Here is a 126,714-nt window from a genome sequence, read left to right as displayed (position 1 = left end):
CAGCAAGAAACGAGATCAAACTACAGGCAGGATGCTGCGGCTCGTGCCTGGGGTCCCAGAGTTTTGGTGAGACCAAGGTGGATGAATTGCTTCAGGCCAGGAGTTCAAGACCAGCCTGGGCAACATAGTCAGACCCTGTCTTTACAATAAATAAATAAACAGCAGAGAACAAACTACGATTCTGTACACCACCACAGGTTAACGCAATTTTATCTTAAGTGAAAGAAGCCAGACACCAGAATGCCTAATGTCTGGTTCCTTTCACATAGAAGTTAAAGAACAGACAAAATCTATCTGTGAAGATAGAAATTAGAAGAGTGATTGCATATTAGGGGGCAGAGAAGGAAACTTTTTTTTTTTTTTTTTGACAGGTTTTGCTATGTCGCCCAGGCTGGAACGCAGTGGCAGGATCAGGGCTCACTGCAGCCTCAAATTCCCAGGCTCAAGCAATCCTCCCCCATCAGCCTCCTAGTCACTGGGAATACAGGTGCACACCACCATGCCCAGCTAATTTTGTTTTTTGTAGAGATGAGATCTCACTATGTTGCCCAGGCTGGTCTTGAACTCCTGGACTCAAGCAATCCTCCCACCTCCTCCTCCCAAAGTGCTGGGATTACAGGCATAAGCCACCACATCCAGCCAGGAATCATTAACGTGTTAAATTTAGCATTTAACACAATATTCTTAAATTTGTTACATGGGGTTGGGGAGAAGATAAATAAGTGGTTGTTATTTATTTTCTGTAATTTTCCATGTATTTGAAATATTCCATAATTAAACATAAATGTTCCTTTAAAATGTGAAAAAACGTTCTATATATAAAAGCCCAGGAATAGGCCGGGCGCGGTGGCTCATGCCTATGATCCCAGCACTTTGGGAGGCCGAGGTGGGCAGTTCGCGAGGTCAGGAGCTCGAGACCAGCCTGGCCAATATGGTGAAACTCTGTCTCTACTAAAAATACAAAAATTAGCTGGGTGTAGTGGCGCCTGTAATCCTAGCTACTCAGGAGGCTGAGGCAGGAGAATTGCCTGAACCCATGAGGCAGAGGTTGCAGTGAGCTGAGATCGCCTTTTATGTGTCTGTTCACACTTGTTTTGTACATTTCGTCATCATGCTGAATTCCTGACAGGTTGTATAAACCACGTAGTGTGGACACAGCTTTTTCCCTCTAAGCTGATAAAGTTTATAACATGTTCTGGTGACTCATTCAGGCTAGAAACTAAATAACTAACTTGGATTCTGAGGAATTTATGCCTCTCTTGAGAATCAGTTCGGCCACTTTGCCCCACTCACCCATGGGTGGGCTAACAGGCACACGTGAACAGGGGCCAACAGAAAACACCCACGACCAGCACCTCTCTTCCAACCTGGTTAATGTATTTCTTTTGTTCACTCAGTTCTCCTAAAACCACCGGCCCAGGCTCCTTGCTGCAAAAATTGCCAGGTTATGAGAATTAAGTCATAAAAAGTTCGATGCTCAACTTTTCTGGCCCTATAGATGTGTTTGTTCGCAGACATGCAACATTAGAGACAACTTAGCCAGGCCGGGCATGGTGGCTCGTGCCTGTAATCCCAGCACTATGGGAGGCAGAAGCAGCAGGATCACTTTAGGGCAGGAGTGCAAGACCAGCCTGGGCAACACAATGAGACACTATCACAACAACAAAAAAATTTTTTTTGAGACGGAGTCCTGCTCTGTCGCCCAGGCTGGAGTGCAGTGGTGCAATCTCGGCTCACTGCAGCCTCTGCCTCCTGGGTTCTAGCGATTCGCCTGCCTCAGCCTCCTGAGTAGCTGGAACTACAGGCAAGTACCACCATGCCCAGCTAATTTTGTATTTTTAGTACAGACGGGGTTTCACCATGTTGGCCAGGCTGGTCTCAAACTCCTGACCTCAGGTGACCCACCTGCCTCGACCTCCCAAAGTGCTGGGATTACAGGTATGAGCCACTGTGCCTGGCAGTTTTTTTTAAATTAGTCAGTGGTACGAGCCGAGATCATACCACTGCACTCCTGCCTGGGCGACAGAAAGAGTCAAGGGTGAGAGGCCTCCTCGAACTGCCCTGTGCTCTGTGAATACAACCCTGCAAGCATCAGCCTCTTTAGACTGGGTGCACCATAAGTAGTTAGCCCATCCTATGGATGCAAGTCTAGGCAAGCTCCAAAATTGCAGCTTAGCCAGGGAGGATTCTTAGATTTGCTCAGGAAAGAACTCAAGAGCGAGCCTGTGGTGGGAAAAAAACAGGTTTATTGAAGCAGCCGCAGCAGCAGAGTGGCTGTTTCCTGCAGGGCAGAGTGACCCATAGGCAGTGAGCCCAGAGTAGCAGCCAGCGGGCCACTGACTAACTGTACTTATACTGACTTTTAATTACATGCAAATTAAGGGGCGGGTTATTCAGAACCTTCTGAAAAAGGAGTGGGGAGTTTCCGGAACCATAGGAGGTAACTCGCTGACCATTGCTGTGGCATGTTGCCATGGCATTTGTAAACTGTCATGGCACTGGTGGGGAGGTCTTTATGCTAATAAGCGATGAGGGTAATAGAGTTTGCTCTCCTGGCCATCTGCTGGTTCGGGCTGTTGTTTAAGTGCGGTCCCGTCTTGACCAGATCCTGTTCTGATTAGCTAGGCTGTGAGTAGAAAGCAAGTCCTCCTGATCGCCTACCTCACTCTCTCTCCCACCACTCACAGGATGAACATGATTACAAATGAACAACAAAAACTCCTTTTCTGTTGCTAGAGGTTTCAGCAGCCGAAAAGCTCCCACATACCTGCATTGCAAAAAGACTAACGCTGATTCAGACTTCGCACCGCAGTGACTTATTCCAAGTATGAGGTGACGTGCTTACTCTCCCATGCAAGCGTTAGTCACTGTTATTCCGCTGTTTCCCTCTGATATTACACAATGTCCAAGCTCTTCCTTCACAAAAGAATCTTTCTCTCAGCATAGTCTTCAAGGATAATATTTGCCAGACACTGTACGTAGCCTATTCAACAGCCACCAGGCTGCCACCTTCCTGGCTGGTGGAGCTACACCCAACACCCACTTTTTTTTTTTTTTGAGACAGAGTTTCACTCTGTCACCCAGGCTGGAGTGCAATGGCATGACCTCAGTTCACTGCAACCTCTATCTCCCAGGTTCAAGCGATTCTCCTGCCCCAGCCTACCAAGTAGCTGGGATTACAGGCATGTGCCACCATGCCTGGCTAATTTTTGTATTTTCAGTAGAGATAGGGTTTTGCCATGTTGGCCAGGCTGGTCTCAAACTCTTGACCTCAAGTGATCTACCCACCTCAGCCTCCCAAAGTGCTGAGATTACAGACGTAAACCACTGCACCTGCCTGGAGCCACCTCTTTTTATTAAGCTTGTGAAAAGCACGTGCTCACCTTCTCAACACTGCATGCAACCAAGGGGATAGAATTTGACTCAATCCTGGTCAATGGGTAAGAACTGAACCCACCAAGAACGTCTGACTGGAAGGTCAGAAAGAATCTGTCAGTGCTGAGACTCTGAATTAAACACCAAACTGCACCTGAACCTCTTGTAGTGGAAAGGCCGTCTTATCTGCTCTTACATGCTTTTGTTTTTTTCTATTATTTGCAGCCAAAAGCAACTTTTCAATACAGATACGAACTCTACCGCTGTTTTTATGAGCTTCTTGAAAATTACGTGACTTGTACCTACTTTTGCTATAAAAAGCACCTTGATTTATGCCACTGTAGCTTTGCTGTCTCCTCTGTATTCGGTGACGATATTAATCAATTTTGACTAGGAAAGCTACATGTGGCAGTTGTTCTGAGAAATCCCTGTATCTTTACCCAAGAAGTCATCGTGCTTTGAAAATGACACAAAAGCTCTGAAAGGTTCATGCGACTGTTTCATAAAGTTTCAGAATGGGCAGCATGCTAGGAACAAATGCATGTCAGAACCGATACGATCCACCTGACAGGGAGTATAATACCTTCTGGATATTTTTGGGTTTTGACTCACAATCATTTATCCCAGCATGCATGTCTATACTATACGTGCACTGGGCTCAATGTTTAAAAGTCAGTATTGACTTTGATGACATTATTCTAAATTGTAGCAATGATATTATTTTTTAATCACAACTTCCATGTGTTTGAGCCATTGATCCATTTTGTGATTCAGGGATCTAACACAACACAATAGCCGACCCTGAAATTGCAAATGCAACGAACATACATAGTAACACACAAAGGAAGACTATCAGAAAATAACACTTTGTCAGCCGGGCACGGTGGCTTACAGCCGTAATCCTAGCACTTTGGGAGGCCAAGGCAGGTGGATCACGAGGTCAGGAGTTCGAGACCAGCCTGGCCAACATGCTGAAACCATCTGTCCTAAAAATACAAAAATTAGCTAGCCATGTTGGTGCGTGCTTATAATCCCAGCTACTCCAGAGGCAGAGGCAAGAGAATCGCTTGAACATGAACCTAGGAGGCAGAGGTTGCAGTGAGCCAAGATCACGCCACTGCACTCTGGCCTGGGCGACAGACTCAGATTTCATCTCAAAAATAATAATAATGAAAATGGGCATGGTGGCACATACCTGTAGTCCCAGTTACTTAGGAGGATGAAGCAGCAGGATCACTTGAACCCAGGAGATGGAGATTGCAGTGAGCCAAGATCATGCCACTGCACTCTGGCCTGGGCAACAGACTGAGAGTCCATCTCAAAAATAATAATAATGAAAATGGGCATGGTGGCACATACCTGTAGTCCCAGCTACTTAGGAGGATGAAGCAGCAGGATCACTTGAACCCAGGAGGTGGAGATTGCAGTGAGCCAAGATCATGACACTGCACTCCAGCCTGGGCGACAGAATGAGACTCTGCATCAAAAAATAATAATAAAATAAAATAGAAAACAACAACTTGTTGCCCGAATTTAGACAAGAGTTCATTGCCAACCCTGGAGTCCACGTGCCACACAATTATTAAGGATGCAACACTGTTTCTGTGCAAATCAGTTTCAAATGTTTGAGATATATGGGTTTCTTGTTCTTTTTCTCTAAAGCCCACCACTTAGAAAACCATTGACCACCAGCGGTTCATAGAACATATTTTAAGAAACATCACTCTAGGGTCAGTTTTTTTTTTTTTTTTTTTTTGAGATAAGATCTTGCTCTGTTGTCCAGGCTGGAATACGGTGGTCCAATCACAGCTCACCGTATCCTCAACCTCCCAGGCTCAAGTGATCCTCCCACCTCAGCCTCCCAAGTAGCTGGGACTACAGGCACATGCCACCATGCCTGGGTAATTTTTTTTTTTTTTTTTGAGATGGAGTTTCGCTCTCGGTACCCAGGCTGGAGTGCAATGGTGCCATCTCGGCTCACTGCAACCTCCGCCTCCTGGGTTCAGGCAATTCTCCTGCCTCAGCCTCCTGAGTAGCTGGGATTACAGGCACGCGCCACCATACCCAGCTAATTTTTTGTATTTTTAGTAGAGACGGGGTTTCACCATGTTGACCAGGATGGTCTCGATCTCTTGACCTTGTGATCCACCCGCCTCGGCCTTCCAAAGTGCTAGGATTACAGGCGTGAGCCACTGTGCCCAGCCACAAAGGCTGAATTCTTACAATTCTTACATCATCTGACTCTCTACCTGGGGAAACTGCATAAGAAGTAGTCATCTTGGGGACTCAAAAGCTTCAAGATCCACAGGGATTTGGGACCCTCTGCTGATGTATGGGAGAGACATTTTTGGCTGGAGGTAAGGGCCACTTTCCATCTCCCCTTCAGATCACTCAACTGCCTCCCTTCTGTTTTCCTAATTGAAACATCCACACGGTGTGAGTCCCTTGCTGGTGACAGTTGCAGTGGCATCACTCGAGGTCAGGAATGGCTTGCTCTGTGTGGCCCCCAGCTCAGTGCCAGGCACCATGATGAACTTTATGCCAGGATGGTGGCATAATAACAAGAATGAACTTACTGCGGGCAGCAGCTCTCAATGTGGCACCCCAAAGCCCCCTTCAATCACTCACTATATGCAGACAGAGTGCCCTTCAACACATCCTAGGACTTGTAGGAAACACTTGTGAGTACTGGTCACTCCAGCGACCTTTCCAGGGGGAGGAGTAACCACTGGGGTTATCCCTTCTCTATCCTTCGCCCCCTCCACCTCACAGCTCCTCCAGCTTCCCATCGGCACCAGCCCTGAGAATGGAGTGAGCCGATTAAGGGGTCAGGTTACTCCCAAGAAAGGGATATTCACAACCCTACTCTGGTTAATTTCCTGTCCTGGCCCCAGGCCTCAGGTCTAACCAGGACCCACGTGGTGAAGGGACTGCCTGGCTGTCATCCTTCAGGACACACATCCACAAAAGGCCTTTTTTTTGACCTCTGACATATTTCCCAAGAGCAGTAGATGCATCTTTTTGTGCATGTTTTAATTTATTGACACTAACATTTAAAGTACACTCTTTAAAAATGATCATATCCTGGCATTTCTTCATTTACTGCATTTGTAGCCTCAAAAAATACAAGTGGTTGGGTCTCTTCTGCCCCTGGGGCTGGGTGAGCTGCAGCCACACTCCGGCCATGTTCCTCCCTAGGGGGCGCTACTCCCTTCCAGCCAGCAATGCTGCCCAATGCTGGAGGCCATCTCTGCAGAACCCAGCACACAGGCATCTCACTCCCAATTCAGCCTGGGAAATCGTGATTGAGAGCCCCGCGACAAAGCCATGAGCTGATGCTGACATGATACTAATTCACTGGAAACGATGGTGATAGGGGCCACAGAGCTTGTCACGCCATGTGCCCTGAAGCCCCCACTCTGGGATGGAAGGGAACTTCTCACGCAACGCTGGAGGGTTCAGACATTGTCCTGAGGGTAATGGGGAGCCACTGAAGATGGGTGGGGATGAGCAGCGTGTTCAGAACTGTATTTTAGAAAGATCCGGCCGGGCGAGGTGGCTCAAGCCTGTAATCCCAGCACTTTGGGATCACCTGAGATCAGGGAGTTCAAGACCAGCCTGACCAATATGGTGAAACCCCATCTCTACTAAAAATACAAAAGTTAGCCAGGCATGGTGGTGTGTGCCTGTAATCCCAGCTACTCAGGAGGCAGAGACAGGAGAATCACTTGAACCCAGGAGGCGGAGGTTGCAGGAGCCAAGATCACACTGCTGCACTCCAGCCTGGGTGACAGAGCAAGAATCCATCTCCAAAAAAGAAAGAAAGATGCCATGCCTCATGGGGGAAGGGAGACGGAAGCCTGAGGGTATTGTCCATGTATTTCTAGGTAGAAATTGCAAGTCAAACCCTTTGGGGAACACAGCAGGGACCCTCTCCTAAGGGTTTTCAGTTGGAACCTTGACAAGACACAGGCCCCTTCCCAAGCAAGATGCTCCTCCCAAAGATAGGAAGCAGGCTGATCCCAGCCTCTCTTGGTGCAACGGTTCCTCGCCCTCAGGCCTGACAGGTAAGGGTAAGTAAATGTGGAAACCTCAAAGGGGAGAGGAAGCCCAAGGCCAAGAGGGGATCATCTCTCACTGGGCAGGCTGGGGGTCTGATGTCCTGTTTTCTGGGGCAATTTGTCCATTTGCCTCCTCCATCATTTCCTTGTACTGACGCTTGAAAAAGCCAACCTGTGGGGGAGGACGGAGAAGAAACTCAGGAAGTCCATTCAGTAGAAGAGAAGAAAAGACAGGACTGAGGGAGACTGAGGGGTCACTATTCTGGAATCCCTGCTAGGTTCGAAGCACTGCACTAGGACCTTTACATGCATTGCGTCATCTAGATTTAGCCAAAAAAAAAAATGTTGTTTTTTTTTTTGAGACAGAGTCTCACTCTGTCACCCAGGCTGGAGTGCAGTGGCACAATCTCAGCTCACTGCAACCTCTGCCTCCCAGGTGCAAGCGATTCTCCTGCCTCAGGCTCCCAAGTAGCTGGGATTACAGGCACGTGCCACCACACCCAGCTAATTTTTGTATTTTTAGTAGAGATGGGGTTTCACCATGTTGGCCAGGCTGGTCTTGAACTCCTGACTTCAAGTGATCCACCCGCCTCAGCCAAAGTGCCGGGATTATAGGCGTGAGCCACCATGCCTGGCCTAGATTTAGCCAAAATTCTACGAGCTGGGTAGAGTCACCTTCACTTTGAGAAATCAAGGCCCACAGTGGAGCAGACACTGGCCAACAGTCAAAGACAAAAAGAATCTGTCGTGATGTCAGCATTCAAACTGGGTCTGTGCTTTTATATGATAATCTGCTGTGGAGAGAAACTGGAGAAGGGCGGGAAAGCAAGGCAGAATGTTTAGAGGAGGATTGAGAATCACAAAGTAGGGGGCCGCTGGAGGCGGGCAATATGGGAGGTGGGAGGCAATTTCTCATATGAAGCGACCCTACAAGAAAGTGCCTCTGCTTCAAAGCGAGCTCCTTCTCGCTCTGCAAAAAGATTGGGACCAGATGCTGGTGGGGTCCAGCGTGGCATAAAACACTCACTTTGTACAGGGCGGCTGTGATGAGCGCCAGCAGCAGCAGACCCCCCACGGAGCTGCCCACGATGAGGGGGATGGGGTTGTGGATCTCGTAGTTCTCCAGCACCGTCATCGTCTGAAGTGGAGGTGACCCCATCAGAAAGCGCCTGCCCTCCTGCCATCCCAGACTCCTCACCATTCCCCAACCTTTAACTCCCTCCCCTGCTCCTTGGCCCTGCTCCAAAGGGTGAGATGCAGCAGCACCCATGCCCTTAGGGACAGCCGTCCTGCCCAGGGACCTTCACCCTCCTCCCCCAGGCTTACAAATCCCCACCCAGCACCGCAGATGGAGCCCCAGGGGCCCTCTTTCCAGCCTGGCCGCTGCCCTCACACCGTCTCTACCTGAGCGCTCATAAATGCCTCCTGTCCCGGAAGCTGGGAGTACACCGATGTGTCGAACGTAATTTCAGCCACACTCACGACCGATACCTTCTTCTGCGATGTCTGCAAAGGGGTTGGGGAAACCTGTAGAACTGGCTCTGGGGAGGCTCAGGGCTCCGGGGACAGCCTGGCTTGCAGATGGGCACAGACACGCCAGGTCCCGCCTGAGTCTGGGGCAGGGGCTCTGCCATTGCACCCACACACCTGGCGGACCCAGCCAAAGCTGAGGTTGCCCTTCAGGGTGAAGTCCAGCTCCTCCTGGACGCTGAAGGAGGGGACGTCACAGCGGAACCGCAGGCAGCCGGCAATGGAGCAGTCCTGGGGGCAGAGAAATCGCATCAGGCTGAGAAAGATGAGTATGAAGGTCGGAGGCAGCATTACTCGGTGTGATCTGAGGGCAGCGGCCGAATCTGAATGCAAAAGGCTAGCTCAGCAGGATGGACGCGGAACATGAACTCCTGGGTGAAATTTCTCTGATGTGCCGCCTGCAGTGAAGGCTGGCCCAGAGCCCTCCTCACCAGCACAGGATTCTTCTGAATGTGCGCCAGGAAGTCAGACACTGGGGGTGCGATTTTCTCCGAGGAGCACCGAAGGGATGGGTCCTGGGGGGAAATGCAGAGAACAGGCGTCTCAGCTGGGACCTCAGGGACTCATGAGGGGCACAGCGAATCCAGGTAAAAAGTGCATTCACAGAGCCACACACAGTCCTCAGGTACCTGGGGATGGGAGACCTCCACCTCCGTCCACACAGCCTCCTGGTTCAGCTCCACAGGCACCCAGAAGTTGATGCTGACAGGCAGGTCCCTCTGTCCGAGGTTGTTGACCTGCACAGAGGGCGGTGAGGGCAGAGCCCACGCCAAAGCCCACAGCCCTCCCCAGCCTCCCTCCCCAGCCTCCCGCCCCAGCCCAGGTTCCAGTGTCTCCACCACCTGCCTGGTATCTGTGTGTGGCCACACGGCTTTCCTTCTCCTCAGAGGCTGAGAAGTTGAAGTACTTGGTGGATTGTTCATGGCTGGAGAGAGGAGAGGCATTGGTGGACGTGAACCACCACGGGGCCTCTGCAGGAGGCATTGGCTGCGACATGAGGGGACAGGTGGGGCCTTGGCATGTCCTAGAATAGGGGCTGTGGCTGAGTTAGGTTAAAAGAGAGTTTAGAGGCCAGGCACGGTGGCTCACTCCTGTAATCCCCACACTTTGGAGGCTGAGATGGGCAGATCACCTGAGGTCAGGAGTTCAAGACCAGCCTGGTCAACATGGAGAAACCACGTCTCTACTAAAAATACAAAAATTAGCCAGGCGTGGTGGCGGGCGCCTGTAATCCCAGTTACTCAGGAGGCTGAGGCACAAGAATTGCTTGGAGCCAGGAGGCAGAGGTTGCAGTGAGCCGAGATTGCCCCACTGCACTCCAGCCTGGGCAACACAGTGAGACTTGGTCTCAAAAAAAAGAGAGAGAGTTCAGAAAAGCAGGGCTGGGCTTCTAAACAAGGGCTAAGTGGCTGAGTGCAGTGGCTCACACCTATAATCCCAGCACTTTGGGAGGTCGAGGTAGGAGGATCACTTGAGGCCAGGGTTCAAGATCAGCCTGGGCAACATAGTAAGACCCCATCTCTACAAAAAAATTTGTTCATTAGCCAGGCATGGTGGCACATATCTGTAGTCTCAACTCCTTGGGAGGCTGAGGTGGGAGGATCACTTGATTCCAAGAGGAGTTCAAGGTTGCTATGAGCTGTGATCACGCCACTGCACTCCAGCCTGGGTAACAGAGCAAGACGTGGGCTCTTAAAAAAAATGGGTGCAAAGAGCTCGTAGCTGCCTGCAGTGGGGCTGGGCAGTGGGTGCAGTGAACGGAGAAGAGAGCTCTGCCACTGACCTGCAGGAGAGCAGGGGCCAGGGCCTGCCCCTCTGCTTTCCTTCCAGCCCTTCGTGGAGATATAGGATGCCAGGGACCAGTGGGACACGGCGCAGGGCTGTTGACCAAATGCTACTGAGCATTGCCCCTTCTCGGTCCCCTACAGGCCTCCCCCAGGGCCCTTTTCTCCCATTTCCTTGGCTTTTCCGGGCCTGAGGCTTGGAGGTGAGGGAGGGCCAACAACAGACTCTTCACAGGATCTCAGTTTAAGGTCCCAAGCCCTTCTTGGGCACAAGCCTGAAGACCCAGTGGTCAGCTGTGACCGTCACACCGTGGCCGGTCTCACTTCTGCCTCACTGCTTCACTCTTCTGGCACCTGTCCTCTAGCTGGCATAGTCCAAATGCCAGCCCACCACACCTACTCTGGAGCCTCATTCCTTCCCTGCCAATTTTTTGTAGAGATGGGATCTCACTATGTTGCCCAGGCTGATCTCGAACTCCTGGCCTCAAGCGATCCTCTCATCTTGGCCTCCCCGCAAAATGCCCCAACCTGGCACTCCCTGTACCCCAACCCACAGGGTCACATCTGCCGTGTGTGACTGAGCTGTGGGCCACACATGCCTAAAGGAGGTGAGCTCTGCCAATGGGGCCCCTGCCAGCGGGTGTGAGAGCCTAGGCACAGCCCAGCACACAAGCTCAGAGCATGCGCCTGGCTGGGAGCCCCACACGTGCAGGTGCAGGTGAGGGTGGAACGAGGCAGAGGAGAACATCCAGCAAGGCACACCCCACAAGGGTGGGGGTTCGTGTCTGATTCTGATCACACATAATAAGGGCCCAGTAAGTCTTCACTGAATGTCTAATGAACGTACGGGAAATAGCCACAGTGCCGCGCCTGATGCACAGCAACTTTGAGGAAGGCATCGACTGAAGGGAGGTGTCTGCTGAAACTTGACCTTTTAGTTTCAAGCACCTTATCTCACCCTCCCTGGCAGCATTTCAAGGCCCTGTGTTTTTTTGTTGTTGTTGTTTTGTTTTGTTTTTTGAGACAGAGGTTTGTTCTTGTCCCCCAGACTGGAGTGCAGTGGTGCAATCTCAGCTCACTGCAACCTCTGCCTCCCGAGTTCAAGTGATTCTCCTGCCTCAGTCACCCAAGAAGCTGGGATTACAAGCACCCGCCACTACACCCAGCTAATTTTTGTATTTTTAGTAGAGATGGGGTTTCACCATGTTGGCCAGGCTGGTCTTGAACTCCTGACCTCAAGTGATCCGCCCGCCTCAGCCTCCCAGAGTGGTGGGATTACAGGCGTGAGCCACCGTGCCCGGCCGGCCCTGTCTTTTTACCCAGCTTTTCCCTGACATACAGCCTCTGTGGCAGGCAGGTCATCCGTCCCTATCCTTCCCCAAGGGTACTGGGAAGAGGAGGAGGGGCTTCTAAAAGTCCCGCAGGGTACAAGTGTATTCCCAGGACAAGAAGAAATGTCCCGTCCAGATACCAACAGCCTCTCGATGCTGTGGACCCTTCTGTGTTTAACTGACGCCTCTCCTTCCAAGGGGCCCTAGCCCCATCTCAGAAACCCACATCCCCTGCACCCCTGCAGTACAGAATCACATGGCCCTAGATGAGATTCGGGCTTGGACCAGGATAACTTTGCTCCCCAGTGAGGCTTAGAAGAATATCAAAGGTAGGGACACGTCTCATATCTCCTGGGAAACACAAGAGAATGTTGGTGCATTTGAGAAAGGCTTTTAACTCCTGTTAAAACTGGCATATAACGATAATAACATCACAATTATTAGGATAATAACTAGCCCACAATCAATATTTGTTGACGGCTGGGCATGGTAGCTCATGCTCATAATCCCCGCACTTTGGGGGGCCAAGGCAGATGGATCACTTGAGGTCAGGAGTTCAAAACCAGCCTGGCCAACGTGATGAAACCCTGTCTCCACTAAAAATACAAAAATTAGCTGGCCGTGATGGTGCGTGCCTGTAATCCCAGCTACTCCAGAGGCTGAGGCAAGAGAATCGCTTGAACTTGAACCTGGGAAGCGGAGGTTGCAGTGAGCCAAGATTACACCACTGCACTCCAGCCTGGGCAACAGAGTGAGACTCTGCCTCAAAAAATAATAATGATAAAATAAAATAGAAGACAACAACTTGTTGCCTGAATTTAGACAACAGCCCATTGTCATCCCTGGAGTCCACTTGCCACACAATTAATAAGGATGCAACACTATTTCTGTGCAAATCACCAGTTTCAAATGTTTGAGATGTGTGGGTTTCTTGCTCTTTTTCTCTAAAACCTACCACTTAGAAGAGCATTCACCATCAGCTGTTTGTAGAACACATTTTAAGAAACATCACTCTAGGGTCAGTTTTTTTTTTTTGAGATAAGATCTTGCTCTGTTGCCCAGGCTGGAATGTGGTGGTCCAATCACAGCTCACCATATCCTCAACTTCCCAGGCTCAAGTGATCCTCCTGCCTCAGCCTCCCAAATAGCTGGAACTACAGGCACAAGCCACCATGCCTGGGTAATTTTTATCAAGGATAAAATGAAAGAAACAAAAAAAAAAGTGTTGACTGGTAAGTGCTGCTGGCGATATTATCTAACACCCGAAACCTAACACATCTCAGATGTTCAGCTGCTGCAGGGGACAAGGTCTACCCCCATCAGGGTGAGAGAGAAGAACCCCTTCGCCTGCGGCGGGGCGCCTGCTGACCTGCTGGCCACGGTGTAGACGGCGTACTTCACAGGGAGCTCCTGCTGGAAGGTGGTCTTGCTGGTCCTGGGGGTGTTGTTCTCACTGGAGAAAGAGGAGAGACCCAGTTGCCAAAGGCCCCAGAGGAGGAGGATGTGGAGTGGGGCTGGAGATGAGGGGCACTGCCCCTGGCCTGGCCCGGCTCACCTGCTCACGTTGGCTACCAGAAGCAGTCGGTCTCCCAGGACAGCCTTGGGGGAGATGTCAAAGGTAGCCAAGAAGCTGATCTGAGGAAAGGCACTGAGGAGGTCACAGAGCAGTAAGGACAGGGCGGGGAGGGGAGCGGCGAGGGAACGGAAGCCAGGCTGACCTGGGCGCCCTCACGGAAGATCAGGTGGTTGATCCTGCAGCTGGTGCTCCAGGTGCCCTGACTCCCAGCTGGGGCGCTGTCACATGTCAGGCGCAGGGAGCGCAGCTGTCCCTGTTTCTAGGCACAAGAAAAAGTAGAGGAGTATTAGCTGAAATTGAAAGCAATGGCAAAAACCACAATTACTTTTGCATCAACCTACTATAACGGTATTCCAAAGACACTCCGTAAAGTAGTGATGAAGCTTCCCGGAGCCCACCTTAAGGTTATGTTTTTGTTTTTTTTTGAGAGCAGGTCTCACTCTGTCACCCAGGCTAAAGAGTAGTGATGCAGTCGCAGCTCACTGCAGCCTCAAACTCCTGGGTTCAAGCCATCTCCTCACCTCAGCCTCCCGAGTAGCTGGGACTATAGGCACACACCACCATGCCTGGCTAATTAAAAAAAAAAAAATTTTTTTTTGAGATGGGATCTCACTATGTTGCCCAGGCTGGTCTTGAACTTCTGGCCTCAAGCATCCTCCCATCTTGGGCCCCCCAAACACTAGGATAACAGGTATAAGCCATCACACCCAGCCAAGGTTATGTTTTTAAAAGCTCCCCCATAGCTATCTGGTCAAACTTTCTTCCAAAGTAGAAATCTCAAAGTTATTAAAATGTTCACCTTTTTATTGTTATTTTAAAGGCCTCTTATTACGGAAATTTTGAAACACATCTGAAAGTAGAGAGACTAGAAAATCAACCCCCGTACATCCATCACTCATTTTAAGTAACCAACATTTTTCTACTCCTGTTTCTACTCTGTTCTCTTTCTGAATATTTTAAAGCATGTCCCAAACATCATATTTGTGGGAAGTAGAAAAGTTCCTCTTTAAAGTTTTCTTTCTTGTTAAAGAATAAATTTGCTGATAACACTTTGTTAAGCCCTTATCCTATGTAGCTGTTAAGACATGCCATGCGTACAAGCACGTAATACATTCTATATCCTCATACTTTAACAGGATATCTGTGCTGGACGTGCTCACAGGCATGTCCCAGCTGGCAGCCTATGCCCATTACCTGTTTAAAAAAGTTTTAAGTTGTTAGCCAATCGGGTTTTAGTTTAAATTGTAAGGTCTGACTCCAGCCAACAGAGAGCAGACACAGCAGTAAGGACGACCCCAAATGGGTAGGGGATAAATATGTCTGCTTTTCCTTTGTTCATTGTACTCTGGCGGCAAGATGGCTAGTGAGAGTACCCTTCCTGCAGTCCAGGAAGTAAAAATTGTGTTACTGAAAGATCCTTTGTCTCAGGGCTGATTTTTATTTTTGGCACCGAGCATCTGTTTCCAACAATATTATTTCATCTAGAAATACTTCAGTGTATACCACCAACAGATAAGGGTATTTTAAATGTAACCACAAGACCCAACAAAGCACAGCCAACAAAATTAACAATTACTCCTTAATATACCATTGTACCAGTCATGTTCTATTTTCTTAGACTGTCTCCAAAAATGTTATTTTACAGCTCATGTATTAAAATCAGTATTGAACACATTACATTTGGTTGATAGGTCTAGGGTCACTTTCAGTGACAGTGATCACCCCTGACATGCAGAGATGACCTTTCCTGGTGTGTTCTTTTATACATTAATCAAAATGTGCTTCTGTTGGGAATACGAGACTAAGAAAAACAGAGCAGATTAACAACCAAACATTATGTGTGGACTTAGCTTGAATTTTGGTTCAAATAGTCCAGAGGGAAAAAGATATTTTTGAGACAATTACAGAATTTTGACTATTATCTTAATACCAAGGAATCATTTATTTCATTGGGTGTGATAATGGTGTTGAGGTCATATAAGATGTCCTCATTGTTTAGAACTATAGAGTGTGTCTTTGTCTGTTCCCTGCTGCTATAACAGATTACCACAAACCAGGTAATTTATCAATAGAAGCTTCATGTTTCCAGGAACCGGGAAGTCCAAGAACTTGGCACCGGTATCTGGTGAGGGCCTTTGTGCTATGTCATCTAACAGCAGAAGGCAGTAGGGCAAGAGAGCACATGTGAGAGTGAGAGGGAAAGCGGACCAAACTCATCCTTTAATTAGGAACCCACTCCTGGGCCGGGCACGGTGGCTCACACCTGTAATCTCAGCACTTTGGGAGGCTGAGGCGAGTGGATCACTTGAGGTCAGGAGTTCAAGACCCGCCTGACCAACATGGTAAAACCCTGTCTCTACTAAAAATACAAAACTTAGCTTGATGTGGTGGTGAGTGCCTGTAATCCCAGCTACTCGGGAGGCTGAGACACAAGAATTACTTGAATCTGGGAGGCAGAGACTGCAGTGAGCCAAGATCATACCACTGCACTCCAGCCTGGGTAACAGAGCGAGACCTTGTCACAAAAAACAAAACCAAAAAAACAAAACAAAACGAAAACCCACCCCACTCCTGAAATAACTAATCTACTCTCAAAATAATAGTATTCATCCATTCATGAGGGCTTTGCCGTCATAACCTAATCACCCCTTAAAGACCCATCTTTCAACACTGTTGCATTGGGAATTAAGTGTTCAACACGTGAACTTTTGTTGATGCGTTCAAGTCATAGCAGAGTGAATAAGGAGGGTTACAATGACCCCCATGTCTGAGATTAGTTTTAAAATAAGTCAGCAGGTCTGGCACAGTGGCTCATGTCTGTAACTCCAACACTTTGGGAGGCTGAGATGGGAGGATTGCTTGAACCCAGGAATTAGAGACCAACTTGGGCAGCACAGTAAGACCCCCACTCTACAAAAAGATTAGCCAGCTGGGCATGGTGGCTCATGCCTGTAATCCCAGCACTTTGGGCAGCTGAGGCAGGTGGATCACCTGAGGTCAGGAGTTCGAGACCACCCTGACCAACATGGAGAAACCCTGTCTCTACTAATAATACAAAAATTAGCTGGGCATGGTGGCACATGCCTGTAATCCCAGCTACTCAGAAGGCTGAAGCAGAGAATTGCTTGAACCTGGGAGGCAGAGGTTGTGGTGAGCCGAGATTGTGCCATTGAACTCCAGCCTGGGCAACTAGAGGGAAATTCTGTCTCAAAAAAAAAAAGAAAAATAGCCAAGTGTGGTAGTTTGTGCCTATAGTTCTAGCTACTCAGGAGGCTGAGATGGGAGGATTGCTTGAGCCCAGGAGGTCGAGGCTGCAGTGAGCCATGATTGTGCTACTGCACTCCAGCCTATGTGACAGAGTGAGACCCTGTCTCAAAAATAAATAAATAAATAAATAAAATATGTTAGCAAAGGGGAAAAACTGAAACAAATGTGGCAAAATGTTGCTAGGTGTTGAATCTGGGTGCTAAGTTTTGGGGAGGTTTGTTGTAAATGTTTTAAATTTTTCATAATAACTTTTTTTTGAGACAGAGTCTTGCTCTGTCACCAGGCTGGAGTGCAGTGGCACAATCTTGGCTTACTGCAACCTCCGCCTCCTGGGTTCAAGTGATTGTCCCACCTCAGCTTCCCGAGTAGCTGGGATGACAGGCGCGCACCACCACACGAGCTAATTTTTGTATTTTTAGTAGATACAGGGTTTTACCATGTTGGCCAGGCTGGTCTCGAACTCCTGCCTTGGCCTCCCAAAGTCCTGGGATTACAGACGTGAGCCACTGCACCTGGCCATAATAACATTTTTGTTTAAAAAGTCTGGTTCTCTTTGACTCCCTATGGTCCTGGTTCTATATTCTAGCGCAGGGATTGGCAAACGATAGCCACTACCTATATTTATACATAAAGTTTTACTGCCTCTCAGGTATATTCATTCATAATCTCATTTATGTCAACGGCTGCTTTCACTCCACAACACCAGAGGTTAGCAGCTGCGACACAGACCGCTTGGCCCACAAAGACAAAATATTTACTATCTAGCCCTTTGTAGAAAAAGGTTCCCACGCCTTAATGCAGAATGACCAATAAATTCAACCCCTTGCTTCTACAGAACAGCATTTTTAAGTAGTTGAAGGATGAGATATGTTTTCCTTTAAAAGAGGAATATTGACATGATATGGAGTAGAAAGAAATTTGGGCAGGATTCCTTCTGTCTCCGCATTAGTAGCCTCTCAGGAAATCATTCCCGTTAGTGTCCTCAAACTGCGATGCCTGAAGTTGAACACCACAAGAGCAGAGGCAAGTCCCAGATGGCACAACCACCTCCAAGCCCCCTCTTGAACCGCACAGGAATCTACGCTGACACCCAGCCCAGCTGCCTCCTCCTTCCCCAGAGGGAGCACCTGGCCCTCTGCCACGTGGCGGTAGGACAGTCCCGCCGGGTGGGAGAAGGTGATGGTGGTTCCGTAGGAGTCTTCCCCGTCGTTCCACACCATCACTTCTGCATTTAGCTCCAGGTTACTCCCCACCAGCAGGGTCTTCAAGCTGGGTATCGGGGAGGGGAAGGAGAAGATGATTCTGTGACTGAGGCTAGAAATAATCTGGGAATAAAATGGGGTGGGTGGGGACGTGGGAGATAGACAGGGGACAGGACACCTGGGTTCTTCTTTTTTTTTTTTTTTTAAGAGGCAGAGTCTTGCTCTGTCACCCAGGCTGGAGAGTAGTGGTGTGATCATGGCTCACTGCAGCCTCCAACTCCAGAGCTCAAGCAATCCTCCAGCTTCAGCCTCCCAAGTAGCTGGGACTATAGGCATGCTCCACCACACTCAGCTGACTTTTCTGTTGTTTCGTTTTTGTAGAAATGGGATCTCACTTTGTTGTCCAGGCTGATCCCTAACTCCTGGCCTCAAAAGATCCTCCCGCCTCGGCCTCCCAAAGTGCTGGGATTACAGGCGTGAGCCACCGTGCCCAGCCAGGACACCTGGGTTTTGAGTATAGGATGAGACAATGTTAGGGAGAGCCAGGGACAGGAGTCCCAGGTTCCAGGAAGGAGGCTGGGGTGCCAGGGCAGGTCTAAGGGCAGGGTGAGGCGGGGGCACTCACCCTGGGAAGCTGAAGGAGATGCCAAGATCGTCCTGGCAGATGTGGTCAGCTCCACAGTTCTTCTCAAAGGGGAGCTGCGTGGGAAGGCAATGGAGGGTTTTCTCTGAGACCCGGGCCCCACACTGTGCGCCCTCTTTGGGAGACCCCAGCGCCAGGACTCACGGAGGCTGTGAAGTATCTCTGAGCATCAGTGGCCAGCATAGGCTGCAGGTTTCTGAAGTAAGGGAGGGGCTTGCCCACCAGCGTGAAGTTCAGACGCAAGGTGATGGGAGTCACGGAGTCCTCCACGCAGGCCTGGGGGATGGGCATGGGGGAGGGAGGAGGGTAAAGGGAACACTGTGCAGAGCTGTGCTCCCCTCCGCTCCCCTCACAGTTCTCATCCAGCCTGCTCAGCGTCACCACCTCCAGGAGGCCTCCCTGACACCCTCTCATTTCTCTTCCCTGGTTTGTCTTTTTTTTTTTTCTCCTCTCCATAGACCTCCCGATCAGCAATGACTGTTTTTGCCACTGCTCTGCCCCTGACCCTCAGGTCCTGTCTTTGAGGAGCAACTTGATAAATGCATGTCCAGTGAATGCCTGAAAAAAAACCCAGCCAGAAGCCCCAGACCTCGCTCTCAGGCTGCCCAATTCTCTTTCCTGAAATCCAACCGATCTCATCACTCGTTGGCTCGCTCACTGGCTAACGTGAAGTAAGCGCCTCCCGCACGCAGGTCCCGTGCTGGGCTGAGCCACAGGGAGGCTGGAACGCAGCCTGTTCTGGCCTGCCCTGCCCTCTGCCAGCCCCAGCGCGGCCGCCACCCACGCCTGTGCCCAGTCGCACCGGGAGCAGCAAATCGAAGTTTTCACAGTGTGTCTTCAGCCCGAGGACTTGGACTCGGCTCAGACTCCGGCTCTTTGTTTCTTGGAAGGTGGCACGGGGACTCAGGCGGCCAGGGTCGAGGGCCAGGTCCAAGGTCACAGAGCTTTGGAGGTCACCTGTAGGTGGTCGCAGGGATGGCGTTGAGAGAGACAAAAACCCCTGGGGTGGACAACGTGCAGGATCGGAGACAGGCGTCCAGGGCTGGGGGACTCCAGAGGTCAGGGCGTCCTGGGTTAGAGGGAGAGGACTCACGGCTTCTGAGCAGGTTCTTGGAAATGTTGTCGATGTAAAGGCAGATGCTGGCGTATCCCAGGGGCTGGTCAGAGACCTCCTGCTCCCGGCACTCAAACGTAGACCGGGGGATCTCGCCAGGTATGAACTGCATGCTTGCCCTCACCCAGAGCACAGGTCTGGTCCTGCGGACAGAGCACTGACCTGAGGACAGCCCCTCGGCTCCTGGGAGCACAACATGGGGTGGGGTGAAGGGTGGGCACCCCAGTCTGGACCTAGGACTGCCTGGGGAGCATCCAAGGAAGGCTGCTCTCACCTGAGCAGGAACACCTGGCCCCGGGCCCCCACCGCCAGGTCCACCAGTCCATCCTGGGTGAGGTCCTGACCCCCGCTCAGCGCCTGCCCAAAATACTGCAGCCTGGGGGAGAGCTGGGAGCCCGCGATCCGCTGGCCAGAAGAGAAAAGGGTGAATCAGGCTGGAAGGCTGGGGAAGAACTTGGAGATAAGTAACAAGGGGAATACGGAGGTAGGGCCGCGGGGGAAGGACAGAAGGGGTGAGGTGTGAACAGATGTCACCAAGAAGAGTCTGAAAAGAGGAGGTAGGGGTGGGGAGATGGTTGCTAAGAAAGAGATGTAGGAGTGGAGATTGGAAGGGTGTCCTGGTGACCCGAGTGTCATTCATTCAGTCAGTCTCTAGTTCCAATTCTGACTCCTCCACCTCTGAGCCACGAGGTGGGGGGCAAGGACTCAATCTTTCTGTGCCTCGGTTTCCTCATCTTTCACATAAAGATACTATGAGCTCAGAGTTTAGCTGTGCACAGGAGAGGAATTCCTATGGTTCTTAGAACAGCACCCGGAACATGACCAGCAGTCCATAACATATCACAATGAGTATTAAGGCTGCAAGGGACCTCGGCGCTCGTCCAACCTCATCTCCCTCATTGCACAGATGCAGGAGAAAGGTGGGGACAGGGCCAACCCATAGAGCCTTTAAGAGGCTGACTCCGGACGTAACACCAGACCCTTCAACCCCAAGCCCAAGTCCCCTTTTTGTTTCTTGCTGTCACTCTGTCTCTTCGAAGGACAAGAAAAAGCTAGGATGGTGGGGGGAGTGGTGACAGCCACACCCAGATTCCACCCTCCTGGGCACTGCCTCGCCTGTGGAATGTATCCCCTTCATTCCCAGTGCTCATGTTATGCCCAGTCCCTGAAAGAATGTGCCCTTTAAATCTCTGTGCACCCCTTGAAGCTAGCAGACATTAAAAGCAATAATAATGGGCCAGGCGCGGTGGCCACGCCTATAATCCCAGCACTTTAGGAGGCCGAGGAGGATGGATCATCTGAGGTCAGGAGTTCCAGACCAGCCTGGCCAACATGGTCGAACCCCGTCTCTACTAAAACTATAAAAATTAGCTGGGCATGTTGGCACACACCTGCAATCCAAGCTATTCAGGAGGCTGAGGCAGGAGAATCGCTTGAACCCAGGAGGTGGAGGTTGCAGTGAGCCGAGATTGCACCACTGCACTCCAGCCTGGGCGACAGAGCGAGACTCTGTCTCAAAAAGCAAGTAATAATAATGGGCCAGGAACACCGGCTTGTGCCTGTGGTCCCAGCTCCTCAGGAGGCTTTGGCAGAAGGATCTCTCGAGCCCAGGAGTTTGGGGCTACAGTCAGCTATGATTATGCCACTGCACTCCAGCCTGAGCGACACAGTAAGACCCTGTCTCTAAAAAAGAAGAAGAAAAAGAAAAGAAAAAAGAATAATAATAAAATTTAAAAAGAAATTGACCAATCACTGAGGGAGTCCAGAAAAGCTCGGTGTACCCCTCTAAATCTAAAATAAAAGTTCAAAAATAAAAATTAAAAAAATTGGTTAAAAACACTAACATCGTTTGAGCCTTTAGCAAGGCGAAATCTTTTTGCTGGTGGAGAGTCTTGCCTGATGGTGACATGGCTGACTGATCACAGTGGCAACTGCTGGAGGTTGAGATGGCTGTGGCCGTTTCTTAAAATAAGACAGCGAGGAAGTTTGCTGTATGGTCGGAGTCTTGCTCTCATGAAATTTATCTGGAGCATGCGATGCTGACTGATAACATTTTGTCCACCATAGAGTTTCTTTGAAAGTTGGAGTCAATCCTCTTAAACTCTGTGCTGCTTTATCAACTACATTTATGTAATATTCTTTTTTTTTTTTTTTTTTTTGAGACACAGTTCTACTCCGTCACCCAGGCTGGAGTGCAGAGGTGCGATCTTGGCTCACTGCAACCTTCACTTCCCGGGTTCAAGCGATTCTCCTGCTTCAGCCTCCTGAGTAGCTGTGATTACAGGTGTGTGCCACCACACCTGGCTAATATTTTTGTATTATTAGTAGAGACAGGGTTTCACCATGTTGGCCAGGCTGGTCTCAGTCTCCCGACCTCAGGTCATCCGCCCGCCTCAGCCTCCCAAAGTGTGGGGATTACAGGCGTGAGCCACTGCGCCCAGCCTGTTTATGTAATATTCTTAATCTTGTGTATTGTCATTTCAGTAATGTTCATAGCATCTTCACCAGGAATAAATTCTCTCTGAAAAAAAAAAAAAAAGGCCTTATCTTGCCTCTTATATCGGCAAATTTCATCGTGAGATTGCAGCAATTCAGGCTCCACTTCTAATTCTGGTCCGCTTTCTATTTCCACCACATCCATAGTCACTTCCTCTCCCTGAAGTCTTAAACCACTCAAAGTCATCCATGAGAACTGGAATCAGCTTCTCTCAAACTCTTGTTAATGTTGATATTTTGGCCCCCTCTCATGAATAATGAATGTTCTTAATGGCATCTAAAATGGTGAATTTTTTCCAGAAGGTTTTCAATTGACTTTGCCCAGATCCATCAGAAGAATCACTACCTATGGCAGCTTTAGCGTTATGAAATGTATTTCTGAAATAATAAGACTTGGAAGTCGAATTTACTCCTTGGTCCATGGACTGCAGAATGGACATGTGTTTGCAGGCATGAAAACAACACGGACCTCCTTGAACTTCTCCATCAGAGCTCTTGGATGACCCGGTGCATTGTCACTGAGCAGCAAACTTTGGAAAGAAATCTATTTTTCTGAGCAGCAGGTCTCCAGGGTGGGCTTAAAACACTCAATCGACCACGCTGCAGACAGACGTGCTGTCACTCCAGCTTTATTCCATTTCTAGAGCACAGGAAGGGTAGATTTAGTATCATTCTTCAGGGTCCTGGGATTTTCAGAACGGTAAATAAGCAATGACTACAACTTGAAGTCCTACCAGCCGCATTAGCCTCTAACAGGAGAGTCAGCCTGTCCTTTGAAGCGTTGAAGCCAGGCATTGACTTCCCTGCCCTGAAAGTCCTAGACGGCATCTTCTTCCACCAAAGCCCATTTCATCTACATTGAAAACCTGTTGCCGAGTGTAGCCACCTTCATCAGAGATTTTCTGGAGAACTTGCTGCAGCTTCTCCATCAGCACTTGCTGCCTCCCCTTGTGCTTTTATGTTTTGGAGACGGCTTCTTGCCTTCAACCTCATGAACCCACCTCTGCTGACTTCAGACTTCGCTTCTGCAACTTCCTCATCTCTCTCAGCCTTCGTAGAACTGAAGACCATTTGGGCCTTGCTCTGAATTAGGCTTTGGCTGAGGGGAATGTTATGGCTGCTTTGGTCTATCCAGATCACTCAAACTGCCTTCATAATAGCAGTTAGGCCGTTTCACTTATTATTCATATGTTCACTGGAGTAGCACTCTTAATTTCCTTCAATAACTTTTTCTTTGCACTCACAATTTGGCTAACTGTTTAGCGCAAAGGGCCTAGCCTTTAGCCCGTCTTGGCTTTTGACACGGCTTCTTCACTGAGCTTAATCATTTCTAGCTTTTGATTCAAAGTGAGAGACATGTGCCAGACGTGGTGGCTCATGTCGGTATTCCCAGTTGGTTGGGAGGTCGAGGCCAGCAGATCACTTGCGGTCAGGAGTTCAAGACCAGCCTGGCCAACATGGCAAAACCTTGTCTCTACTAAAAAATACAAAAATTAGTGAGGCATGTTGGCACGCACCTGTAAACCCAGCTACTCGGGAGGCTGATGCCGGAGAATCACTTGAGTCCTCGAGGGGAAAGTTGCAGTGAGCTGAGATCACATCAGTGCACTCCAGCCTGGGTGACAGCGTGATACCCTGCCTCAATCAATAAATAAATACTGAGAGACATGTGACTCTTCCTTTCACTTAAAGACCATTGTAGAATTATTATTTGGCTTAATTTCAATATCGCTGCATCGCAAAGAATAGGGAGGCCAGAGGAGAGGGAGAGAGAGCCCGGGGAACTATCAGTGGTGGAGCAGTCAGAGCACACACATTTATGAAGTTCGCCTTCGTATATGGACAAGCTTCGTGGTGCCTGAAAACAATCGTAACATCAAAGATCACTGATCACAGATCACCGGCACAGACGTGATAATTACAAAAAAGCCTGAAACACCGTGAGAATTACCAAACGTGACACAGAGACACAAAGTGAGTGCGTGCGGTTGGATAAACAGCGCCGATCCACTCGCTCAGTGCAGTCGCCAAACACCGTCACCGTGTAAAACACGCAGTGTCTGCAGAGCGAAGAAAACAAGGTACACCTGCATGTGATGGGTCGTGGGATGGAGTGGAAAGAAGGAAAAAATCATGGTGGGGCAGTGAATCCAGAAAGGCGGCCTCTTAGAATCAGGCCTGTGGGTGTGACCAAGCAATATTTGTAACCCAGGGTCTACACAAATATACCTCAAAGCCACCGCAGCAAAGGAAAGTCAAACAAATCTGTACAGACCGTTTGCAGTTTCATGACAACACGTGGGCCCTTGTTATTCTCAATAGTCTTTCACCTTCTTCTTTAGATTCCCCTTCCATTGTTAGACTACGTGGTTTTCGTTTCTTTGTTTTGAGATGGATTCTCACTCTGTCACCCAGGCTGGAGTGCAGTGGTATAATCTCAGCTCACTGCAACTTTCGCCTCCTGAGTTCAAGTGATTTTCTTGCCTCAGCTTCTCAAGTAGCTGGAATTACAAGCATGCGCCACCACGCCCAGCTAATTTTTGGTAGAGATGAGGTTTCACCATGTTGGCCAGGCTGGTCTCGAACTCCTGACCTCAATTGATCCACCTGCCTTGGACTCCCAAAGTGCCGGGATTACAGGCGGGAGCCACCGCGTCTGGCCCGTTGTTAAACTATCTTAATGACAGTTATAACGGATTATAACAACCTGATGCCTATTGTGTGCCAGGCACTGTGATAAGCACTTCACACATACTAACTCATGTAATCCTCACAGCAGCAGCTCAATGAGGTTGGTTCTATTATTACCACCATTTTACCAATGAGAAAACAGCACAGAGAAGGTGAGTTACCTGACTGAGATCACACAGCTGGTGTGTGACAGAACTGCAGGGACCTTCCTTGGCACTTTTTTCTTTTTGGTAATGACTTTTTTGAGCTATGGACCACATAGCACACAAGTCACCCCTTTAAAGTATGTGACTTTAGTGGTTTCTGGTATATTTCGAGAGTTGTGAAACCACTACCACAATCAATTTTAGAGCATTTCCACTACCTCAGAAAGGGACTCCACACCCATTAGCAGTCACCCTCATGCCCCTGGCTGTCCCCCACACCCAACCCTATGCAACTGCTCATCTACTTTCTGCCTGTACAGATTTGCCTGTTCTGGACCCTTGGCCTGAATACGTGTGGCCTTCTGGCTTCCCTCACTTAGCATATTTTCCAGGTGGAATTGCCAGATCACATGGCAACTCTATGTTTAACTATTTTTTTGGCGGGGGGGATGGAGTCTCACTCTGTCACCCAGGCTGGAGTGCAGTGGCACGATCTCGGCTCACTGCAACCTCCGCCTCCTGGGTTCAAGCAATTCTCCTGCCTCAGCCTCCTAAGTAGCTGGGATTACAGGCACCCGCCACCATGCCTGGCTAATTTTTTTTTCTTTTGTATTTTTAGTAGAGATAGGTTTCACTGTGTTGGCCAGGCTGGTCTCAAACTCCTGACCTCAAATGATCCACCCACCTCGGCCTCCCAAAGTGCTGGGATTACAGGCATAAGCCATCATGCCTGGCCTGTGTTTAACATTTTAAGGACCTGCCAGACTGGTTTCCAAAGCTGCTGAGTGGATTTACACCATCCCCAGCAGTGCACGAGGACACCCGGTTCTCCACAACCTCACCACACCAGTCATTTTCCGTCTTTGTTTCTAGCCATTCTAGTAGGTGAGAGGTGACATCTCATTATAGTTTTTAATGGCTGATGACTGATGACATAGAGAATCATTGTATTCACTCACTTGGTACCTCTTCTTTGGAGAAATGTCTATCCCTATCCAAATCCTTTGCCCTTTTTTTTTTTTTTTTCAGTGACACAGGGTTGTGCTGTGTCACCTGGGCTGAAGTGAAGTGACACAATCTGCAGCCTCAACCTCCTGGGCTCAGGCGATCCTCCCGCCTCAGCCTCCTGAGTAATTGGGACTACAGTTACTACAGCACCATGATGCCTGGCTAATTTTTAAAAATTTTTTTACAGAGATGGGCTCTCCCTATGTTGTCCAGGCTGGCCTCAAACTCCTGGCCTCAAGTGATCCTCCTGCCTTGGCCTCCCAAAGTGTTGGAATCACAGATGTGAGCCACCTCGAGCTGCCCCTTTGCCTATTTTTTAACAGGGCTTTCTTGACTTTTGCCAACAAAAGCAGCCCTTTGTTCTCGGGGAACCCTGCTCCCTTGGGTGGAGGGCTGCAGGAATGAGCATCTGGGTGGACCTTGATGGCAGGAAGGAATAAAATCATGTAGCATCCAGGGAGGCAAGGGGTGAGTGAAAGGGCTTTTCTAGAGATGACTAGATCTAAGTGGTTAGCAGCAGGGAGCCCCGAGACTGCGCTCTGGGTTAGAGGTCTGAAGGCCAGAGCACCCCTCACCATCTCAGACCCACTCTGAACCAAGGCCCTTGTCTTCCCCGAGCCCCAGATTCTATCTGTAAAATGAGTTTTCTGTGCCTGGCCTGTGTAGCTTGTAAAACTGGCAGGGGGCTGGGCACAGTGGCTCATACCTATAATCCTAGCACTTTGCGAGGCCAAGACGAGAAGATCACCTGAGGTCACCAGTTCAAGACCAGCCTGGCCAACACGGTGAAACCCTGTCTCTACTAAAAATTAGAAAAATTAGCCAGAAGTGGTGGTGTATACCTGTAATCTCAGCTACTGGGGAGGCTGAGGCAGGAGAATCACTTGAACCCGGAGGCAAAGGTTGCAGTGAGTCGAGACCGTGCCACTGCACTCCAGCCTGGGTGACATAGCAAGACTCCATCTCAAAAAAAAAAAAAAAAAAAAAGTGGTGGGGGATGGATAGGCTGGGAGCGGAACCCATTCAGATGTCACGTCCGTGTGCAGAGCAGAGCACCCCTACTCCCCGCTCCCAGTCCCCACATCACACAGCATTTCCTTGCAACTACAGGGTGCTCAGAGTTGGGCAAGGGAGGTAGGAAGCGGTAAAAAGGGACAGTTTTCCAGTATGCCAGGTGGGGAGAGGCAAGGAGGAGGCTGCTGTAGTGACAGAAACGCATCCAGCCTCACCTGGCTGTAGGAGGGGCTGATGCTGGGTCCCGAGTATCCGGGAAACAGGTAGACAGCACCCCGGTCCTCCTCCTCTCCTGGGGCCCCAATGGCCACATCCGTCAGCTTGTCCCCATTCACATCCCCCAGCACTGTCAGAGCTGCCCCAAAGCGGCCCCAGGGGTGGCCCTGCTCCCCTCGGAGAACTGCATTACACCACCACCTGCTCCACTGCAGAACAAAAGCAGTGTCAGGCCCAACCCGGGCGATCCCTCCACCCACACCAGACCCCACCCAGCCCAGGTCCCATAGGCCACTCACCCCCCTGGGCAACGGGCACACGGACACCTGGCCCCCTCGGGTCTGCTCGTAGTAATGGGGGGCCCCGATGAGGATCAGGTCGGTGCTGCCATCGCTGTCCATGTCTATGGAGCAGAGGGAGGCCCCAAAGTAGGAGCCGACCTGGAGGGCAGAGGCTGGGTCGTGCTGCCTGCCTCGCCAGAGGCAGCCCTGAGGGCCAGGTCCCGCCTCTCCCCAGGTACCAGGACCTCCCCAAAGGCCCCCAAAGCCCCTCCCTCCTCTCCTCTGCCCCATCACCTCCCACACCCTCATCTTCGCCTCTGGCTCCCACCACGCCCAACCTGGGTCCCCGTGACTTCAGCCTTCATCCTCCATTGCCCGGACACCTGGGTGAAGATGACGGCCTTCCCGGTGTGCTGGTAGCGGGGGGCCCCCAGGACCAGGCTCTGTACCCCCTTCCACAGGGCCAGCTGGGTGGAGTAACCTGAGAGGTCCAGGCCTCAGCACAAAGGCCCTCATCTCCCCTCCCCAGAACCCTGGACCCCAGCCTGGGCAGCGCATCTCCCACCTGTCCCCAGCCCCTAGCCATTTCTCACCCAGGTAAGAGTCCCTCATGTCCACATTCTCCTGAGACATGTTGATGAAGGTGGGGTTCATATTTGGGGGGTACAGGAAGGCACCTCCAGACCAGCTGAAGCTCCCCACAGCCCCCAGGACGGGGCCATCCTGGGAGGAAAAGATTCCAGGGCTGAGCAGAGGCCAGAGCAGGAAGACAGCGTGTCCCAGAGATAGGCCTGCCGCCCGTGCCTCTCGCCCACCTGCCACCCACTCTGGCCTCCTGCTCCACCCCTCCCCTCACCACACATCATCAGCCTAAGGGGCCCCACTCACAGGTGTGAACACAGCACTGAAGCCTTCCTGCGCCATCTCCAATTCGAAGGAGCTACTGCTTGTAGTCTCGGTACCTAGGGGAAGGTGTGATGCTTGAGTGCCAGGGAGGGAGGCGGGCTTTGCCAGGTCCAAGAACACCTCAGCTTTAGGAGAAGCTAAGACTGGAGGCTACAGGAAGGGCTGGTGCCTGTGACAGGGACCAGGCTCTGCCCTCCAGATCGACTCCGACTTTGGGGACCCCCTCTGCTCCGTGGACATGAACAGCGACCACAGCACCGACCAGGTCCTCATCGGGGACCCTATTACTACGAGCAGACCTGAGGGGACCAAGTGCCCGTGTGCCCCTTGCCCAGGGGGGTGAGTGGCTGGTGGGACCTGGGCGGGATGGGGCCCGGTGTGGATGTTCTGCAGTGGAGCAGGCGGTGGTGTGAAATTATTCTCTGTGGGGAGCAGGGCCACTCCTTGGGCCGTTTTGGGGTGGTTCTGACAGTGCTGGAGGATGTGAATGGGGACAAGCTGACAGACATCGGGACCCCAGGAGGGCGGGAGAAGGGAGAACCAGGCTGCTGTCTGCGGGTTCCATGGAGCCTCGGGTGTTAAAGGGAAAGCGTTACAGCTGAGGATTTCCCAAGCGAAGAGCTCCCTTTCAGACTCACCCTCAATGGCAAAGATCTTCTCCTTCAGCTGGTTCTGAATATCTTTCAAAGCATCAAAGTCCTCCACTTTAAATATGTGTTCCTGGGAGGGCTTCGATGCAATGTCATTTAATTCTTTCCAGGAATTTCTGTCTTGAAAAGCTGATCCAACCTGTCCCCAGAAAAGATCACCTCAGTAAAAATAATGAATGGAACGTGCCTGTGTGCACTGGGTGTAGCATCCTCCAATAACCCTGCAGGATCGGCAGGATCGCACACATCAGACACAGGAGAAGCACGAGCCCCGGACGGCATCAGGGAGTTTAGGAGAAAGGACAACGGTCCCCAGGCTGGGCCAGAGTTTTCATCCTGAAGGCAGTAAGAGCCGACAGAGCTGGTGTTTCTACCCTTGAAAGAGATGTTTTTTGTTGTTGTTGTTGTTTGTTTTTTTTTTGTGATGGAGTTTCGCTCTTGTTACCCAGGCTGGAGTGCAATGGCGCGATCTCGACTCACCGCAACCTCCGCCTCCTGGGTTCAAGCAATTCTCCTGCCTCAGCCTCCCGAGTAGCTGGGACTACAGGCGTGCGCTACCATGCCCAGCTAATTTTTGTATTTTTAGTAGAGACGGGGTTTCACCATGTTGACCAGGATGGTCTCGATCTCTTGACCTCGTGATCCACCCGCCTCGGCCTCCCAAAGTGCTGGGATTATAGGCGTGAGCCACCGCGCCCGGAGATGTTGTTGGCGGTGGTTCACGCTTGTAATCCCTGTGCTTTGGGAGGCCAAAGTGGTAGAATTGCTTGAGGCCAGGAATTAGAGACCAGCAGGGGCAACATAGCAAGACCTATCTCTACCAAAAAATAAAAATAAAATAAATAAAAATCGCGTCTACGGCCATACCACCCTGAACGCACCCAATCTCGTCTGATCTTGGAAGCTAAGCAGGGTCGGGCCTGGTTAGTACTTGGATGGGAGACCGCCTGGGAATACCGGGTGCTGTGGGCTTATGAAAAAAGAAAAAAAAAATGAAAAAAAAAAAGAAAAATAAAATAAAATAAAAATCGCCAGGCGTGGTGGTACACACCTGTGGTTCCAGCTACTGGAGAGGCTGGGGTGAGAGGATCACTGCAGCCCAGGAGTTCGAGGCTGCAGTGAGCTAGGATTGCACCACTGCACTCCAACCTGGGAGACAGAGCGAGATCCTGTCTCAAAGAGAAAAGCAAGAGAAGCTGCCCTGAGAGGAAGCCGAGGGAGAAGGGGGAAGGCGTCGCCATGCCCTACCCCAATTGCATAGCGGATGATGCCTGCTTTGTCCGCCATGGGGATGACATCATCATAATCCAGCCAGTCGCCTTCTTTCTTCCCATCAGTGATGACAATGAGGATCTTGGTGGCATCCCTGCGGGCCCCATTTGAGGCAAGGAACAATTCCCTCCTATCAGGAAAGAAGAGGTCTTAGAGGCCTGTGAACAAAACCACACTAGTCACTGGTGCCCTTGTGAAAATGAGAAGGTGCCCCTTCCTTTGGGAGGCCCCCGTCCCACCCAGAGGTTCCACCTTGGCAAGGGTATCACGGGCTGGATTTCGGTCCCTGCCTATCCCCTTCTTGTGGAGACAGATGAGGCCCAAGGGAAGACCTGGGTGCTTTGGGACTGTGTCCGGGAGAAGTCAGGACTCACACAACTTTTTGAATGGCGGTGGCCGTGTGTGTGTACCCTCCCAGCTGGTAAACAGAAGCCAACAGGCTGAGGGGGTTTGAGCTGTCCCTGAATTCCTTGAAAGTGAAGTGTGTTCGGAATTTGCTGGAGAACTGCATCAGGGAAAACTGGGAGAAGCACACAGGGCCGGGGCTGAGACCATTTCACCAGGGTCCAAGCACCCACCCCCAGCAGCCTCCCTCCTACGAAGGCACACCTGGGTGCTGGGTCTCTGGAAGTGGCTCATCACAGCTCTCACGAAGCTCTTCATCGTGGCAAAGTTGTTGTATGAGATGCTGCCCGAGCCATCGATCAGGAACACAATGTCCTGCTCCTGTCTCGGGCACTCTGGGGAAGGAGGCGGCACGGGTCCTCCAAGGGACACTCCCAGAGCCCAGGACCGTGGCCTCTTGGCCACAAGAGCTCACTCTCCCATCACCCTTCCTCCCCTAAGCCCCTAGTCTGGCGATGGGAGTCAGGCTCCACACCCTGGGTCCTCTCCTCATCGGGGGCAGGGCTTCCCTACCCCCTGCCTGAGACAAGCCCCTTCATTCTCTTACAGTTGCATAAAGAGTCTGTGTTGAAGCTGCTCACTCCTGCGAAGCCAGCCCAGTCGATAAGAAAGTAAAAGTCAGACTGGGCACAGTGGCTCACGCCTGTAATCCAAGCACTTTGGGAGGCCTAGGCAGGAGGACTGCTTGAGCTCAGGATTTCAAGATCAACCTAGACAACATAGTGAGACCTCACGTCTACTAAAAATTGTTAAAATCAGCTGGGTGAGGGCATGGTGGCTGTGGTCCCAGTTACTCTGGAGGCTAAGGTGGGAGGATCACTTGAGCCCAGGAGTCAGAAGCTGCAGTGAGCTGTGATTGTACCACTGCACTCCAGCCTGGGTGACAGAGTAAGACTCTGTCTCTTAAAAGAAAAAAGCCAGGAGGATTTCTCCAATTCGGATGGCAGGAAGTGAGGGCCTCCCCCTCCACCCTGGATATCTGTGCCCTCCCTGGACCCTCCCCTCTTCCTTCCCCAGTGTCACCCCATCCAGCAATGATACAACCTGACCCCAGCCCCTGGCCAGTGTTTGTCCTCACTGCTCAGTGCTGAATGGTAGTTTGTTTTCTTGTTTTGTTTTATGTTTTTGATTTTTTTTTTTTTTGAGATGGAGTCTTGCTCTGTTGCCCAGGCTGGAGTGCAGTGGCATGATCTCGGCTCACCAAAACCTCCGCCTCCTGGGTTCAAGCGATTCTCCTGCCTCAGCCTCCTGAATAGCTGGGATTACAGGCGCACACCACCACACCTGGCTAAAATTTTTGTAGAGATGGTGTTTCACCATGTTGGTCAGGCTGATCCCAAACTCCTGACCTTGTGATCCACCCACCTAGGCCTCCCAAAGTGTAGTTTTATTAATTTTTTTTTTTTAGGCAGAGTCTCGCTGTGTCACCCAGGCTGGAGTGCAGTGGTGCAATTGTAGCTCACTACAGCCTCCAACTCCTGGGCTCAAGCAATTCCCCTGCCTCAGCCTCCCGAGTAGTTGGGACTACAGGTATGTAACACCACACCCAGCTACTTTTTATTTTTATTTTTGTAGAGATGAGGTCTCACTCTATTGCCCAGGCTGGTCTCAAACTCCAGGCCTCAAACAACCCTCCTGCCTTGATGGTTAATATTTTAAATTAATCATCCCAGGAGTAGCCACACACTGGGCCTGTTCTGTTCCCAGTTTAAATACGGGCCCCCACTCCCCTCCTGCGTGAAAGCAGCATCTGCCCCGGGAAGAGGACGTTCTTCTAGCACCTGGAGGGGAGACCCCCTTTCATGCGACCTCTCAGTGTCCCTCTGCCACAGAGGCCTCCACTAGAGAGATAGGCATCCTGGGCATTCTGATGGGTGCCAGGCCCCTGTGGATGGAGTCTGGACCCACAGAGGTGCTGGAAGGCACACCCTATTTGCAGCCAGACGTCAGTCTCACCAAGGGCTTGAGAGCAAATGTGAAACCAGGGGGAGGCCTCAGCCCACAAGGTCTGAAAAGCCCACTGTTCAGCTTCCTTATCTTTCTTCCCCATCAACACGAGGGAAGCAGGCCCTGCACCTCAACCTGCATGTGCACACGCATGCACACATGTGTACACACACGCACATGTGTGCATGTGCGTGTGTGTACATGCATGCGTGCACACACACATACACATACACACACGCTGCTCACACTGTACTTTCACTGACCTTTCCTACTGCACAAACCAATTAGTCATATCCCAGGACCCAATGGATAAAAACAGATCCCCTTCTCTAAAAATAACAGCAGCAGGCCTTCACGGGGCTGTCGCCTGGTGCCAGCTGCTGTGCTAACCCCTGACCATGAATCATCTTGTGTTACTTCAGTGCTGGGTGTGTTATTCTCCCCATCCAACAGATGAAGAAACTGAGGCTTGGAGAGGTTAAGATCGCAGGAAAGGTCACGCGGCGTGTGGGTAACTGCAGGGTGTGTGAGCAGCGGCGTCGGAACCACTGCACCACGCGGTAACTCTTTTTCCAGAGCCCCTCTTTCTGATCTACTCTGGCAAGAGTGTCTCTGGCCCACTGCACCCCTAGTTGGATGCACGTGAGCTCCTCAAAGCCCTCTGGTGGCCCCGACACTCACCCTGCATGGATGCCGGGAGCCTCTGGGTGAGCTGGGCAGGGCTCAGGAGGAAGCAGAGTCCGGTCAGGTACATGTTCCTCCCGCACGCATGGTGCACGGTGGGGCCGCAGGCCTGGGGACACAGCGGGCTGCTGGAGGGCTGCCCCTGCACCCTCGCATTCCGGCACCTCCACCCTACACGAGACCCCCAGCCCCCGAGGTCCCGGGTCCCCCCTCCTTCCCGCAGGGGCCTCCTGTGACCCAGGGCCACTCACCAGCAGCTGGGAGGGGCTGGTGGTAGCCACCAGGGACAGGCCCAGGGACATATTCACCGCCTCCGGGGGAACTGCAGGGACAGATATGTGCATGGTCACCCTCAGGGGGACAGACAAGGCTGTGGAAGAGCTGGGCAGGGGTCACCTCCACCTGGGAGACAAGGAAGTCTGACAGTAAAGGGGGCTGTCGGGTCTTGACAGAGCTGCAGGGGTGCAATGGGCTGGGAGGCCTTGAGGGGCTAGGAAGCATGTCTGAGGGTGAGAGTCTCAGACACAGCAGAAGCTGGAAGTGAAACTCCGATGAGCACAGGGCCCCGGAGCAGGGGAGCCTGGGAGCCTGGCCCTGGTTCCTGGGCAGCCGGTGACTCACCCTGCAGGCCGATGGGCTGACAGGAGCCGGTGATGTAGCTGCACTGGTAGAGGCCGCCTGTTTGATTGGCAGCCGTCATCTCGTGGGGGGCTCCAACCACCACCCTGCAGGGAGAGAAGACACTGGAGGTGAGAGCGTGGACAGTGGGCACAGCTGCCCTCCGGCGAGTTCACGTTTCCTCTCCCAGCCTCGGCTTCCTCATCTGCAAGATGGGTTTTAATAATTTAAATTCTACAGGGGAGGGATTTGTCTGTTGGATTTTCTGGCGTATGGAGACATAGTAGATGCTCAAGAAATATTTGTTGAGTCTGGGCGCGGTGGCTCACACCTGGAATCCCAGCACTCTGGGAGGCTGAGGCAGGAGGATCCCTCGAGCCCAGGAGTTCGAGACCAGCCTAGGCAACATAGTGAGACCCTGTCTCTCTATATTTTTAAATGTGTACAGAAAAAGAAAGAAAAAACAAATAAGTGTTTTGTGCACGACTGATTCCGACTCACAGGTTGCTGTGTCCCCTGTGACGAGCCTGGCACTGCACTGACTGCTCTGTAAATGTTAGCTGTGAGACCAGGCCTGCTTTCAGGGCAAATCTGCAGAAGCCAGGGCAGTCACTACACCAGCAGAGAGGAGAGTTTGCAAATAACAGGGCAGGGTGGGGAGCACGGGGCCCTGAGCAGGGAGAGGTTGGATGGAGCCGAAGGCCGGCACCATCCGGGCCTCACCAGGAGTTGGCGTACTGGACCACAGTGTCTCCAAACCCCGCGCTGTCCACATGGAAGGCTGTCGGCTGCTCTGTGTCCAAGTTGAAACCCAGAGAAGTCGCTAAGGCTGGGGAGGAGGTGGGAAGAGAGCTTTGGAGAAGGGTCTTCCTTCTGCCCGGCTGCCCCCCACCCCCGGCCCCCGTGGGGGCCTCTAAGTCTGATGCCTGGGGTGCCTGGGTCTTCTGGACACCTAACTCATCCCCTTCTCTCCTTCCGAGGGTCCAGAGAGGCCCCTCGCCCACCATCCGCTGTCGAGTTTCAGTTCTCTGTTTCTGCAGAGCAGTACTAAGGTTCTAAAGAGGATCTTTCCCCACTGCGCCCCTGGGGTGCTATGTCCAGGAAAACTTGGTGACCAAAGGTATGCTGTGCACAGAGCACAAGCCTGGCACGTTCTGCCTATTTTAAAAATCTCTGAGGCCGGGCACGGTGGCTCACGCCTGTAATCCCAGCACTTTTGGAGGCCAAGGTGGGTGGATCACCTGAGGTCAGGAGTTCAAGACCAGCCTGGCCAACATGATGAAACCCTGTCTCAACTAAAAATACAAAAAAAAAATTAGCCGGGCACAATGGCGGGTGCCTGTAATCCCAGCTACTCAGGAGGCTGAGACAGGAGAATCACTTGAACCCAGGAGGCAAAGGTTGTAGAGAGCTGAGATTGCATCACTGCACTCCAGCCTGGGCAAAAAGAGCAAAACTCTGTCTCAAGAAAGAAAAATAAAAAGATTAAAACTCTCTGGAGTGTCATGACAACTGTCCTTTCTTCCGGCATCTCTGGAACTCTCCCAAAATTGATTCATCCATATCCTCTCCCTCCATGTGGGAAGTAAAAATGTTCCTCCTTAAAGTTTCCTTTCTTGTTAAAGAATAAATCATAAGTGTTATTATTTAACAAGAGAATAACACTTGTTAAAGAATATCCTCTTGTTAAGCCCTATCTTATGTAGCTGTTAAACATGCCATGCTTACAGGCACATGGTACATACTACGTCCTTGTACTTTAACCAAGATATCTGTGCTGTACGTGCTCACAGGCATGTCCCAGCTCTCCATTGCTTTTACCTGTTTAGAAAACTTTTAAGTTGTTAGCCAATCAGGTTTTAGTTTAGATTGTAAGGTTTGGCTCCAGCCAACAGAGGTCAGACACAGCAGTAAGGACGACCCCAAATGGGTAGGGGATAAATACGTCTGCTTTTCCTTTGTTAATTGCACTCGCCTGGCAAGATGGCTGGTGAGAGTACCCCTCCTGCAGTCCAGGAGGTAAAAATTGTGTTGTTGAAAGATCCTTTGTCTCAGTGCTGACTGCTCTTTGCAGCACCGAGCATCTGTTTCCGACACTCCACAAACTCCAGATCCCAAACCCTACGTGCCAGCCTCTCCCTCCTGCCTGAGTCTCTCTTCCTACCCAGATCCTGAGCCCCCAGCCTTAACCCTCAGTTCAGGGCCTTGGCTCCCTTGGGCCTGGGTCCCCAGTCCCACTTCGTTGGGGCCCAGACTCACCTGTGAACAGGAGGAGTGCTGTCCTGGTCCTGGTCATGACTGGAAGGTCAGACGCGAAGCTCCGAGCTCCTGGGCTGTTTCAGGAAGAGCTAGACCAACGTACTGAGGAAGCAAGTGGCCAGAGAGGTGGCCAGGCGCAGGGAGAAAGTTGTCAGGATGAGTCAGAGGGGGCGGGCAGAGAACGCAACTGAACCAAGGACCGGCCCACACGCCCACCCCCTGGCCGGAGTCACTCTCATCAAGTGACTTGGCTTGATGCTCTTTGAGTGGATGCAAATCCTGCCCTACCCTCCCAGGCTCCCCCGTGACTGGCAGAAGGTGCCCTTGACCCTGAAATTTCAGCCAGACTGGGGGGGGGTGGGCAGAAGCCAGCCCTTCAGGACCCTGAAGGAAACCCTGGTGGAAACCCTCCACTCTGACCTGGAAAGTCTGGGCCAAGGAATGGGGCATCCGGGTCCCTAGGAGGAGCACAGAGCGAGTATTTGTTCATTCACTCCTTTATTCATCATTAACTCAAGAAGCCTAACTTGAGCCTGGAGATGCAAGCCCTCTGCTAGGTGGAGAAGAACATTTAAACCACAAAGCCCCAGCCCTGGTGTCAGCGGAGAGGCAGATACATAAATAAGAAGCTCACTGCTGTGAGGGGGAAGAGCAGAGACCATAGGGTGCCTCACCCAGGCTGGGAAGGTGTGGCTCTCTGGGAGGGCTTCCTGGAAGAGGCGGCGCTTGAGCTGAGCATTGAAAGCAATCGAACTGGGGAGATGACAGGGCAGCCAGACATGGACAAGGCAGGGGACAGGAGGGCCTGTGTGTAAAATCAGTGATGGGAACCAGACAGTCGGAGGTGGGAAGTGGTAAGAGACAAGGTCAGGGATGATGGGAGGAGGAGAAAGGGAAGCAGGCCCCAGGCCCCGGAAGCTGCCCTACTGTATGTACATCAATTTTTTTTCTTCTTCAGAAACAGGATCTTGCTCTGTCACCCAGGCTGGAGTGCAGTGGTGTGATCATAGCTCACTGTAGCCTTGAACTCCTGGGCTCAAAGGACCTCCCGCCTCAGCCTCCCAAGTAGCTGGGACTATAGGATTGCACCACTGCACCTTAATTTTTTTTATTATCATTATTATTATTTTTTTTTCAAGACGGAGTTTTGCTCTTGTTACCCAGGCTGGAGTGCAATGGCACGATCTCGGCTCACCGCAACCTCCGCCTCCTGGGTTCGGGCAATTCTCCTGCCTCAGCCTCCCGAGTAGCTGGGATTACAGGCACGTGCCACCATGCCCAGCTAATTTTTTGTATTTTTAGTAGAGACGGTGTTTCACCATGTTGACCAGGATGGTCTCGATCTCTTGACCTCGTGATCCACCCGCCTCGGCCTCCCAAAGTGCTGGGATTACAGGCGTGAACCACCGCGCCCAGCCCTATTATCATTATTTTTAATAGAGACAGGGTTTCCCCATGTTGGCCAGGCTGGTTTCAAACTCCTGGCCTCAATCAATCCTCCTGCCTCAGCTTCTGAAAGTGCTGGGATCACAGGTGTGAGCCACCACACCCAGTAAAGTCACATTGCTTTTATCCTGAGGGTAGAGGGGAGCATTGAAGGAAATGAATGGGGACCACATTGAAGGGAATGAATGGGGACCACATCCCCTGTCATTGCTGGGAGAGATGAGTGCGTGTGGAGGGCTTGGGAGAGCAGGTGGGAGCCTGGGCTGCCTTCTGTGATCATTGCTGTGCTGTGACAGCCATTCTGGTGGGAAGGGGGTGTCTGTGGAGCCTCCGAGAGAGAGGTCGGAGGCAGTTGGGTATGTGGGTCTGGACCTCAGGAACAGCTCGGTTCTGGACCCATCGGCAGAAGTGCCAGGCGAGGTCCTGGCGAGAGTGTGACAAGGGAGGTGTGTGCGAGCCATGGAAACAGCAGCCGCGGCCACAGAGCAGGAGACCTGAAGACTGAGGAGGCCCCACAGGGAGGCGGGAGGAGACCGGGAGAGAGACGGGCAGGCGGACCGGGGACACAAACCACGGCGCAGGCTGCCAGACATCCAGTGAGGCAGGAGACGAGGACGTTCCCAACTCTGGCCCCAGAGGCCATCAGAGACCCCGGAGTGGGCCACGCTGGGGCAGCAGGGAGGCCACACTGGCGTGGGCCGAGGAGGGCCAGGTGCGAAGAAGGCAGCAGCGCCATCACCTGGAGGGAGAGCCTCGGACCCCACACTTCTGAGCACCATGGCTGGGAGAGGGCCCTGGAGAAAGTGGGAGACGAGGAAAACCGCAGAGAGAGAAGATGGTGGGTTGAACGCCAAGAAGGAAATAGCAACAGAAAAACTCGAAAAAGAGGAAGAAGTGGCGCAGGTTCTGGAGAGGATTAAAAAAAGAGAGAAACCAGCAACTGGGGACTCAGGGCTGGGCTTATGGGCAGGGTGAGGGCCAGAGAGGCCTCGCCTTTGAGGAGGCCACGATCCTGGGCTTGCCAGCCCCTTTCTCCTGGTTGAGGCCCACCTCCGGTGGAGGAGGCAGGAGAGGAGGACCCCAGATGCATGAGAGACCCCATCTCCTCTCAACTGCCCACTGACTCCCACGGTACCCCAGGCTCAGTCAAAGTGAACTCAAATTGGAAGAAAGCCACGGTGAGACCATTTGCTTTTGGAACAGACAACTCAGGCTCAGCAAAGAGGAAGACAGGAAGCATCCTCATCTCAACCCACCCCCTTTACAGAGGAGAGCCGTGGGGCTTGCAACCAGGACCTCAGGGAGTCTAAAACTCACAGCCCCACTGCAGTGAATCACGACTTGATGTTTCCAGAGGAAAGATGGCAGCCGGGGAAATGATGTAAGCAAGGAAGGAGGGGGCTGCCCATCACCCACCTCCTCAGCCCTGTGGGATCCTGAGTCAGGGGAACCCAGCTCCCCACCCAGCCCCTTGGGGTACTCAGAGCCCAGGCTGAGCCCATGGCAAAAGGTCAAGGGTAGAGGGAGGGTCTGGGGGAGTCTGGAGAGCAGCCAGCCTGTCCTGGGCTGATCCTCACCCGATCAGCTCCTGCTCCATCCCTGAGCCCAGGGGCTCTGGTTGAAGGAGGTTCCAGCAGGGCAGCAGGTTGGGGTAGGGGGGCGTGGTTCTGGCACGAACAGGGAAAGAGGTGGATATGGAGAAGCCAGGTCGAACGCTGCTGCTGTAATTCAAATCTGATTTGTCTATAAGTGGAACGGAAAAATTTGGGGTCTGTCTCCTGGGTCCTTTGTTTTCTATGGAAAGAAGAGAACAGAAACCTTGTGGGCAGAAACCCTCGGATTTCTGGGTCCGTTTCCGCCCCACGCTCACCCACGGGGCCCTAGTGGAGTTACCCTAAAGTTTCCGCCCCGCCTCTCCCCGCTCGCAGTCGGTCTCACTTCTCTCTTTGAAGGACAATCCCTGCTGCACCCCCACATTTTCTTAACATGCAATTTATTTTAATTCTACAGTGTAGAAATACACACATACAGACAGAGGTACTTGGGAAGACGCTCTGCTCCAAAGGCGCGGCGTTCTGTCGGGATGTACGGTTTGGGAGCGCTGTCTGGGCAGCTCGGTAGGTGGAAAGGAGAAGCAGGCATGGGGTAACGACATGGGCGGCCGATGCAGGAGCGGCCGTGCTGACATTTATAGCACCACGCACCTTATTTATTTTCTTAGTAAAAACAATTTTTTTCTCCTCTCTTTTTTATTTTTATTTGTTTATTTTTTCAGTAGAGACAGGGTTTCTCTATGTTGGCCAGGCTGGTCTGGAACTCCTGGCCTCAAGTGATCCACCCACCTCGGCCTCCCAAAGTGCTGGGATTACAGGTGTGAGCCACCGTGCCTGGCTTCTTTTTTAAAATTTTAGATTCAGGGGATACATGTGCCGCTTTATGACACAGGTATATGGCAGGGTGCTGAGGTTTGCACTTCTGTTGACCCTGTCACCCAAACAGTGAGCAGAGTACCCAGTAGGTAGTTTTTGAACCCTTGCTCCCCTCCCTCCCTTTCTCCTTCTGGAGGCCCCAGTGTCTGTTGTTCCCATCTTTACGTACCTGTGTACCCAATATTCAGCTCCCCCTTATACACAAGAATATGCAGTATTTGGTTTTCTGTTCCTACGTTAATTCACTTAGGACTATGACCTCCAGCTGCATCCACGTTGCAGTAAAGGAAGTGATTCCATCCTTTTTCATGGCTGCATTGTATTCCATGGTGTGTGTAGCACGTTTTCCAAGCCACCATTGATGGGCATCCAGGTTGGTTCTGTGTCTTTGCTATTGTGCTTTGTTTGTATTAGCTAATTGAACCCTCACAGCAGCCCTGTGATGGGGGCCGCCGTCACCCCTGTTTCACAGATGCAAAATTGAGGCATGGAGAAGTTGGGTCGTCTGACTCAGGTCACCCAGCTAGTTCGGGCTGAGGACAGGACTCAGGGTGCTGGAGTCTTGAGTATTTTGCTAATGACTTGACTTCCTCCTCTCTGCCCTAACAGCTGCCTGGGGCACATTTGTTCCCCATACCACTCATCCCACACACATGGGCTGCCCACGGGACCTAGGCTCTGGGCCGGCCACTGTGAGAAGTAAGACAAACAGGAAAGGGTCTCAGTCCTCAAGGAGTTACACCCCAAAGGGAGATCACACCCCAGAAGGAGATCACACCCTAAAAGTTTTACTAGACAGCAGAGTAACCCGAGGGAGGAAGGAAGTGATTAGCTCTGCTTGATGGATCGCAGAGGGAGAGGCTTGAGATGAATAAGGCTGTGCCCTGGTGCACCAGGGGCTGGACAGGGACTGCTGGCTTCCCCACAGTGGGACTGTGTCCTCCTAATCTTTCTTTTATTGTTTTTCAGAAACAAAGCCCTACTCTGTCACTCAAGCTGGAGTGCAGCGGTGTGATCAGAGCTCACTGTAGTCTCAACCTCCTGGGCTCAAGAGATCCTCCCACTTCAGCCTCCTGAGTGGCTGGGACTACAGGTGTGCACCACCATGTCTAGCTGATTTTTAAATGTTTTGTGAAGTTAGGGGTCTTGCTATGTTGCCCAGGATGGTCTTGAACTCCTGGCCTCAAGTGATCACCCCCACCACCTCAGCCTCCTAAAATAGGTGTGAGCCACCATGCCTGCCCCTTTTAACCCTTTTATCCCCAGTTCTTCGCATAATCCCTGGCATATGGGAGGCACACAATCCATATTTGATGCATGAATGAAGGGAAAGAATGGCAGAATGTTATCCAGGCAGCACGAGGATCTGATAGTTCCAGTCCCAATCACAGTTGCAGCTCACTTATGTGCCTGGGAAACAGCATTTGCTGCAATTGATCTAAGCTGAGGGTGGGGGGCGGGAAAGTTAATAATCAGTCTTTCTTAGTGAAGGATGAAAGGTGACACTCTCTAGATGACAGTTCATTGAAGGAAGGTACAGCAGTACCTCACTTCTCTTTGTCTCTCCAACAATAGGCATTGAATACTGAGCAGGTACAACCAGGGGTCAGTTCCTGTCTGTTGGTGTAGAATGGATGGGTGATGGGAGGGTGGATGGGTTTGTGTGTAAACAGGTGGATGGATGGAAGGATGGGGTGGTGGGTGGATGAAAAGGTGGATGGATGGAAGGATGAGGTGGTGGGTGGATGAGTAGATGGGTGGGTGGATGAAAAGGTGGATAGATGGAAGGATGGGGTGGTGGGTGGATGGGTAGATGGGTGGGTGGATGAAAAGGTGGATGGATGGAAGGATGGGGTGGTGGGTGGATGGGTAGATGGGTGGGTGGATGAAAAGGTGTATGGATGGAAGGATAGGGTGGTGGGTGGATGGGTAGATGGGTGGCTGGGTGGGTGAATATGTGGATGGATGGAAGGATGAAGTGGTGGGTGGATGGGTAGATGGGTGGATGAGTGGGTGAACAGGTGGATGGATGGAAGGATGGGGTGGAGAGTGGATGGGTAGATGGGTGGGTGGATGAACAGGTGGATGGGTGGGCGAAGGGGAGATTGCACAGGTTTGAAGCAAATAAACCAAATGCTCAGCCCCCCTCACCCACAGTCCTGCTCAATAATTGCATGAATCAGAAGCTGCCTGGAGCGATGCAAAAGTCACCCTTCTAAGAGGAAAACCAACTTGAATTGGTGCAAATTTGGAATAAAACAAGCCTGTTTAATTTGATTAACAGGATTCAGGAAACAAGTCAAGCAGAGGAAAGCAATGAGAAGCTGGGGAACGTGGCCAAAGCATCCCTGGTGGAAGGGAAAATGCTGGATAACGAGTAAAGGGAAGAGGGAAGAAGGAGCTCCTGCCGGCAAAGCCCCAGGAGAAATGAGGGCTGTCCCCACTCAGACTCCCATGCTGGCGAGCCATTTCACCACAATGAGAAGAATATGGATTTAATTTGTACTTAAATTCAGTGAAATAGACACACAGGAGAAAAAGGGAAGTGAAAACAAGTCACTGAGAAACCGGGGAAGAAGGGAGAAGAGGAAAGATTATAGAAAAGAGATGGTCACAGAAGGGAGCTTGGGTCTGCAGTGTTGTTGACAACACCCATACCTTCCATTCAAGGCTTCCATTTGAAGGTGGAGGCTCCCCTTCACCCACCCACCCACCACCCCATCCTTCCATCCATCCACCTGTCCACACACAAACCCATCCACCCTCCCATCACCCATCCGTCCTGCACCCACAGACAGGAAATGACCGCTGGTTGTATCTGCTCGGTGTCCAATGCACATTGTTGGAGAGACAAGGAGAAGAAAGCAGGATGGAGTGGGGAAAGAGGCTCAGTGACCAGGGGCTCTCCCCCAACCCTGACTCCAGCCTGGTCCCCGGGAGCTGTGAGCATGGATGGGTCCCTCCTTTGTTATAATGGAGCGAGCATAGAAAGTCAACACCAAGACAAAGGTATGCCAAATTGCAGGGTCTTTATTGCCGGCGGCCATGGAGGACTCGCGTGTCTCCAACCCGTGGCCCCGAAAGGAGGGTGTCAAGGCCTTTTATACCCGTAAAACCACCTCAGCAGTGAGGATGAGGGGCGGGGGTGGGGGTGAGGGGCTTCAGACGTTCTGAGGGCTAGTGGATTCTGTAAATCACCTCCTGGGCGGAGATGAGGGTGAGGGAGTCCGGACATTCCAGTGGATTCCTGGGCGAAGATGAGGGTGAGGGGCTCCGGACATTCCGAGGGCCAGGGGACTTTTGACCTTCTGATTGTTACTTAAGTGGTTCACAAAAGTCAAGATTAGCATTTGTTTACACATTGTCTGGGCAGGGTGGAAATTACAGTCCTTAATTACTTATTACAAGACGCAGGGGCCAAGATGGCGTGGGTTTGGACTGTTTGCCTGTCACATTTGGGTTACAGAGAGCAGTTTCAACAGAAAGCTGAGAGGTATGGTTGAGGTCTGCAGTTTATGGGGCTTTTATCATGTCACACTTGAGGCTGAAGTCTGGCCCCTGATTCTTCCTGAGTGGATTAGTCATTGCCTGCTGGCCATTCTTCCCCCTTTCTCCAGCTCATCCTACTGTCACCGAGGAGAAGAGGCTGCTCCCCTGCAGCCAAGACCACTCCCCAGAGATGGGGGCACTTGTGAGCCTTTGGCATCAATACAGCGATTGAGAAACTGGTGTTAACCCAGTGTTAACCCTCCAAGCAAGAGTTTTTAAAGGCGGGGTACATTTCAGGAAAGCAGAAGTTATAGGCAAAATCACAAACCGATACCTGGAGGTTATACCTTAGTTTGGCCCAAAAAGCCAGGATATCTCGAAGCAAGGCTTACAAGCCATAGGTGGGTTCAGAGATTCTTTGATTTGCAATTGGTTAAGGAAACAAAGCTTTGTCTAAAAACTTGAGGTCAGCAGGAAGGAATGTTAAGGTCTGGCCCATGGGAGTGACTCTTTCCAGGACCCTCAGGAAGAAATTTAGAGCAAAGAAGAGCGATCAGAGTTGAGTCTTCAGTTCCTCCTTATCGGAGGCCTACCTACCAGCAGATGGCATTTTCCATTTGGTAGGTAATATGGTTTGGATTTGCGTACCCACCCAAATCTCTTTTTTTTTTTTTGAGATGGAGTTTCACTCTTGTTACCCAGGTTGGAGTGCAATGATGCGATCTCGGCTCACTGCAACCTCCGCCTCCTGGGTTCAGGCAATTCTCCTGTCTCAGCCTCCTGAGTAGCTGGAATTACAGGCACGCGCCACCATGCCCAGCTAATTTTTTGTATTTTTAGTAGAGACGGTGTTTCACCATGTTGACCAGGATGGTCTCGATCTTTTGACCTCGTGATCCACCCGCCTCGGCCTCCCAAAGTGCTGGGATTACAGGCGTGAGCCACTGCACCTGGCCCCCACCCAAATCTCATGTTGGATTGTAATCTCCAGTGTTGGAGGAGGGGCCTGGTGGGAGGTGACTGGACCATGGGGGCGGATTTCCCCCTTCTTGTCATCATGAGAGTGAGTCAGTTATCACAAGATCTGGTTGTTTAAAAGTGTGTAGCACCTCGCCCTGCTCTCTCTTCCTTCCTCCTCCAGCCTTGTAAGACAGGACTCCTTCCTCCTCACCTTCCACCATGATTGTAAGTTTCCTGAGGCCTTCCCAGCCAGGCTTCCTATAGTGCCTGAGGAACCGTTAGCCAATTAAACCCCTTTTCTTTACAAACTACCCAGTCTCAGGTAGTTTTTTGTAGCAATGCAAGAAAGGAATATTATAGTGGGGTCTAGGTTTTTGAAGAACAACTCAGGGGCGTGTGTTAACACTCTTGGTTTTCTGGGCAACCACACATCTCGTGGCTCTCACTTCCTTGGCTACTGTAAAGTGACTGCTGCTTTCCTGCTTACCAGCTGCTCATTTGCTTCTCCAGATCAGCAAGGTGCCTGGAACTCTCCTTGAAGAAACTCAAGATTTTTCTTTATTTCCATGTATGGGGGAACCCAGCAGGCCTCTAAGAGGGGTCCCCGCTCTGTCTCAGGCACAGACAGCATCTAGTGATCACAGAATGATTTCATCTTAAATCCTTTTTAGGGTAAAAGGAGGGAGTGAGGGGATCCCTAGGGAAGTGAGGTGACAGAACGAAACAGAGCAGACATCCCTCCAGAGTCCCTATGAGAACTTGAGCCATCAGGGCCGTGCCCGGGAGAGGCTGGGCTGGAGATGCCTGTGTGAATTCGGAGAGAGAGAATTCCAAAGAGGAGGACTGATGCAGGGTCATCCCACTCAGCTTCTCTTTCTTGACCCTGGCTTGGTAGCAGGATCCGTCTCAACAGGCAAAAGTATGGCCGAACTTGGCAACCAGTGCGTTCAGTTCCCGCTCACTCAGCCCAGCCTGCAGAGGCGTCTATCCTTTAATGGCTGTAAGGGGTGGGGGGAAGATAAGGGGAAGGATTCTAGCAATTCTTCAAGTCTGCACCAAGATGGGAATGCCCACGGAGGAAGCAGAAAAGAAATTGCTCGATTGATCTATTTATCACAGTAGCTGGACCGGAGGATTGCAGAAAGACACCAAGACAATGAAATGAGAGCAGGTGAAGGCTGTTTATTCAGAGCTCGCTCTAGCCAGGGAGTTAGTCCTTTTTGGCAGAGACTCAAAAACAGGCAGCACAGTAGGAAAGCTTTGTAGTGGAAAATGGGAAGGCTTCAGGGATGCCCCAAGTGGGAGCTGCTGGCCTGGGAGGCTGCAGGTGGCTCACTGGAGCGGGCATCCTATGCGATTGACTGGGGGGCATATTTGGCTTTGTCTGGTTGGTCCTAAGTTGGAAGCAGGGACAAAAATTAGGAAGCCATCAATTATCAATTAAGTCCTGGACATGGGGCTGATTGTTAGTTATTACTAGGCCTCCTGGGCAAGTTGCTGCAGAGTTGGGGGCAGATTCTATTTTTATGTCCGATGCAGCCCAGATTCAAGGAGTTAGGCCACACCATGTGATGTCAGGGGCAGCAATGTCACACTGCAAGGGCGTGCGGCTGGAAAGCAGAATTCACTGGGGGTCAGAACTGTAACCACATCCCACAGTGGCTCAGATTAGGATTCTACTCTAAGTAGGAAGAGGAGGGTGGATACTGAAGGGATTCATTTATTTGGAAGCAAGAAATCCCAAGAAATAAAAGCAAGCAGACGTTCCTGGGCTTGGCCACTTATCACCAGATTTAGGTCCCATTTGTCACTCACTTTGTAGTCATGCTAGGGCAATTTGTCACTTGAAATTATGTACTTCTCTAATCCATCATAAAGTTCTTATCAGGCTGAATTCAACACAAGATTCTCCTTTGAAGACATCCAGGTGAACTCTGAGCCCACAGGAATTTAACTCCCCTGCAAGGACAGGCAGCTACAGGCACGCAGGCTGCAAGGACAGGTGATTAGAGGTACAGAGCTCTCTCCCTTCCTAGGGCAATTCAGGATTTCTGGAGATACTGAGGACTTTTATCTTTCAACATAAGGAAACAGAAATTCTTAACAGATTTTATTTAATTCAGGAGAGGAAATACCAAAGGACTGTCTAGAGGTGACGGTGTATTGTGTCACCCCACAGATACAAAGGGCCATTGTCTCATCAGCCACCTTTCGAGGCCATCTCACTGCACTTTGAGAGAAATTGAAACTCCTCACTCTGGCTTACAAAGCACTCATGCCCAAGCCCTACCCATTCTCCCAGCCTGCCCTGCCCTCCCCTCCACCTGGAGGGCTTCTGTCCTTGCTTCAGTCAGGTGTCACCTCCCTTTGGGACCCTTCCTTCACCTCCCAAAGGAGTAAGCCCTCTGTCCCCCTACCACATCTGGAACAAGCGTCCCTCTAAGCCATGATTTTCTTACATTTCAGTGAACATCATGAAATTATTATTTTTTGGCTAGGCACAGTGACTCATGCCTGTGATCCCAGAACTTCAGGAGGCCAAGGCGGGTGGATCACCTAAGGTCAGGAGTTCGAGACCAGCCTGGCCAACGTGGTAAAATCCTCTTTCTACTGAAAATACAAAACGTAGCCAGGTGCGGTGGCGGGCGCCTCTCACACTTTGCAAGCACAGTAAACACGACCCTGGCCGGAATATACACCCTCTCTAATCCTCACACCAGTCCCTGGCAATTTATCTGAATTTCACTTATGAGGAAACCGAGGCTTAGATAGATCATACCAGTTGCCTGACGTCATACAGCTGAAAAGGAATGGAGCTAGGAGTTAATCCCTGTCTGGCTCGAAAGCTTTTCTCCTTTACTGTCCTGACGGCCTCAGAGGACTGGCCCCAGAGCAGGCATGGGGAGATGGTGGCTGTTATTTAACTATTACAATATTAGGTAAAAGCATATGAAATTGATGACATGTTTTTAGACAAAAATTATTATTTTTTTTTATTTTTTTGAGATGGAGTCTCACTCTGTTGCCCAGGCTGGAGGGCAGTGGTGCCATCTCAACTCACTGCAACCTCTCCCTCCCGGGTTCAAGCGATTCTCCTGCCTCAGCCTCCCAAGTAGCTGGGATTACAGGCACATGCCACCACACCTGGCTAATTTTTGTATTTTTAGTAGAGATGAGGTTTCACCATGTTCGACAGACTGGTCCTGAACTCCTGACCTCAAGTGATTCACCTGCCTTGGCCTCCTGAAGTGCTGGGATTACAGGCGTGAGCCACCATACCCGGCCTTTATTTTATGCTATTATTTTGTTTATTTTTGAGACAGGCTCTCACTCCGTCACCCAGGCTGGAGTGCAGTGGTACAATCATGGCTCACTGCAGTCTAGACCTCCTGGACTCAAGTAATCCTCCTGCCTCAGCCTCCCAAGTAGCTGGGACTACAGATGCGTGCCACCATGCCTGGCTACTTTTTAAAATTTTTTTATAGAGACGGGGTTGCAATATGTTACCCAGGCTAGTCTCGAACTCCTGAGCTCAAGCAATCCTCCCACCTCCACCTCCCAAAGTGCTGAGATTACAGGTGTAAACTACCGTGCCTGGCCTCCCACCTCTTAAATACACTTGTTTCACTCAAATTCTTGGGTTTGCTTCTGGGAGAACCCAAACTTCCAGGAATATATCCTAAAATTATCCTTACATATAAGCAAAAATGACATATATTAGATTTATTAACTCAGCATTGATGCAATAACAAGAGATTGAAAATAATATATCAAAAGAAAACTGGTGAAATACATTAGGGTATACCCACACAATGGAATACTATGCAGCAGTATAAAAGCGTGAAAAAGTAATTTATGTCTTAATATGAACCCATGTCTGAGAAATATTAGTGGAAAAAAGCAAGATACAGAACAGTATAAAGTATGCTATCAATTGTGTAAAAAAGCTTGTGGGTGTGTATGTGTGGTGTGTGTGCACATGTGTACATTTGCATTTCGCCTGGAATCTGTCTGAAGGAAACCTCAAAACACATCTTGACTACCTTTCAGGAGGTGACTTGAGTATCTGGGAAGGGAGACTTTCCACTGTACACTCTTGAATGTCTTCTGATTTTTGTACCGTAGACAGGCTTATCCATTCAAAAAATTACAGTTACAGTGAAATAATAAATGCATCCATAAAGGGAGATTCATCGTTCCTCAGTGGGCATCTGTACTGGGCATCAGCGCCGCCATGGAGTGGGTTTGGTGAGGTTCCTGGTTCCGCCCACGGCTTCTATGGAGTCTCCATCCAGCCTGCACGGGCTCGCTCATGAAGGGAAGTCCCACTTCCTTCAATGAGGAGGAGCTGCTGCGTTTCCCTCGGTGTTCACCCACAGGAGTGACTGTCCCCTCTCCCGGAGGAAAACCCAGCAGTGGCTTCACCCATGCACAAGGAAGCCCAGGCAGTTCCCCTCTGCCCAAGAGGCTGCACTGCCGGCACCTACCCACATGCCAAGAGACATCTGAATCACACATGCAGGCCACATGCCCCCAGCACACACATGTGCACACACTTACACACATGTACGCACACTTGTACACCTTACACACGCACGTCCACACACATACACATGCACGCACACGCACACATACTCACATGCACGCACACATGCACACACTGACATAGGCACACATGTGCACACTTGCTCACTCTTACACACACACGTGCACACATTTGTACGCCCTTGCTCACACATGCACAGACATACACACTTGCACACACACAAATGGAAGTTCAAGCCAGTCCTGTCTGGGGGAGCCGTCGCCGTCTGGTGTATCCAGCAGGCTGGCTACTGCGTGTGGTCTGGGCAGTGTCCGGCTGGCCACGGAGAGGCGGCTCGATGGGGAAGGAGCCGCTACTGGGGTGCGGGTCCCGGGGGACCCCCTTCACTCATCATGTCCTTGTACTGCCGCTTGAAGAAGCCGAGCTGCGGGGCAGAGGAGGGCAGTGAGGGCCACGGAAGCCAGGGAGCAGGTGGCTCCGCAGACCGGGGAGTGCCACCGGCCCCTGAGCGCGGGGCAGAGACAGAAGGGACCCGGGAGGGCGGGGCGGGAGGGGAGTGACATCCGCATCGGGGCCTGGAGGGAAACGAAAACTACTACAAAAAAGGCGACTCCGAGTTTGGTGGAGCCTGTGCCTGGGGCGCTCTCAGCGCGCCTGCTCTTGAACCAGGCCACCCTCCCTGCGTGGGTGTGCCCCCCTCCCATTTACGGCTGAAGAGACTGAGGCGCAGAGAGGCTCTCGGACTCGCCCCTGCCACACAGCTGGCAGCCCCGCCGAGGAAACCGAGGCACGGAGCGAGAGGAGGAAGGGAGAGGGCGGTGGAGCGGCGGGGAGCACCTTGTACAGCGCAGCGGTGATGAGGGCCAGGAGCACCAGCCCCCCCACAGAGCTGCCCACGATGAGCGGCACCGGGTTGGGGACCTCGAACGGTTCCACTTTGGTCTCCGTCTGGCGGGGGAAGAGGAGCAAGGAGGGGCGTCAGGGGAGACGACTCCGGTTTTCTGGGGGTTCCCCATTCACACCATGTGCACCCCTGCATCAAGTGGGGAAAGCCTCATGTCCCCCAGAACCCCAGCCCTCACTCCTCCTCTCCCACCTCTCCGCCTCCTCTCCCTCCTCCCTGTTTCTCCGTCCTCCATATCTATCTCTATCTCTTCTCTTTCTGCCTCTGTCTCTCTAGCTCCATCTCTCACTGTCTCTGTCTCGCTCTGTATCTCTCTCTGTCTCTATCTCTCTTTTTTTATTTTTGAGATCGAGTCTCGCCCTGTCCCCCAGGCTGGAGCAATGGCGCAGTCTCGGCTCACTGCAACCTCCGTCTCCCGGGTTCAAGCGACTCTCCTGTCTCAGCCTCCGAGCAGCTGGGATTACAGGCGCCCGCCACCATGCCCAGCAGGCTAGTTTCGAACTCCTAACCTCGTGATCCACCCGCCTCGGCCTCCCAAAGTGCTGGGATTACAGGCATGAGCCACCGCGCCTGGCTCTCTCCTCCTCTTTATGTGTCTCTGTCTCTCTATCTTTTGCTCCCTCTGTCTCTCTCTTTGTCTCTGTCTCTCTTTATGTCTATCGCTCTGTCCTCTCTGTCTCTCTTTCTTTGTGTCTCTCTCCCCTCCCCCAGAGATCTCCACAAGCCCAGCCCCCACCCCCAATAGTTCCTCAGCGTGCAAGACAGGTACCTGGGCCCTCACAAACGCCTCCTGTCCCGGAAGCAGGGTGAACACGGAATTGTTAAACAAGATCTCAGCTGTGCTCACGACCAGGAGGTGGTTATGCGAGGTCTGCGGAAGACAGCGGGTCGGCGCTGCACCTGGGCCCTGAGCGCCACGCCTGTGCCCCGCGAAGCCTCAGGACCCCACACACCTTGATGTACCAATCAAACGAGAGGTTGCCTTTGAGGGTGGCATTGAATTTTTCCTGGATGCCAAAGAACGGGATGTCACACTGGATTCTCTGGCAGACAGCGATGGAGCAGTTCTGCGGAACGCAGGAGGGGAGGGGATGGTAACGAAGCTGAAGGCAGAGAAGACCCCTCCCCGTTGTTCAGAGACCAGATAGGCTCCAGCAGGGAACCGCGCTGCGTCTCCACGTGGCCCTGGGGCTGACTTAGCTTCTCACCACCACGGGGGCCTTCCGAAGCTCAGCCAGAAAGTCGGAGTGAGGGGGCAAGCTCTCCTTGGTGTGGCACGTACTCGAGAGGTTCTGAAGAAAGAGAGGCACTGGCACTAAGGGGCAGAGATGAAGGTGCCCGGGCCAGCCGGCCAGGAGGTGAGATGCCCTGGGTCTGGGAGAGGGGCGGAGTGGCTCCAAAACCCAAGGGTGGAAACAGAGGTGTGAGGAAGGCGCAGGGCCGTGCTCCACTCACCTCGGAGAAGGTGACCTGGGGACGGTCCCATATGATCGCCTGGTTCAGCCGGACGGGCACCAGGAACACCAGGCTGATGGGAAGGGTCCTTTGCCCCAGGTTGCTGACCTGCACCGGGAGGGCGAGGTCAGGGCTCTGCCTTCCTCCCCGACCAGCCTGGAGAATCAGCCTCCCCTCCCTACGGTGCAGGCCACAGGCCCGGGCGTCCTGCCCCTTCCTGTTTAAGAGTGGAGTATACACCTAGTACGCATTCGAGCGCCACACAGCCTGGTCTCCAGTCCTAGCTCTCCTATTTACTTGATGGGAGACCTCAATCGTGTTCTGTAAACCTGAGCCTCAGTTTCTTCATCTGTAAACTGGGGATCATGACAGCGCCCCACAGAGTCGTTACAAAGGTAACATAAGATAATAACGTGCGTGCATATCACATACGTCCTTGCATGTGTGCATGCGTGCATACCGAACGATAGCAGCGTGGAACCAAGCCTGGCACACCACAGGTGCCTTACGCACATTTCCCATCCCTGTTTCCGCATTTTCTTTTATTTTCTTTCTTTTTTGAGACGGAGTCTCACTCTATTGCCCGGGCTGGAGTGCAGTAGTGCGATCTTGGCTCACTGCAACCTCTGCCTCCCGGGTTCAAGCGATTCTTCTGCCTCAGCCTCCCGAGTACCGGGGATTACAGGCACGCACCACCATGCCCAGCTAATTTTTGTATTTTTAGTAGAGAGGGGGTTTCACCATATTGGTCAGGCTGGTCTTGAACTCCTGACCTTGTGATCCGCCCTCCTCAGCCTCCCAAAATGATGGGATTACAGGCGTGAACCACTGTGCCCAGCCCTGTTTCTGCATTTTCTACACATAGATTTTCCTTCCCAGCTGGGAACCAGATGTCCCAGCTCCCCACCTGATATTGATGCTGCATGACTCGACTGGTATTCTCTGAGGCTGTGAAGTTGAGATATTTGGTGGAGACCTCATGGCTGAAGGGAGAAAGAAGGGACAGGAGGTGGGAGAGTGTCTCAGGCTGAGTGTGTATGAGCAAACGGGCACAAGGATAATGGGTATGCAGACCTGGGGGGTGGAGGTGGGGTGGGGTGCAGGGGAATAGGGGAAGCAGTGTGTGCTGGATACACAGTGCATGCCTATTTGGGCCACTCACACTCACATGCACAAATGCACACCTGTGCACACATATGCACATGCACACAGACCCTCAGACACACACACAGACAAATACACACCCACACACACATACACAATGCATACACACCTATGCACACATACACACAGACTCTGACACACACACGTACAAATACACACCCATGCACATAGATCTTGACACACACAAATACACACCCATGCACACGTGTACACATGCACATAGATCCTGACACATGCACAAATACACACCCATGCACACATGTACACATGCACATAGATCCTCAGACACACATGCACAAATACACACCCTTGCACACATGTACACATGCACATACATCCTCAGAAACATGCACAAATACACATCCATGCACACATGTACAGATGCAGATCCTCAGACACACTTGCACAAATACACACCCATGCACACATGTACACATGCACATAGATCCTGACACACGCACAAATACACACCCATGCACACATGTACACATGCACATAGATCCTCAGACACGCATGCACAAATACACACCCATGCACACATGTACACATGCACATAGATCCTGACACACACACAAATACACACCCATGAACACATGCACATAGATCCTCAGACACATGCACAAATACACATCCATGCACACATGTACACATACACATACATCCTCAGACACATGCACAAATACACACCCATGCACACATGTACACAGGCACATAGATCCTGACACACACACAAATACACACCCATGGACTCATGTACACATGCACATAGATCCTCAGACACATGCACAAATACACACCCATGCACACATACATGCACATAGATCCTCAGACACATTCACACACAAACATGCACAGATGCATGCACACAGATACGTGATCAGCCGTGTCCAGCCCAGAAGTAGAGGCTCAGCTAAAGTCCTGGAAGCCAGCACCTGGTGACCACCATGTAGACAGCGTATTTCACTGGCAGCTCCAGCTGGAATTCGGTTTTGTTGGTTCTGGACATGTTGTTCTCACTGGAGGGAAAGAGAGAGCTCCAGCCAGCTCTTGAGAACTGACAGTTGGCCTTTCCTCCTCCCTCTCCCTCACTCCCTGCCTCCCATCAGCCACCAAATCCTGTTATCTCTGCATCTGAAATCCCACTGTTCTCCAACCCCTGCCTCCGCTTAGCCAAGGCCCATTCCTCTCCACCTGGATGTCGGCAGCTGCCTTCTTCTAACTGGTCCCCTGAATTCACACCTGCTCCCACCCCAATCGCCAGCCCTCCTGAAGAGTGATCATTCTAACATGCAAATATGATTATGTCACTCTCAGAGGCAAAACTGCAAATCCCTAACAACACCCATCAGTCATTTTGGGACATGGCCTGTATCTAACCACCACCAACTCCTTCAACCCTGCATTTCATGCTGAGGCCACGCTTAATCACACCCTCATCTTCCCATCCCTGGCATCTGCTTCCTGCCTTCTCTCTTCATACACACCCTCAGTCCATGCCTTTGCTTACATTTTCTTTTTTTTTTTTTTTGAGAGAGTGTCTCACTCTGTCACCCAGGCTGGAGTGCAGTGGCACAATCTCAGCTCACTGCAGCCTCAACCTTCCAGGCTCAAGCAATTCTCATGCTTCAGCTTCCTGAGTAGATGGGACTACAGGCAAGCACCACCATGCCTGGCTAATTTTTGTATTTTTTGTGGAAACAGCATCTTGATACATTGCCCAGGCTGAACTAAAACTCCTGGGTTCGAGCAGTCCTTTTGCCTCAGCCTCCCAAAGTGCCAGGATTACAGGCATGAGCCACCACGCCCAGCTCCTAAATATATTTTCTTTTCTTTTTTTTTTTTTGAGGTGGAGTCTTGCTCTGTCACCAGGCTGGAGTGCAGTGGTGCAATCTCAGCTCACTCACTGCAACCTCCGCCTCCCAGGTTTAAGCAAATCCCCTGCCTCAGACTCCCGAGTAGCTGAGACTACAGGCGCGCGCCACCACACCTGGCTAGTTTTTTGTATTTTTTAGTAGAGACAGGCCAGGATGCTCTCAAACTCCTGACCTCGTGATCTGCCCACCTCGGCCTCCCAAAGTGCTGGGATTACATGAGCCACCACCCCCGGCCCCCTAAATATATTTTCTTCAGGAATCTTCTCTGAACACCAAACTCCCAAGAACACTGGCCATCCCCCATCGAATTTGCATCTCATACTGGATTTGAGATGCAAGATTTACAGCTAGTTTTCTTATCTGTCTTTGCCACTAAATTATCATCTCCAGGAAGGCAAGAACCATAGTCTGATCCACCACTGTCCCACCAGCACTCAGCACAAGACCCCGCACATGGTGGGTGCTCAGTGAGAGTTTGCTAAGTGAACGAATGAGTCAAAGGGAAAACCAGTGGGCAGGGGGCAAAGGCCCACCCTGGGCCAGAGGCTGGGGCCTCAGACGGGCGGCTGCCTGTGAAAGCCGGGCACAGAGCACCTGGTCACATTGGCCTTGAGGAGCAGCTTGTTTCCAAGGGAAGCCTTAGCGTCCACATCAAACGTGATATTGAAGGTGACCTGGAGTGGGAAAAAAGAGAGACAATGATAGAAACAGAAGAGAAGAAATAACCCAAATGCCCGTCATCTGATGAATGGAGACATGAAATTGAAATGTGGCCCATCCATACAACAGAATATTGTTCACCAAATAAAAAGCAATGAAGGCCGGGTGCGGTGGCTCGTGCCTGTAATCCCAGCACTTTGGGAGTCCGAGGCAGGCAGATCACCTAAGGTCGGGAGTTTGAGACCATCCTGGCCAACATGGGGAATCCCTGTCTCTACTAAAAATACAAAAATTAGCTGGGCCTGGTGGTGGGCACCTGTAATCCCAGCTACACAGGAGGGTGAGTCATGAGAATACTTAAATCTGGGAGGCAGAGGTTGCAGTGAGCTGAGATTGTACCACTGCCCTCCAGTCCGGGTGACAGAGTGAGACCCCATCTCAAAAAAATAATATATATATATTTTTTAATTTAAGGAAAAAAAATCGATGAGGTACTGAACGTGCTACGACATGAATGATCCTTGCTAAGTCCTTACTTAATATTATGCGAAGCAAAAGGATCACATACGGGACAATTTCATTTACAGGAAATGTCCAGAATAGGCCAATCTATAGTCACAAAGTAGATGAGTGGTTGCCTAGGGCTGGGGAAGATGGGAGGATTGGGGCTGAGGGCCAATAGGACAGAGGCTCTTTGTGGGGTAATGAAGATGTTCTAATATTGATCATGATAATGGATGCAAGACTGTGTGAATTCACTCAAAGCCACTGAACTGTACACTTTTTTTTTTTTGAGACAGAGTCTCGCTCTGTCTCCCAGGCTGGAGTGCAGTGGCGTGACCTCAGCTCACTGCAACCTCCGTCTCCCAGGTTCAAACAATTCTCCTGCCTCAGCCTCCTGAATAGCTGAGACTACAGGAGCACACCACCATGCCCAGCTAATTTTTTATTTTTAGTAGTGGCAGAGTTTCACTGTGTTGACCAGGCTGGTCTTGAACTCCTGACTTCAGGTAATCCACCCACCTCAGCCTCCCAAATTGCTGGGATTACAGGCACGAGCCACTGCCCCCGGCCTGTTTTTACTTTTTGAGACAGGGTCTCACTCTGTCACCCAGGCTAGAGTGCAGTGGTGTGATCATAGCTCACTGCAGCCTCAACCTCCCAGGCTCAGACAATCCTCCCACCCCAGCCTTCCTAGTAGCTGGGACTACAGGTGCACACCACCATGCCCAGCTAATTTTCACATTTTTTGTAGAGACAGGGTTTCACCATGTCACCCAGGCTGGTTTCAAACTCTTGGGCTCAAGTGATCCTCCTGCCTCGGCCTCCTAAAGTGCTAGGATTACAGGCATGAGCCACTGTGTCTGGCCTGAAATGTACACTTTAAATAGGTGAATTGTATGGTATGTGAATTATATCTCAATAAAGCTGTTTTGTACAAAAAGGAAGCACTACTAAAGAAAAGAAAAGAATCCCCAGAGAAAGCCAAAGAGAAAAAGAGGGGAGGAACCGGGAGTTCTGACCTCTGAGTTTTCTGGGAAGATGGGGTGGTTTATGCTGCAGCTGGTGCTCTGCAAGGGTCCAGACACTTCGGTGGAGGAGGCTAACTCACAGCCCACGCGCCACGGTCGCTGTGAGCGCTGGTTCTGGAAGGCGAGGGAGTCAAAGACGGTCATGTCCACCTCCAGCCATGAGATGGGGAAGCAAAGGTCAGATGGAACCTAAGGAGGATATGGCTACCTGAGGTCTGGACACCCGGTAGGACAGGCCAGGCGGGAAGAAGAAGGTGGCCTGCGTCCTGTAGGAGTCCTCGCCGTCGTTTCTCACAGTCGCTGTCACGTTGAATTCCCGGGGGCCACCCACCACGAGGTAGTCCAGACTGTGGGAGGAAGAAGACAGGATGGGGGGAGCAGGGGGCTTCCCTGTGGCAAGCCTGCTCCGGCAAAACGGAGACGCAGGCACTTGACAAGAGATGACAGTAAGGAACAGCCACACAAGACCTCATGGCCCAGGAACACCCAGCTCCCTTGGGGGCCAGGAGGAGAACAGAGCGCATCGTGGTACGGGTCCGCCTCTGGAGACGGCGAGGAGGAATGGAAACTCACCCCATGAAACTGAAGGTGATGCTGAGGTCGTCCTGGCAGATGTTGTCATTGCCACAATTCTTCTCAAAGGGAAACTTTAAAAAAAATAGAATATGATCAAATGAAAGGAAAGGAAACAACCAAATATGGTGAAATTAAACAATAAAATCAAACGAAGTAAAATTAGCTGCGATCAAATAAAATGAGTTTCAACCACCTTGGCCTCTGGTCTCTTCCACACCCCTGCAGGACCCCAACTCCGTACTCACCAAGGCCGTGAAGACTCTCTGAGCCTCTACAGCCAGCACTGGCCGAAGGTTCCCAAAAGCAGACAAGGGCGTCCCCACCAGAGAGAAGTTCAGGCGCAGCACGACGGGGCTCACTGTGTCCTCGATGCAATTCTAAGAGATAGCCAGGATTTGCAGATCTGCCCTCCTTAGCTCCTCAAGCCCGCCCCATCCATGGAGGACCCAGGGGTCTAGCCACTCGCCTGCTCACCATCAACTGTAGCTTCAGAGTCTCACAAGTCTGGGTCAGCCCCAAGGTCTGTGTCTGTCTGCGTGTGCTGTTCTTTGTCTCATCAAAGATGGCTCGGGAATTTTTGCGGCCGGAGTCCAGAGCCAGATCATAAGTCACAACGCTCTGGATCTGCCCTGAAGAGTCAGGGTGGCACAGCAGTGAGGGGCCTGCGCTCCGGAGCCTGGCAGATGGGAGCTCGAGGCCCAGCTCCTCTGTTCCTCAGCTGTGCAACTTGGGGTGTGTTACGTGACCTCTCTGAGTCTCCTTCTTTCCTTCCACCCTTCCTTCCTTCCTTCTTTTTCTTTCTTTCATCTTTCTTTCTTTTCTTCCTTCCTTTCCTTCCTTCCTCCCTTTCTTTCCTTTCTTTCCTTCTTACCTTTGTTCCTTCCTTACTTTTTATTTTTTATTTTCTTTTCTGAGACACAGTCTCACTCTGCCACCCAGGCTGCAGTGCAGTGGTGTAATCTCGGCTTGCTGCAACCTCCACCTCCCAGGTTCAAGAGATTCTCCTGTCTCAGCCTCACAAGTAGCTAAGATTACAGGTGCATGCCACCACACTCCATTAATTTTTGTATTTTTAGTAGGGATGGGGTTTCATCATGTTAGCTAGGCTGGTTTCGAGCTCCTGACCTCAGGTAATACACCTGCCTCGGCCTCCCAAAGCGCTGAGATAACAGGTGTGAGCCACCACGCCTGACCTCCATTCTTTATTTTTAAAGAGAGGATAATAAAGATAATAATACCCTCCCAATGGTAAAAAGGAAATGAAATAGTGCTTACCAAGTATTTAGCACAGTATCTTTCACACAATAAGTGCTCGATAAATGGCAGCTATTCTCTTATTCACTAAAAAAATTGATTGTATTTTTCTGGCTACTTTAAATTTTTTTTCTCTTTGTCTTTGGTCTTCAGCAGTTTGATTATCATGTACATTGATATGATGTCCTTTATATTTATCCTGCTTTGATTTTGTAAAGAATCTTGATGTCTTTCATCACTTTAGGGAAATTCTTTTTTTTTTAATTTTATTTTTTTTGAGATGGAGTTTAGCTCTTGTCACCCAGGCTGGAGTGCAAGGACACAATCTCGGCTCACTGCAACCTCCACCTCCTAGGTTCAAGTGATTCTCCTGCCTCAGCCTCCCGAGTAGCTGGGATTACAGATGCTTGCCACCACATCTGCTAACTTTGTACTTTTAGTAAATACAGGGTTTCACCATGTTGGTCAGGCTGGTCTTGAACTCCTGACCTCAAGTGATCCACTCAACTCAGCCTCCCCAAATGCTGGGATTACAGGCATGCACCACCATGCCTACTCAGTTTGGGGAAATTCTTTAACTAATGCATCCATCCTATTCTGTCTTTCCTATTTCATCTTTCCTATTCTCTCTCTCTCTATTTCTCTCTCTCTCCTCCCCCCCACCACTTTCTGTAATTCCAGTTACATATTTATTAGACCTTTCACCATATCCCACACCTCTCTTATAATGTTTTCCTTTATTTCTCATTCTTTTTTTGTCTGCATATTAATCCAGATACTTTCAAATGACTTGTCTTCTTGTTCACCATTTCTCTGTTCTGCTTCTAATTGGCTATAAATCTATTTACTGAATTCTTCATTTCAGTCACTGTGTTTTTTGGTGCTAGAGTTTCCATGTTTTTGCTGAAGTTCTCATCCTTTCCCTTTTTTCTTGAAGATATTAATTATAGTTACCTTTTTTAAATTCCTATCCAATCACTCTAACTTCTGAATCACATATGGGTCTATTTCTATTGTCTATTGTTTCTCTTGGTTGCTAGTCAGTTGTCTCAATGGAAAGACCAAGGTGTTTACCAAGGCCTCTCAAATCTCTGCCTTCCCAGCACTGGGGAGCTGCTGAATTCTCTGACCAGCTCTTTAGCTTTTCAGTTGCTGTTTTCTACTAAGTTTCTTGGAGTACTGACCTGGGCATTCATGGCTTAGAAGTCAGCCAAAGAGTTGAGGGGGATTTCTATGTAGATTTGGGGGTACCTCCTCTTCAATTCCCTACTCTCTAACATTTTGCTCTTAATATCTAGCCATGCTGGCTACCCTCATATCTGGAATGCTATTTCCTCAGCCCAGGAAAACTGCTCCTAGAAAGGTAAATGCTTTTAGTGATAGGTCTTGCTATGTTGCCCAGTCTACTCTCAACCTCCTGGGCTCAAGTGATCCTCCCACCTCAGCCTCTCAAGTAGCTGGGACTACAAGAATGTGCCATCATGCTCAGTTAATAATTTTACCTATAAAGAGGATACAAATCCCAGCATTTTGGGAGACCAAGGTGGGCATATCATGAGGTCAGGAGATCAACACCATCCTGGCTAACATGGTGAAACCTCATCTCTACTAAAAATACAAAAAATTAGCTGGCCATGGTGGCGGGCACCTGTAGTCTCAGTTACTCAGGAGGCTGAGGCAGGAGAATCGCTTGAACCTGGGAAGTGGAGGTTGCAATGAGCTGAGATCATACCACCACACTCCAGCCTGGGTGACAGAGCAAGACTCCATCTCAAAAAAAAAAAAAAGAGAGAATACAATTCTTCCTAGTACTGTCATCACTATTCTTCCACTCCAAGCACAATTCTACTGTTTGAGAATAGGAACAAGGAAAGAAGTCACTGGTGATAAAATGCATATGTGAATGCTTCGTAAATCTGTGTTTAACTTCGTCAACTCAATCTCCCCAAATAGATTTTCTCTTCATTTATCAAAAAACAAAAACGTGGTTTGTTCACAGGCATGGGCCCTTAGTTCTCTGGAGAACTGAGGGAGTAGTAAGGAAGTGTCACATGCTCACCTCTTTAGGGAGGTCTGCTGGACTCCCCCACCCAGCAGGGCAGTAGCCTGCTCACTCTGGTAAGGCTTGGAGAAGGTCATCAGAGCCTGTGAGAACTTGGTTCAGGACAGACAGAAGGCTGGGCAGAGTAGGCTATACCACCCATCCATATCCTCGATCATTTAACCTCTAGAGACTCACCCACCAAGTCTCACCTTCTCTTAGCCGATCCCGTGTGCTCTTGTGGACACGGAGGCAGACTCTGACCTCCCCAGCTTCCTTGCCTTTTGCCACCGTATCATTACACTCAAATGCATTCCTTGCCACTTCCCTGGGATTGAACTCCATGGTCGCCTCGACTCTCAGTACTGGCTGGGACCTGCAGGGACACCAAAAAACCATCAGGAACCTTCAGACAACAAACGCTCCTTCAAGGGAGAATGCCTGGTCAGCTCCAAAAGGCATTCTCACCTGAGTAGCAGCACGTGCCCCTGGGCTCCCACAGTCAGGTCCACGAGTCCATCCATTGTGAGGTCCTGGCCCCCACTCAGTGACTGACCAAAATACTGGAGCCTGGGAGAGAGCTTGGAGCCTGCGATCCGCTGAGGGTACAAAAGAAGTGGAGAGAGAGAGGGTAGGAAAAGATAGGGAGATGTATAACTCAGTCACCCAGCGTGACCCAGACAGAGTTTCTCTAAGCTCTACTCAAGTATCACCTCCTGCAACTATCCAAAGAACTAGGGCGGCTTAGAACTTATGAAGGAATTATTCACCTTTAAACAACAGCCTCAAGAGGATACCCACAATTTCTTTTTAAAAAAACTTTTAAAAAAGAAATGGGGTCTCGCTTTGTGGCCCAGGCTGGTCTTGAACTCCTGGGCTCAAGTGATTCTCCCCTCTCAGCCTCCCAAGTGTTGGGATTATAGGGGTGAGCCACCACACCCAACCCCAAGTTTCTATTAATTACCTGCATTTCCGAGTACAGGGAAAAGTGAAAGTATATTATTTGGCTCTGCTGAATTTCATTTACGTAGTCAGAATAATGCAAACACTGAATGTTGATCTAACCAAAATGATCACATAAACATGAGGAGCGAATGCAGGGTAAAAGGAAAATTGAAAAAGAGATCAATCTCCACCTTCCACCGTGGGAAGTCAGTGCTAAAACAAAAATCAAAAAGTAGCAAAATTTATTATTATGCAAATTGAACAGATGGAGAATTGAAAGAGCCGAAAGTGGTTCCCTCAAGAGCAAGGGAAATGAAGCCAAAACCATAGTGTACGTGGAAATTGCTGTTTTTTTATAGTGAGCTTTTTAGAACTATTTTGGCTCTTTAAAGTATGTGCAAAAGTAATACTGAAAAAATGGCAGGCAAATAATAAATTTAAAAGAAATTTTAAAAGTGATTTTGTCATATACTTAATGCCAGTGAATTCAATACTTTTAATTCTGGTATAAAAGTTGTAAGACAAAGATATTAAAAATAACTATGGCTAAAAATATGTTAATGGCTCCATAATATAAATAACTGTAAACTGTGAATCAGTAACATAAAATGTGTAGTGGGGAATAAACGTATAGAGTGCATGTGATTTAAATGGTTATCAGCTTAAAACAGACCATAATAATTATAAGACATTTTGTGGAAACCACAAAGAAAATACCTGTAGAAGTTAAAAAGAGAGGACTGGGTGCTGTGGCTCACACCTATAATCCCAGCACTTTAGGAGGCTGAGGTAGGCGGATCACAAGGTCAGGAGTTTGAGACCAGCCTGGCCAACATAGTGAATCTCCATCTCTACTAAAAATACAAAAATTAGCCAGGGGCGTGGTGGCGCGTGCCTGTAGTCCCAGCTTCTCGGGAGGCTGAGGCAGGCAAATCCCTTGAATCTGGGAGTCAGAGGTTGCAGTGAACTGAGACTATGCCATTATACTCCAGCCTGGGTGATAGAGTGGGACTCCATCTCAAAAAAAAAAAAAAAGAACAGAATGAAAGCATATTAATACAAGAATTAACAACAATAAAACACAAAGGAAGACAGCAAGAGAAGAAAAGAGGGACAAAAAACCTACATGACAAACAGAAAGCAATAAAATGGCAATAATAAATCCTTCTCTATCAATAATCACTTTAAATGTAAACAAAAACTCTCAAAACAGAGTGGCAGAATAAAAATACAAAATCCAATTGTATGTTGTCTACAAGATACTCACTTTGTATTTACTGACACATAGGCTGAAAGTAAAGTAGAAAATACTATTCCATGAAAACGGTAGCCAAAAGAGAGCGGGATGACACGCTAATGTTAGACCAAATAGACTTTAAGTCAAGAAACAAATGATATTATATAATGATGAAATGGCCAATTCACCAGGAGTTATAGCAATTAATTATATACACACCCATCAGACATCTAAATAGATAAAGCAAATAATGACAGAACTGAAGGGAGAAATAGACAGCAATTCAATAGTAAGAAACTTCAAAACCCTACTTTTAATGGTAAGTAGAACAACTAGACAAAAAAACAAGAGAGAAATAGCACACTTGAACAACACCATGGATCAAATGGACTTAACAGACACATACAAAATACATAAGCCAATTACTGCAGAATATACATTCTTAAGTGCACACGGACTATTCCCCAGGACAGACCATATGTTAGGTCATAAAATGAGTCCTAACAAATTTAAAATGATTAAAATGATATCAAGAATCTTTTCTAACCACAATGGAATGAAACTAAAAATAGCCGAAGGAAAACTAGAAAATACATACATATGTAAAAATTAAACAATACACTCTTGAACAACTAATGGATAAAAAAAGAAATCTAAAAGGAAATTGGAAAAATAACATGAGATAAGTGAAAATCCAAATGCAATACACCAAACTTATGAGAGGCAGCAAAAGCAGTACTAAAGGGAAGTTCACAGTGATAAACACCTACCTTTAAAACAAAAAGAAAAGTTTCAGTGACAAAACCTAACTTTACACCTCAAGGAATGGGAAATAAAAGAACAAACTAAACCTAACGTTAGTAGAAGGAAGGAAATAATAAAGATTAGGGAAAAATAAATCAAATAGAGAAAAGAAAAAAAATCAATGAAATTACGTGAATTTTTCAAAAGGATAGAATTGGTAAGCTTTGGCCGGGCGTGGTAGCTCATGCCTGTAATCCCAGCACTTTGGGAGGCCGAGGCAGGTAGATCCCCTGAGATCAGGAGTTCAAGACCAGCCTGGACAACATGGTGAAACCCTGTCTCTACTAAAAATACAAAAATCACCCACGTGTGATGGCATGTGCCTGTAATCTCAGCTACTTGGGAGGCTGAGGCAGGAGAATCACTTGAACCCAGGAGGCAAAGGTGATCATGTGACCATGCCACTGCACTCCAGCCTGGGCAACAGAGTGAGACTCTGTCTCAAAAAATAAATAAATAAATAAATAATTGACAAGCAACAGATGGGTAAAATTATAAATGAAAGAACATATATTACAACTGATGCCATAGAAATAAAAAGGATCATAAGAGGCCACTAGGAACAATTACATGTTAACAAACTAGATAACCTTGAAGGAATGGATAAATTCCTAGAAACATACAACCTATCAAGCCTGAATCATAAGGAAATATAAAGTTTAAACAGATCTATAACGAGCAAGGAGATTGAATCATAATCAAAGACCTTCTAACAAAGAAAAGCCCAGGACCTGATGGCTTCTCAGCAAATTCTACCAAACATTTAAAGAAGAATTAATACCAATTATTCTCAAACTCATCCAAAAAATTGAAGAGGAGGGAATACTTCCAAATTTACTGTATGAGGCAAGCACTATCCTGACACTAAATTCCAACAAATACACCAGGAGAAAAGATCACTATATGTCAATTTGAACAGAGATCCAAAATCCTAAATAAAATACTAGCAAATTGAATTCAATAGCACAAAAGGATCATACACCATGACCATGTAGTGTTTATTCCTGGGATGCGAGGATGGCGCTCAACATATGCAAATCATAAATGTGATGTACCACATTAACAAAATACGGAATAAAAATAACAAGATCATATCAATAAGAAAAGAAAGAATTTAATAAAATTCAACATCTGTCTTAGTTTATTTGGTATAACAAGTAACACAGACTGGATGGGTTATAAGCAATAGAAATTTATTTCTCATAGTTTCGGAGACTTGTGACATCCAAGATCAAGGGGCAAGCAGATTCAATATCTGGTGAGAGCCTACTTTCTGGTTCATAGGCAACCATCATTTTGCTTTGTCTAAGGGCACTAATTCTATTCATGAGGGCCACACCCTCATGACCTAAACACCTTCCAAAAGTCCCATCTACAAATACCATCACACAGGGAATTAGGCTTCAACATATGAATCTGGGGAGGACACAAACATTCAGACCACAGGAATAGCCACTCATGATTAAAACCCTCAACAAACTAGAAATACAGGAAAATTACATCAACATGATAAAGAACATAAATAAAAAGCCTCTAGTTAACATCATACTCAGTGGTGAAAAATTGGTTTTACCACTAAAACTAAGAACAAGGCAAGGATGCCCACACTCGCCACTTCTATTCAACACAGTATTGAAAGTCCTAGACAGAACAATTGGGCAAGAAAAAGATATGAAATCCATATGAGTCAGAAATAAAGAAAAAAATTGTCCCTGTTTGCAATTGATATATAATCTTATAAATAAGAAACTTATTATAAAGACTCTACAAAAAAGTTATAAAGTTTAATAAACAAATTTAGTAAAGTTGCAGAATACAAAATCAAGATACAAAAATTAGTAGTGTTTCTATACACTAACAACAAACTATCTGAAAAAAAATTAATCCCATTTACAATGGCATCAAAAAATAAAATGAGTTAATTTAACTAAGGTGAAAAATATGCACACTGAAACTATAAAACATTGATGAAAGAAAGTTAAACAAGACAAAAATTGATGGAACGATATCCCATGTTATGGATTGGAAGAATATTTTTTAAGGTCCATACTACTCAAAGTGATCTATAGAGTCAAATAGACCTCAAATAGCCAAGACAAGCTTAAGAATAAACAAACAAAGGTAGAGGTATCACACTACCTGACATCAAAATACACTACAAAGGTATGATCAGCAAAACAGCATGACACTGGCATAAAAACAGAGATATCAACCAATGGAACAGAATAGAGAGCTCAGAAATAAACCCATGTATTTACAATCAACTAATTTTCAGCAAAGGTGCAAACAGCATACAATGGGGAAAGAACAGTCTTTTTAAGAATTGGTGTTAAGATGGCCAGGCGCAGTGGTTCACACCTATAATCACAGCACTTTGGAAGGCTGAGGCGGGTGGATCACGAGGTCAAGAGATCGAGACCATCCTGGTCAACAAGGTGAAACCCCATCTCTACTAAAAATACAAAAATTAGCTGGGCATGGTGGTGCGCGCCTGTAATCCCAGCTACTCAGGAGGCTGAGGCAGGAGAATTGCTTGAACCCAGGAGGCGGAGGTTGCGGTGAGCCGAGATCGTGCCACTGCACTCCAGACTGGGTAACAAGAGCGAAACTCCATCTCAAAAAAAAAAAAAAAAAAAAAAGAATTGGTGATAAGAACACTGGATGTTCACAGGCAGAAGAATAAAACTGAGCCTTTATCTCAAACCAAATACAAAAATCAAAAGTGTATTAAAGGCTTAAATGTAAGATAATGTAAGATCTAACACCATAAACTATTAGAAGAAAATCTTTTGCTTGTAACTGAGGAGTGTGTAAAAAATAAATAAATAAAACCCAGAGGGAAAGCTTCATGACATTGGTCTAGGTAATGATTTTTTTCTATGATCCTAAAAGCACAAGCAACAAAAGCAAAACTAGGCAAATGGAATTGCATCAAACGAAAAAGCTTATGCACAAGAAAGGAAGAATTAACAGAGTGATGAGACAACCTACAGACTGGGAGAAAATATTTGCAAACCATACAACTGATAAGTGGCTAATATCCACAACATATAAAGAACTCAATGGCAAGAGAACAAATAACCCAATTTAAAAATGGGTAAAGAGGGCCGGGCACGGTGGCTCTTGCCTATAATCCCAGCACTTTGGAAGGCTGAGGCAGGAGATTACTTGAGGTCAACAGTTTGAGACCAGCCTGGCCAACATGGTGAAACCCCATCTCTACTAAAAATTTTTTTAAAAATTAGCTGGGCATGGTGGTGGGCACCTGTAATCCCAGCTACTCAGTAGGCTGAGGCAGGAGAATCACTTGAACCTGGGAGGCAGAGGTTACAATGAGCCAAGATCATGCCACTGCACTCCAGCCTGGGTGACAGAGTGAGACTCTGTCCCAAAAAAATAAATAAATAAATTGCCCCCTACTACCATAGGAAGACCAGCCTAACCATTCACTGCAAAAGATGGCTGTAATTGATCTTGTAAAAACTACTTCAAATTTCATATGGAACCAAAAAAAGAGTCTATATAGCCAAGTCAATCCTAAGCAAAAAGAAGAAAGCTAGAGGCATCACACTACCTGACTTCAAACTATACTACAAGGCTACAGTAATCAAAACAGCACAGTACTGGCACCGAAATACAGATATATAGACCAATGGAACAGAACAGAGGCCTGAGAAATAACACCACCCATCTACAATCATCTGATCTTCAACAAACCTGACAAAAGCAATGGGGAAAGGATTCCCTATTTAATAACTGGTGCTGGGAAAATTGGCTAGCCATATGCAGAAAACTGAAACTGGACCACTTCCTTACACCTTATACAAAAAATTATCTCAAGATGGATTAAAGACCTAAACATAAAACTGAAAACCACAAAAACCTTAGAAGAAAACCTAGGCAAGACCATTCAGGACAAAGGCATGGGCAAAGACTTCCTGACTAAAACACCAAAAGCAATTGCAACAAAAGCCAAAATTGACAAATGGGATTTAATTAAACTAAAGAGCTTCTGCACAGCAAAAGAAACTATCATCAGAGTGAACAGGCAACCTACAGAATGGGAGACAATTTTTGCAATCTATCCATCTGACAAAGGTCTAATATCCAGAATCTACAAGGAACATAAACAAATTTACAAGAAAAAAACAACCCCATCAAAAAGTGGGCAGAGGATATGAACAGACACTTCTCAAAAGAAGACATTTGTGCAGCCAACAAACATATGAAAAAAAACTCATCATCACTAGTCATTAGAGAAATACAACTGAAAACCACAGTGAGATACCATCTCACGCCAGTTAGAATGGTGATCATTAAAAAGTCAGGAAATAACAGATGCTGGAGAGGCTGTGGAGAAGGAGGAATTCTTTTACACTGTTGGTGGGAGTGTAAATTAGTAAATTGTGGAAGACACTGTGGTGATTCCTCAAGGATCTAGAACCAGAAATACCATTTGACCCAGCAATCCCATTACTGGGTTTATACCCAAAGGATTATAAATCATTCTGCTATAAAGATTCATGCACACGTATGTTTATTGCAGTACTATTTACAATAGCAAAGACTTGGAACCAACCCAAACGTGCATCAATGCCATCAATGATAAACTGGAAAAAGAAAATGTGGCACATACACACCATGGAATACTATGGAACCATAAAAAAGAATGAGTTTATGTCCTTTGCAGGGACATGGATGAAGCTGGAAGCCATCATTCTCAGCAAACTAAAACAGGAACAGAAAACCAAACATTGCATGTTCTCACTCACAAGTGAGAGTTGAACAATGAAAACACATAGACACAGGGAGGGCAACATTACCAGGGCCTATCAGGGGGATGGGGGGTCAAAGGGGACAGACAACATTAGGACAAATACCTAACGCATGTGGGGCTTAAAACCTAGATGATGGGCTGATGGGTACAGCAAATCGCCATGGCACATGTATACCCATGTAACAAACCTGCACGTACGTTCTGCACATGTATCCCAGAACTTAATGTATAATTAAAAAAAGAAAAAATAAATAAATAAAACATGAAGATTTAATTAAATAAAAAAAAGAAAGACTCCCCTATGCTACCACAGGAGGACCAGTCTAACCATTTGCTGCAAAAGATGGCTGTAATCGATCTTCTGAAGGCATTGCTGAGCAGATCAAGATATCTGGGAACAAACACTAAAGATGTTCTGAATAAATTATAGTCCAGCCAGGTGCAGTGGCTCACACCTATAATCCCAGCACTTTGGGAGGCCAAGGTGGGACGATCACTTGAGCCCAGGAGTTGGAGACCAGCCTGCGAAACATAGACAGACCCTGTCACTACAAAAAAAATTTTTTTAATTAGACAGACATGGTGGCATACACCTGTAGTCACAGCCACTCAGAAGGCTGAGGCAGGAGGATCACATGAGCCTAGGAGGTCAAGGCTGCAGTAAGCCATGATTGCACCACTTCACTCCAGCCTTCATGACAGACCAAGACCCTGTCTCAAAAATAATAATTATAAATAATAAATAAATTTTAATCCAGTGGCATTTTAGTATCTTTTTTAGAAAAACAAAAATTGCATGTAATGTTACATTCCTGCCTGTTCTTTGTTGATAGCATTAATTGATCCAGTGAATTTCTTTTCTTTTTTTTCTTTTTGTGACACAGCTTTTAGCCTTACTTATGTGTGTTTTTCAGACAACAGTTAATAATTATATTGAAGAATAGTAGCAATTGTCTTGAAGGGTCTTCATATATTATCGGACAGTAACACTAACTACGTTGGACTGATTTGTGTAAACTCTCTGTTAAACATGATTTAAAAGCCATTAAGAGTACCTTGCTGCTGGGTGCAGTGGCTCACACCTGTAATTCCAGTACTTTGGGATGCTGAAGTGGGCAGATCACAAGGTCAGGAGTTCGAGACCAGCCTGGCCAACATGGTGAAACCCCATTCTGTACCAAAACTACAAAAATTATCCAGGCATGGTGGTGCACACCTATAATCCCAGGAGGCTGAGGCAAAAGAATCACTTGCCCAGGAGGCAGAGGTTGCAGTGAGCCAAGATTGTGCCACTGCACTCCAGCCTAAGCAACACAGCAAAATTCTCCATCTCAAAATAAAGGAAAGAGTACCTTGCATTAGCACTCCTTTTTTTTTTTTTTTTTTTTTTTTTGAGACGGAGTTTCGCTCTTGTTACCCAGGCTGGAGTGCAATGGCGCAATCTCGGCTCACCGCAACCTCCGCCTCCTGGGTTCAGGCAATTCTCCTGCCTCAGCCTCCTGAGTAGCTGGGATTACAGGGACGCACCACCATGCCCAGCTAATTTTTTGTATTTTTAGTAGAGACGGGGTTTCACCATGTTGACCAGGATGGTCTCGATCTCTTGACCTCATGATCCACCCGCCTCAGCCTCCCAAAGTGCTGGGATTACAGGCGTGAGCCACCGCGCCCGGCCCAGGCATTAGCACTCTTAAAAGTGTTAACAGACATTGCCATTAGCTGTGAGGGTTTGAGTTTTATATGTCTGCACTGATATTCTCATCCAAAATTTCTACATTAGCTTCAAATATTCAGTTTAAAATTCAAACTTTGAGATTTTTGCAGCTTTTAGTTGGTTAATTTTGAAAATTTAATGTTTTCATAGAAGTTTTAAGTTATCATCATTATTTTACAAAACGATAGAGGAGGAGCCAAAATTTCTTGTTAGTTAAGAGAATAATGAAAGGTCAAAAAAATTCCTCATTAGGATACAAAGAAAAAGGACGGTCCACTAAATCATGCAAAAATGCTTTTCGGTGGCTTGGATTAATCATATAATAGCTGTAGCAAGAAGCAGACACCGTGAACAGACCAATAACGAGCAGTGAGATTGAGTCAGAAAAAGCCCAGGACTTAACTGGGCTCACAGCTGAATTTAAACAGACATTCAAAGAATTGGTACCAATGCTAATGATGCTATTTCAAAAGATGGAGAAAGAGGGAATCCTCCCTAAATCATTCTATAAAGCCAGTATCACACTAATACCAAAACCATAAAAGGACATAACAAAAAAAGATAGCTATAGACCAATATCCCTGATGAACATAGAAGCAAAAATCCTCAACAAAATACTAGCTAACCAGATCCAACAGCACATCAAAAAGATTATACATCATGATCAAGTGGGTTTCATCCCAAGGATGCAGGAATGGTTTAACATATTCAAGTCAATAAATGTGATACATCACATAAACAGAATTAAAGACAAATATCATGTAATCATCTCAATAGATGCAGAAAAAGCATTTGATAAAATCCAGCATCCCTTTATGAAAAACAAAACTTTCAGTAAATTAGACAGAGAAGGGACTTCTCTCAAAGCATTAAAAGCCATATCTGACAAACCCACAGCCAACTTCATATTGAAAAGGAAAAAGTTGAAAGCATTCCCCCTAAGAACTGGAATGAGACAAGGATGCCCACTTTCAGCACTTCTATTCGACACAGTACTGGAATTCCTAGCCAGACCAATCAGACCAGAGAAAAATAAAGGGTGTCCAAAATTGGAAAAAAAGAAGTCAGACTAGAGCTGTTTGCCAATGACATGATCGTTTACCTAGAAAATCCTAAAGACTCATCGAAAAGACTCTTAGATCTGGTAAACAATTTCAGTAGTCTCAGGTTAGAAAAATCAATGCATGCAAATCAGTATCGCTGCTATCCACCAACAATCACAAAGCTGAGAATCAAATCAAGAACTCAATCCCTTTTACAACAGCTACAAAAATAAAATAAAATAAAATACCTAGGAACATAATTGAACCAAGGTGAAGCTCCCTACAAGGAAAACTACAAAACACTGCTGAAATAAATTAGAGATGACACAAATAAATGGAAATACTTCCCAAGCTCATGGATAGAAAAAATGAATATTGTGAAAATGACCATACTGCCCAAAGAATCTACAGATTCAATGAAATTCCCATCAAAATACCAACATTATTTTTCACATAACTAGAAAAAAAATTCTAAAATTCATATGGAACCAGAAAAAGAGCCCAAATAGCTGGAGCAATACTAAACAGAAAGAACAAATCTGGAGGCATCACAGTACCAGACTTCAAATTATACTACAAGCCTATAGTTACCAAAACAGCATGATACTAGTATACAAATAGGCACTTAGATCAACGGAACAAAATAAAGAACCCAGAAATAAAATCAAATATAGCCAACTGATCTTTTAAAAAGCATACAAAAACATAAATTGGGAAAAGGACACCCTATTCAATAAATGGTGCTCAGGAAACTGGCAAATCACATCTAGAAAATAAAACTGGATCCCTTTCTCTCACCTTACACAAAAATCAACTCAAGATGGATCCAAGACTGAAATCTACGACCTGAAACCATAACAATACTAGAAAACTCTTCTGGACATTGGCCTAGGCAAAGAATTCATGACTAAGATCCCTAAAGCAAAATGCAACAAAACCCAAAATAAATAAATGGGACTTAATTAAACTAAAAAGCTTCTGCACAGCAAAAGAGATAATCATCAGAGTAAACAGACAACCCACAGAATGTGAGAAAATATTTGCCAACTATGCATCTGACAAAGGACTGTTAACCAGAATCTACAAGAAACTCAAACCAATCAGCAGGGAAAAAACAAATAATCCCATCAAAAAGTGGACAAAGGATATAAGCAGACAATTCTCAAAAGAAAACACAAAAATGGCCAACACACATATGACAAAATGCTCAACATCACTAATCATTGGGGAAATGCACATTAAAACCACAGTGAAATACCACCTCACTTCTGCAAGAATAGCCATAACTAAAAAGTCAAAAAACGATAGATCTGGCATGGATGCGGTGAAAAGGGAACACTTTTACATTGCTGGTGGAAATGTAAATTAGTGCAACAGCTATGGAAAACAGTATGGAGATTCCTTAAAGAGCTAAAAGCAGATCTACCATCTGATTTAGTAATCTCATCCCTTCTTTTCCAAAGGAAAAGAAGTCATTATATAAAAATGACACACATGAGCATGCATGTTTATAGCAGCACAACTCACAACTGCAAAGATGTGGAACCAACCTGTGGTACCCATCGACCAATGGGTGGATAAAGAAAACGTTATGGCCGGGCGCGATGGCTCACGCCTGTAGTCCCAGCACTTTGGGAGGCCGAAGCGAGTGGATCACGAGGTCAAGAGATCGAGACCATCCTGGTCAACAAGGTGAAACCCCGTCTCTACTAAAAATGCAAAAATTAGCTGGGCATGGTGGCGCACGCCTGTAGTCTCAGCTACTCAGGAGGCTGAGGCAGGAGAATTGCCTGAACCCAGGAGGCGGAGGTTGCGGTGAGCCGAGATCGCACCATTGCACTCCAGCCTGGGTAATGAGCGAAACTCCGTCTCAAAAAAAAAAAAAAAAAGAAAACGTTATATATGTATATACATATATACATACATATATATATACATATATACATACATGGAGTACTACTCAGCCATAAAAAGGAACAAAAGAATGTCTTTTGAAGCAACTTGGATGGAACTGGAGACCATTATTGAAGTAACTCAGGAATGGAAAACTAAATATTATATGTTTTCATTTATAAGTGGTAGCTAAGCTATGAGGATGCAGAGACAAGAGGGATATAATGGACTTTGAGGACTTGGGAAAGGGGAGTCTGGGAGCAGGTAAGAAACAAAAGATCATATATTGGGTACAGTGTATACTGCTTTGATGACAGGTGCACTAAAATCTCAGAATTCACCACTATAGAATTCATCCTTGTAACCAAAAACCACTCGTACTCCAAAAGCTACTGAAATTTTTTTAATCATATAATAACTATAGTCCATTCAGTACTTGCTTAAATTTTAGAAAAGCTATATAAATTACCAGTACATGACTTGAAGATTGCTCTGGTTGGGCACGGTGGCTCACATCTATAATCCTAACACTTTGAGAGGCCGATAGCTTAAGGCCAGAAGACCAGCCTGGGCAACATAGTGAGACTCAGCTCTACAAAAAATTTAAAAATTAGCCAACCACAGGGGTGCACACCTATAATCCAAGCTACTTGGGTGGCTGAGAAGGGAGAATTGCTTGAGCCTAGGTGTCAAGGCTGCAATGAACCATGACTGCATCACTGCACTCCACCCTGGGCGACAGAGGGAGATCCTGTCAAAAAAAAAAAAAGAAAGAGAGAGAGAGAGAAACAGAGAGAGAGAAAGAGAGAGAGAAAGAAAGAGAGAGAGAGAGAAAGAGAGAGAAAGGAGAGAGAGAAAGAGAAACATGAAAGAGAGAAAGAAAAGAAAGAAGGAGAAAGGAAAGAAAGAAAGAAAGACAAGACAGAAATTGTTCTTCCTTTGGCTGATTAAGCAATGCCCTCACAGCACTAGAGATTGCACAGTGAGTGACCTTAGTGGATAAACCCAATAGCGCCTCTAGTTGGGCTGATTGAGCTTGTCTGAAAAGCGCTCACAGAGCCCGGTGCCTGCTATTGCACAACAGATGAGCCTTTTCCTTTCCACACTGAGAATTTTCTTCTGTTTTTAGTGGGCTTATTTTTGGCTCAGAAATAGTGGCTGTGATGAAAATATTCCTTTGTTAGAAAAGATGGTAGCTACATCATTTTGAAAGAACCATGAGCATGAGCTATTTTTAAAAGCCCTAAGTGGTTTATTTATTTGTCAGGGTTGATGCTTGATTGCATTAACACTGTTTTATTATAAGGTGACTTTTTTAGATTAAAGTCAAAGAGGTTCTATATTTGTATCATTACAGATCATTGCTACAACAGAGTGAGTTCTGCATACTGACTCGTGTAGTGAAACCTTAAATAAGTTAGTAAGAAAAGCAGTCGCTTCCTAAAGCCATGATATGGTGATACAGAGTTCATACTCAATCATAATAAAGCTCTTTGCATTTGTGATTTACAGAACACTACTTTTTACGAATCCATATTTTTAGGGAAATTTAGGAGTGACATAGAACTGATAAGTTAGTAAAATAAGTTTTACTGGATTTTTGTATATAATCTTCTCTAGCACTCTGGAAACTGAGGATTCATTATGCTGTGATCAACCTCAAATACCTTTTAGTTCCAAATATATGAGTTAATAAGCCTTGTTTTTTCAAGTATGTGCAAAGTTGAGCAACATCACTGGATTTTCTAAAACTGATATAAATGTCTTTCATTTAATGTTATTTGCCTCTCATAAAATGCAAGAATATTCCTGCATTTTATGAGAGGCAAATAACATTAAATGAAAGACGTCTTTTTTTTTTTTTTTTTTTAAGATGGGGTTTCACCATGATGGCCAGGCTGGTCTTGAACTCCTGACCTCAGGTGATTCACCCACCTCGGCCTCCCAAAGTGCTAGGATTACAGGCATGAGCCACCGTGCCCGGCGAAAGACGTCTATCTTTATGCTAGTACCATACTATTTTAAGTACTACAACTTTGTCATATATATATATATATATATATGACAAACCCCATCTCTACTAAAAAATACAAAAAATTAGCCGGGCAGCTTTGCACAGTGGCAGTATTGTAGCCAATGAGGTTTATCCGAAGAGCAATTATTGCTAATTGGAAACTTTTCCCAATACTCGCGCAATGACGACTTGAAATATAGTCAGCACTGGCATTTTTTGACAGTCTCTACGGAGACTGAATTTTTAAAAAAAGTAGCCGGGCATGATGGCGCACGCCTGTAATCGCAGCTACTCGGGAGGCTGAGGCAGGAGAATCGCTTGAGCCCGGGAGGCGGAGGTTGCAGTGAGCCGAGATCGCACCATTGCACTCCAGCCTGAGCAAAAAGAGTGAAATTCTGTCTCAAAAAAAAAAAAAAAAAAAAAAAAATAGAACTACCATATGATTCATCCCACTTCTGGTTATTTATCCAAAGGAACTGGGATTACAATCTCAAAGAGATATAAACATGCCCATTTTCATTGCAGCACTATTCACCATAGCCAGGATGTGAAAACAACCTAAATGCCTATCAAGAGATGATGGATTGTTTTCCTTCCCTCTCTACCAGGAAATGATGGATATTTTAAAATGTGGTATATACATACAGTGGGATATTATTCAGCCTTAAAAAAGAAAGTCATCAGCCTGGGCAACATAGGTATACTCCATCTCTACAAAAGATAAAAAGAAATTAGCCAGCCATGATGGCACAGCCCGCAGTCCCAACCACTCAGGAGAGTGAGGTGGGAGGGTCGCTTGAGCCCAGTAGGTTGAGGCTTCAGGGAGCCACGTTTGCGCCACTGCACTCCAGCCTGGGAGACAGAACAAGACTTTGAGAAGAAGAAGAAAGAAGAAGGAAGAAGGAAATAGAAGAGGAGGAGGAGGAGGAGGAAGAAGAAGAAGAAGATTCTTTCACTTGTGACAACATAGATGAACCTGGAGGGCATTATTCTAAGTAAAATAAGCCAGTCACAGAAGGGAAAAAACTGTGTGATTCTCGCGCCTGTAATCCTAGCACTTTGGGAGGCTGAGGCAGGCGGATCACTTGAGCCCAGGATTGGAGACCAGCCTGGACAACATGTTGAAACCCCGTCTCTACAAAAAAATACAAAATTTAGCTGGTAATAGCAGAGCATTAAGCCAAGCACAGGGCCCTTCTGAGAGGAGCACAATCACACATCCGGGAAGTGTGCAATCCCGTAAGGTGGCCAGCCGCGTGTACCTCCTGTTTCTGTAGAAATAATCAAGCTAGAATTAAGAGCCTTTGAGATCTCTGTGAAGTGTGTGTGTGTGTGTGTGTGTGTGCAGGCATGCACCCATGCATGTGTGCAGGTCTGACTGTCACTCTGGCTGCTGGAGTACAGTGTGTGACCAGGGCTCACTTCAGCCTCCACCTCCCAGGCTCAAGCAATCCTCCAGCCTCAGCCTCCTGAGTAACTGGGACCACGGGTGTGTGCCACCATATCTGGCTTTTTTTTTTTGAGAGGTGGGTTCTCATTATGTTGCCCGAAGTGGTTTTGAACTCCTGGGCTTAAACAATCCTCCCACCTCAGCCTTCCAAAGTGCTGGGATTACAGGCATGAGCCACCATGCCCAGCCACATGTGATTATTTTTGAAGGTTCTGAAAGGAGTACCATGAGAACTGATCTGCCAGCTGTGGGCACACTGAATTAGAAGGAGAAAGATCAACAAAGAGGCTACTGTCACGACAAGGACAGTGACCAGGTCTCACCTGGCTATGCGAGGGGCTGATGCCAAATCCTGTGGCTCCATGAAACAGGTAAACAGCACCCCGGTTGTCCTCCTCTCCTGGGGCCCCAATGGCCACATCCGTCAGCTTGTCCCCATTCACATCCCCCAGCACTGTCAGGGCTGCCCCAAAGCGGCCCCAGGGGTGGCCCTGCTCCCCGTGAAGAACAGCGTCACACTGCCACCGAGCCCTCTGTTAAACACAAATGGTGTCAGGCCCCAACCCGGGCGACACTTCCACCCCTCCACCCACCCCGGGCCCCACCCAGCCCAGGTCTCATCGGCCACTCACCCCCTTGGGCAAGGGGCACACGGACACTTGGCCCCCTCGGGTCTGCTCATAGTAATGAGGGGCCCCGACAAGGACCAGGTCAGTGCTGCCGTTGCTGTCCACGTCCACAGAGCAGAGGGAGCCCCCGAAGTAGGCACCAATCTGAAAGAGACAGGGCCATAATCACACACCTCTTCCCACCTAAAGCAGACATGGGGGTTTTCTCTCTGTGAAGAAAAGTTATGCCTGCTGGGGGAATCCCTCTGGAGCAGATGTGATTCATGATAAATTATCATTCGCATGTGCTGCCAGCTAAAAGAACCTATATAATAAGACTGGCAGAGTGGCTCCTGCCTGTAATCCCAGCTACTCGGGAGGCTGAGGTGGGAGGATCCCCTGAGCCCAGCAGTTTAAGGCTGCAGAGAGCTTTGTCACCACTGCACTCCAGCCTGGGCAACAGACCCCAATATCTAAGTGTATATATTTTTTAATAATTTAAAAGATCAAACATGAAGAAGCCTATAACAGAGTCAATGGGCAGAGAGTGAGGATTTGCCCCAAACTGTATTCCTAGGAGATTATTAAGGCAGCAAAGAAAGACTTCGGTTGGAAAATACAGATAGAAAATTCTAGAAGAGCAGACAGACTACCCTTACAATATATTGAGACTCTTCAGGGGGGTAAAAAGTCAAAGTTGGCACTCTGAGTAATAACTGGCTTAGATTAAAAATAACTATTTCTGCCCAGGAATATGTTTTGTGAGATCGAGAAATACTGTTTACCTACAAGTAAAAAAAAGTTTTGAATATCTTCAAGGTCAATATGTAGAATTCATCCATAAAATTCACCTATTCATCCATTCATTCATTTATTCATTCATTCGACAAACAAGTGTTTCTTATTGCAAAGTACAAGGCCCGGTAGTAGAGACAGCACCTTCCAGGGCTCTGAGTGCAGCAGGGTGGAGAGGAGGAGAGTAACTGATGGATTAACAGGGAGACATGTATAGCAATTTCAAACTGGGACAAATTCTAGGACGGGAATATGCAGGAGACATCATGCCCCGACTCACTGCAACGTGATCTCTGCCTCATACGCCATTGAGGGAAGACTCATTAATAACTGAATACAGGCATATAAGTTTTATCCTAAAGTCAACAGAATTTTGATTTCTTTTAGATCAGATTTATTGGGGTAGAGTTTACATACAACAAAATTCAGCCTTTTAGTACACAGTTTTATGAGTTTTGACAAACATATAAAGTCATATAACCAGCCGTGTACAGTGGCTCATGCCTGTAATCCCAGAACTTTGGGAGGCCAGGGCAGGTGGATCACCTGAGCTCAGGAGTTCGAGACCAGCCTAGACAACATGGCGAAACCCTACCTCTACTAAAAATACAAAAATTAGCTGGGTGTGGTGGCCAGTGCCTGTAATCCCAGCTACTTGGGAGGCTGAGGCAGGAGAATCACTTGAACCCAGGAGGCGGAGGTTGCAGTGAGCTGAGATCACGCCACTGCACGCCAGCCTGGGCGACAGAGTGAGACTCTCAATAAATAAATAAATAAATAAATAAAGTCATATAACCAACACCACAGTCAAAATAGAAAATAGTTTCATTATCCCCAAAATATTCCCTATGCCGCATCATAGTCAATTTCTCCCCTCCAACTACCAACATCTGGCAACCACTCAACTGTTTTCTGCCCTTAGGATTTTGGCTTTTCTGCAATGTTATGTAAATGGAATTATATTGTATGTGACCTTTTTAATTTGGCTTCTTTCACCTACAATAATGCATTTAAGATTCATCTGTGTTGTTGCAGGTATTGGTAATTTGCTCTCTTTTATTGATGACCAGTGTTCCCATTGTATGAGTGCGCTACAGTTGGTTTATCCATTCCTTAGTTGAAAGACATTTGGGTTTTTTCTAATTTGGGGTGATTATTAACAGAGCGACCAGAAACATTTGCATACAGGTTTTCATGTGGACATCTGTTTTCATTTCTCTTTTTTTTTTTTTTTGAGACGGATTTTCGCTCTTGTTACCCAGGCTGGAGTGCAATGGCGCGATCTTGGCTCACCGCAACCTCCGCCTCCTGGGTTCAGGCAATTCTCCTGCCTCAGCCTCCCGAGTAGCTGGGATGTTTTCATTTCTTTTAAGTAAAGACTTAGGAGTGGAATTGCTGGTATGGTAACTTGTATGTTATACTTTATAAAAAATTGCTTATTTTGAATTAATTTTTATATGGTGTGAGGTATGGATGGAGGTTATTTTTTTTTTTTTTACTATGGATGTCCAATTGTTCCAGAACCATTTGGTGAAAAACTTTTTTTTTTTTTTGAGACGGAGTTTCGCTCTTGTTACCCAGGCTGGAGTGCAATGGCACCATCTCGGCTCACCACAACCTCCGCCTCCTGGGTTCAGGCAATGCTCCTGCCTCAGCCTCCTGAGTAGCTGGGATTACAGGCACGCACCACCGTGCCCAGCTAATTTTTTGTATTTTTAGTAGAGACGGGGTTTCACCATGTTGACCAGGATGGTCTCGATCTCTTGACCTCGTGATCCACCCGCCTCGGCCTCCCAAAGTGCTGGGATTACAGGCGTGAGGCACCACGCCCGGCCCAACTCTTAACTATCTTTCCACCTTTATTGCAAATTAATTGGTAAAGTGTGACATTAATGTAAAATGTGTGGGCAGAAGTTAAAAGGTCGAGTTTTTGTATGTGGTCAAAGTTGTTATCAGCTTGGCATAGACTGTTATAACTATAAGATGTTTTATGTAAGCCCCATGGTATCCACAAAGAAAAAAAAACTGTGGTAGATACACCAAACATAGAAAAAGGAATCACAACATATCACTACCAAAAAAAAAGAAATCAAATCCTAAAGGAAGACAGCAAGAGCGGAAGGAAGAATGGAACAAAGAAACTACAAAACAGTCAGAAAACAATAAATGAAATAGCAATAATAGTCCCTACCTGCCAATCACTACTTTATATGTAAATGGATTAGATTCTCCAGTCAAAGGACATAGAGTGGCTGAATGGATTTTTTTAAATCCAACTATATGCTGCCTATAAGAAACTCAATTTAGATTTAAGATCACAGATAGGCTGAAATGGAGGGATGGAAAAAGACATTGCATGCAAATGATAACCACAGGAGATCAGGAAGGACTATGGTTATATCAGACGAAATAGACCTTATGTTAAAACTGCCACAAGAGACAAAGAAAGTCACCATATAATGTTAAATAAGTCAATTAATCAAGAGAATGTAACAATTGTGAACATATATGCATGCAACATCAGATCACCTAAATATATAAAGCAAATATTAGCAGAACTAAAGAGAGAAGTAGGCAGCAATACAATAATAGTATTATCATTATTATATTCTAATAATAGCAGGGAACTTCAGTATCCCACTTTCAATAATAGTTAGATCATCCAGACAGAAAATTAATAAGGAAACAGCAGACTTGGACAATACTATAAACCAGATGAATCTAAACAGACATATACAGAACATTCCATTCAATACCAGCAGAATACACAGTCTTTTCAAGCACATGTGGAACATTTGCTAAGTAGAGATCATACGTTAGGCCACAAAACAAGTCTTAAGAAATTCAAGATTTAAATCATATCAATTATTGGCCAGGCACAGTGGTTCACGCCTATAATCCCAGCACTTTGGGAGGCCAAGGTAGGTGGATCACCTGAAGTCAGATATTCAAGACCAGCCTTACCAATATGGTGAAACTTCTATTAAAAATACAAAAATTAGCCTGGCATGGTGGTAGGCACCTGTAATCCCAGCTATTCGGGAGGCTGAGGCAGGAGAATTGCTAGAACCCAGGAGGTGGAAGTTGCAGTGAGCCAAGATTGTGCCACTGCACTCCAGCCTGGGCAACAGAGCAAGACTCCATCTCAAAAAAATAAATAAATGAATAAATTATATCAAGTATTTTTTCTGACCACAAAGGTTATGACACTAGAAATCGGTAACAAGAGGAAAATTTAAAAAGTCAAAAACAGGTGAAAATTAAACAACACATTCCTGACCATCCAGTGGGTGAAAGAAGAAATAAAAAAAATCTTAAGAAAAATGATGATGAAAACACAACATACCAAAACTTACTGAATGCAGAAAAAGCAGATCTAAGAGAGAAGTTTATAGAGTTAAACACCTACATTAAAAATCACCTAAGTATTGGTTGATCATTTCTGGTGGTATGGTGATTTTTTGTTTTATTCTTATAATAAAGATTTCTGATTTCTACGTGATGTTGCATTCCATTTGTAATAAAAATAAAAAATACAATTTTACTATAATTTTGAAAGGAAGGAAGGAAGGGAGGGAGGGATGGACGGAGGGAGGGAGGGGAAGGGAGAGGAGGAAGGGAGCAACCTAACTTTACACATCAAGGAAATAGAAAAACAAACTAAGCTCAAAGTCAGCATAAGAAATAAAATGATAAAGATCAGAGCAGAAATAAATCAAATACAGGCTAGAAAGACAATAGAAAAGATCAATAAAACTGATAGGGTTTTTTAAAATTATTTTTTATAGAGGTGGAGTCTCACTATGTTGCCCAGGCTGGTCTCAAACTCCTGGGTTCAAGCAATCCCCCCACCTCAGCCTCTGAAGTGCTGGGATTGCAGGTGTGAGTCACCACACACAGTCAGAGTTGCCTTTTTTTTTTTTTTTTTTATTGAGGTGGAGTGTTGCTCTGTCACGTGGGCTGGAGTGCAGTGGTGCGATCTCAGCTCACTGCAACCTCCACCTCCCAGGTTCAAGCGATTCTCCTGCCTCAGCCTCCCGAGTACCTGCGACTATAGGTGCCTGCCACCACGCACTGCTAATTTTTTGTATTTTTAGTAGAGATGGGATTTCACCATGTTAACCAGGGTGGTCTTGATCTAACTATGGTCTCAATGCAAACTATGTATTCAACAAAGGTCTAATATCCAGCTTCTACAGGGAACTTAAATTTACAAGAGAAAAACAAACAACTGCATTAAAAGGTGGGCAAAGGACACGAACAGACACTTTTCAAAACAAGACATACATGCAGCCAAGAAGCGTATGAAAAAAGGCTCAATGTCATTATCATTAGAGAAATGCAAATCAAAACCACAATGAGATACCATCTCATACCCGTTAGAATGGCTACTAATAAAAGTCAAAAAATAGATGCTGCTGAGGTTGTGGAGAAAAGGGAACACTTATACTGTTGGTGGGAGTGGTAAATTAGTTCAACCATTGGGGAAAGTGGTATAGTGATTCCTCAAAGTGCTAAAAGCAAAACTACCATTCAACCCAGCAATCCCATTACTGGGTATATACCCAGATGAATATAAATCATCCTACCATAAAGACACATGCACGTGAATATTCATTGCAGCACTAGTCACAATAGCAAAACATGGAATCAACCTAAATGCCCACCAAAGATAAATAGGATCAAGAAAATGTGGTACATATATACCGTGGAATACTATGCAGTCATAAAAAAGAGCAAGATCATGTCTTTTGTGGGAACATGGTTAGAGCTGGAGGCCATTATCCTTAGCAAACTAACACAGGAACAGAAAACCAAATACTACATGTTCTCACTCATTACTGGGAGCTAAAAAATAAGAACTTACAGGGGATGGGGAGTTGAGGAGGGATAACACGGGGAGAAATGCCAGATATAGGTGATGGGAGGAAGGCAGCAAACCACACTGCCATGTGTGTACCTATGCAACAATCTTACATGTTCTTCACAGGTACCCCAAAACCTAAAATGCAACAAAATACACATTAAAAAAAAAAAAGAACTTATGAACACAAAGAAGGAAACAACAGACACTGGGGTCTACTTGAGGGTGGAGAGTGGGAGGAGGGAGGAGCAGAAAATAGGGTACTAGGCTTAATACCTGAGTGATAAAATAATCTGTACAACAAACCCCCATGACATGAGTTTACCTGTATAACAAACTTTCACATGTACCCTCAAACCTAAAGTCAAAGTTAAAAAATAATAATAAAATATTGATCTAATTTTTAAAAAATAAATAAATAAAAAGTGACAGCTACTTTAATGGTATTTATCTAGATTCTTTTCAAAATTCTTTTGGATTGCCGGGCGTGGTGGCTCACGCCTATAATCCAAGTACTTTGGAGGCCAAGGCGGGTGGATCACCTGAGGTCAGGAGTTCAAAAGCAGCATGACCAACATGGTGAAACCCTGTCAAAAAAAAAAAAATTCTTTTGGATAGTCTACATTTTTATTTTTATATAAATTTTAGAATTGGCTAAATTCTACATTCAGCAAAATATACTTCCAGGATTTTTAATTTTTTATGAATACATAGTGATTGCACACATTTATGGGGAATGTGATATTTTGATACAAGCAAAATGTGATATTTTGATATTTTAATACAATTTGTAATAATCAAATCAGGGTAACTGGGATATCCATCACCTCAAGCATTTATCATGTCTTTTCTTGGGAACATTCCAATTCCATTCCTATAGTTATTTTGAAATATACAATAAATTATTGTTAACTATAGTCACCCTACTGTGCTACCAAACACTAGGTCTTATTTTTCCTAACTAACTGTATTTTTGTATCCATTAACCATCTCCTCTTTACCCCATCCTCCTCACTACCCTTCCCAATCTCTGGTATCCATCATTCTACTCTCTACTTCCATGAGATCCATTTTTTCTCATATGAGTGAGAACATGTAATATTTGTTTTTCTGTGCCCAGGTTGTTTTACTTAACATAATGTCCTCCAGTTCCAATCCTGTTATTGCAAATCACAAGATTTCATTCTTCTTATGGCTGAATAGTATTCCTTTGTATATCAGAAAAATGCAAATAGAAACCACAATGAGATATCATCTCATTGCAGTTAAAAGGGCTTTATTGAAAATACAAATACTGATGGATGCTGGCAAGGATGCAGAGAAAGAGGAACTTCCATGCACTGTTGGTGGGAATGTAAATTAGTAAAGCCACTTGGAGAACAGTATGGAGGCTCCTTAGAAAAACTAAAAATGGAACTACCATACAATCCAGCAACTCCACTTCTGGGTATATCTCCAAAGGAAAGAAATCAGTATATGGAAGAGATAACTGCACTCCCATGTTTATCACAGCACTATTCACAATAGCTGAGATAGAGAATCAACCTAAGTGTCCATCAACAGACAAATAGGTAAAGAAAATGTAGTACATGTGCACAATGGAATATTATCCACAATTTTCACTGCATTGAATCTGTAGATCAACTCAGGGAGAATTGACACCTTAACAATATTGGAATTCCAATATTCAAATCCATGACCACAGTGTATCTCCCCATTTATTTAGGTCTTTTATTTCTTTCATTAGTGTTTTGTAGTTTTCAGCATAAAATTATCATACACATTTTGTTTGATTTATACCTAAATATTTCAAGGTATTTGATGCTATTGTAAATGGTACTTTTTAATTTAAATTTCTAATTGTTCAATTATATTATAAAAATAAAACTGATTTTTATACATTGATCTTGTATCCTGAGAGCTCACTGAAAAAACCCATTATCATAGCTTTTTTATAGATTCTTTGGAACTTTCCATGCCATCATATCATCTGCAAATAGAGATGGTTTTATTTCTTCCCTTCCTTTCTGTATTTTTTTTCTTCTTTTTCTTACTTTATTGCATTGGCTAGGTCTTCCGGTACAATGTCGAATAGGAATTATAAAAGTGGACATTCTTGCCTTGTTTCCAATTTTAGGAGAAAAGCATTCTCTTTCACTGTTAAGTAAAATGCCTGCTAGAGGTTGTTTGTAAATGCTCTTTTTCAGGTTGAGGAAGTTCCCTTTGGTTCCTAGTTTGCTGAGAGTATTTTTAATCATAAAAGGATGCCGTATGTTGTCAAATTATAGTGCTATATCTGTTAAGGTAGTTACGTACTTTTTCCCCTTTAATCTGCTGTTATGGTGAATCACATTGATTTTTTTTAAAGTAGCTTTTATAATTTGGATTAAATTTACATACCATAAAATTTACCATTTTAAAGTATAAGGTTAGTGGGTTTTAGTATATTCACAATGTTGTATAATCACCACCACTACCCCCAGAACATTTTCATCTTCCCAAAAAGAAATTCTGTATCTGTTAGCAGTCACTTCCAATCCCCAACCCAACCCCCAGCCCCTGGAAACCACTAATTTACTTTCTGGCTCTATAGATTTGTAAAGTTTGAATTGGGAAGTGTGAACCCTCCAACTTTGTTCCCCTTTTCCAAGACTGTTTTGGATACAGGATCAATATGTAAAAATCAGTTGCATTCTATATCATTGAACGAATGGAAATGTAAATTGAAAAAACAGTGCAATTTACAATAGTGCCAAAGGCCATGAAATACTTAGGTATAAATCCAAGATATGGGTCCCTTCTGTTTCCATATGAACTTCAGAATCAGCTTCTCCATTTCCGCGATATTGATATTTGGGATGTTGAACAGGCCCTGCATACCTGGGATAAACCACACCTGCCCTTCTTTCCCATTGTCTCCCACCACTCCTCCCACCACATACACCCACATTCTGACCTCCGTTCCATGCTCTCTCCCTCTTCTGGCCCCTTTCTTCCCCCTACTTCTTTCACTTCTCTTGTGTTTCCACCACAGGCCTTGGCTTAGCTGCCACTTCCTCCAGGAAGCCTTCCCTACTGCCTTTCTCTGGCTGTCCCTCCCACTTGCTCTCATAACTGCCAGAAGGTCCCAGTTTAAGCATCTATCACCCTTGATGGTCATGTGCATGTACCCGTGTGGGGTGGGGGGTTGACCAGCCAGTCTTCCTCATGTGGTCCTGACCACACACCCAGAACAACGAAGTGGCATCCCATCTACACTTGACTTCCCGTAATTCCTCAACACTTTCTCCCCCATGCCATCCCTTATACGTATCAGGCACTGACGCCATTCAATGACCAATAGGTGTTTGTAAAACGTTTAGAGATACCATGGGAAGAATCTGACTATTGGCAAAGAATTATGACAAGCTGTTCAGGTATCAGGACAAACTGGTTTCATCTCCATACAATGCATTAATTACAGGTCAAAGAGAACCAGTGATAAAAATTTTAAAAACACACAGAACTACAGGCAGACACAAAAAATGAAGTACCTGGGAACACTGCTAACCTAGGAGGTAAAAGGTTTCTACAAAGAGAAATACAAAACACTGTTGAAAGAAAATCACAGATGACACAAATAAATGCAAAAATATTCCATGCTCATGGATTGAAAGAATCAATATTGTTAAAATGGCCGTACGGCCCAAAGCAATTTACAGATTCAATGCTATTCGTATCAAACCACCAATGCCATTGTTCACAGAATTAGAAAAAACTGTTCTAAAATTCATATGGAACAAAAGAAGAGCCTGAATATGCAAAACAATCCTAAGCAAAAAAGAACAAAGCTGGAGGCATTACGCCACCCGAATATAAGGATATAGTAATCAAAACAGCAGGGTATTGGTACAAAGACAGACACATAGACCACTGGAACAGAACAGAGAGCCCAGAAATAAAGCCACCCACCTACAACCATCTAATCTTCAATAAAGCCTATGAAGCAAGCAATGGGGAAGGAACTCCCTGTTCAGTAAATAGTGCCAAGGAAACTGGCTACCCATATGCAGAAGAATGAAACTGGACCCCTTCCTTACACCTTATACAAAAATCCACTCAAGATGTATTAAAGATTTAGACTTGATTAAAGATTGAAATCACATGGATTAAAGATTTAAATGTGAGACCTCAAACTACTAAAATCGTAGAAGAAAACCTCGGAAATACTTTTCTCGACCCCAGCCTTGGCAAAGAACTTTTGGCTAAGTCCTCAAAAGCAACTGCAATAAACACAGAAATCGACAAGTGTTTCTGTAGAGCAAAAGAAACTATCAACAGAGTAAACAGAAAACTTACAGAATGGGAAAAACTATTTGCAAGCCACGTCTGGCAAAGGTCTGAAATCCAGAATCTACAAGGAACTTCAACAAATCAACAAGCAAGAAACAATAACCCCATTAAAAAGTGGGCAAAGGACATAAACAGACACTTCTCAAAAGAAGACATACAAATGGCCAGAAAAAAATTGGGAAAAAAATGTTCATTATCGCAAATCACTAGAGAAATCCGACTCAAAACCACAATGAGATACCATCTCACATCAGTCAGAATGCTATGATTAAGAAGACAATAACAAGGGCATGGCGGCTCACGACTGTAATCTCAGCACTTTGGGAGGCCAAGGCAGGCAGATCACGTGAGGTCAGGAGTTCGAGACCAGCATGACCAACATGGAGAAACCCCCGTCTCTACTAAAAAAAATACAAAATTAGCCAAGCATGGTGGCACATGCCCGTAATCCCAGCTACTCAGGAGGCTGAGGCAGGAGAATGGCTTGAACCTGGGGGAGGGGGGTGGGGGCGGAGGTTGCAGTGAACTGAGATTGCACCACTGCACTCCAGCCTGGGCAATAAGAGTGAAACTCCATCTTAAAAAAAAGATAAAGAAGACAATAACAGATGCTGGCGAGGCTATGCAGAAAAAGGAACATTTATACACTGTCGGTTGGTGGGAATGTAAATTAGTCCAGCCAATGAGGAAAACAGTTTGAAGACTTCTCAAAGAACATAAAACAGAGCTACTATTCAACAAAGCAATTTCATTACTGGGCATATAGCCAAAGGAAAAGAAGCTGTTCTACCAAAAAGACACATGCTCATATGTTCACCATGGCACTGTTCACACTAGAAAGACATGGAATCAACCCAGGTGCCCATCAGTGGTGGATTGGATAAGAAAATGTGGTACATATACACCACGGAATACTATGCGGCCATAAAAAAGAGTGAATCACGCTGGGCGCAGTGGCTCACGCCTGTAATCCCACCACTTTGGGAGGCCGAGGTGGGTGGATCACGAGGTCAAGAGATCGAGACCATCCTGGTCAACATGGTGAAACCCCGTCTCTACTAAAAATACAAAAAATTAGCTGGGCATGGTGGCGCGTGCCTGTAATCCCAGCTACTCGGGAGGTTGAGGCAGGAGAATTGCCTGAACCCAGGAGGCGGAGGTTGCGGTGAGCCGAGATGGCGCCATTGCACTCCAGCCTGGGTAACAAGAGCGAAACTCCATCTCAAAAAAAAAAAAAAAAGAAAAAAGAATGAATCACATCCTTTGCAGCAACATGGATGCAGCTGGAGGCCATAATCCTAAGTGAATTGACCCAGGAACCGAAAACCAAATACTGCATGCTCTCACTTATAAGCAGGGGTTAAACACTGGGTACACACAGACATAAAGACGAGAATGACAGACACTGCAGACTACCAGATGGGGGAGCAGGAGGTGTGTGTTGAAAAACCACCTACTGGGCTGGTTGCAGTGGCTCACGCCTGGAATCCCAGCATTTTGGGAGGCCGAGGCAGAAGGATTGCTTGAGCTCAGGAGTTCAAAACCAACCTGGGCAACAGAGTGAGATCCTGTCTCTAAAAAAAGAAAAGAAAAGAAAAAAGAAAAAGCACCTATCGGGTACTATGCTCACTACCTGGGTGATGGGATCTGCAGCCCAAAACCTCAGCAAGATGCAATGTATACATGTAACAAGCCTGTACGATGTACCCCTGAATCTAAAAGTTGAAATGATTATTTTTTTAATCTAAATGAAGTCTCGCTCTGTCACCCAGGCTGGAGTGCAGTGGCACAATTTCGGCTCATCGCAACCTCTGCCGCCTGCATTCAAGCAATTCTCGTGCCTTAGCCTCCCGAGTAGCTGGGATTACAGGCACAAGCCACCATGCCTGGCTAATTTTTCTTTTCATTTTTTATTTTTAGTAGAGGTGGGATTGCGCCATATTGGTCAGGCTAGTCTCAAACTCCTGATCTCAGGTGATCCACCTGCCTCAGTCTTCCAAAGTGCTAAGATTACAGGCGTGGGCCACCATGTCCCACCTGAAATTATTAAAAAAAAAAAGAACTATAGGCCAGGTGCGGTGGTTCACGCCTGTAATCCCAGCATTTTGGGAAGCCAAGGCGGGCAGATCACAAGGTCAAGAGATCAAGACCATCCTGGCCAACATGATGAAACTCCATCTCTACTAAAATACAAAAATTAGCTGGGCATGTTGGTGCATGCCTGTAGTCCCAACTACTTGGGAGGCTGAGGCAGGAGAATTGCTTGAACCCAGAAGGCGGAGGTTGCAGTAAGCCAAGATCGCGCCACTGCACTCCAGCCTGGCACCTGGCATCAGAGCGAGTCTCTGTCTTAAAAAAAAAAAAAAGAACTACAGGCACTATATCATGGGTGCAGCCCTGTTTCAGGAATTTGCAGTAATGATTTGGACTAGAAATTTTTGCCTTACTCACCAGTTTCCACATAATATGTGACCATGCTGCTTTTGCAGGGGTGATATTCAAAATACTGAACAGCTGGGGCTGCACAGGTGCTGAGCAGGGGCGTGGCTGGAGCAGGTCCTAGAGGGTCCATTGAGGTGTCCTGCCTGACCTCATAGTTGCTGGATCATGGGGAAGCCCAAAGAGACTGGAGTGGCACCAGCGTGCAAGGGTGAGGGGGACTCTACCATTTATCAATGAATACGGAATTATTTCAATATTTTATTAACATGGCTATCCTGGCTATTGATGGGTTGAATACCAGCTCTGAGTACAGGAAGACCCATAAAGAGCTTTGTACAGGCAAGCATTGTTATTTATCGTTGTCAAAAAGCTGAGGACCTGGCATTCTCTTTTTTTTTTTTTTCTTTTTTAATGAATGAGAGGTTCTCATATTGCCCAGCTTGGCCTTGAACTCATAGCCTCGCCTCCTCAAGCGCCAGGACAACTGGCCGGAGCCACCGCGGACCTGGCATTCTCAAATGCTAAGCTGATCCCACAACTCCCCAGCTCACAGCCCCCTGAGGCTCCTTCACAGGACGACCATGCATGTCCTCTGAATACCCCTCCCACAATCTCTAAGCCCCCAGGGCGCCTCTGTTTGCACATTCATGCTCCACACACCGCACTCACCTGGGTGCCCTTGATATTAGCGTTGGACTCCCACATGCCAGCGTTCTGCCTGAACATCGCCACCAGGCCGACATGCTGATACCGAGGCGCCCCCAGAACCAGGGTTTGAACCCGGTTCCGCAAGATGACAGCGGCAGCATAACCTGAAGGTGGGGGTCTGAGAGGTGAAGTGTGTTCCCTGCCGCCTCCTCTGCCATGCAGACCCACCCCTTGAGTAGGAGCACTGGGGTAGCCCCACGCTTGCTGTGTTGGGGTAACTGATCCCTGAGCTATATTCCTCTTTATGAACATAATTACAATTCAATTTGGAAGTTTCTGGCCAGGCACAGTGGCTCACACCTGTAACCCCAGCTCTTTGGGAGGCCAAGGCTGGTGGATCACCTGAGGTCAGGAGTTCGAGACCAGCCTGACCAATGTGGTGAAACCCTGTCTCTACTAAAAATACAAAAAAAATTAGCCAGGGGTGGTGGCACACACTTGTAATCCCAGCTACTTGGGAAGCTGAGGCAGGAGAATCACTTGAACCCAGGAGGCAGAGATTGCATGAGCCAAGATCACACCATTGCACTACAGCCTGGGCGAAAAAAGCAAAACTCCACCTCAAACAAAAAAAAAAGGAAGTTTCTGGCTTTAAATCTATCCCAAGAGCCTATGAAAGACCCAGACATCCACGCTAGTTGTCATATGTCACATCCTGACACCATCTTAGACTAACCGCTGCCCTCCCACTTACCCAAGTAAGCATCATTCATGTCTGAATCCACTCTGGTCATGTTGATGAAGGTGCTTTTCTCCTTTGATGTATACAGAAAGGCTCCACCAGCCCAGTCATAGCTCCCCACAGTGCTCAGCAAGGGGCCGTTCTGGGAAAGGGCAGAACAGGGTTGATGAGGAAGGATAAAGGGACCACTGCTGCCCCTCACAGAGCTACTTCCCAAGTCACAGAGAAGAGCCCTCAGTCCCCTGCATCTCTCCTATCTCTTCTCTTGCTACCTCCACCCCATCCCCGCAATTTAATGAAGGGCCACTTACAGAGGTGATGGCAGCACTGAACCCTTCCTGAGACATCTCATGCTCAAAGGAGCTGGTACTTCCTGACTGAGTACCTGTGAAGAGGAGAACTTTTTACATTAAACAAAGCAGAAGGCTGGGCACAGTGGCTCACACCTGTAATCCCAGCACTTTGGGAGACTGAGGTGGGCAGATCACTTGAGGTCAGTTGGCCTGACCAACATGGTGAAATCCCATTTCTACTAAAAATAGAAAAATTAGCTGGGCGTGGTGGCGGGAACCCGTAATCCCAGCTACTCAGGAGGCTGAGGCAGGAGACTCACTTGAACCTGGGAGGCAGAGGTTGCAGTGAGCCAAGACCGCACCACTGCACTCCAGCCTGGGCAATAAACCAAGACTCAGTCTCAAAAAAAAAAAAAAAAGAAAAGAAAAGAAAGCAGAGTCACCTAGAACAGGTACTGAAAACCCAAATGCTCTGGTGGCCAGACAAAAGGAGACCCCAGCGGGATCCGTGTCAAGCTGGATACATACATCCCTCTTAGAGGGGTGGCAGCCTTCGCCTCCAGCCACTTCCTGCCAAGTGGAAATGTGGTCTTCTGCATCCTCAAGGTGTCTAATCTTCCAGCTTTTCAAGATAAGCCATAAACCCAGACTGTATATGAAATTCCCAAATTTCTAAATTCCTTTTATTCAACAAACATTTATCAAGCACCTTCTGAGTACCAGGTGCTGTTCTAGGCAATCAGGATACAATAGTGAACCAAACAGACGACTGCTGGCAACATATCCAATTTTTTGGAAAAATACTGAGTGGGATTTGACTCCCCCATACTCCAATTTGCCAACCTGTAGCCAGGATTTGCAAAATTAGAGATAAAAGTATGGATTCTTCGACTTCAAAGAAATTGACCAAGTGAGGCCGGGACCGGGAGCTGGACGCAGCGGAGAGAGTTGATGCTGGGGGATGCCAAGGGTTAGGAGGGGCTGGATTCTAGAGGGGAATATGTGTTCTGGGGTCGGGGGCTGCCTCTGGAGCTACTCTGGGAACACAGATGCCTGACTCACCCTCGATCGCAAAGATCTTCTCCTGGAGCTGGTTCTGAATGGTCTTCAGAGCCTCGAAGTTATTCACCCGGAACACATGATCACGAGGCGGCTTGGATGCAATGGTATTAAGCTCTTGGCGGGATTTCTCACTGTTGAAGGCATCTCCCACCTGTTCCAAAAATACAGAGGCCAAATCACGGTCTGAGGGTAGTAGTATCATCTGGCAAAGACAATTCTGCAGGAAACTAGTCTGAACCATTATTTATCAAGTGAGGAAATGCATCAGAATGTTCCTGGGACACACAGTTGCCAAGTTTAGTTGAGCAGGTTGTACACTGCACAAGGCACTGTGCCAAGGAAGCAACTTGGGGCAGAAACCCGGCTGCTGATCCATCTGCTGTGCCACGTCTCCTGGTGTGGAGCTCACCTAGAGGAAAGGAAGCCTTTTCTTTATATGAAACTATTTCCTACATGCCAAGGCATGTATCCATGGTGGTATCACTTTCTGTGTCACGCAGGTGCTGTGGTAGTTTGATTACACTGATGATCCTGACTCCTTGCGTCTTCCTGTATCCAACCCTTTCCCCCAGTGCTCTGCTGTGCCCTCCTGCTCTTGGCAGAGTCATGTGCCCCCTTCATTGCCTCTAGGCTCAAGCATGAGTCTTGCTTCAGCCCACTGTGTATAGAGCACCCTTAACATAACTGACTCCATCTTAGAAAAAGGCTCCATTCTATATTTCACAGGGCATTTTGCCAACAAAAATAAGATTGTTTCAAAACAAATTTTAAAAATAGGCTGGGAGCAGTGGCTCATGTCTGTAATCTCAGCACTTTGGGAGGCTGAGGTGGGCAGACCATTTAAGGTCAGAAGTTCAAGACCAATCTAGCCAACATGGTGAAACCCCATCTCTACTAAAAATACAAAAAAAAAAATTAGCCAGGTGTGGTGATGCATGCCTGTAGTCCCAGCTACTCGGGAGGCTGAGGCACAAGAATCGCTTAAACCCAGAAGGCCGAGGTTGCAGTGAATCAAGATCATGCCACTGCACTCCAGCCTGAGTGATAGAGCCAGACTCAGTTTCAAAATAGATAAATAAATAAACAAACAAATAAAGACTACACCCAATCAGATAAGGATGCAAACAAGCACATTCTTCCGTCTGTTCTCACCAGTGGGCTCTGTAACTAGAAGAGGATCAGGCTTTCAGCCACTCAAAGCAGCCATCTGAACTCACACCACCTCACAGTCGCTTGTCAGGAGAGCCTGGCATTTGTCGCCGAGGACTCAGCCACATCAAAGACTCTGCCTTGCAAGACTGATGGGACCAGGACCCTTGGGACCAGGAGTCCTTTTCATTCATCCTTTCTCCTCTCTCTTTTTCTTCTGATGTTAAATGTTACTTTGCTTGCTGTGGAATGTTTAACCTGTAACTTTTAGATATTGACTAAGTATACTATTATATGTGGTTTGCAACATTGGCTGACTTGTGGGTGGTTTGAGCCTGTGTGTCAGAGAGAACAGGGCGCACTGAGGAGAACTGCCTCCTTGGGAATTCCATGCAGCTCGTGGCGTTTGTGATTGAAATAGCATCAATAAAAGCCTGACATTGTGGAAAGACATAAACCTGCGTGGACCCGGTTATTTCTAACCTTGCACCGCTCCTGACACGCATGGATCTCATCAAACATGACGCAGAGGTAGGAAAAAGCACGTGTAGCCGGGCGCGGTGGCTCACGCCTGTAATCCTGGCACTTTAGGAGGCCAAGGCAGGAGGATCACAAAGTCAGGAGACTGAGACCATCCTGGTTAACATGGTGAAACCTCGTCTACTAAAAATACAAAAAAAAAATTAGCTGGGCATGGTGGCACACGCACGCGCCTGTAGTCCCAGCTACTCAGGAGGCTGAGGCAGGAGAATTGCCTGAACCCAGGAGGCGGAGGTTGCGGTGAGCCGAGATCGCACCATTGCACTCCAGCCTGGGTAACAAGAGCAAAGCGAAACTCCGTCTCAAAAAAAAAAAAAAAAAAGGCTGGGAGGCAGAGGTTGTGGTGAGCTGAGATCGAGCGACTGCACTCCAGCCTGGGCAACAGAGCCAGACTCTGTCTCCAAAAAGAAAAAACAAAAAGCACTTGAACATCTCCACCGTTCTCTTGCTCCCCTGCCTTCACCATGAGGACGTGCCCAGGCTAGCCCCAGAGAATGAGAGCCAGGATGCCAAAGAGCAAAGTCACCCAGTGTTTCTACCCAAGGCCATCTGGTCCAGCAGACAGACAGAGCTGGCGACACTCAGAAGCAGAGAGAGCCCGGCCAAGATCAGCAGAGCAGCCTACCAACCTGCAGCTAATGACAGTGAGGAAGGCCACTGAGACCAGAACCCTTGGCCGGCTGACCCACAGACTTACTTATTAAGTCACTGAATTTGGAGATAGTTTATTACACAGCATTGATGTGGCAATAGATAGCTGATATGGTGTATATGAGGTGGCAATAGCTCTCATGTCACTTTGATTTTATTAACATTTGTAAATTGAAGGGAGGACGGACCCACATAGAAACCCTCCACAGAAGCGTCAGCCTGAGAGCTGCATTCCATACCCCAATGACGTAGCGAATGACTCCCTCTCTGTCTGCCTCGGGGATGACGTCCTCATATTTCAAGGGATCGCCAAACTTTTCTCCATCTGTGATGACAACTAGGATCTTAAGGGCATTCTCTCGGGCTCCCTGGCGGACATTAAACAGTTCTCGTCTGTTCAGGGAAGAGGAGGGACAAAGTCAAATGCAAGTAGATGACACAGTAATTTTTTTTTTCAGACATAGAGACTCAGCTGGTCGAGGTGGTTCACACCTGTAACCCCAACACTTTGGGAGGCCGAGGTGGGTGGATCACCCGAGGTCAGGAGTTCAAGACCAGTCTGACTACCATGGAGAAACCCTGTCTCTACTAAAAAAATACAAAAATTAAGGGGCCAGGCACAGTGGCTCATGCCTGTAACCCCAACACTTTGGGAGGCCGAGGTGGGTGGATCACGTGAGGTCAGGAGTTCAAGACCAGTCTGACCATCATGGAGAAACCCCGTCTCTACTAAAAAAATACAAAAATTAAGGGGCCGGGCACGGTGGCTCATGCCTGTAATCCCAGCACTTTGGGAGGCCCACGGGGGTGGGTCACCTGAAGTCAGAGTTGGAGACCAGCCTGGGCAACATGGGGAAATCCCATCTCTACTAAAAATACAAAAAATTAGCTGGGCGTGGTGGTGCACGCTTGTAATCCCAGCTACTCGGGAGGCTGAGGCAGGAGAATCGCTTGAACCTGGGAGGTGGAGGTTGCAGTGAGCTGAGATCACGCCACTGCACTCCAGCCTGGGTGACAGATTGAGACTCCATCTCACCATGTTGGCCAGGCTGGTCTTGAACTACTGACCTCGTGATCCACCCACCTCGGCCTCCCAAAGTGCTGAGATTACAGGCATGAACCACTGCGCCTGGCCATATAATTATTATATAATTAAGAAATAAACAATTGGCCTTGAAACCTCTCCCAGAGCCCTGCACCAGCTCCCCAGCCCCTCTACGACTCTTCAGTGCTTCTTGCACTTCTGTCCCAACCCCACCCTTGCCCCTACACACACCCCGAAATCAGAGCGAACTTTGCAAAACCAGACATGCAATGTCTCCCCACGGGCTATAAAGCTGCCTTTGGTCCCTGGCCTGAGCCGATCTTTCCAGCCTCCCTCCAGACACTTTTCCCTCACTTCCCCACTCCACTCTCCCTTTCACTCACGACTTGTCCTTTGATGAACACACCACGCACAGCCCCTCCTCCCCACCTCTGCCTGTGGGGACACATCCTCTACCAGCCATCTGAATGACTCCCTTCATCCATCAACGCCCAGCTAAAAGTGTCTCCTCCTCCCTCTGCCTTAAGCGAAAAGGGGAAGCTTACACCACTTTGCGGATGCCCGTGGCCGTGTGTGTCCGCCCAAGCAGCTGCGTTATTGGCCTCACCAGCGATCTTGGGTTAGGGTTGTCCTGGAACTCTTTGAAGGTGAAGTGAGTCCAGAATTCTTCGGAGTACTGCATCAAAGAGAACTGCAGAGGCGGCGGCTGGGGTGATGCTGGAGAAGGAGCCCCCACCCTCAGACATCTCCCAGCAAGCTCCACAAAGATCTTAAACACTCCAGTCTCCAAATTCCTTCTCTGCGATGCCCCTAATCTCCTGCCTCACCAAGACAGAGCTGCCAGCAGCTCCCATCTCTCCTCAATGCTAGAACACCGCCAGCCGCTGGCTTATGCCTGTAATCCCAGCACTTTGGGAGACTGAGGCGGGTGGATTACCTGAGGTCAGGAGTTCAAGACCAGCCTGCTCAACATGGTGAAACCCCATCACTACTAAAAATACAAAAACTAGCCAGGTGTTGTGGTGCGCACCTGTAATCCCCACTACTCGGGAGGCTGAGGCAGGAGAATCATTTGAACCTGGGAGGCAGAGGTTGCAGTGAGCCGAGACTGCAACTCTAACCTGGGCGATAGTCTCCTTTTGTGGAGGACATATTTGTCCCCAAGCAGATATATCTCAAAAAAATAAAAAATAAAAATAGAACTCAGCCAGCAAGGACATGTGGGCTTCATCTCCCATGCCAACCCTTAACAATTAGTCAGAGCTAGGCCAGGCATGGTGGCTCACACCTGTAATCCCAGCACTTTGGGAGGCTAAGGCTGGTGGGTCACCTGAGGTCAGGAGTTCGAGACCAGCCTGACCAATATGGAGAAACCCCGTCTCTACTAAAAATACAAAACTAGCCGAGGGTGGTGGCATGCACCTGTAATCCCAGCTACTCAGGAGGATGGGGCAGGAGAATTGTTTGAACCCAGGAGATGGAGTTGTGGTGAGCCGAGATTGTGCGATTGCACTCCAGCCTGGGTAACAAAAGTAAAACTCCATCTCAAAAAAAAAAAAATTAGTCAGAGCTGCCTGCTTTATAAAAGGCTGAAAGAATGCTGAGGCTGCATCCAACAGAGCAGAAAAGAGACTCAGGAAGGCAAACCACAATCGATTGCCAATTTGGCGATGTCCACAGTTGAAACGGGAGGAGAACGTGGTAGCCCGGTTGCCATGTATCTTCCAGCCCCGTGCAGACTCTTCTCTGACCTACCCATGGGCCCTCACCAAGGTTTTAGACTTTTTTAATTGCTCCATCACGGTTGAGACAAACTCCTTCATCCGCTGAAAGTCATTTGGGTTGATGCTACCAGAGCCATCAATTAAGAAGGCAATGTCACTATCCTGTTGAGGACACTCTAGGGAAGGGGAAAAAGAGTATGAATTAAGTAATTCGACACTTGGTGTTTTGGGGTTTTTTGCATGTCAGCCCTCTGATGAACAATGAGAATATAGGATCCTGTCTCTATTTTTTATATGTATAAATTAGCAGGGTACGGTGGCACATGCCTGTGGTCCCAGCTCCTCAGGAGGCTGAGGGTGGGGGGATCACTTCAGCCTGAAAGGTAGAGGCTGCAGTGAGCTGAGGTCACGCCATTGCACTCCAGCCCGGGCCACAGAGAAAGACCCTGTCTCTAAAAAATAAATAAGTAAGTAAACAAACAGGACAAAGTGGTATGGAAATTTTTCGTTAATTCTGACCAAAGGAATCAGGGAACGTGGCGATGTTTGACTGGATCATAAAGAAAAAGAAATAATTTCCCCAGCTGGGTGCAGTGGTTCATGCCTGTAATCCCAGCACTTTGGGAGTCCGAGGCAGGTGGATCACTTGAGATCAGGTGTTTAAGACCAGTCTAGCTGACATGGTGGAACCCCATCTCTACTAAAAATACAAATGTTAGCTGAGATCGCGACACTGAACAGCCTGGGTCACAGAGGAAGACTTTGCCAAAAAAAAAAAAGAGAGAGAGAGAGGAAGGAAGGAAGGAAGGAAAGAAGGAAGAAGGAAGGGAGGGAAAGAAAGAATTTTCCAGAAGTACAAAAGGAGTAGATTCTAGAAAAGGGAATGGCACACATACATAAAGGGATGCAGAATGTGCTCCTTCACCTTCTGTCCCCATCCCCAAATCCACTTTCTACCCATCACCACTCAGCTCTGTGGCCTGGGACCCCATCAGCAGGACTCCGTTGCCCTCTGGATTCCCGTTGGATCTGGCCAATGAGAGGACTCAACAGAAGACTGAAGGAAGAAGGACAGTGAGGTCTGGGTGTTCTCCCACTGAGGTTGCTTGGGGACAGATATGTCCTCCACAAAAGACCAACTGTTCCTTGGAAGGAGGCCAACTCCACATGACTCTCTTGGGACCCTGGTGAGCTCTCCCCCTCCTCACCCCATAAGCCCAGAGGTGGCAACAGATCTGGCACTGCTTGCCCAGGACTTGGAAAGTCCCTGATGGCTCCCTTAGGCCCTGTCACAGCTTTATACTTACTCCCTTTATAAACAAACCCCCCTCTTTGTAAATAAATCTTACTGAAACCGCCTGTGCAAAATTTTTTTTTTTCTTTTTTTTTTTGAGACGGAGTTTCGCTCTTGTTACCCAGGCTGGAGTGCAATGGCGCGATCTCGGCTCACCGCAACCTCCGCCTCCTGGGTTCAGGCAATTCTCCTGCCTCAGCCTCCTGAGTAGCTGGGATTACAGGCACGCGCCACCATGCCCAGCTAATTTTTTGTATTTTTAGTAGAGACGGGGTTTCACTATGTTGACCAGGATGGTCTCGATCTCTTGACCTCATGATCCACCCGCCTCGGCCTCCCAAAGTGCTGGGATTACAGGCGTGAGCCACCGCGTCCGGCCCCTGTGCAAAATTTTTACTGAGACAGTGAAAGAGAGCTAACTTAACTGACTTCATCATTGATTCTAACCTCCAAGCTGTCCTTGTTCATTCCTGGATGTAGGCTGAACTAACTTTGGGAGAAACTTAGTTTATAGTTCATAGTTTAAACAAAGACGATAACAGTCCTTTCCCAAAGCAGACCTCCTTCTTGCCTGGGGACTAGAGGCCTTTGTAGGACTAACCTTAACCACAAGATGAGAAATTGTGGTTTAGGAGTCATGCAGCTGGAGGCTACAAGATTCTGACCCTCCCTAAATTGCTCCTAAGATGAGTACTTGAGATATTTTGCAGACCTTGCACTTGATGGATCAGTTGGCCCCACCCAGATCAATAAACTGGCTCATCTGATCTTGTAGCCCCCACCCAGGAACCGACTGAATGCAAGAAGACAGCTCCGACTCCCGGTGATTTCACCTCTGACCAATCAGCACTCATGGCTCACTTGCTGGCCCCTACCCACCAAGTTATCCTTAAAAACTGCTCCCCGAACGCTCAGGGAGACCGATTTGAGTGGTAATGAAACTCTAGTCTCCTGCACAGTGGCTCTGAGTAAATTACTTCCCCTGTCTTGATGAATCAGCTGTCTAGGGAGCCGGCAAGGTGAACCCCTTGGGCGGAGTATGCTTTCTGTCCCAGTTGAGACTGGGACAAGGGCGTCAAAAGGATTCTGGCAGAATCCAGGAATGCTGTTCAATGGAAATGGCACTGCAGGGGTAAATGTATGTGATGGTGATGGAGATGCAGCTGTGACATCAAGCAGAGAACTGCGGGCAAGCGTCTCTCAACTCCAACAAAAAGCTTGACTTTATCCACAGGCAATGGGGAGCTATGGAATTCTTAGCAAAGGAAGTGAGATCACTTGTTTTGTATTTCAGAAAGACCGGCAGGGCACAGTGGCTCATGCTCGTAACCCCAGCACTTTGCGAAGCCTCCTGAATAGCTAGGACCACAAGCACACACCACCATGCCTGGCTAATTGCTTTTTTTGTAGAGACGGAGTCCCATTATGTTGCCTAGGCTGGTCCCAAATTCCTGGCCTCAAGCAATCCTCCTGCCTTGACCTCTCAAAGCGCTGGGATTACAGGTAGGAGCTACCAGCACCTAGCCCCTTCCAAATTGTGAACCAAGTATATGTATTATATATTTTTAATAAATGAAAACTTTTTTAAAGAAGTAGTCTTGAAGCCCTGAGAGTGAGGTCCAAAGAGGGAGAGATAGAGGCGTTAGCTGAAGCCACGGAACTGAGTGATTTCAGACAAGAAGAACACGTGGGTGAAAAGAGCACCGAGAACCCAGTGTCCCGAGCGGGAGAGGGAAGGTGGAGGAGGCAGGCTGGGGTGAAGAGAATGCACTCAGAAGTTTGGGCGGTGAGGGTGGAGAGAGATGGTAGGAGGTGAGGAGGAGGCTGGAAGAGAGAAGATTGTTTTCATGGCTATCAATTTTGGTGGTTGATCGTTTTCAGATACAGGTAGAATGAGCATGTTTACAGCCAGAAGAAGGGAGAAGTTAAATGTCCTGGAGAGAAAACAAGTGATTCAAGAGATGCTGAGCTGGGCGCAGTGTCTCACGCCTGTGATTCCAGCACCGTGGGAGGCTGATGTAGGAAGATCTCTTGAACCAAGGAGTTCAAGACCAGCCTGGGCAACATGGCAAAATCACTTCTACAAAAAAATACAAAAACTCTGGCCAGATGCGGTGGCTCACGCCTGTAATCCCAGCAATTTGGGAGGCGGAGGGGGGTGGATCACCTGAGCTCAGGAGTTCAAGACCAGCCTGGCCAACATGGTGAAACCTGTCTCTGCTAAAAATACAAAAATTAGCCAGGTGTGGTGGTGGGCACCTGTAATCCCAGCTACTCAGGAGGCTGAGGCAGGAGAATCATTTGAACCCTGGAAGTGGAGGTTACAGTGAGCCAAAATTGTGCCACTGCACTCCAGCCTGGGCAACAAGAGTAAGACTCTGCCTCAAAAAAAAAAAAAAAAAGAAAAGAAAAGAAAATGATCCATGCCTCAGTCTCTCAATCAATAGAGGTTTGGGGAACAGGGGTGTGGAAGGCAGCCCCCAAGATGGTCCCCAGGATTCCCACCTCCTGCCAATGACACCTTGCATGAGCCCCTCCTCTGCAGTATGACCTGGATGTATTTTTTAAAGACAAGGTCTTGCTCTGCCGCCCAGGTTGGAGTACAGTGGTGCAATCATAGCTCGCTGCAGCCTCAACTTCCCAGGCTCAAGTGATCCTCCTGAGTAGCTGGGACTATAGGTGTGTGCCACCACACCTGGCTAATTTTTTTAATTTTTTTTTGTAGAGACAGGAGTCTCCCTATGTTGCCCAGGCTTGTCTCGAACTTCTGGCCTCAGGCAATCTTCCCACCTTGGCCTCCAAACAGAGCTAAGACTATAGGTGCTCGTCACCACACCCAGCTAATTTTTTTCTTTTTTTAGACACAGGGTCTCACTACGTTGCCCGGGCTGATCTCAAACTCCTGGACTCCCAAAGTGTTGGGATTACAGGTGTGAGCCACTGTGCCTAGCCAAGGACTTTTCCTAAAGTACAAGACGCTAGCACCTCCCTGGCCTCTCTCTCTAATGGAACCCAGTTCCCCCACCCGTCTGCACTCAGAGTCCAGACCTCGAGCAGACCTACCTCAGTCCTGCCCCCTCCCCTGGTCTTTTGCTGCCCATCTGTTCCCTCTGCCCAAGGCAACCCACCTCGGAGGGCCTCTGGGAACCTCTGGGGCTGCTGCCGTAGGTTGGATCCAAACAGGAAGCAGAACCCTTTCACATACACATTCTCCTTGCAAGTCTGGTGCACGGTGGGGCCGCAGGCCTAGGGGGCAGAGGCCAGTGGAAGGGGCTGCCCCTGCTTCCAGTCCTTGTACCCCAGCACCTCCACCCTCCACAAGACCCCCAGCCCCACCACACCCGGGTCCCCAAACGCCCCCCTTAGGATACTCCTGGGATCCAGGGCCACTCACCAGCAGCTGGGGGGCGCTGGAGGTGGCTGCCAGGGACAGACCCAGGGACATATTCACAGCCTCCGGGGGGACTGTGGGGACAGATATGGGCATGGTCACCCTCAGGGGGACACAGAAGGCTGTGGAAGAGCTGGGCAGGGCTCACCTCCATGCGGAAGACAAGGAGGTCTGACGGTGAAGGGGGATCCTAAATCTTGGAAAAGAAAGTACACGCCTGGGGTTGTCTGGGGTAGAGACTGCAGGCAGAGGAGAGGGAAGGGAGCCGGAGCCCCCACCTCAGATCTCCCAGGACACAGGAGTGCCTGGCAAGTCCTGTGTGTTCACAGGGGAATCCCAGTCCCAGCCCGGCGGGGCGGTCACTCACCCTGCAGGCGGATGGGCTCGCAGGAGCCGATGCCGTAGTCGCACTGGTAGAGGCCGCCCGTTTGGTTTGCAGCCACTGCCTCCTGGGGGGCTCCGACCACCACCCTGCGGGGAGAAGTGGGAAAGAGAAAACTCTCACAGAAGTTCTGCCACCCAGAGGAAAGTGGGGGCCCACACCCGGATTTCTGAATTCCTATGCCTAGGAGGAAGAATTAGCAAGAAAAACATGGGAAAATGTTAAGGCTCAGAATGAGAAAAGGTCTTCCTAAGAATGACACAAAAACCAGAAGTCGTTTAAAAAGAGGGCCTGGCGCAGTGGCTCACACCTGCAATCCCAGCACTTTAAGAGGCCAAGGGAGGCAGATTGCCTGAGCTCAGGAGTTCAAGATCAGCCTAGGCAACATGGTGAAACCCCATCTCTACTAAAAGTACAAAAAATTAGCTGGGCGTGGCCACGCATACCTGTAGTCCCAGCTACTCCGGAGGCTGAGACAAGAGAATTGCTTGAACCCAAAAGGCAAAGGTTGCAGTGAGCCTAGATAGCACCACTATACTCCAGCCTAGGAGACAGAGCAAGATTCTGTCCCAAAAAATAAATACATAAATTTTAAAAATAAAAATAGGTCAGGGCCAGGCGCGGTGGCTCACGCCTATAATCCCAGCACTTTGGGAGGCCGAGGCGAGTGGATCACGAGGTCAAGAGATCGAGACCATCCTGGTCAACAAGGTGAAACCCCGTCTCTACTAAAAATACAACAATTAGCCGGGCATGGTGGCGCGTGCCTGTAGTCCCAGCTACTCGGGAGGCTGAGGCAGGAGAATTGCTTGAACCTGGGAGGCAGAGGTTGCAGTGAGCCGAGATCGCGCCATTGCCCTCTAGCCTGGGTAACAAGAGCAAAACTCCGTCTCAAAAAAAATAAAAATAAAAAATAAAATAAAATAAAAATAGGTCAATTTAAGCTGGGCACCATTGTAATCCCAGCACTTTAGGAGGCTGAGGCAGGAGGATTGCTTGAGGCCAGGAGTTTGACACTAGCCTGGGTAACATAGCGAGACCCCATCTCTACAAAATATGTTTTTAAAAACTGGCCAGGTGTGGTGGTACATAACTGTAGTCCCAGGCCGACTTTTTTTTTTTTTTAAGACAGGGTCTCACCCTGTTGCCCAAGATGGAATGCAGTGGCACGATCATAGCTCACCGCAACCTCTGCCTCCCACCTCAGTTTCCTAAAGTGCTGGGATTACAGGCACGAGCCACTGGGCACGGCCCACCCATTCATTTTATTTATTTATTTTTTCTTTGAGACAGAGTCTCACTCTATCACCCAGGCTAGAGTATAGTGGCGCAATCTCGGCTCACTGCTGCAACCTCTGACCCACGGGTTCAAGCAATTCTCCTGTCTCAGCCTCCTGAGTAGCTGGGATTACAGGTGTGCACCACCATGCCTGGCTAATTTGTGTATTTTTAGTAGAGACGAGGTTTCGCTATGTTGGCCAGGCTGATCTCGAACTCCTGGCCTCAAGTGACCGGTCCACCTCAGCCTCCCAAAATGCTGGAATTACAGGCTTGAGCCCCTGCATCTGGCCTCCACAGAGTCATTTTAAATAAATTTCTGTATGTGATAAACTACCATAAGCAAAGTCAAAAGAAAAATAATAAAGAAGGGAGAGAGATTCACAACTCACACCCCAGACTACTTCCCCCGTGTATTCAAAGCTTGTACAAACCAGTATTAAATAAATAAATAAATAAAAATTGAAAAATGGGGGCCAGGCGCAGTGGCTCACGTCTGTAATGCCAGGACTTTGGGGAGGCCAAGGTGGGTGGATCACGAAGTCAAGAGATCAAGACCATCCTGGCCAACATGGTGAAACTCCGTCTCTACTAAAAATATAAAAATTAGCCGGGCCTGGTGGCACATGCCTGTAGTCCCACCTACTCGGGAGGCTGAGGCAGAAGAATCGCTTTAACCCAGGAGGCGGAGGTTGCAGTGAGCCGAGATTGCACCCTGCACTCCAGCCTGGCGACAGATCAAGACCCAGTCTCAAAAAAAAAAAAAATTGAAAAATGGGCAACAGATGAGAAAAACATGTTCACAGAAAAGAAAATACCTCTCTCATAAAAAAGAAAGCAATTTAAAGCTACATTAAGATATCACTTCACACCTACTCGATTTGCAGAGATCAGTAAGTTTGATAGCACACTGAATTGGCAAATGGGTGAGAAGTAGATAATTTCATGAATTTCTGGTATGTAAATTGTTGCCACTTCTGTAGAGGGTGCTCTGGAAAGACCTATTAAAATTGCATGTGCCCATGCACCCCTGGATAGAGCAATCCCAGTTCTAGGCTTTACTTCCAAATAGGCTTGCAGATGTGCAAAATGACAGCATTGCTCATAGAGGAAATGTCTGGAAACAATCTAAATGTTCATCAACAAGAGAACTAATGTAATGTAAAAGGAAATTACAGGCTGGGCGTGGTGGCTCACGCCCGTAATCCCAGCACTTTGGGGGACCGAGGCAGGTGGATCACCTGAGCTCAGGAGTTTGAGACCAGCTTGGCCAACATGGTGAAACCCTGTCTTTACTAAAAATACAAAAATTAGCTGAGCGTGGTGGTGGGCGCCTGTAATCCCAGCAACTGGGGAGGCTGAGGCAGGAGAATCGCTTGAACCCAGGAGGCAGAAGTTGCAGGGAGCCGAGATCGCGCCACCGCACTCCGGTGTGGGTGACAGAGCAAGACTCTGTCTCAAAAAAGAAAAAAAAAAGTAAATTATACTACCTCCAAATTGTGGCATGCAATGCAAGCATAACATGGAATTCATGGACTTAGCTGGTCAAATCACCAGGCTTTTCTATAGGACATAAAGCAAAGAGCAGAGACCAGCCCCCACTTCTGGAAAGCTACTATCACCTTCACAAATACTATTTATGTAAAGGTAAATGCTTTAAACTCAGGTCCATATAGTCTCTGTCACAGCTACTAGATTCTGCCATTACAGCTCGAAAGTGGCCATAGCCGGGCGCAGCGGTTTACACCCATCATCCCAGCACGCTGGGAGGCCCAGGCAAGAGGATGATCTGAGGCCAGGAGTTTGAGACCAGATTGGGCAACAGAGACCTCGTCTATGCAAAAACATCAAGAATGAGCCAGGCATGGTGGCACAGGCCTGTAGTGCCAGTTACTCAGGAGGCTAAGGTGGGAGGATTGCTTGAGGCAAGGAGTTTGAGTCTATAGTGGGCTATGATTGCACCAGTGCACTCCAGGCTGAGTGAGAGGGCAAGACCATGTCAGAAAGGAGGAGAGGAGGGGAGAGAAGGGGAGGGGAGGGGAGAGAAGGGGAGGGGAGGGGAGAGAAGGGGAGGGGAGGGGAGGGGAGGGGAGGGAAGGGGAGGAGGGAAGGAAAGGAAAGGAAAAGGAAGAGAGAGAGGGAAAGGAGGGAAGGGAGGAAGGAGGGAGGAAGGGAGGAGGGAGGGAGGGAGGAAGGGAGGGAGGAAGGGAGGGAGGAAGGGAGGTGGGGGAGGAAGGAAGGGAGGGAGGGAAAGAATAGGACAGGAAAGGAAAAGGAAGAGAGAGAGGCAAAGGAGGGAAGGGAGGGAGGGAGCAAGGAAGAGAGGGAGGGAGGGAGGAAGGAAGGAAGGGAGGGAGGGAGGGAAAGAATAGGACAGGAAAGGAAAAGGAAGAGAGAGAGGCAAAGGAGGGAAGGGAGGGAGGGAGCAAGGAAGGAAGGGAGGGAGGGAGGAAGGAAGAGAGGGACAGAAGGAGGGAGGGAAGAAGGAAGGAAGGGAGGAAGGGAGGGAGGGCAATAAACAGTAAGTGACAAATGGACAGAGTTGTTTTCAATAAAATTTATTCACAAAAATAGGTGGCAGCTGCAGGCCGGCGTTAATTTCAGTACAATGCGTGCTGCACATGCTGTGCTGGTGGAGGGGGAGCACGTCTGTGTTGTGCACACACAGTCTCCCTAAAGGAACACACAAGACGCCATTCGCCAGGTTCCTCCTGGGAGGGGAACTGGGGGAAGGGAGTGAGGAAGAGATTTTTACTCTTACAACCTTTTGCATCTTTTGAATTGAGAAAGCTATAAATTCAAATGACAAATTTGATGTATCTTTTGAATTGATTTATCTATTCAAAAAATCTCTCAAGGAAATCACCAATTTTATTCAGATGAGTAAGTCTTGGAGGGAAATCACTGAGACGGGGGTTCACCTGAGGGTCTCACCTGGATCCCGGAAGCTGGACCACGCTCTGCCCGAAGCCCGTTGCGTTCACTTGGAAGGTCATTGCGTTTTCAGTGTCCAGGTTGAACCCATGACATAAGGCCAAGGCTAAGGGGAGAAGGGGGCAAGTGTCAAGCAGAGGAAAGTGGCATGCCCACCAGGCACAGGGGCGCATGCCTGCAGTCCTAGCACTTTGGGAGGCTGAGGCAGGAGGATCACTTGAGCCCAGGAAGTTGAGGCTGCAGTGATCCCTGATTGTCCCACTGCACTCCAGCATGAGCAACAGAGAGAGATCCTATCTCAAAATAAAACAACACACACAAAAAAAATGAAAAATAATAATAATTTAAAAGAAGCAATGGCTGGGCATGGTGGCTCATGCCTATAATCTCAACACTTTAAGAGGCTGACGTGGGAGGATCACTCGGGCCCAGGAGTTTAAGACCAGCCTGGGCAACACAGTGAGATCCCATCTCTACAAAAAATTAAAAAATTAAAAATTAGCTAGGTGTGGCGAATGCCTGCAGTCCCAGCTACTCAGGAGGCTGAGGTGGGAGGATGGCTTGAATCCAGGAGGTCAAGGCTGCAGTGAGCCATGATCATGCCACTGTACTCCAGCCTGGGCAACAGAGCAGGACCCTGTATGAAAGAAGAAAGAAAGAAGGAAAGAAAGAGAGAGAGAAAGAAAGAAAGAAAGAAGGAGGGAGGGAAGGAAGGAAGGAGGGAGGGAGGGAGGGAGGGAGGGAAAGAGAGAGGAAGGGAAGGAGGGAGGGAGGGGAGGGGAGGGGAGGGGAGGGAAAGAGAAAAGAAAAGAAGAGAAAAAGATAGCAGCACATCTTCCTGCTCCACGCCCCTTCCCATCCATTCAGTTACCCTGACTAACCCACCTTCCAGATATCTGCCTCCCAGGTCCAGCTCTGATAGCCTGGGGGAGGAATTAGCACACTCTTTCTATAAACAGCCAGGTAGTAAATTTTGGGCTTTGCAGGCCAGGAGGCTGATAGACTATGTTGCACAGGCACTTATATAACAAGACAGAAAATACACTTCCACAAATTTGCCATTAGGGAAAGTCCACATGTAATGACTGAGTACAATTTGTTTGTAATACGGGTTTACTAATGGGACAAATGGAATTCTTTGGGTGTGATGCTCCCTATCATCAAATCAATTATCAGTGTTCGTCTTCAACCCCTGGCTGGCGGGTTGTGCAAAAACAGGTGATGGGCCATATGGGGCTCCCAGGTGAGAGTTTGCTGACTCCTGACCTAGGAACCACCGTCGTGGGTATGTCCAGTCAGGCTCTGAATTCCAGCCTCCCCTCTGAGCACCCAGATGGCCTCTTCCCCCAGTGTCACCACCACGATGATTTGCCCAATGATCAAGTTTCTATACGTGCTTAATTAGATAATTTCCTTCCTATGCAAGTCTTAAGCATTTCCTTCCCTTTTGTGGAGAATTTCATTCTCCATATAAAAGGAAACAAAGTCGAATCATTTTGATTCATCAGTCGTTCAACAAACATGCCGGGTTCCTTGGAAAGGAGAGCCGGAGGCAAAGTGGAGACAGTGAGAGGGGGTCCAGGAGGAAGCACTCAGGAAGGGGGTCTCTCACCTGCTATGCGCCCTGCTCCATGTCACCTCTCCTCCCTGGGTCTGTGAAGCAAGCGACTGGCCGAGCAGCCCTACACAGTCCATGAATGCCATTCGTCCAGGATTCCCTGGTCAGCCCGTCTGCATCTAGCTGTTCTCCCTGCTTCTTCTTGAATCCTTTCTCCTTCCTGAAATTCCCTTTGCCTCTCCCCAGATGGACTCCTACATATTCTGGCCCCCCTTTTCACTCACAGATCCAAAAGTTCCCCTCCTCCCCACCCAGAGCCCCCGCCCCACCCCCAGGTACCTGTTAACAGAAGGACTCTGCGAGCCATGGCTGGAAGGAGCCAGAACCTCGAAGGAGGTGAACCAGGGGTTGCAGGCACCACTGAGCAACCTGAAGGAAGTCACCAAAGCAAGGAAGGGCAGAAAAAGAGAAGTGGGAGGCAGAAGTCTATCAGAGATTCAAAGGAAGAGGGCGGAGGCTCAGTGAACACACAGCCCTGCCTGACCTTCCTCCCAGGACTGCCCACAGCCTGCCCACCCCTCCTCCCCAGCTTCCTGGACCAAACCATCAAAGCCACTAACTCTATCCAAAAGGTGCCATTTGTCACCCACTGGTTTCTTTGACTGGCCAAAGAATATGAACAAGCTGAACAGAACAAGCTGAATTCCTCCTGGAATTCATATTCTAAACAATTTGGGCTGGGTGAGGTGACTCGCACCTGTAATGCTAGCACTTTGGGAGGCCAAGGCAGGAGGATTGCTTGAGCCTGGGAGTTTGAGACCAGCCTGGGCAACATAGTAAGACCTTGTCTCTACAAAAAAAAACTTTGTAATTAGCTGGGCATGGTGGCACGTGCCTGTAGTCTCAGCTACACAAGAGGCTAAGGTGGGAGGATTACTTGAGCCCAAAGTCCAGCCTGCAGTAAGCTATGATCACACCACTGCACTCCAGCTACTTGGGAGGCTGAGGCAGGAGAATCATTTGAACCCTGGAGGCAGAGGTTGCAGTGAGCCGAGATTGCGTCACTGCACTCCAGCCTAGGCGACAGAGCAAGATTCCATCTAAAGAAAAAAAAAGAAAATACACACATACACACACACACACACACACACACACACACAAGCTTGCTCACTGCAGCATTGTTAATAGTGAAAGGCTAAAAAAAAGCCTGAATATTCCACAACAGAGGAATAGTTCAATGATACTTCACTATGTGATATATCCTTAGCCTCCCCTGTGTCTGTCACTTTTAATTCTGTTTTCAAAGACACAGGAAAATAGGAATCCTCCTGTGCATACACGGAACACAAAATCCACCTTTATGTGACTGCCAATGTGATTCTCAAGCCAATGATACTTTTCACTGTTCCTCAACTCGTTTTCTTTTGCCTCTAGTTCTACCTTCCTGATAACTAGATGGAAATAAATGCTTGTTGACTGAAAAAAAAAAATCAATTAAAATTACGTACATTCTGTTTTAAAATTATCTGTTTATAATTTTTATATATGGCTAGGCATGGTGACTCCTGCCTGTACAAATCTCCACACTTTGGGAGGCCAATGAGGGAAGATCATTTGAGCTCAGAAATTCAAGACTAGCCTGAGCAACACAGCAAGACCCTGTCTCTACAAAAAATTTTTAAAAATTAGGTGGTACGCACCTGTGGTCCCAGCTTCTCAAGCGGCTGAGGTGGGAGGATCGCTAGAGCCCAGGAAGTCAAGGCTGCAGTGAACAATGATTGCACCACTGCACTCCAGCCTGGACAACAGAGCCAGACCCTGTCTCTAAAATATATATAGGCAGGGTGCAGTGACTTATGCCTGTAATACCAGCATTTTGGGAGGTCGAGGTGGGCAGACCACCTGAGGTCAGGAGTTCGAGAACAGCCTGGCCAACAGGGTGAAACCTCGTCTCTACTAAAAATATAAAAATTAGCCAGGCATGGTGGCGGGCACCTGTAATCTCAGATTCTCGGGAGGCTGAGGCAGGAGAATCACTTGAACCTGGGAGGTGGAGGTTGCAGTGAGCTGAGATAGTGCCACTGCACTCCAGCCTAGGCAACAGAGTTAGACTTAGTCTCAAAAAAAAAATTAGCTGGGCATGGTGGCAGGCTCCTGTAGTCGCAGCTACTCAGGAGGCTGAGGCAGGAGAATCACTTGAACCTGGGAGACGGAGGTTGGAGTAAGCCAAGATCATGCCATTGCACTCCAGCCTGGGCAACAAGAGTGAAACTCCGTCTCAATAAATACATAAATAGGCCAGGCATGGTGGCTCACACCTTTAATCATAGTACTTTAGGAGGCCAAAGTGGGCGAATCACCTGAGGTCAGTAGTTCAAGACCAGCCTGGCCAACATGGTGAAACCCTCTTTCTACTAAAAATACAAAAATTATCTAGGCATGGTGGTGCCTGCCTGTAATCCCAGCTACTGGGGAGGCTGAGGCATGAGAATCACTTGAACCTGGGAGGCGGAGGTTGGTTGCAGTGAGCTGAGATGGTGCCACTGCATTCCAGCGTGGGTGATAGAGTTTGACTCCATCTCAAAAAATAAAAAATAAAAATAAAATAAATAATAAATACGCAAATAAATCATATATATATATATATATGCAGGAAAACCATTTGTTAATAGTGGTTATCTCCAAGATAGAAGGATTACAGGTGTGTTTCAGTATCTATTGCTGCTGAGTGAGCTACTCCAAAACTTAGTAGTTAAAAACAGCACTACAGGCATGCGCCCCTGTGCCTGGCGGGCAGGCTGCTTTCCCCTGCTTGACCCTTCCCCCATTCTCCCCTTAGCCTTGGCCTTATGTCAGGGTTCAACCTGGACACTGAAAACGCAATGACCTTCCAAGAGAATGCAACGGGCTTCGGGCAGAGCGTGGTCCAGCTTCCGGGATCCAGGTGAGACCCTCAGGTGAACCTCCGTCTCAGTGATTTCCCTCCAAGACTTATACACCTGAAAAAAATCAGCGATTCCTTGAACGATTTTTTTGAATAGATAATTCAAAAGATATATCAAATTCGTCTTTTTACTTTACAGCTTTCTAAATTTAAAAGATGCAAAAGGATAAGAGTAAAAATCTCTTCCTCACTCCCTTCGCCCAGTTCCCTTCCCAGGAGGGACCTGGTGAATGGTGTCTCGTGTGGTCCTTCAGGGAGACTCTGTGTGTACACAATTCAGAGTTCAAGCAAAGGGGACACAGATCCCACCTCCCAATGGGAGGAATTTGTGGTTGTCTTCAATCTGCCACAAGATGACTTTAATTTTCTTTTCTATATTATTAATACTTAAAACCTTTATACAGGCCAGGTGCAGTGGCTCATGCCTGTGATCCCAGTGTTTTGGGAGGCCAAGGCGGGAGGATCACTTGGGCCCAGGAGTTTGAGGCTGCAGTGAGCTATGACCTCAATACTGCACTTCAGCTTGGGCAACAGAACAAGACCCTGTCTCAAAGAGAAAAAAAAAAAAAGACCTTTATACCAAAAAAAACCAAAAACTTTTATAATCATAAAAAATATCAGTAGAGCCGGGCAAGGTGGCTCACGCCTGTAATCCCAGCACTTTGGGAGGCCGAGGCGGGTGGATCACGAGGTCAAGAGATCGAGACCATCCCGGTCAACATGGTGAAACCCCGTCTCTACTAAAAATACAAAAAATTAGCTGGGCATGGTGGCGCGTGCCTGTAATCCCAGCTACTCAGGAGGCTGAGGCAGGAGAATTGCCTGAACCCAGGAGGCGGAGGTTGCGGTGAGCTGAGATCACTCCATTGCACTCCAGCCTGGGTAACAAGAGCGAAACTCCATCTCAAAAAAAAAAAAAAAAAAAAAATATATATATATATATATATATATCAGTAGAGGCCGAGCACAGTGGCTCATGCCTGTAATCCCAGCACTTTGGGAGGCTGAGGCAGGCGGATCACAAGGTCTGGAGTTCAAGATCAGCCTGGCCAACATGGTGAAACCTTGTCTCTACTAAAAATACAAAAATTAGCCGGGCATGGTGGCGCACTCCTGTAGTCCCAGCTACTTGGGAGGCTGAGGCAGGAGAATTGTTCGAACCAAGGAGGCAGAGGTTGCAGTGAGCTGAGATCTCACCACAGCACTCCAGCCTGGGCGACAGAGCGAGACCCCATCAAATAAATACATGATAAATTAATAAACAAATTGCCGCTATAGACAGCTGGAATTCAAGACACTGGGGAACTCCTGAAGCCAGTGCAGAACATGCCTCAGAGCTATCTGCCTGCAGAGAAAGGAAGCGAGATTCTTATCCACAACTCATATCAGTATGTGTTGTTTCAGCTCTCTGGGGCAGTCTCAGCTCTCTGATGCTGCCAGCTTGTCCTGCACCCAGAAGGCTGACTGCACACCGTGCCTCCTGTAAGCCATATGAGCTGCTCCTGGGACACATGCACAGCTGTCTGTCCAGGGCTGGGGACTGGAGGGTGGGTAACAGTACTGAGAGCTGAGAGTGACTGAAGTTAACCACAATTTATCATCCAGGTCTTCCTCAGGAAGTTGTGAGCTTTTGAATAGACTCCAGAAATCCAAAATAGTTACAGCAGACAGATTCTGCCACTACAGTTGTAATCTAGGTGGGGAGATGGAATCCTGGTGCCCCCTACTCTGCCATCCTCAACTCTGAGGAGCCAGGGAGAGCCCTTAGGCAAGCAGTTGTAGGTACTGCCAGCAGGAACCTAGCCAGCTCGCATGAGAGTGTTCAATGCTGACGGGACACGGATGGAGCAACTGCAGTGTCTGCTACAGATACTCAAATATGTTTTATAGCCCTTATCACTACATGAAATTATGTAATCTATTTCAGTTGTCCATTTTTTTTGAGGCAGGGGTCTCACTATGTTGGCCAGGCTGGTCTTGAACTCCTGGCCTTAAGCAGATCTCCTGCTTCGGCCTCCCAAAGCACTAGGATTACAGGTGTGAGCCACCCTGCCCAGCCTTAGTTGTCCATTATCCGACCAACTCCCCCATATAAGCTCTGTGAGAGAAGAGATTCTTGTCTGTCTTGCACATACATCTGTCTCCAGAGGACAGATAGTACTTGTCTAAGTACCTGGTTCATGGTAGACAGTCAATACAAATTAATTGGATGAGAGAGAGAATTCTGAGAAGATGGCAGAGTAGGAGGCCTGAGGATTTCATCTCCTCGACTAGACTGCAATTACAGTGGCAGAATCTGTCCAGTGAAAACTATTTTGGATTTCTGGAGTCTATTCAAAGGCTCACAACTTCTTGAGGAAGACTCAGATGGTAAATTGTAGCTGATTTTGGTCCATCTCTGCTTTCAGCACAGTAGCTATTACCCGGCCTCCAGCCCTCAGCCCTTGGCAAGCAGCCGTGCATACATTCCAGGAGCAGCTTATATGGCTTACAGGAGTCCGGATGTGCAATCAGACTCCATCCTACAAATATCAGAGATGTGTGCACTGATTGTTGATTGCTGCTTCTGATCTCAGGGGTGCGGACACAGACGCGGCAGCGATTGCTGGACCAGCCCCTCCCCCATCACTGCAAGCCCTTCCTTCTCTTTCTAAAGCAACTTCCAGGGGACATAAATGTCCAGAGCCTTTTTCTCCCTTCACTTTTCTCTTTTTCCCCATTTTGTAGCAAAATATCTAAACACTAGGATATTCTAAAGCAACCGCATGTACACAGAGCATTAGAAAGTTACCACAGATGCCCCAGAAAGGCACAGAAAAAACCTGAGAAGACCTTAAGCTTAAAGCTAGGCTGATTCCTGTCACAGAGATAATTTATCACAACTAAGAGATACAATAAGACCAGAACATAACAGAAAACTCCCAGGAAGAGGGAGACTATGATTTCCAGAGTTACCACATTATTAGATTCAAATGCCTAGTTTTCAACAACAACAAAAAAAATCATAAGTCATATAAATTAAAAGAAAATTGTGTCTTATTCAAAAGAGAAACATAAACTGATAGAAACCATCCAGGAGAAATACCAGGTAGCAGATCTACTAAACAAAGATTTTAAAATAACTGTCCTAAAGATACCCAAAGAGCTAAAGGAAGACATAGAGAAAGTCAATAAAACAATGTGTGAACAAACTAGAAATGTCAATAAAGAGGTATAAAACCTAAAAAGAAACCAAAAGCGATTTCTGGAGCTGAAAAGTATAATATCGGAAATGAAAAATTCACTAAAGAGATTCAAAGGCAGATTTGAGTAGGCAAAAGAACAAATCAGCAAACTTGAAAATAGGACCACGGAAATTATTACATCTGAAGAACAAAAAGACAAAAAGATTAGACAAAAGTGAACAGAATCTAAAGGACCTGTAGAACACCATCAGAGAGACCAACATATGCATTGTGAGAGTCGCAGAGGAGGACAGAAAGGGGCACAGAAAATACCTGAAACAATAATGGCCAAGGCCGGGCGCGGTGGCTCAAGCCTGTAATCCCAGCACTTTGGGAGGCCGAGGCGGGTGGATCACGAGGTCAAGAGATCGAGACCATCCTGGTCAACATGGTGAAACCCCGTCTCTACTAACACAAAAAAAAAAATTAGCTGGGCATGGTGGCGCGTGCCTGTAATCCCAGCTACTCAGGAGGCTGAGGCAGGAGAATTGCCTGAACCCAGGAGGCGGAGGTTGCGGTGAGCCGAGATCGCGCCATTGCACTCCAGCCTGGGTAACGAGCGAAACTCCGTCTCAAAAAAAAAAAAAAAATAAATAAAAAATAATGGCCAAAAACCCCAAATGTGATAAAGTCATGAAGGTAAACATCCAAGAAGCTCAATGTATCCACAAGTAGGATGAATTCAAAGAGATCCTCACTAAGATACATTATAATCAACCTGTTGAAAGACAGAGAATCTTTTTTTTTTTTTTTTTGAGACGGAGTTTCACTCTTGTTACCCAGGCTGGAGTGCAATGGCGCAATCTCGGCTCACCGCAACCTCCACCTCCTGGGTTCAGGCAATTCTCCTGCCTCAGCCTCCTGAGTAGCTGGGATTACAGGCACGCGCCACTATGCCCAGCTAATTTTTTGGTATTTTTAGTAGAGACGGGGTTTCACCGTGTTGACCAGGATGGTCTCAATCTCTTGACCTCGTGATCCACCCACCTCAGCCTCCCAAAGTTCTGGGATTACAGGCGTGAGCCACCGCACCCGGCCAAGACAGAGAATCTTGAAAGAAGCAACTTGTCACCTACTAGAGAGTCTCAATAAGATTATCAGAAACTTTAAAGACTAGAAGATAGTAGGCTGATATAGTCAAAGTGCTAAAAAAAAAAAAAACTGTCAACCAAGAATCCTATAGCTGGCAAGACTGCCCTTCAAAAGTGAAGGAGAAATAAGACATTACAGATAAGCAAAAGCTAAGAAAATCCATGACCGCTACACCTACCATGCAAAAAAATGGTAAAGGGAACTCAGCAGATTGAAATGAAAGGACACTAGACAGAGTGAAAGTCATTTAAAGTAAAAAGATTGCAATAAAGGTAACTATATAAGGGCAATTATAAAAGCTACTACTATTGTAACAATGGTGTACAACTCTACTTTTTGTTTTATACATGATTTAAGAGACTGATGCTTTTTTAATTATTAGTTTATGTTTTTAGATACACAATATATAAAGGAACACCTGTAATTTCAGCTACTGAGGAAGGTGAAGTGGGAGGATCACTTGAGCCTAGGAGTTCAAGGCTGCAGTGAACTCCAGCATGGCTGACAGAGCAAGACCTTGTCTCTAAAAAAAAAAAAGAAAGTAAATGAAAACAATTTCACTTACAAGAATATCAAAGAAAAGCAAAATACTTAGGAGTTAACCTCCACCAGAAGTTTAAAGTCTTGTACAGTGAAAACTATAAAAACATTTCTGAAAGACATTAAAGAAGGCATGAATGAACATTATGCTAAGTGAAATAAGTCATTTACCAAAAGACAAATAACCATATGATTCCACTTAATGAGGTACCTACTGTAGTTATATTCATGGAGACCAAAAGTAGAATGGTGTTTGCCAGGGACTAGAAGGAGGATAGAATGCAAAATTATGGTTTAATGGGTATCAAGTTTTAGATTTGCTAAATAAAAACAATTCTGGAGATAGATGATGATGATTGTTACACAACAATATTAATGTATTTAGTTTCACTAACTATACTTAAACTTAATTCCACTAACTATACACTTGGAAATAATTAAGACAAGACAGGACATGGTGGCTTATGCCTGTAATTGCAGCACTTTGGGAGGCTGAGGCAGGAGGATCTCTTGAGCCCAGGAATTTGAGGCCATCCTGAGCAACATAGTGAGACCCCATCTATACAAAAAATTTTTAAATTAGCTGAGTATGGTGGTGTGTCCCAGTTACTTGGGGGGCTGAGGCAGAAGAATCACCTGAGCCCAGGAGGTCAAGGCTGCAGTGAGCCATGCTTGCACCACTGCACTGCAGCCTGAGTGACAGAGCAAGACCCTGTCTCAATTTAAAAAAAAAAAAAAAAGATTGAAATGGGCACAGCTCAGTGGCTCATGCCTGTAATGCCAGCACTTTGGGAGGCCAAGGCGGGCGGATTGCTTGAGGCCAGGAGTTTGTGACCAGGTGGCCAACATGGTGAAACCCTGTCTCTACTAAAAACACAAAAATTACCTGGACATGGTGGCACGCGCCTGTAATCCCAGCTACTCAGGAGGCTAAGGCAGGAGAATTGCTTGAACCAGGGAGGCTGAGGTTGCAGTGAGCCAAGATCACACCACTACACTCCAGCCTGGACGACACAGTGAGACTCTGTTTTAAAAACAAAAAAATGGTTGAAATGGTGAGTCGTATGTTATATATATTTTGCTACAATAAAATTTGGAGAAAATGTAATTAAATGAATGAATGAGTTGACATGGAATGAAAAAGATAAACTGGACCCATTCAGGTTCAGTCCATAAACTGGACTCCCTTAGGAATCTGAACTAAAAACTAAGACTGAAAGGAAGACACCCAGTTAGCAGTGAGAACTGAGGCTGAAATCTTGGGATGTGGATTTGAGGCTAGAGAGGATTTGTATAAACTAAAATTAAAAGCAGGAGAAGCTAGTTGTTAGTGAGAAAAAATCAGACTCAACTTGCAGAGATGAAGACACTCTGTGTGAGAGACAGTATAATCCCCAGAAGAGAGATGCACAAAGGTGACTTGCACCTGCCTCTGATTCACATAAGTTTTCAATCCAGATTGTGGATTTCTGTATCAGTAAGGATAGGCCAGGTTATGCTGCAGTAACAAGTAATACCAACATCTCAGTACCTAATACAAAAGTTTACTTCTCCTTTGTCTGAAATTTACTGCAGGTCTGAGAAACTTCCAGGCAGCTATCCTCCACATGTTACCTCAGAATTCCAGGGGTTTTTTTTTTTTAATATTTTTTATTTATTTTCTTATTTTAGAGACAGGGGCTCACTTTGTTGCTCAGGCTGGTCTCAAAATGAGGCTCAGGTGATCCTCCTGCCTTGACCTCCCAAAGTCTGAGATCACAGGTGTGAGTCTCTGTGCCAGCCTCTAGTCTTCTTTGACAACATCAAAGTCCCACATCAATGTGTGCCTCCAATGCAGAAGAACAAGGGCACAGAAAGCCATGCACGGGCTCTTAAATGTTTCCTTTTTTTTTTTTCTTTTTGAGATGGAGTTTTGCTCTTGTTGTCCAGGCTAGAGGGCAATGGTGCAATCTCAGCTCACTGCAACCTCCGCCTCCTGGGTTCAAGCAATTCTCCTGCCTCAGCCTCCCAAGCAGCTGGGATTACAGCCATGCCCGCTACACCTGGCTAATTTTTTTTGTATTTTCAGTAGAAATGGAGTTTCACCATGTTGGCCAGGCTGGTTTCAAACTCCTGACCTCAGGTAATCCTCCCACCTCGGCCTCCGAAAGTGCTGGGATTACAGGCGTGAGCCACCGCACCCAGCCTCTTAAATGTTTCTACCTGACTATGACACACACCACTCTGCTCACATTTCATTGGCCAAAAAAGTCACCTATCCACATCTAACTTCAGGGGACAGAAAAGACAGTCCTGAAGTGGTGAAGCCTATCGTCAAATCCTAATGGTAAAATATCCCTAACTTGAAATGATTTTGAGTGAACCAGTGTCCCTAACATCAAACCAACCTAAACAGAACATAATGCAACTTGTGGGATATTCAAGGGTAAAAGCATCACCATTTGCCTAGTGCTTCAGAAATCACTGTCATAGGTATGATCTCTTCTGATACTCATGCTTAAGCCATGACTTCTTTGGTATTATTAACGATAATTGGCCAGGTGCAGTGGCTCATGCCTGTAATCCCAGCACTTTGGGAGGCCAAAGTGGGTAGATCACTTGAGGCCAGGACTTTGAGACCAGCCTGGCCAACATGGTGAAATCCCATCTCTACAAAAAATACAAAATTAGCCAGGCATCATGATGCATGCCTGTAATCCCAGCTACTTGGGAGACTGAGGCATGAGAATTGCTTGTATCTGGGAGGCAGAGGTTTCAGTGAACTGAGATTGTGCCTCTGCACTCCAGCCTGGGCAACAGAGCGAGACTCCATCGCAAAAAAAAAAAGGCCAGGCACGGTGGCTCACACCTGTAATCACAGCACTTTGGGAGGCTGAGGAGGGCAGATCACGAGGTCAGGAGTTCGAGTTCGAGACCAGCCTGGCCAACATGGTGAAACCCCGTCTCTACTAAAGATACAAAAAAGTATCTGGGCATAGTAGCACATGCCTGTAGTCCCAGCTACTCAGGAAGCTGAGGCACAAGAATCACTTGAACCTGGGAGGCGGAGATTGCAGTGAGCCAAGATCGCGCCATTGCACATCAGCCTGGGTAACAGACAAGACTCCACCTCAAAAAAAAAAAAAAAGAATAGAGAGATATATCATTTTCATGGATGACAAGACTACAGATGTCAGTACAGACATCGGTTCTCCATTTAATTACTCAAATTCATTGTAATCTCACCCAGCAGAATTTTTCTAGAATTTGACCTGCTGATTCAAAAACTGCCTGGACGAGAAAACACACAGCAATAGCCTAGAAAGCAATGGGACATACCTTACGATGCCATGTCATTTATAACCAGCGCCCTATCAAAGCAGTATTCTAAAGCCACAGTAGGTAAGAGTACAGTGTTGGCTCTGGAATCAGTATATAAGACCCTGGCCAGGCACAGGGGCTCACACCTGTAATCCCAGCACTTTGGGAGGCCAAGGTGGGTGGATCACTTGATGTTGGGAGTTCGAGACCAACCTGACCGACATGGAGAAACCCCGTCTCTAGTAAAAATACAAAATTAGTCAGGCATGGTGATGCATGCCTGTAATCTCAGCTACTCGGGAGGCTGAGGCAGGAGAATCACTTGAACCCGGGAGGCAGAGGTTATGGTGAGCCGAGATCGTGCCATTGCACTCCAGCAAGAGTGAAACTCCACTTCAAAAAAAAGTATATAAGACCCTTGAAAAGAATACAAAGTACATATGTAGATATCTGGTGTTCCCATCAAAAATAATACATTTCTCCTATCGAAAAAGCAAACAAGCCTTTATTTGATTCCACTCCCTTCATCAACCACTGCCCCATTTTTTACTTCCCTTCTGCAAAACTTCTTCAAAGCAATTGTCTGTGTTGGCTGAACCCTGTTCTATTGCTCCCATCCTCCCTTAACCCCATTCCAACCAAGCCTGTGCCCCAGCCCGGCACCTACTCCACCTCAACATTTTTTTTTTTCAAGAGATGGGGTTTCACCATGTTGGTCGAGCTGGTCTCAAACTCCTGACCTCGTCATCCACCTGCCTTGGCTTCCCAAAGTGCTGGGATTACAGGCGTGAGCCACCGTGCCTGGCTCCTCAACTATTTTTACCAAGGACACCAAGGCCGCCTGAGTGACTCCAGTGACTGTTCATCTTGAGTGACTCAGCAGCCCTCACTTCCTGAAACTGATTTCCACATCTATCCTCTGACTCCACACTCTCCTGGTTCCCACCTACGGCCCTGACCCTCCTTCCCAGTTTCTCTTGCTGATTCTCCTGTTCTCCCAACCTCTTCAGAAGGATCTCAGAGCTCAGTCCTTGGACTGCCTTTTTTTTCCCCCAACTTCTGGATTCAAACAATCCTCCCACCTCAGCCTCCTAAATAGCTGGGACTACAGGCACAAACCACCATGTCCAGCTAATTTTTTACTCTTTTTGTAGAGACAGGAGTCTCACCAAGTTGCCTAGGCTGGTCTCAAACTTCCATCCTCCCACCTCAGCCTCCCAAGTGCTGGGATTACAGACGTTAGCTACTGCATCCAGCCAAAGTCAATTTTCAGTACAGCAGCCAGAGGGATTGTTTCAAAAAATAAGACACAGCATGCCACTCCTCTGCTCAGAACCTTGCAAAGTCTCCCATGTTACCGATAGTAAAAGCGGGTCCTTTCCACATCCTACAAGGACCTACGTGACCTGTCATCCCAGCCCCCACCCTTACCTCTCTGAGCTCATCTTGTTTTCTGGGATGGCAGCCACTGTGGCATCCTTGCTGTTCCTCAAATCTGTCAGTCACGCCGCCACCTGAAGGTCATGGCACTGGCTGTTCCCTCTGACGGGACCACTCTTCCCCCAGGGATCAGCAGGCTCACTGCCTCACCTCCTTCAAACAAGGGCATCACATGACTATCTATAATCAACTTCAAAAATCTTCTTTGCCATGCTCCTCAGCATTTTTTCCAGCTTTGCTCTAAAGAGAATGAAGGTATCAGGTCTTCATCTCCCTTGTCCTGAACAGCACCCAAGGTCACGGCTTCTCTCTCCCCAACAAAATCTCCCGGTCCCACCTCTATAAATCTCTTTCCCTGTCTACACAGACAAATTATCTCCACCTGAGCTCCTCGAATTTGCTTCACTCATCACACTTGAAGAAACTTGCTACAGGATCTGCCCTCCTGAGAAAGTTCTGGGAAGCACATAAAACAAGATATTGTTTTTCCATGGCACTGGACTGTCAGGAAAAGTTCCTGTGATCACCACGCGCAGTGGCTCACGCCTGTAATCCCAGCACTTTGAAAGGCCAAGGTGGGCAGATCACCTGAGGTCGGGAGTTCGAGACCAACCTGACCAATATGGAGAAACCCTGTCTCTACTAAAAATACAAAATTAGCCGTGTGTGGTGGCACATGCCTGTAATCCCAGCTACTCGGGAGGCTAAGGCAGAAGAATCACTTGAACCCAGGAGGCGGAGGTTGTGGTGAGCGAGATCGCGCCATTGCACTCCAGCCTGGGCAACAAGAGCAAAACTCTTGTCTCAAAAAAAAAAAGAAGAAAAGAAAAGTTTTTGTGATCCCAGCTACTCAGGATGCTGAGGTGGGAGAATAGCTTGAGCCCAGGAGATTGAGGCTGCAGCGAGCTACAATTGCACCACTACACTCCAGCCTGGACAACACAGTAAGACCCTGTCTAAAAAAACAAGAAAATTCCACCTGAATTCATCCTCAGCCATCTGTTTAAGCCTTTGGGTCTGGAATCAGACTAAGGGCACTAAAATCCTAGGTCTAAGTCCAGGTATGGTGGCTCACACCTGTAATCCTAGCATTTTGGGAGGCTGAGGCGGGTGGATCACCTGAGGTCAGAAGTTTGAGAGCAGCCTAGCGAAACCCTGTCTCTAATAAAAATGCAAAAATTAGCCTGGCCTGGTGGCACATGTCTGTAAACCTAGCTACTCAGGAGGCTGAGGCATGAGAATCACTTGAACCAGGGAGGCAGAGGTTGCAGCGAGCCAAGATCACCCCACTCTACTCCAGCCTGGGCAATAGAGCAAGACTCCATCTCAAAAAATAAATAAATAAATAAAACCCTAGGTCTATACGTATGCCCTTGACCAACTTCCTCTCTGGACCTTACCGTCCTCATCTGGAAAATGGGGGCAATAATTGTACTAACATCTTGGAGTGATTGTGACAGTTAAATGAGGTAATAATAGATGTCAAAGTGCATGTGGTCAACATTCGATGCCATCATTCTACCAACTGCGCTGGGTTGATGGATGACCTTACTAGCACAGCCTCGATGACACACAGAGGCTGGTGACTGAAAGCTGCCTGTCGCTCAGTGGGAAGCATTCTGGATGCTTCCTCTGCTCCCTCAGTTGCCCATGCAGGGGTCAAATGTCCGGCAGGCCAAGGAAATTGTCCTACCGCAGGCTTTGTGAGTCCCAGGTATTTCCACCGAGGTCACACAAAGAGCGTGGTCAGCTAGAGGTGACTTGCAGGTCAGGGACAGCCATTTCACCACCTCTAAAATACTTCCTCTTGCCTCCCACCCTTGAAAGCAGAAGTGGTTCAGGGCCTGACCTGAGCAGGCAGGAGACAAAACCATTAATTCCTGGAATAGGTTATTTGGTACTCAGTAAATTCCACATTCTACTTGCTCTGTGGTTTTTCCCCAAAAGGTCCTAACCGATGCCTGACTTAACAGAGTTTTTTTAAGGGTTAAATTAAATCATCCATGTGAAAAGCTTAGCATAGTGCCTGGCATGTAAGATGTGCCCCTCCACCACCACCAGAAATGATAATTTGTATTGGTGGAGACTGAGGTTCAACTGCTGTAATAAGACCCCAAATCACAGAGGCTTAGCCCAGCCTGTCCTGTGACAGCCCCAGCACCAGCAGTCAGAGGTTACAGAGGCTCCACGGTGTTAGAGATCCAGGCTCCCTCCAGCAGGTTGCTCTGTCATCCCGAGGGTTTTGTCCTCAACAGCCTGGTCAAAGACAGCCCACCTCCAAGTCCACCCTCGAGCTGACAGGAAGGACAGAAAGAAGTGAGGCCTGGCTGGGCATGGTGGCTCACACCTGTAATCTGAGCACTTTGGGAGGCTGAGGCAGGTGGATCACCTGAGGTCAGGAGTTCAAGACCAACCTGGACAACATGGTGAAACCCCTCTACTAAAAGTACAAAAATTTGCTGGGCATGGTGGCACATGCCTGTAATCCCAGCTACTCGGGAGGCTGAGGCAAAAGAATCACTGGAAGCCAGGAGGCAGAGGTTGCAGTGAGCTGAGATTGAGCCACTGTACTCCAGCCTGGACAACAGAGTGAGACTCTGTCTCGGAAAAAAAAAAAAAAAGTGAGACCAGGCACAGTGGCTTATGTCTGTAATCCCAGCACTTTAGAAGGCCAAGGCAGGCAGATCGTTTGAGCCCAGGAGTTCAAGACCAGCCCAGCAACATGGCAAAACCTTGTCTCTATAAAAAATACAAAAACAGGCCAGGCGCGGTGGCTCACGCCTGTAATCCCAGCACTTTGGGAGGCTGAGGCGGGTGAATCACGAGGTCAAGAGATTGAGACCATCCTGGTCAACATAGTGAAACCCTGTCTCTACTAAAAATACAAAAAATTAGCTGGGCATGGTGGCGCGTGCCTATAATCCCAGCTACTCAGGAGGCTGAGGCAGGAGAATTGCCTGAACCCAGGAGGCGGAGGCTGCAGTGAGCCGAGATCACACCATTGCACTCCAGCCTGGGTAACAAGAGCGAAACTCCATCTAAAAAAAAAAAAAAAAAAAAAAATACAAAAACAAAAATTAGCTGGGCATGGTGGTATGTGCCTGTGGTACCAGCTACTTGGGAAGCTGAGGTGGGAGGATCCCCTGAGCCTGGGAGGTCAAGGCTGCAGTGAACCATGATTGCACCACTGCACTCCACCCTGGGTGACAGAGCAAGAATCTATATCCAAAAGAAAAGATCAGGCACAGTGGCTCACGCCTATAATCCCATCACTTTGGGAGGCCAAGTTGGGTGGATCAGGTGAGGTCAGGAGCTCAAGACCAGCCTGGCCAACATGGTGACACCCTGCCTTTACTAAAAATACAAAAATTAGCCAGCCACTGTGGCGAGGGCTTGTAGTCCCAGCTATCTGGGAGGCTGAGGCAGGAGAATCACTTGAACCTGGGAGATGGAAGTTGCAGTGAGCTGAGATCTTGCCACTGCACTCCAGCCTGGGCAACTGAGAGAGACTCTGTCTCATAAACAAAGAAGAAAAAAGTGGTAGGAAGTCCCCTTTCCTTTAAAGGTGTGACAAAATGTTGCATACATCATTTCCTCTCACATCTCATTGGCCAGGATTTAGTCACATGGTCACACACAACTGCAATGGCGGCTGGGAAATGTAGTGTTATCCTAAGTATTCATGAGCTAGTTAATGGGGTTTCATTACTAAAAGAAGAAGAGAAAAGCACACTGGGGACAACTAGCCCTCTCTGCCACAATATCATTATCATTACTCTAAACACATTCTGGATGAAACATCTTGTACGGTTTGACAAAGTAACCATGGTCCTTAGGCATCCTTGATCTGATGTAAGTATTATTACTGTCACATTCAGTTCAAGGCCTCTCTATTCAGAGCTTCATAGGCCTTGGGGTTTGGGGAGAGGCTGCAGGTTCAATGAGACCTTTCCTCCAGAAAACTTTTATATGCCTTAAATACGGTGGGGAAATTAAGGGAGACTGGGGCTTCCTGGTTCCACATGAAGAAACACAGAGGTTGGAGAAAGTGTGGAGGCAAAGTCCCTGGGGAGGCAGGCATCCCTCACTCCAAAGGGCACCTCAGCAGAGAAGGGAGCCATGGTAAAGCTAAATAGCACCCCCAGGAACACCTCAGCTGTACTCCAGCTGCTGGGGACCATAAGCAAGAATGGACCCAGCTTGGAGTCTTAGGGAGATTTGGGGCATTTCCAACCACCAATGGGCACCAGGCATGTGGAACCCCTGCCATTTCTTTCCTCCCAATTCCTCACCCTGGGGAAGCCACAAACAGTAGGGAGAAGAGAAGGAGGAGAAGTAAAGGGTGGATCACACCCCCCAGGCCCTCTAAGTCCCTAGAGCCAGAATTAAACTGTATCTGGCATGATTACTTGGAGATTATACCCATCTTTCCACTACACTCCTCATTTAACAGATATTAACTATGTGCCAGGTGCTGCTCCAGGCTCGGGGATATGGATGTGAACAAGAGAGGAAACCTCCCTACTTTTACGGAGATTACATTCTTGGGGGTGATAAACAATGCCTGCCTATGTCCTGCTCATGGCTTTACCCCAGGACCCAGCACCTTACCTGGTGGGGGCTCACCGATGTTACTCAGATGAACCACATCACAGTTAATTTTGTGTTGGACACTTGTGGTTACCTCTGCATCCAGTTTCCCCCTTCCCAGCGACTCTCAGTTTCAGTTTCCACTTGGAGGACTACAGGGTTTGGGAAGAATCGACTTCGCGCCCAGTTCTGAGGGTGGAGCATGTGAACTATTACTAGGGCAATCCAAGTATTCTATCGCCCTGACATAAGTGGTTGGTTCAAGTGTGGGCATGTGACCAATCAAAGTGGATCTCAGGACAAAGATGCTTTTTCTCTTCCCAGTGTGATGTCAAACCTGGACCCACTGCAGCTATTTTTGCTAATATGGAGAGAGTCCACCTGAAGATGAATCAACACATCACAGAGTCTGGTCCCTCCCAAAAATGAGAGACTCTGGATCAAATCACACCTAAAGTCCTCGCTACCTCTGAACCTTCCAGTTACACAAGTCAATAAATTATTTTCATCACTTAAATCATTTTCAGTTGAATTTTTTTTTGGCAACCAAAGTATCCCAACTGATTCCGAGATATTAAGTTTTACGTAGTGGAAGAATATCCAAGAATATCCACATGTCACCAATTAACACTTCCCAAAAGGCAGTCCAGTATAAAATGAAAGAAAGGGATGTACGTAAATCTATACGAGGTTTCAAACAGAAAAAGCAGAGAATAAGTCTAGGCACGATGGTTCATGCTTATAATCCCAGCACTTTGGGAAGCCAAGGCAGGTGGATCACTTGAGGCCAGGAAGGAGTTCAAGACCAACCTGGCCAACATGGCAAAACCCTGTCCCTACTAAAAATACAAAAAAATTAATGGAGCATTTTGGCACACGCCTGTAGCCTAGCTACTCAGAAGGCTGAGGCATGAGAATCACTTGAACCTGAGATGTGGAGGTTGCAGTGAGCCAAGATCAAGCCACTGAGCTCCAGCCTGGGCGACAGAGCGAGACTCTATCTCAAAACAAAAAACACAAATCTGGGCCGGGCGCGGTGGCTCACGCCTGTAATCCCAGCACTTTGGGAGGCCGAGGAGGGTGGATCACGAGGTCAAGAGATCAAGACCATTCTGGTCAACATGGTGAAACCCCGTCTCTACTAAAAAGAAATACAAAAAATTAGCTGG

At 47.6% G+C, this 126,714-nt stretch overlaps 2 protein-coding genes and 2 non-coding genes across 7 annotated transcripts; 2 read left to right on the top strand and 2 right to left on the bottom strand.

Annotated features, from left to right (window-relative positions):
* Positions 1 to 6,396: 6,396 nt before the first annotated feature.
* ITGAX (integrin subunit alpha X) lies at positions 6,397 to 37,011 on the bottom strand. 2 transcript variants are annotated; one of them, XM_012469953.2, is made up of 30 exons: positions 36,477 to 37,011; positions 34,941 to 35,046; positions 34,221 to 34,324; positions 33,851 to 33,921; positions 33,597 to 33,708; positions 31,173 to 31,303; positions 30,938 to 31,083; positions 30,540 to 30,693; positions 29,280 to 29,430; positions 28,624 to 28,697; positions 28,329 to 28,458; positions 28,074 to 28,216; positions 27,754 to 27,894; positions 27,454 to 27,663; positions 20,158 to 20,288; positions 19,863 to 20,026; positions 19,572 to 19,726; positions 18,914 to 19,045; positions 18,752 to 18,825; positions 18,052 to 18,193; positions 13,800 to 13,916; positions 13,637 to 13,716; positions 13,451 to 13,534; positions 9,813 to 9,891; positions 9,596 to 9,703; positions 9,398 to 9,481; positions 9,084 to 9,197; positions 8,841 to 8,942; positions 8,464 to 8,574; positions 6,397 to 7,608 (listed from the first exon to the last, which is right to left on the bottom strand). In XM_012469953.2, the coding sequence occupies exons 1-30, from the start codon at positions 36,511 to 36,513 to the stop codon at positions 7,510 to 7,512; spliced, it is 3,486 nt and encodes a 1,161-aa protein (XP_012325376.2). In that variant the 5' UTR covers positions 36,514 to 37,011; the 3' UTR covers positions 6,397 to 7,509. The 2 variants fall into 2 exon arrangements, with proteins under 2 accessions (XP_012325376.2, XP_064218752.1); XM_064362682.1 differs by lacking the exon at positions 34,941 to 35,046.
* Positions 30,145 to 30,263, top strand: LOC135269128 (5S ribosomal RNA). Its single transcript, XR_010337436.1, has one exon. It is a non-coding gene; the product is annotated as a 5S ribosomal RNA (ribosomal RNA).
* Positions 37,012 to 48,508: 11,497 nt separating the features above from the next.
* ITGAM (integrin subunit alpha M) lies at positions 48,509 to 108,882 on the bottom strand. Of its 3 annotated transcripts, XM_064362679.1 has the most exons (30): positions 108,755 to 108,882; positions 106,858 to 106,963; positions 102,631 to 102,734; positions 102,267 to 102,337; positions 102,001 to 102,118; positions 97,624 to 97,754; positions 96,400 to 96,545; positions 95,049 to 95,202; positions 92,470 to 92,620; positions 91,426 to 91,499; positions 91,127 to 91,256; positions 90,394 to 90,536; positions 77,316 to 77,456; positions 77,007 to 77,216; positions 61,275 to 61,405; positions 61,019 to 61,182; positions 57,986 to 58,140; positions 57,757 to 57,888; positions 57,509 to 57,582; positions 57,144 to 57,282; positions 56,927 to 57,049; positions 55,338 to 55,417; positions 53,802 to 53,885; positions 52,613 to 52,688; positions 51,706 to 51,813; positions 51,459 to 51,542; positions 51,204 to 51,317; positions 51,020 to 51,121; positions 50,184 to 50,294; positions 48,509 to 49,770 (listed from the first exon to the last, which is right to left on the bottom strand). In XM_064362679.1, the coding sequence occupies exons 1-30, from the start codon at positions 108,780 to 108,782 to the stop codon at positions 49,699 to 49,701; spliced, it is 3,456 nt and encodes a 1,151-aa protein (XP_064218749.1). In that variant the 5' UTR covers positions 108,783 to 108,882; the 3' UTR covers positions 48,509 to 49,698. The 3 variants fall into 3 exon arrangements, with proteins under 3 accessions (XP_064218749.1, XP_064218751.1, XP_064218750.1); XM_064362681.1 differs by lacking the exons at positions 97,624 to 97,754; positions 102,267 to 102,337; positions 102,631 to 102,734; positions 106,858 to 106,963; positions 108,755 to 108,882 and having other exon boundaries at positions 102,001 to 102,080; XM_064362680.1 differs by lacking the exons at positions 102,001 to 102,118; positions 102,267 to 102,337; positions 102,631 to 102,734; positions 106,858 to 106,963; positions 108,755 to 108,882 and having other exon boundaries at positions 97,610 to 97,696.
* Positions 75,327 to 75,468, top strand: LOC135269178 (U4 spliceosomal RNA). Its single transcript, XR_010337472.1, has one exon. It is a non-coding gene; the product is annotated as a U4 spliceosomal RNA (small nuclear RNA).
* Positions 108,883 to 126,714: the final 17,832 nt, after the last annotated feature.

This window comes from Aotus nancymaae, unplaced genomic scaffold, assembly GCF_030222135.1.
Source record: "Aotus nancymaae isolate 86718 unplaced genomic scaffold, 86718_ANA_hifiasm-v0.15.2.pri h1tg000049l, whole genome shotgun sequence".
Lineage (NCBI taxonomy): Eukaryota > Metazoa > Chordata > Mammalia > Primates > Aotidae > Aotus > Aotus nancymaae.
This window is presented reverse-complemented; position numbering and strand designations above follow the sequence as displayed.

Bases quoted from the DNA above. Each gene is read 5' to 3' on its own strand.
- ITGAX (XM_012469953.2), bottom strand. From the start codon at position 36,513: ATGACCAGGACCAGGACAGCACTCCTCCTGTTCACAG. The intron at 18,194-18,751 runs GTGAGTGCCCCC...CCCGATACCCAG, and splicing joins ATCTCCTTCAGCTTCCCAGG to CTTGAAGACCCTGCTGGTGG. The intron at 9,704-9,812 runs GCAGGTGGTGGA...CCCTCTGTGCAG, and splicing joins TGGCCACACACAGATACCAG to GTCAACAACCTCGGACAGAG.
- ITGAM (XM_064362679.1), bottom strand. From the start codon at position 108,782: ATGGCTCGCAGAGTCCTTCTGTTAACAG. The intron at 57,583-57,756 runs GTGAGTACGGAG...TTTTTTTTAAAG, and splicing joins AGAGAGTCTTCACGGCCTTG to TTTCCCTTTGAGAAGAATTG. The intron at 53,886-55,337 runs GTGCTCTGTGCC...CTTTCCCTCCAG, and splicing joins CTCAAGGCCAATGTGACCAG to TGAGAACAACATGTCCAGAA.